At 45.3% G+C, this 129067-nt stretch overlaps 3 protein-coding genes and 1 pseudogene across 6 annotated transcripts in view; all 4 read right to left on the reverse strand.

Annotated features, from left to right (window-relative positions):
• The window catches only part of LOC106569974 (sodium/potassium-transporting ATPase subunit alpha-3), a 34639-nt gene extending 27862 nt beyond the window's left edge, over positions 1–6777 (reverse strand). Inside the window, exons 1-2 of one of the 2 annotated variants that reach the window (XM_014141771.3) lie at positions 6248–6777; positions 5880–5951 (exon numbers count right to left, since the gene is read on the reverse strand). In XM_014141771.3, coding sequence (XP_013997246.1) covers positions 5880–5885 — 6 coding nt within the window. In that variant the 5' untranslated portion in view covers positions 5886–5951; positions 6248–6777. The other variant, XM_014141773.2, reaches the window with a different exon arrangement.
• An 8549-nt stretch (positions 6778–15326) lies between these two features.
• LOC145850212 (protein CFDP2-like) lies at positions 15327–16032 on the reverse strand (annotated as a pseudogene).
• Positions 16033–47464: 31432 nt separating this feature from the next.
• Positions 47465–121657, reverse strand: LOC106569973 (poliovirus receptor). Of its 3 annotated transcripts, XM_014141770.3 has the most exons (10): positions 121289–121655; positions 96296–96405; positions 95735–95978; positions 95145–95444; positions 94597–94714; positions 93908–94056; positions 53564–53702; positions 53337–53394; positions 50832–50927; positions 47465–50369 (listed from the first exon to the last, which is right to left on the reverse strand). In XM_014141770.3, the coding sequence occupies exons 1-10, from the start codon at positions 121374–121376 to the stop codon at positions 50163–50165; spliced, it is 1509 nt and encodes a 502-aa protein (XP_013997245.1). In that variant the 5' UTR covers positions 121377–121655; the 3' UTR covers positions 47465–50162. The 3 variants fall into 3 exon arrangements, 2 of the variants coding, with proteins under 2 accessions (XP_013997245.1, XP_013997244.1); XR_001320595.3 differs by lacking the exons at positions 47465–50369; positions 50832–50927; positions 53337–53394 and adding an exon at positions 86353–87338 and having other exon boundaries at positions 121289–121657; XM_014141769.3 differs by lacking the exons at positions 47465–50369; positions 50832–50927; positions 53337–53394; positions 53564–53702 and adding an exon at positions 83244–87338 and having other exon boundaries at positions 121289–121657.
• Positions 121658–127846: 6189 nt separating this feature from the next.
• Positions 127847–129067, reverse strand: part of LOC106569971 (transcription factor 19) — a 5117-nt gene continuing 3896 nt past the window's right edge. The window contains exon 4 of the mRNA XM_014141768.3: positions 127847–129067. This exon is cut by the window's right edge and continues 772 nt beyond it. The gene's annotated coding sequence lies outside the window, so the exon portion shown is untranslated.

A 129067-nucleotide genomic window follows, 5' to 3' on the forward strand; every position in this document is an offset into this window, starting at 1 on the left:
GACATTGGGAGAGATTCAAAGAGACACTGGGAGAGATTCAAAGAGACATTGGGAGAGATTCAAAGAGACATTGGGAGAGATTCCAAAGAGACACTGGGAGAGATTCAAAGAGACACTGGGAGAGATTCAAAGAGACACTGGGAGGAGATTCAAAGAGACACTGGGAGAGATTCAAAGAGACACTGGGAGAGATTCAAAGAGACACTGGGAGGAGATTCAAAGAGACATTGGGAGAGATTCAAAGAGACATTGGGAGAGATTCAAAGAGACATTGGGAGAGACTCAAAGAGACACTGGGAGAGACTCAAAGAGACACTGGGAGAGACTCAAAGAGACACTGGGAGAGACTCAAAGAGACACTGGGAGAGACTCAAAGAGACATTGGGAGAGACTCAAAGAGATATTGTTAGAGATTCAAAAGATAGAGATACAGAACCTGTCCTATCAGACAACTCCAAATCATTGTATCAGAGCTAAATCACTCAGCCTGAGCCTTTACAAGATATGCATCACAGGAGCCTTTGGTGGTTCATTTCCCTACTGCATCTCCTTCTGAAGAGGAGGACTGGCCACCCCTCATAGCCTGGAAGAGGACTGGCCACCCCTCATAGCCTGGAAGAGGACTGGCCACCCCTCATAGCCTGGAAGAGGACTGGCCACCCCTCATAGCCTGGAAGAGGACTGGCCACCCCTCATAGCCTGGTTCCTCTCTAGGTTTCTTCCTAGGTTTTTGGCCTTTCTAGGGAGTTTTTCCTAGGGAGTTTTTCCTAGCCACCGTGCTTCTTTCACATGCATTGCTTGCTGTTTGGGGTTTTAGGCTGGGTTTCTGTACATCACTTTGAGATATCAGCTGATGTACGAAGGGCTATATAAATACATTTGATTTGATTTGATTATGCCTCCCATCATGTAACACATACAAACCAGGAAGTACCCCTGAGTCCTCCACAGGAGAGCCAAAATGTCATCCACTAAACACCGAAGTCACCTAGCCCACCACTGGTTGACTATGCTAATAGTCCCCTTAAGTCCACTTGCTCTCAAATTAATTACAAAAAAAGCCAGAGGGAAGGGGGTCGGGAAGGGACATTTGGGGGTGCTCTTACCTGGTATTACCTTTGGGGGGGGGGGTACCTGGCCATAGAGAGGGTTTTATTCTCTATTTTGGTTAGGCCAGGGTGTGACTAGGGTGGGCATTCTATGTCCTTTTTTCTATGCTTTGTATTTCTTTGTTTTGGCCTGGTATGGCTCTCAATCAGGGACAGCTGTACATCGTTGTCGCTGATTGGGAGCCATACTTAGGCAGCCTGTTTTCCTTTGGGGTTTTGTGGGTAGTTGTTTTCTGTCTTGTCTGTTCACCTGGCAGAACTGTTGGCTTTCGTTTTCTTGTTTTATTTAAAGTGTCATTAAAGTTAATATGAGCACTTACCACGCTGCATCTTGGTCCCCTCTGTCAGACGATCGTTACAGTAGCAGTGATCGAGTTTTTTAGCAGTGCGAGTACTATAGAACTTCGATAGTGTTTTCCTCAGATTTTCTTTGTTATAATCCCCAGCTACAATACATGCAGCCTCAGGATATGTGGTTTCCAGTTTGCATAAAGTCCAGTGAAGTTCTTTGAGGGCCATCGTGGTATCGGCTTGAGGGGGAATATACATGGCTGTGACTATATCTAAAGAGAATTCTCTTGGTAATACGGTTGGCATTTGATTGTGAGGTATTCTAGGTCCGGTGAACAAAAGGACTTGAGTTCCTGTACATTATCACAATCAAACCATGAGTAGTTAATCATGAAACATACACCTTCTTCTTCCCGGAGAGATATTTATTTGTGTAGAGGTGATTTGATGATGTTGAAATGATCAAGTTGAAATGGTGCTGGAATAGTGAAGGCAGCTCCCGCATTCTTTGCGACTTGCAGTAACTCTCTTTGGTTATAAATCAATAGTCGTTCCCATAGGGCGGCGCACAATTGGCCCAGCGTCGTTCGGGTTTGGCTGGAGTAGGCCGCCATTGTAAATAAGAATTTGTTCTTAACTGACATGCCTAGTTAAATAAAGGTTAAATAAAAAATGAAAAAATGTGTTTAGTGGTCCGAAAATGTGGGAAACATTAACTTGCTTGACCATGCTGTAGGTCATGTTACATGCAATATGCTTTGTGGACTTCAACAGACAGAGGTTGCTATCCGGCTTTGTAATAAAACAAAGGTGTGGTTGAATTGTCTCGGCCTTTAGGCCTATAAACCACGGTCGCAAGGCATATGAATGAACTTATAGAGCAAACACTGCACTGCTACTGCTGAGGAAAGGCCTACTACTCATCCCGTGAGATCAACTGTCGACACAAATTAGGGCCGACTAAAGGAATAACTGTATTGGCCAATGCCAATAATTTCATTGGCCAGTGCTATCCGTAATCCTTGAGATGTTCCTTCCCTTACCCTAACCCTAAACTTAACCATAAACATAACCTGAATTTTAGCCGTAACCATTTTAAATGTCAACTTCAGCGGGGGGTAGGGACGTCCCAAGGGTTCTGGATAGCACGGACCATATTTCATCACAAACCATGAATCATGACATCATCGGCTTAAGGAAGGATAGAGTGCATTCGGAAGGTATTCAGACCTCTTTACTTTTTCCACATTTTGTTACGTTACAGCCTTATTCTAAAATGGATTCAATAAATGTATTTCCTCATCAATCTATACACAATACCCCAAATTGAAAAGTGAAAAGAGGTTTTTAGATTTTTTCAAATTTATAACAAATATAAAACTGAAATATCTTATTTACATAAGTATTTAGACCCTTTGCTATGAGAATCGAAATTGAGCTCAGGTGCATCCTGTTTCCATTGATCATCCTTGAGATGTTTCTACAACTTGACTGGAGTCCACCTGTGGTAAATTCAATTGATTGGACATGATTGGGAAAGGCACACACCTGTCTATGTAAGGTCCCACAGTCGACAGTGCACGTCAGAGCTCCGAGATAGGATTGTGTCGAGGCACAGATCTGGGGAAGGGTACCAAAAAATGGCCAAGCTGTGCAATATGGTGAAAAGGGCCTTGATCAGGGAGGTGAACAAAAACCAGAGGGTCAGTCCTCAAGAACACAGTGGCCTCCATCATTCTTATATGGAAAATGCTTGGAACCACCAAGACTCTTCCTAGAGCTGGCAATCAGGGGAGAAGGGCCTTAGTCAGGGAGGTGACCAAGAACCTGATGGTCACTCTAAGTTCCTCTGTGGAGATAGGAGAAGCTTCCAGGACAACCATCTCTGCAGCACTCCACCAATCAGGCCTTTATGGTAGAGTGGCCAGATGGAAGCCACTCCTCAGTAAAAGGCACATGACAGCATGCTTGGAGTTTGCCAAAAGGCATCTAAAGACTCACAGATCATGATAAATAATATTCTCTGGTCTGATGAAACCAAGATTGAACTTTTTGGCCTGAATGCCAAGTGTCACATCTGGAGGAAACCTGGCACAATCGGTATGGCGAAGAAAGATGGTGGCAGCATCATGCTCTGGGGATGTTTTTCAGTGGCAGGGACTGGGAGACTAGTCAGAATTGAGGGAAAGATGAATGGAGCAAAGTACAGAGGTCCTTGACGAAAGCCTCCTCCAGAACGCTCAGGACCTCAGACTGGGGCTAAGGTTCACTTTCCAACAGGACAACAACCCTAAGCACACAGCCAAGACAACGCAGGAATGGCTTCGGGACAAGTCTCTGAATGTCCTTTAGTGGCCCAGCCAGAGCCCGGATTTGAACTAGATCGAACATCTTTGGAGAGACCTGAAAATAGCTGTGCAGCGAAACTCCCCATCCAACCTGACAAAGCTTGAGAGGATCTGCAGAGAACAATGGGAGATACTCCCAAAATACAGGTGTGCCAAACTTGTAACGTCATACTCAAGAAGACTTGAGGCTGTAATCGCAGCCAAAGGTGCTTCAACAAAGTACAGTAAAGGGTCTGAATATTTATGTAAATGTAATCTTCCAGTTTCTTTTCCAAAATGTTCTACAAATTTGTTTTTGCTTAGTCATTATGGGGTATTGTGTGTAGATTGATGACTTTTTTGTGTGTTTTTTAAATCCATTTTAGAATAAGGCTATAATGTAACAAAATATGGAAAAGAATCAAGTGGTCTGAACACTTTCCGAACAAAGATGAATAGGAACATTTTGTCCTTTTTGCCATGACTAATCAATAGGGTTTTGGCAGTCTGTGTCAAAACATCACTACACCGAGTCAAAATGGAAGATAGAAATAAACAAGATTTTCTGTTACAACCAGTCGCTGACATGCTTGATTATTAGGCTATGACAACCTCCCGAACCCGTATCAACATGGGGGAACTGGGCATCCATTTTGGCGCAACTGTCTGCGTTGATTGGTACCCCAACCGAACCTCTCCACTAATTCCCTATCTGTATATCCATAACCAATGACTGTCACAGTGTCAGTGACTTAATATATGACTCTGTAGGATGGGTATAAAACAAGTGGTGGACAACAATTCCAATATTCCAATTCCGGCATTTAGTATCCCACCCCCACCCTCTGAATGTGTCCCTGTGGCCTTCTCATCAATTACAAATGGTAGTCACGGAGGCCATCACTGTGCCATAAAAGCAAGGGGTCAAAACGTGAAACAATATTATGACAACTAGGCTAATAATGTAATGCAATTAGGCCTATTAATAGATCATCAGATTTAGAGGATGGATAAGGCTGTCCGACATCCTTCCTGCATCCCCATTGCCTTTCTTCTGTAGCCTAACCTAAATATGATCATTTTTCCTAAATATTGTAATTCTTCTTGACAATTTGTCTATGTGCCATTCAAATTCAATGGAATACATACAAAAAAGTAGAGAATGGCCAAAAAAAATCTGGCTAATTTGGGATTTAGGTTTGGCGAACAGCTTGTTTTCAATTTGTCACGAGGAACAGATTGCTCGCCTTTGCCCCACAGGCGACACATTCCTTAATCGCCCAACAGAGTTCATCCCTCGGTAGCCTACCTATGTTTAGTGATATAATTAAGCAATAAGGCCAATATACCACTGCTAAGGGCTGTGTCCAGGCACTCCGCGTAGCTATTATAAACTGGTTACCAACATAATTAGAGTTGTACAAATACATGTTTTGTCATACCCGTGGAATACCACGGCTGTCAGCCAATCAGCATTCAGGGCTCGAATCCCCCAGTTCATAATCAAAATTTGGGACCAGATTCTCCTCTCCCCGTAACTCAATTATGACGCACCCGCTGGCGGCTGGAGAGGAGAGGAGTGGAAGTGCGCAATTCGGTCCGTTCGAGCGCAATTCGGAAAACGGTGCAGATAGCAGATTAGAACAATGTCAGTAATGTTTCTATTTAACACAGACATGGAAAATGTGATTTAACAGAAGAATAGACAGCGATGAAATGTATTGGACTGTAATTGGTCCAATTGGATTTAATCAACATAGAAATAGCTACCCTTCATGCGTTTAACTGTCACGCAAGTAACAGTTGCGTGACATTTAAACTGGGGGGGGGGGGGGGGGGGGCCCTTTGACAACAATTTTGGACCCCCTAAATGTGGAGTATGAAATAATTTTTACATAACTAATTTTTGCTATCGTTCTTTTTTTACATCCGTTATTAGACCGTGGCAACGATGATGGTTATGAACATGGTCTTTTGCCTGCTAATGAATGAAGAAAACGATATGACAACAATAACGTCTAATGTAACTGGCACCTCTAACAGTACAACTGGCCCCAGCTTGGCCCCCCCAGTTGAAATGGTCTAGAACCGCCACTGACTACAGCTATCCATTCATAAACGCATTTTTACACACAATAGAAATAACTCTTACCCCCATCTCGGCGCAGTCAGTCGGGTATCCACAGCAGATGAAAAGGTTTTAGGCTGGATTCCACCAGAGTAGCTGATAGTATAGTTAGAAACAGAAGAGAGAACTGTAACTGTACAATTTAAGAAGAAAAAAATGCTCTTCTTCCAGACGCTTTTGGCTATTGTTCTAATAATACATGATCAGATCTCATTCATAAGAGGAACGGCACAGAAAAACATGAGAAGACAACGTTTCATTTAATACCTTGTTTAAAGGGGGCCGTTTTAGGTGTAAAATTATCAAATTAAAGGCAGTTTAGTAATAAGCGTTGCTCTGTATCATGCGAAAATTATACCCAGTGAAATTGAAGAGCGGAGCCGCTTGTTTACCGTATTCGATGCTGTCTCCCTCCGCTGCTACGCTCAGCTGCCGTGCCACTCCTTTTCCACGCTCCCCAATACTCCTCGTGTGAAAGAAGCGCCAGTGGGTGTGTGAGATGCACTGGACGCACAAAGCAGGATAGACCTATTGCAAGTGTGCCATGCAATCAGTCTCACTCGTAACTATAATCCACCCACAGACCATTCTTTGCCCCAATAGGTCGCATTACAAACAGACAATTGAGAGATCACCAGTCCAATTCTGCTTCAGGATGTTAAGACATTGGCCAATAGAAGAAAGAGAAGACTTGACAGTTTAAAAGAACAGCTGTCTAACAACTATGAAAACGTTCTTAAATTGTAGTTTGCTTGACAGTTAGCCTCCCTCACACATGAAATTGCAATCTCTTGAGAGATGACGGACTTAACAATACATCAATGATGTTATGAATCTCTTCTGCAGCTATAAATACAAACGCTCCGCTCAAGTCTGTCATCCATATTTCTGGAACATATGAATATGCTATCAATGTCGCTCCCCAATGACCAATCTGTCTCAACACTTTAGTGTTCCTCTCAGTTACCTCCGCCCAAAACTCCCACTGTCAGCTGTGGTCTCCCTGGAGGTTTGATAAGCATCTCTTATCACTCCACACCAGAGTTAGTTGTTGCGCCTTGCATGTAAATGCCATGCGAACATTCCAGAGAGAACACACACTCAATCATCTGATATCATTGTATTGTTCAACGCACTTGAATGCATAAGTCTCTGGCTTTACAAGTGTATTTTTGAATCCAACACCTGCTGTTGAGTAGCCTGGGTACCAGTCTCTTTAGCTAACCTTTAACCTCTTGCCACTCCTTGCCTTTGGCAAATAATAGGAGTGGCAAGGAGTGGAATGAATGTAAACTAAAGAGGCCGGTACCTGGAGTGTCTTGAAACTGGAAAGAACAAAGGGATTTGTGTTTTGTGATTATTTGTGCGTGTGCGTGTGTGCGCGTGCGTGTGTTGTGTAACTGTGTAACTCTTTGTGTGTGTAATAGGGAATATTTCAGATGAATAAAGTTAATATCCAGTTAAGAGTAATTAACACAATGCTTAGCATATCTATATGTATTCCCTTTATGTAATAAACAAGATTCCAAGTGTTCTATTTGTGACACTTTTATTTGTATCAGGGTTTGATGGTCACTAGACTTGTTACTGAACGTTATGGATTGTTCTCATTTCGTTTGATAGTGATTGACGTCAGAGGTACAAGGACATACTGACATATAAACTGGGATTCTGTAGCAACTGGCAAGGTCATTGTCTTTTTTTGAGTTCCCAGACAACATTTTGCGCTGTCTGATTAATATAAAAGAACCTTCTCAGAGAAAGTACATTAGACATTTTCTATGCTGCCGTGCTGGAGGTGTCTCTCTCTCTTTTGCAACTTGTAATAAACTAAACCAGATAGATTTCTGATTGACTTTATCAAGGACTGCACTCCTTTTTGTTTCACCTGGAAATACCCTTTAAAGTGCAAGTGTGCCAATTAGATTATTTTTTTTTGGGGGGGGGGTTCTTTTTGGAACATTTTTATTTATTTGGCTCAAATTTATTTTATGCAATCGTATCTCCGTATCCAGAAACATACCTTGCAAGTTGACAGTTACATTTGACATTTTAGTCATTTAGATGCTCTTTTCCAGAGCAACTTACAATCAGGGAATTCCATCAGAGCTACAGGAGGTGAGAGGATGATACACACACACAAACACACAGTCTTGTATAGCTAACCTTGTGGGGACACACAATTCAGTCCCATTCAAATCCTATTTTCCCTAACCCCTAACCCTAAACCTAACCCTAACCCTAACCCTAACCTTAACCCGAAAACCTCACCTTAACTCTAACACTAAAAACTAACCCTAGCTCCTAACCCTAACCCTAATTCTAACCCTAACACTAATTCTAACCTTAACCCTGAACCCCCTAGAAATAGCATTTAACCTTGGTCCCCACAAGTATAGTTAAACAGGTCCACACACAGAGACTGAGCAGATCGAACATCTCTAGAGAGACCTGAAAATAGCTGTGCAGCGACGCTCCCCATCCAACCTGACAGAGCTTGAGAGGATCTGCAGAGAAGAATGGGAGATACTCCCCAAATACAGGTGTGCCAAGCTTGTAGCGTCATACCCAAGAAGACTCAAGGCTGTAATCGCTGCTAAAGGTGTTTCAACAAAGTACTGAACAAAGGGTCTGAATAAATGTGATATTTCAGTTTTTCATTTTCAATACAATTGCAAACATTTCTAAAAACCTGTTTTTTGCTTTGTCACTATGGGGTATTGTGTGTAGATTGATGAGGGGAAAAATGATTTAATGCATTTTAGAATAAGGCTGTAACGTAAGAAAATTTGGAAAAAGTCAAGGGGTCTGAATACTTTCTGAATGCACTGTATATCTCTCTCATATTCACAACACACAGACACATAGACACACACACACACACACACACACACACACACACACACACACACACACACACACACACACACACACACACACACACACACACACACACACACACACACACACACACACACACACACACACACACACACACACACAGGGAAGACTAACAAACGTACAGCGAGAGAGAGGGAGAGATAGAGAGAGAGTGAAAGGACAGATTGGAGAAATGGGGAATGTTAGGGTTGGTGAAGCAGGTCAACATGATCAAGCAGACCACGTAGAACTCTACCTTATATAACAGAGAGGACAGAATGGCTCAGACTGTCTCTATGTTCCTGGTGGACACTATGCTTTCAGCATGTGCGGAATTCCCACTAGGGAAATTGTGAAATAACATGCGAGAGGTTCCACGAGTCATGTTAGATTGCATAAAGCAAAACAAGACCACATGTTCCTCTTCATCTCTTTCTTTGACTTGATCTATAGTGAAAGTATGAGAGGAGGGGAAAGGAAAGGGAGGGAGAACTCTACCTTATATAACAGAGAGGACAGTATAAATGAGACTGGGCAGTTCTTGGTTTTATGATGGTGAAAATAGGAGAAGGTCTCAGACATTTGTGGAGAACTAACATGAACTAATGTCTTATAATAGGCATACCGTGTTGGCTAAGCTGGTGTAATGATTTTGATAGGATTTGCTGGTCGTCCGCCAGTTTTCAAGATCAGTGAAATCGTCAGGCTGTCGTCCTAGGTTGAGACATCTTTCATCGTTGCACAGTGTGAGAGGGTCAACGACCTCTGATTAATTGACCCTACCTTCTCCTGACCCCTCAGAGACACTATGGTAACTACAGAGCAATAACCCATGTAAATACTGTTTTAAAAGGTAGTATATATGCAGCGATGGAGGACTGCTTTAACGGCCATCCTCCCAACACACAAGGCCCCCACATTTCTTACATTTATTGACATTTCCATGTGCGGAATTTCCACTAGGGAAATTGTGAAATACCATGCTAGAGGTTCCACGAGTCATATTAGATTGTGTAGAAGCAAAACAAATCCCAGACCACATGTTCCTTATCATCTCTCTTCATCTCTTTCTTTGACTTGATCTATAGTGAAAGTATGAGAGGAGAGGAAAGGGAGGGGAAAAAACTTAACCTGCTCGCTATGGCAATGACTGTCAGGTGACCTTGCCTCCTAATCAGACTGCTGACTAAATGAAAGGAAATGGAACAGATGAGACAGTGGAAAGAGGGATGAAGGGGGGCAGGGGGGGTCAGGAGAGATGTTGGGAGGGAGAGAATTAAATAGAGTGAGTGAGCACGAGAGTGAAGGAGAGATTTTATCTCCTATCCTCCGCTGCACTGTTGTTTTTAAAGAAATCTTCTTTATGGAACAAAGGCAATTAACCCTCCATCCACAAGATGATGTTTTATAATCAGTCCCAGTAGGAAGACAGGGAGATATGAATAGAACTCATCTGGTGGAAAACATGTTCAGTCATGATCCCCATCTCAAAGGATCTACATGACGCTTCATGTCCACATCCTGGTTCAACCCTAACCTATCTTCATGTCTACATCCTGGTTCAACCCTAACCCTATCTTCATGTCTCCATCCTGGTTCAACCCTAACCCTATCTTCATGTCTACATCCTGGTTCAACCCTAACCCTATCTTCATGTCCACATCCTGGTTCAACCCTAACCCTATCTTCATGTTCACATCCTGGTTCAACCCTAACCACATCTTCATGTCTACATCCTGGTTCAACCCTAACCCTATCTTCATGTCTACACCCTGGTTCAACCCTAACCCTATCTTCATGTCCACATCCTGGTTCAACCCTAACCCTATCTTCATGTCTACATCCTGGTTCAACCCTAACCCTACCTTCATGTCTACATCCTGGTTCAACTCTAACCCTAACCCTATCTTCATGTCTACACCCTTGTTCAACTCTAACTCTATCTTCATGTCTACATCCTGGTTCAACCCTAAGCCTATCTTCATGTCCACATCCTGGTTCAACCCTAACCCTAACCCTATCTTCATGTCTACACCCTGGTTCAACCCTAACCCTAACCCTATCTTCATGTCTACACCCTGATTCAACCCTAACCCTATCTTCATGTCTACATCCTGGTTCAACCCTAACCCTATCTTCATGTCCACATCCTGGTTCAACCCTAACCCTATCTTCATGTCTACACCCTGGTTCAACCCTATCCCTAACCCTATCTTCATGTCCACATCCTGGTTCAATCCTAACCCTATCTTCATGTCCACATCCTGGTTCAACCCTAACCCTATCTTCATGTCTACATCCTGGTTCAACCCTAACCCTATCTTCATGTCTACATCCTGGTTCAACCCTAACCCTATCTTCATGTCTACATCCTGGTTCAACCCTAACCCTATCTTCACGTCTACATCCTGGTTCAACCCTAACCCTATCTTCATGTCTACATCCTGGTTCAACTCTAACCCTAACCCTATCTTCATGTCCACATCCTGGTTCAACCTTAACCCTATCTTCATGTCTACATCCTGGTTCAACCCTAAGCCTATCTTCATGTCTACATCCTGGTTCAACCCTAACCCTTAACCCTAACCCTAGCTTCATGTCTACATCCTGGTTCAACCGTTACCCTTAACCCTAACCCTAGCTTCATGTCCACATCCTGGTTCAACCGTTACCCTTAACCCTAACCCTAGCTTCATGTCTACATCCTGGTTCAACCCTTAACCCTAACCCTAGCTTCATGTCTACATCCTGGTTCAACCGTTACCCTTAACCCTAACCCTAGCTTCATGTCTACATCCTGGTTCAACCGTTACCCTTAACCCTAGCTTCATGTCCACATCCTGGTTCAACCGTTACCCTTAGCCCTAACCCTAGCTTCATGTCTACATCCTGGTTCAACCCTAACCCTAACCCTAGCTTCATGTCCACATCCTGGTTGAACCCTAACCATTCACATACATGATGACAGTATAGTATAGTACAGTATAGTAAGCATAACCACGGACATTTTTGAGTAAGCAAAGTGTGCGCACACATGTTTCGTGACTTGCCAGTGGGGATTGACATGTTATGTCTAAGACAATGTACGTGACTGTGTCGATACATGTGACTCTACTAGGACATAGCTGTGGGTTATTTTGAATTGTATGTGGCTCTGGGGGGGGCTTTAATATGGACACTGTAATCCAGGGTGCTGCATGTCTGACACAATCTCAGATGAGATCACCACAGTGCTGTGTGCGCGCGCGTGTGTTTGTTTTACAGACCCCCAGAATAAAACAATGGAAGGGGACGAGACAGACATATGCTGTCAAACAAAACGGGCATGGAAGAGAGAAAAACAAGGGAGGACAGGGACAAGGGAGGCTGTGAATGGAGCAGGAAAGCCACATTAAGGATGACTCAGAGAACAGTGAGATAGGGAGAAAAAAGAAAAGCGGGAATGAGGAGGGGGGGAGTGGAGTGAATGTGAAAACTGTGACAGAAGGTGGGAATGAGGGAGGAGAGGATGAGAAGAGAGGAGCGAGGGATTTGGAGGAAGACAGGTAATGCGTTTATTTTTGCAGTCAATTGCAGGTGTCTGACTGAGGATAAGGTGTGTGTGTGTGTTTTTACTATCCTTGTGGGGACCGAAAGGACATTACGCCGATCCCCAAAACGAAAGAAGCTATTTTAGGATTAGGGGTTAGGTTTACAATTAGGGTTACAATTAAGATTAGAGTTTTAGGACTAGGAGGGTTAGGGGTTTGGGGTAAAGGTTAAGGTGAAGGTTAGGAGAGACATCATGGATCCTCTCAAAATCATTATCGTTTGTCCACAGAGCACTGACATATCCTCCAGGGAAGGCAAGGGAGAACACACACACACACACACACACACACACACACACACACACACACACACACACACACACACACACACACACACACACACACACACACACACACACACACACACACACACACACACACACACACACACACACACACACACACACACACACACACACACACACACACACACACGTTGTGCTGTTGCATACGCTCCTTGAGATGTGAGAATAAGGGCTGCATATGGTACTGTTCAGGGTGAAGTGGCTGATCAGTATGGGAAGATCACACAGAAGACGAGGGGATGAGGAGGAAGAGAAATATGCTCTGGCCAGCCCACCCACATGAGACTGACAATGCAGTACAATGATGCTCAGTTTTGGAGACGAGTGCCACAACTTAACACAGGAACTTCTGCTACTACTATTATTGAGCACTACAACACTACCAGTGCCACACTACTACCGTTAAGATCAACACCAGTATTACTACTACTACTCCTGCCACTACTACTATACTACTAATACTACAACCAGTGCTACTACTACCAGTACTACTACGACTACTACAGCTAATGTTATCAATTCAATTCAAGGGGCTTTATTGGCATGGGAAACATGTTCTCTCTCTATGTTCTTGTGTGCTTGCAGCAACTACCGCTACTACTGTTACTGAGCACTACAACACTACCAGTGCCATATTACTACTGTTAAGATCAACGCCAGTACTACTACTACTGCCACATATACCCCTTAAATGACTATTAGACATTGTCACTTTGGTATCTTGGAGAGCACAACATTATCAGGAATCTTTCTATGCAAATGACAAAGGATACCTAAAGTGAAAATCATTCATAGCCTCAGTCTTTGAGCACAAAATATGACATCATCAACGGTCTACCTCAATGATGTCATCTAATTCAGCCATTAGTGTGCTAGACTTCTGCATTTAGCAATAAACTACATTCTTTCCTTGCTTTGTAATAAGATAAGTAGAAACCAGGCCCCAGACTAAGATATCAAGCAGTAAATGTATATTATAGTACTTTTGGGAAAAGGGAAAGGGGGATACCTAGTCCTGAAGGTATGCCAAGCTGAAATTGCTTCCAACATAGAAAGTCAGGAACATTTTCAATAGTTTCCCAATCTATGGTGAGTTATTCGGGGGATTTGGTGTTGATTTTTCAGTATCTTGGTCTTTCACACATTTATTTTGAGGCCAAGTTGTCTGCTGTTTTCCTGTAGTTAATCTGTTTTATATTGCATTTGCTTGTGACTTTCAGAGACCAGAGCCAGGTCGTCTGCAAAGCCAGGTCCTCCAGTTGAGTGAATGGGCTCCAATGGACCCCTTTTTTTTGGTGGGCTGTGGTTCTATCCATGGTCCAGTCGATGGCTATTATAAACAGCAGAAGGGAGGCCTCCCGAGGGGCTCAGCGGTCTAAGGCACTGCATCGCAGTGTTGCGGCGTCACTACAGCCTGGGGTTCCATCCAGCTCTGACCGGGAGTCCCAGAATTGTCCCAGTGTCGTCCGGGTTAGGGGAGGGTTTGGCTGGGGGGCTTTACTTGGCTCATAGCGCTGCTTTTGGCAGGCTGGATGCCTGCAGGCTGACTTCAGTCGTCAGTTGAACAGTGTTTCCTCCAACACATTGGTGCAGCTGGCTTCTGGGTTATTAAGCGTGGTTTGGCAGGTCATGTTTCGGAGGGTGCATAACTCGACCTTCGCCTCTCCAGAGCCCGTTGGTGTGACGTGGTAAGGTTGGACCCAGGTGCAGAGAAGAGATCAGACGAGGAATCAGTGGTTAAGGATAAACATAAACATTTACTGAGATACGGTAGCCGCAGGATCACAGTACACTTAAAAAAAAATACTACGTCTCAAAAACTCACTCAGGAAAGGAACACACACTGTAAACAATTCCAGCTTCTGCAAAGAGTGACAGAAAACACACCTCTTTTAACAGGGACGTAATCATGAAATAATAAGACACACCTGAGTCCAATAATAGTCTCTAGGACGGTCTCTGCCGCCCTCTGGTGCCAGGAGGAACCATGACAGTTGGGGAGTTGCAGCGATGAGACCAGATCGAAACTGGGGAGAAAAAGGGGGTGAAAATAAAAGCAGAAGGGATAGTAAGCAGCTTTGGCGTACTCTAGTTTTGATGTGAAGTGCGTCTAAAAGTTTTCTGTTGGAGATGACCTGGCCAGTGAGCCCTTCATACATACTCCTGATCAGATTCACATATTTTTGAGGGACGCCATAGTGTCATAGCCGTTTCCATAAACTATTTCTGTCTAGATTATCGAAAGCTTTTTCAAAGTCTACGAAGTTGATGTCAAACGGTGTCTGTCATTCAGTGCACTGTTCATCAATTATCCTGAGTGTTGCAATGTGTTCTGTACATGAGTAGTCTTTCCTAAAGCTAGCTTGTTCCTGTCTGAGTCTCTTGTCGAGTGTATGCAGAATCCTATCCAAGATTATCCGAAATAAGATTTTGCTAGGGATTGAGAGGAGCATGATTACTCTCCAGTTCTTGCACTCACTGATGTTGCCTTTCTTGGGGATTGTAATAATCAAACCTGTCTTCCATGTTGGTACTTGCCTGGTCATTTCCTGGTGCTATGCCGAGCTTCAGCTTTTCGGTGGCTTGCTTGATCGCCTCCTCAGATAGCCAACTACAGTTGGTGTTTAGGTCTTCTGTTGCTTCCACAATGTCTGGGGTTAAGTTTGGTGGAGGCCAGTTTAGGATTTCCTCAAAGTCTACTCTCCAGCGCTCCAGTTGTTGGGATTCTTTGGTAAGAAGGTTTCCCTCGTTTGTCTCTGATGGGGGTGGCTTTGGCTCCTGTTGGGTTTGTGTGGGAAGAGACATCCTCCGATTGCCAGCTCGTTGAGAGCACAGAAGTCTGCGAACAGAAGACCATTCTCGTTCATCTGTCCTAGACCCTTATTCCACATTGTGCCTTTCCAGTTGTCATTGTCTTTTCCGATGTTGGCATTCATGTCGCTTTAGTGCTTTTTTAATAACTACCTGTAGCTGTTGATAGAAGGTGTCTTTCTCTTCAAAGTCAGCTGAGTTGGTTGGAGCATACTTGTAATGTTCCACCCTTTAGATATAAATCTGGCTGTGATGACTCTTGCAGATATTGGCTCCCACTCAATGAGGCTCTTTGCTGCATATTTTGACAGATATAGTCCAACTCCGTGTGTGTGGGTTTTCTTCGTTTGGGTTTCCGGAGTAAAGGAAGGTTTCACCCGTGGTGGTTGTTTTTTCCCCAAAAGTGGACTGTCTGCTTTCACAGACTCCAACAATGCTCAGGTTGTATCTTGTCATCTCTCTGGCTAGTTGTGACAGTTTACCTGTCTGGTGTAATGTTCCGACATTCCAGCATTCGATTCTCACACTTGACTTGAGCTGTAATAGACTTTTCCTCCAACTGGGCAGTTGAGTTTGGTCCAGGAGATTCATGGGCACCTTTCCAGGGGAGTCTATTCGGCTCAGTTTCAGGAGAGGTTGAGTTACCTTAGTTTCGGGTTCTGTAATGGGGTGGCAGGTAGCCTAGTGATTAAGAGCTGTCACGCCCTGACCATAGAGAGCCATTGTTTCGCTATGGTGAAGTGGTTCAGGGCGTGACTGGGGGGTAATTGTCATATACGTGTATGTAGGTGGCAGGGAAGTCAGGCGCAGGAGAAACCAAGTTGGTTAATATGGAGTATTTAATTAAAACAAACTCCAAAACCAAAAGTACAAAATAAAATGGGTAAAGTATACCCGTCGCACACCGATACACAAACCCACGTAACATAACATACAAACAATCACCGACAAGGACATGAGGGGAAACAGAGGGTTAAATACACATGTAATTAATGGGATTGGAAACAGGTGTGATGGAAGACAAGACAAAACCAATGGAAAATGAAAAACTGATCAATGATGGCTAGAAGACCGGTGACGTCGACCGCCGAGCACCACCCGTGCAAGGAGGGGCATCAACTTCGGCAGAAGTCGTAACAGTACACCCCCCCCCCCCCCGGGGACGACCCGGAGGACGAGTTGCAGGGCGATCTGGATGGAGACGATGGAACTCTCGCAGCAGGGAAGGATCTAACACATCCTCCACCGGAACCCAGCATCTCTCCTCCGGACCATACCCCTCCCAGTCCACGAGGTACTGAAGGCCCCTTGCCCGACGTCTCGAATCCAGGATGGATCGAACGGAGTACGCCGGGGCCCCCTCAATGTCCAGAGGGGGTGGAGGAACCTCCCGCACCCCATTCTCCTGGAGCGGACCAGCCACCACCGGCCTGAGGAGAGACACATGGAACGAGGGGTTAATGCGGTAATTGGGGGGAAGCTTTAACCTATAACATACCTCGTTAACCTCTCTGGGCTAGGCGGGACGAATTCGTCCCACCTACGCAACAGTCAGTGTAATCCAGTGACGCGATATTCAAATACCTTAAAAATCCTATTACTTCAATTTCTCAAACACATGACTATTTTACAGCTATTTAAAGACAAGACTCTCGTTAATCTAACCACACTGTCCGATTTCAAAAAGGCTTTACAACGAAAGCAAAACATTAGATTATGTCAGCAGTGTACCCAGCCAGAAATAATCATACACCCATTTTTCAAGCTAGCATATAATGTCACAAAAACCCAGAAGACAGCTAAATGCAGCACTAACCTTTGATGATCTTCATCAGATGACAACCCTAGGACATTATGTTATACAATACATGCATGTTTTGTTCAATCAAGTTCATATTTATATCAAAAACTAGCTTTTTACATTAGCATGTGACGTTCAGAACTAGCATACCCCCGCAAACTTCCGGGGAATTTACTAACAATTTACAAAATTACTCACGATAAACGTTCACAAAAAGCATAACAATTATTTTAAGAATTATAGATACAGAACTCCTCTATGCACTCGATATGTCCGATTTTAAAATAGCTTTTTGGTGAAAGCACATTTTGCAATATTCTAAGTACATAGCCCAGCCATCACGGGCTAGCTATTTAGACACCCAGCAAGTTTAGCCTTCACCAAAATCAGATTTACTATAACAAAAATGTTATTACCTTTGTTGTCTTCGTCAAAAGGCACTCCCAGGACTTCTACTTCAATAACAAATGTTGGTTTGGTCCCAAATAATCCATCGTTATATCCAAATAGCGGCGTTTTGTTCGTGCATTCCAGACACTATCCGAAATGGTAAATCAGGGTTACGAGCATGGCGCAATTCGTGACAAAAAAATTCTAAATATTCCATTACCATACTTCGAAGCATGTCAACCGCTGTTTAAAATCAATTTTTATGCAATTTATCTCGTAAAAAAGCAATAATATTCCGACCGGGAATCTGCTTTTCGGTAAACAGAGGAAAAAACAGAAAGACGGGGGCGGCCAGTGCACGCGCCTAAGCCCATTGTCCCTTGATCGGCCACTTGAGAAAGGCGATTATGTGTTTCAGCCTGGGGCTGGAATGACGACATTCAGGTTTTTCCCGGGCTCTGAGAGCCTATTGGAGCCGTGGGAAGTGTCACGTTACCGCAGAGATCCTATGTTTTGGAAAGAGATGTCAAAGAAAGCCAATAAATGGTCAGACAGGCCACTTCCTGTAAAGGAATCTCTCAGGTTTTGACCTGCCATTTGAGTTCTGTTATACTCACAGACACCATTCAAACAGTTTTAGAAACTTTGGAGTGTTTTCTATCCAAAGCCAATAATTATATGCATATTCTAGTTACTGGGCAGGAGTAGTAACCAGATTAAATCGGGTACGTTTTTTATCCAGCCGTGTCAATACTGCCCCCTAGCCCTAACAGGTTATCTCTCCTCAGGACTTTAAACGGCTCCACAAACCGCGGACTCAGCTTCCAGCAGGGCAGGCGGAGGGGCAGGTTTCTGATGCGAACACCGGGGCCTCACTGCGCTGACGGTCTGTGCCAATTTTCTGGCGTGGAACGGCGCGCTGAACCAATAGACTCTGATGCCACTGAAAGGGAGAGAGGTTAGTGGAGGAGTGGCGGAGCGAATTCTGAGCTATCTCTGCCCAGGGCACGAACGCCGCCCACACCCCCGGCCGGTTCTGGCAATAAGACCTCAGAAACCTACCCACATCCTGGTTAACTCTCTCCACCTGCCCGTTTAAGGGTGAAAACCCGAGGTAAGGCTGACCGAGACCCCCAGGTGTTCCATGAACGCCTTCCAGACCCTTGAAGTGAACTGGGGACCCCGATCAGACACTATATCCTCAGGCACCCTGTAGTGCCGAAAAACATGTGTAAACAGAGCCTCCGCAGTCTGTAGGGCGATAGGGAGACCGAGCAAAGGGAGGAGACGACAGGACTTAGAAAAACGATCCACAACGACCAGGATCGTGGTGTTACCTTGTGAAGGTGGAAGATCGGTTATAAAATCCACCAATAAATGTGACCACGGCCGTTGTGGAACGGGTAAGGGTTGTAACTTACCTCTGGGTAGGTGTCTAGGAGCCTTGCACTGGGCACACACTGAGCAGGAGGAAACATAAACCCTCACGTCCTTAGCTAAGGTGGGCCACCAGTACCTCCCAGTAAGACAGCGCATAGTCCGCCCAATCCCAGGATGACCAGAGGAGGGTGACGTGTGAGCCCAGTAGATCAATCGGTCGCAGACAGCAGACGGAACGTACAGACGCCCAGATGGACACTGAGGGGGAGCGGGCTCTGCACGTGATGCCCGCTCAATGTCCGCGTCCAGCTCCCATACTACCGGTGCCACTAAACACGAGGCTGGGATTATGGGAGTGGGATCCATGGCCCGCTCCTCTGTGTCATACAGCCGGGACAGGGCGTTTGCCTTAACGTTCTGGGAACCTGGTCTGTAAGAGAGGGTAAACACAAAACGGGTGAAAAACATGGCCCACCTTGCCTGGCGAGGGTTCAGTCTCCTCGCCTCCCGGATGTACTCCAGATTGCGGTGGTCAGTCCAGATGAGAAAAGGGTGTTTAGCCCCTCAAGCCAATGTCTCCACACCTTCAAAGCCTTGACGACAGCTAACAGCTCCCGGTCCCCCACATCATAGTTTCGCTCCGCCGGGCTGAGCTTCTTAGAGAAGAAGGCACAGGGGCGGAGCTTAGGTGGCGTACCGGAACGCTGAGAGAGCACAGCTCCTATCCCAGCCTCAGACGTGTCCACCTCCACTATGAATTGCAAAGATGGACCCAGATGAGCCAACACAGGAACCGAGGTAAACAGAGCCTTCAGTTTCCTAAAAGCCGTGTCCGCCCCAGCCGACCGCTGCAAGCACACCGGACCCCCCTTCAGCAGTGAGGTAATGGGAGCAGCCACCTGACCAAAACCCCGGGTAAACCTCCGGTAGTAATTGGCAAACCCTAAAAATCGCTGCACCTCCTTCACCGTGGTGGGAGTCGGCCAATTACGCACGGCTGCAATACGGTCAACCTCCATCTCCACTCCTGACGTGGATAGGCGATACCCTAAGAAGGAGACGGACTGTTGAAAGAACAGGCATTTCTCAGCCTTGCCATACAGGTCATGCTCCAACAGGCGACCAAGCAATTTGCGCACCAGGGACATATGGTCGGCGCGTGTAGCGGAGTAAATCAGAAGGTCATCGATATACACCACTACCCCCTGCCCGTGCAGGTCCCTGAAAATCTCGTCTACAAACGATTGGAAGACTGATGGAGCATTCTTCAACCCGTACGGCATGCCGAGGTACTCATAATGCCCTGAGGTGGTACTAAATGCTGTCTTCCACTCGTCTCCATCTTGGATACGCACCAGATTGTACGCACTCCTGAGATCCAGTTTAGTGAAGAAGCGCGCCCCGTGCATTAACTCAATCGCCGGGGCGATCAGGGGTAGCGGGTAACTGTACCCCACCGTGATTTTATTGAGACCTCGATAATCAATGCACGGGCACAGACCTCCATCCTTCTTCTTCACAAAAAAGAAACTCGAGGAGACGGGTGAAATGTACCCCTGACGCAGGGATTCAGAGACATATGTCTCCATAGCCACCGTCTCCGCTTGCGACAGGGGATACACGTGACTCTTGGGAAGTGCAGCGTCTACCATGAGATTTATCGCACAATCCCCCTGTCGATGGGGTGGTAATTGAGTCGCCTTCCTTTTACAGAAGGTGATAGCCAAATCGGCATATTCGGGGGAATGCGCACGGTGGAAACCTGGTCTGGACTTTCCACCGTAGTAGCACCAACGGAAACCCCTACACACCTACCTGAGCACTCCTGCGACCACCCCGTGAGAGCCCTCTGTGGCCAAGAAAAAGTGGTGTTATGACTAGTTAACCAAGGTAGACCCAGCACTACGGGATACGCAGGTGTCAATAAGGAAAATGCGAATTTTTTCCTTGTGACCCCCCTGCGTCACCATACTCAAAGGAGCTGTGGCCTCCTTGATCAACCCTGACCCGAATGGTCGACTATCTAAGGTGTGCACGGGGAAAGGCACATCCACGGCTACAATAGGTATCCCTAAACTATTAGCAAAAGCTTGATCAATGAAATTCCCAGCTGCGCCTGAATCTACTAGCGCCTTATGCTGTGAACGCGGGGGGAAAAAATCAGGAAAAGTAACAGACACAAATATATGTGCAACAGAGGGCTCTGGATGAGAATGGTGCCTACTCATCTGGGGTGGCGCCAGAGCACCCTGCCTGCTACCTCGATTCCCAGAAGAACCTACCAGAACCTACCAAGCACCGACCAGCAGTGTGCCCTCTGCGGCCACCGATGGTGCACGAGTGGGAACCCCCTCCGGTCTCCCTGTGCACCCTCTCTCCCGGCTCCCTGGGTCTAGGAGAGGGGGTGCGGGAGGATGGAACCACCAGATACCGATCTGAACGTCCGCGAGCAGCCAGCAAGTTGTCCAGCCGGATGGACAGATCTACCAGCTGGTCGAAGGTGAGGGTGGTGTCTCTGCAGGCCAGCTCCTGACGGACGTCCTCACGCAGACTGCAGCGATAATGGTCGATCAGGGTCCCGTGATTCCATCCCGCACCGGCTGCCAGGGTCCTGAACTCCAAAGCAAAATCCTGGACGCTCCTCGTCTCCTGCCTCAGATGGTAGAGGCGCTCACCCGCCGCTCTGCCCTCGGGTGGGTGGTCGAAGACTACCCGGAAACGGCGGATGAACTCCTCATAACAGTCCAATGCCGCATCTCCTCCGTCACACACAGCGCTGGCCCATTCCAGGGCTCTCCCGGTGAGGCATGATATTCGGATTCCACCGGGTTCAGGTTGAGAAGGGGCGTGCAGTATAGACCCCGGTTGGGCTGATGGAGGCGCTGGAAGAACTCCCTGTCTCTCCCAGCGGTCCATCTTCTGGACAACGCGATCCATGGCGGCGCACAGATGGTGAAGCTTCTTCGCTTGCTCCTTGATGCGCTCCTCCACCTCCGGGGTATCCTCTCCTGCTGACTTCAATATGTGGGTCGGTGATTCTGTCATATTCGTGTATGTAGGTGGCAGGGAAGTCAAGCGCAGGAGAAACCAAGTTGGTTAATATGGAGTATTTAATTAAAACTCCCTTATCGCCCTAACCATTAAAATTGATGGACGCCTAAAGGAACGCAAGAGTGAGAGGAGGTCTGGTCTCGGGCACACTCGTGCACCCGATATGGCGTGTTCACCTCCTATGGAATCCGGAAGTTTCTGAAGGCAGCTCTTCTGAGAGGAGTCAAAGCCACCCAAGCACTCTCGTGAATCTACGACGGGTGAGTTGGATACTCCTGAGCCTATGCAGTTGGGAAGAACTAGGCTATCAGTTTGGGAGCGCTCACGGGGGATGAATAATAACTGTTGTCTGTACTGTGGGGGGCAGGACATTTTATAGCTACCTGCCCTATGAGAAAACCCTTGTCCCTAGTGGGTACCAGTACTATGGTGAGTCAGACTGGGAGTTCCCTAATTCCAATCACCTGCACACCCTTTTTTGGTCTTCCCACAACACAAGCACAATCTAAGTCTCTCCGAGTGCTCATTGACTCTGGGGCTGATGAAAATCTTATGGATGCCACTATTTCTTCGGAGCTTGGTATTCCCTCTCAGCCTCTCTCTGTCCCCATGGATGCTAGGGCACTGGACGGCCGCTCTATAGGGGAAGTCACACACAGTACTGTGCTCAATTATGAGATTCTGGTAACCACAGTGAGACCATACAGTTCCTCCTCATTGCATCTCCCCATGTTCTGATTGTTTTGGGATTTTCCTGTCTCCAAAAGCACAATCCTGTGATTGACTGGACCACAAGCTCCATCCTGGGTTGGAGCCCATTATTGCAATTCCAACTGCCTTCAAGCAGCACAGCCTTCACCTAGCTTCATCCCTGTGCCTTCCTGTCTCATCTCAATCCTGCTGAGAGGAACTACGATGTTGGCAACTGAGAACTCCTGGCGGTGAAGATGGCGTTGGAGTGGAGGCACTGGCTGGAAGGAGCAGAACAGCCATTCCTGGTCTGGACCGGCCATAAAAACTTGGAATATCTCCGTTCAGCTAAGCGCCTCAACTCAAGGCAGGCCCGGTGGGCCCTCCTGTTTACCAGATTCAACTTTACCATTTCCTACCGTCCAGGGTCTAAAAATGTGAAGCCTGATGCTCTCTCTCGCCTATACAGTTCCTCTGCCACACCCTCGACTTCCGAAACCATACTCCCTACCTCAAGCTTTGCTGCCACTGTGGATTGGGCTATTGAGAACCTGGTTCGCGAGACACAATGCTCCCAGTCTAGACCTGAAGCGGGCCCGGGTAACCGGCTGTTTGTCCCTAACCCAGCCCGGTCCCAGGTCCTGGAATGGGCTCATTCCTCCAGGCTGACCTGTCATCCAGGGTCCCGTCGTACACTAGCCTGCCTTTGACAGCGTTTCTGGTGGCCCACAATGGTCCCTGATGTCTCTGCCTTCGTCACCGCATGCACTGTGTGTGCTTAAAACAAGACTCCACGGCAAGCTCCTTCTAGCCTCCTGCAGCCACTAACGGTTCCTCATCATCCCTGGTCTCATATATCTCTGGACTTTGTCACTGGGCTCCCTCCGTCTGATGGCAACTGTCATTCTGATGGTAATCGACCGGTTCTCCAAGGCCACCCATTTCATCCCTCTCCCCAAACTACCTTCTGCCAAGGAGATGGCTCAGCTTATGGTGCAGCATGTCTTCCGGCTCCGTGGACTCCCAGTAGACATGGTCTCCGATCGGGGTCCTTAGTTCTCGTCTCAGTTCTGGAAGGCATTCTGCACCCTTATTGGGTCGCCGGCCAGCCTGTCATCTGGATTCTATCCCCAAACTAACGGTCAGTCGGAGCGAGCCAACCAAGACCTGGAGACCACCTTAAGGTGCCTGGTCTCAACCAACCCCACTTCCTGGAGCCGTCAACTGGTCTAGGTGGAGTATGCCCAGAACACTCTTCCCAGTTCTGCCATGGGACTCACCCCATGGAGCACTCGAAAGGGGAATCAGCCTCCACTCTTCCCTGAACAAGAGCAGGTCAGCGTACCCTCGGCCCAGATGTTTGTCCGCCGCTGTTGACGTACCTGGAGAAGAGCCAGGGCGGCAATTCTCAAGACCAACTCCAGGTATCGTCGACAAGCGGACCGTCGCCGGACCCCAGCTCCCTGCTACCGCATTGGTCAGAGGGTATGGCTTTCCACTCGGGATCTGCCCCTTCGGGTAGAGTCCCGCAAGCTGTCTCCCCGGTTCATTGGTCCTTTTCCCATCTCCAGAATCCTGAGTTCCACTGCTGTCCGTCTTGTGTTACCCCGTACCCTCCGTATTCACCCTACCTTACATGTGTCTAGGATTAAGCTTGTGTCTCAATGTCCTTTGTCTTCTGTCTCCAGGTCCATCCCTCCCCCCGTGTTATCGGTGGCCAGCCAGCGTATACGATGAGACGCCTCCTGAAGGTTCGACCACGGGGCAGGGGTTTCCAGTACCTGGTTGACTGGGAGGGTTATGGCCCGGAGGAGAGGTCCTGGGTCCCTGCTAAAGACATCTTGGACCTGGCCCTCATCGCCAATTTCCACTGCCGACACCCCGGTCAGCCAGGTATGCGCCCAGGTAGGACGCCAAGTGGCGTCCCTAGGGTGGGTATTGTCACACCCTGATCTGTTTCACCTGTTCCTGTGATTGTCTCCACCCCCTCCAGGTGTCGCTTATTTTACCCAGTGTATTGATCCTTGTGTTTCCTGTCTCTCTGTGCCAGTTTGTCTTGTATGTTAGTCAAGCCAACCAGTGTGTTTCTCCCGTACTGCTTTTGCTATTCTTTTTGCTAGTCTTCCCGGGTTTGACCCCTGCCTGACTCTGGACTACTTTCCTGCCTGCCTAATCATCCTTTTGGACTCTGAACTGGTTTTGATCCTTTTGCCTGTCTACAACCATTCTCTTTCCTTACCCTATTAGATTAAATATTGTGAGACTCCAACCATCTGCATCTGGGTATCGCCTTGTATCATGATACTGGTGGACATTCCTGCAGTCAGCATGCCAATTGCGCACTCCCTCAACTTGACACATCTCTGGCATTGTGTTGTGGCAAAACTGCACATTTTAAAGTGGCTTTTTATTGTCCCCAGCACAAGGTGTACCTGTGTAATGATCATGCTGTTTAATCAGCTTCTTGATATGCCACACCTGTCAGGTGGATGGATTATCTTGGCAAAGGAGAAATGCTCACTAACAGGGATGTAAACAAATTTCTGCACAGAATTTGCAAGAAATTAGCTTTTTGTGCATATGGGATCTTTTATTTAGCTCATGAAACATGGGACCAACCCTTCACATGTGTAATTTATTTTTTGTTCAGTATAAATGAAGGGAAATAAAATTGTGAGCTAAATGATTAATCATATCACTAGTAAATCATTTTTAAAGGATTATTGTGGTTTATTTCAATAATTCTAATTTACCTAAAATGTCTCATTGGTTTTACTACTCCTACTGGTGGCACAATATAATCATAACGGTAAAAAATATAAAAGTTAAGGAAAACTTTTCAACTTCATATTCATTATCTCCAGCACCCTACCAGTGTTACATATGTGAAAATGGCATGTTTCCATGATCTCTGGTTAAAAATGAAAGATCCTATAAAATGCTTCTCTGACATCAAAGGGTAGGATTACAGTGATTTCCAAAACCTGCAATGAGTTTCTAGCCAGAGGGAGGGTATTTTCTTGCCCCCGATGTCACAACGAATCTCATAGTGTTTCAAAATCACTTGTTAAATGTAACTTTTGATGTCATTGGGTAGAACGTTTTTTTTTCTTCTCCAAAACATAGAAAAACGCTGTTTTCACATATGTAGACACTGGTATTGTGCTGGAGATAATACAAATGAGGTTGAAAAGTGGTGGAATTGCCCTTTAAGATACCATATTAGTTTATTTACAATGGGAAGATCTATCCAAATACATTTAAATAGAATTCCATGCCCAAATGCCACAGTAATTCAAGAACAGCCCTAATGCTCTACCTTCCTGTCTCCTATTCGCTTTCTTTCCTTCCACCCTCTTTGTCAGAAAGCTTATAGACATAGAATACATTTAACAAACGTATGTGGCCACCTGCTACCAGCAGGTAGCCTGGAGGTTAGCGCGTTGGGCCAGTAACCGAAAGGTTGCAGAATCAAATCCCTGAGCCGACAAGGTAAAAATTAACCCACTGTTCCCTGTTAGGCTGTCATTATAAATAAGAATTTGTTCTTAACTGACTTGCCTAGTTAAATAAAGTTTACATTTAAAAAAACCCATCTCATTCCAAGATCATGGGCATTAATATGGAGTTGGTCCCCTTTGCTGCTATAACAACCTCCACTCTTCTGGGAAGGCTTTCCACTAGATGTTGGACAATTGCTGCGGGGACTTGCTTCCATTCAGCCACAAGAGCATGAGTGAGGTCTGGCACTGATGTTGGGGGATTAGGCCTGGCTCGCAGTCGGCTTTCCAATTCATTCCAAAGGTGTTCTATGGGGTTGAGGTCGGGGCTCTGTGCAGGCCATTCAAGTTCTTCCACACTGATCTCGACAAATCATTTCTGTATGGACCTCGCTTTGTGCACGGCGGCATTGTCCTGCTGAAACAGGAAAGGGCCTTCCTCAAACTGTTGCCACAAACTTGGAAGCACAGAATCATCTAGAATGTCATTGTACGCTGTAGCATTAACATTTCCCTTCACTGGAACTAAGGGGCCTAGCCCGAACCATGAAAAACAGCCTCAGCCCATTATTCATCCTCCAGCAAACTTTACAGTTGGCACTATGCCAGGGGCGGAAATCCCGGGGGGGACGGGGGGGACACGATGGAATCTTTGCTATCGTCAATTTATTCCAAGATCAGCATGCATGTAAGTTAGTGCTTCAAAGTCCCTGTGATAAGGTTAGCGATAAACTGAACAGAACTACACTCTCTTCTACCATTGTTTTAAATATATTAAATGGTCTTGTTGCAAAAGCTAAATTGTCGCAAGGGAACTTTTATTTATTTATTTTATTTCACCTTTATTTAACCCGGGTAGCAAAGATTATAGCAAACACCACTGAATTGGTGCTCACTAGCTTTGCAAATTCAGCTATTGTTGGAAGCCAGCCAATATGAAACAAACGATTAAAATTACAAAAGGTTGCAGCATATGTTGTGTAAATGGTGAACTCATACAGCTGTCAACTCTTGTCACTGCAATCCGTTTCACATTTGCTAGCTACCTTTTAGATCGAAGCCCATATAGAATGATAGAAGATAAGATGATAGAAGCCCATCTCTTACTGTAAATAACCTACATACTGTGTGTGTGTGTAGCCAGCCAGGTACAAAAAAGACGGAGTCAGAGTATTTTTCAGTACACCAAAACGCAAAGTAAGAACCCTAGTAGCCTAATATCTCAGACTAGTTGATAAAATGTTCATAAGAAAAAAGTGAAATGCTAATGGAAATGTTTCACAATGATGTCATTAGGCAGAGCAGGCAACAGATGGCACACAGACAGCAGAGTTGGGGACAGATATGCAGGGACAGACTGGCAGAGACAGGGAGTCTCAGGTAAGTTTGTTGAGTCTTTGTTTGGCAACATTATGAAAGGTTCTCAATTTTTTTTACTTGTAAAATAGGAGCATAATTGGAAAATGCCATGGATACCCCCACTTTCAACTTAAACTGGTGACTGAACTAAGATTTGTTAAAGGCAATGGTATTGCTGTTGTGATTAGTTGTGTAGTTTTGGGTACCGGTAGTTAGGAGTACGGCAAACACCTTATTTCTTTGGTTCCTCAATATACATTTAGCATATTACAACATAGGCTATGTGTTACAGCACTACTTTTGGTGTCCCCCTCAGGAATTGCTCTTGAGAAAATTTCATGTAATTGTCCCCTCCAAAGTTCATATCAGATTTTCGCCCCTGCACTATGCATTCGGACAAGTAGCGTTCTCCTGGCATCCGCCAAACCCAGATTCATCCGTCTGACTGCCAGATGGTGAAGCGTGATTCATCACTCCAGAGAACGCATTTCTACTGCTCCGAGTCCAATGTCGGCGAGCTTTACACCACTTCAGCCGATGCTTGGCATTGCGCATTGTGATCTTAAGCTTGTGTGCGGCTGCTTGGCCATGGAAACCCATTTCAAGAAGCTCTCAACGAAAAGTTATTGTGTTGACATTGCTTCCAGAGGCAGTTTGGAACTAGGTAGGGAGTGTTCAGCACTCGGCGGTCCCGTTCTGTGAGCTTGTGTGGCTTATCACTTCACGGCTGAGCCGTTGTTACTCCTAGACGTTTCCACTTCACAATAACAGCACTTACGGTTGACCGGGGCAACTCTAACAGGGCAGAAATTTGACAAACTGACTTGTAGGAAAGTTGGCATCTTATGACAGTGCCATGTTAGAAGTCACTGAGCTCTTCAGTAAGGCCATTCTACTGCCAATGTTTGTCTATGGAGGTTGCAACAGGTGTGGCTGAACTATCCGAATCTACTCATTTGAAGGGGTGTCCACATACTTATGTATATATCATGTATGTTAAAGGTAGCCTGACGACTCACTAAATTCTTCCGCTGCTCTGTTGATCGCTACATCCTTCAGTCGGAGACTGCCATCATTGAAGTTGTTTGTGGTGAAGACGGGCACGAGGGGCGTTGTACAAATCAAAGTAATCAGTGATTGGATCATCTCTAACAAAGCAGAGTATCAAAGTGTCATAACTCTCCTGTGAAGATCTGAAGGATCAGGTTGCAGTGGGTCCGCTCTACAGCGCCCCCTCTCTCTCCCACAGAGGGGGAGGGGGCCACTTTAAGGCGGTCGTAAAAAACGCTGCCTCTATGCTCTGTAGTGTTCGAGATTGGAATGTAACTGTGGAACACAGAGAGACACTTGGACATCAAAAGTTTGAGTAATTGAACTGTATTTTAGGTATTCCAAGTGGTTGAAATGGTCCGTGGACACTTAACATTTTCACACATACCAACACACAGGTGTGATCATTCTACAGTGGTCCCTGTAGCGTAAGATCAAACCGGTGTGATTAGAACGCTTATTTAGAATGCTTATTTAGAACAGCCAGTTTCGAATGACGCAACAATCAGCATTTGAGCTGGCCACTCTTTTTTTCAAAAACATTTTGCACAAGCACAGTCCTTACAAGTTATGTCCAGAATGTGAGAAGTTTATTTTTGGATGCAATGTTCAGACATTCACAGAAGTATCTACAGCATAACACAATCCTCCAAACCGGAAAAATGTAGCCAACATTTGTCCTAGCGCTAACTGAGGAAAGATTGACTTAACACAAGCTGACATATTTGTATAACTCTTGCTGACAAAGTACAATATGAATTAGCTAATAGAAATTACTATTTATATCACGGGTGAGCTCACCATTGATCAAAATAATTGAGTAAAACACTCTCTAGAAATCAAAAGTAATCCAAAGATGGGTAGTTTCTGTGCGCTGCCATGCTTTTTTTCTCCTCATAGAAACCAAAGATAATAAGAGGAGACAAAACGAGCTTGATCTATTTATAGTATGCATGTTCAAGGGGGGGTGTCATCTGCCATCGTTCACATCCCACCATTCATTTCCGGAAGTCCTCAAAAAATGAGTGAACCCTTACTCAGCTCATTTTGTTATAACATCTTTGGTCCAACAGACGATTTGTCACGTCCTGACCAGTAAAAGGGGTTGTTTGTTATTGTAGTTTGGTCAGGGCGTGGCAGGGGGTGTTTGTTTAGTGTGTTTCGGGGTTTTTGGTTGATGTTCTATGTTTTCTATTTCTATGTGTTTATCTAGTTTTTCTATTTCTTTGTTGGGGTTTTGGAACGACCTCCAATTAGAGGCAGCTGGTTGTCGTTTCCTCTAATTGGAGGCCATATTTAAGTGGGTTAGTTTTCTCTTGTGTTTGTGGGTGGTTGTTTCCTTGTATAGTCTGAGCACCTTACGGGACTGTTTTTCGGCGCCTGTTTAGTATAAGTATTTTTTCCTTCAAATAAAAAGAAGATGAGCAATATAACCGCTGCATATTGGTCCGATGATTTCTCCTCTTCAGACGACGAAGTTTGTGACAGAACCACCCACCATAAGAGGACCAAGCAGCGGAGGAAGGAGCAACAGAGGAACTATTTAGAGTCGTGGACATGGGAAGAAATAATGGATGGAAAGGGACCATGGCACCAGGTTGGGGAGTACCGGCGCCCGAAGGAGGAGCTGGAGGCAGCAAAGGCTGAGCTTCGGAGGTATGAGGCACTATATCCTCCATTTCAGGAGGTGAGGAGGCAGCCCCCAATCATTTTTGGGGGGGGGCACACGGGGAGTTGGAGTAAGTCAGGCAATAGGCCTGAACCAACTCCTCGTGTTTATTTTGGGGAGCGTTTGACGGTGAGAGCACCGTGCTATGCGGAAGTGCGCATGGTCTCGCCCATCTGCACGCACAGTCCTGTACGGTTGATACCAGCCCCCCGCAAATGCTGTGCTAGAGTGGGCATCCAGCCAGGGAGAAGTGCGCCGGCACAGCACATCTGGCCACCAGTGCGTCTCCTAGGCCCAGGCTACCTTACGCCTGCTCTACGCACGGCAGCCATCATGCCTCAGCACAGCCCAGTTCGCCCTGTGCCAGCACTCCGCCCGTGCAGGGCTACAGTGACAATCCAGCCAGGACGGGTTGTGCAGGCTGTGCGCTCCAGACCTCCAGTGCGTATTCAGGGCCCAGTGTATCCAATTCCTGCTCCTCGCACTAGCCCTGTGGTGCGTGTTACTGTTCTGGTGCCTCCAAAGCCAGCCCCACGCATCAGGCCTTTAGTGCGCCTGCCCAGTCCAGTACGTCCTGTTCCTGCTCCTCGCACTAGCCCTGTGGTGCGTGTCACTAGTCTGGCACCTCCAAAGCCAGCCCCACGCATCAGGCCTTCAGTGCGCAGTCCCCGTCCAGAGCTTCCGGCGACAGTTCCCCGTCCAGAGCTTCCGGCGACAGTTCCCCGTCCAGAGCTTCCGGCGACAGTTCCCCGTCCAGAGCTTCCGGCGACAGTTCCCCGTCCAGAGCTTCCGGCGACAGTTCCCCGTCCACAGCTTCCGGCGACGGCCCACAGTCCGGAGCCTGCAGAGACGGCCCACAGTCCGGAGCCTGCAGAGACGCGCCTCAGCCCGAGGTCTCCAGCGACACGCCTCACCCCGAGGTCTCCAGCGACGCGCCTCAGCCCGAGGTCTCCAGCGTCGCGCCTCAGCCCGAGGTCTCCAGCGACGCGCCTCAGCCCGAGGTCTCCAGCGGTGGTCTACAGCCATGAGCCTTCAAGGGGGGTGGGCAGGTTAGAATGGGGACTAAAGCCAAAGCCTGAACCACCTCCGTAGTTGGAGGATTGGGGAGGGGGGGGTGTAGCACGGGAGCCGTCGGTGACGGTAGCCACCCTCCCTTCCCTCCCTTTAAGTTTGGGGTTATTTTTTGTGGGGTTTTTGTGTTTCGGTGCATCCGGGGTCTGCACCTTTGGGGGGGGGGGGGGGGTACTGTCACGTCCTGACCAGTAAAAGGGGTTGTTTGTTATTGTAGTTTGGTCAGGGCGTGGCAGGGGGTGTTTGTTTCGGGGTTTTTGGTTGATGTTCTATGTTTTCTATTTCTATGTGTTTATCTAGTTTTTCTATTTCTTTGTTGGGGTTTTGGAACGACCTCCAATTAGAGGCAGCTGGTTGTTGTTGCCTCTAATTGGAGGCCATATTTAAGTGGGTTAGTTTTCTCTTGTGTTTGTGGGTGGTTGTTTCCTTGTATAGTCTGAGCACCTTACGGGACAGTTTTTCGTCATTTGTTTTGTATAAGTATTTTTTTCCTTTTAATAAAAAGATGAGCAATATAACCGCTGCATATTGGTCCGACGATTTCTCCTCTTCAGACGACGAAGTTTGTGACACGATTACGTGAAACACAAAATGCATTGTATGGCAACAAACATGGCTACACACATCTGGAATTAGCTTAGCTCATAATCAGTACAACCTTCAAACTATTTTACACACATATGTGCCCATTACAATCTATGCCAGAATCGGAATGCATGATTTGTCAACCTAATTGAAAACGTGAATAAAACAGTAAATATATAAATGATTACCACACACAACATTTTCTGAGAGTGATCTATTGATACAAGTGGCGCGTGCCGGCAGTCAATCACGTAACCTCCCACTCTGAGCCATTCAGTGCTGTTGTTTATGTATATAGCTAGTGAGCTAAGCTGTAGCATTAGCAATGTCTTTCAAAAGGAGGCCACTCACAAATGCAGAAATTCTGGAGATTTTTTTTAAATTCTGACAATGAGTCTGAGTATGAAAGTCGGGAATCAGATTCTGACAGTGAGGAGCTGCCCCCCAACCTTGTAGCCATTGAGAACCCTGAATCTGAGGATCCCTTGTCCACTGACAAAGTCCCAGTTCCCTTTGAAGATGCTGGTGGTAATGGAGGCAGAACGACAGTGGATGAGGTACAGGAGTTCTGTGGTAGCTGGAAGGCCGCCAGCCATTTCACCCCTCCTGGCCCTGCTGTTTGCTTTGATGAGTCCCAGTCTGGAGTCCAACTCCCCTTGCCATTTCCAACTGAGGCAGAGTGCTTCAAGTTGTTTCTGACAGAGGAGCTGGTGGGAGACATAGTAGAGGAGACCAATCGCTATGCTTTGGAGCTACAGGAGAAGAGAGATCCAGGAGTGGGGGGTAAACTCGCTAAATGGGTGACAACCACAATTAGTGAAATGTATACCTTCCTGGTGACAGTCCTTCTCATGGGGATAGTAAAGAAGAACTCCCTAAGAGAATACTGGAGCACAGATCCTATGTTTGCATCTCCCTTCTTTGCCACCCTCTTTTCCCAAGACCGCTTCCTGATTTTGATGCGATGCCTGCATTTTGTCAACAATGCTGCTGCCATCCTAAATGACCCGTTATACAAAATAAGAAATGTCAACAGCTGGCAGTAAAGTGGCATGACAAACGAGACATCCATGTCCTCTCCATTGTCCATACAGCAACCATGTCGGCCACAGGGAAGGTGGACCACCCGACGGGAGAGAGAAAAATCAAACCAGACTGCGTGCTTGACTATAACCTCAAAGTGGGGGCAGTGGAAAAGGCGGACATGATCAACAGCTTTGTGGAATGCACTCAGAAAACGACCAAGTGGTATAAGAAGATATTTTTCAATTTTTCCAGGGTAGCTTCAAAATACAACAAGCCAATACTTCTCTGATGCAATTAGCATTGTTTTACAGAGCTAATAGAAGAATGTAGCTTGCTACATAAGCACAATTGAATATAACACCATAAAGGTTATGAAATGAGTAACGTTACCTCACGTGTCCCCGGTTATAAGGAATATACACAAATATATTATGCTCCATACACACAGTGAGCTACAGTATAACACGACATACTATAACGTAATAAAACACTTTGATAGAAACACAGTCTGGATTTGAACATGGGTCTCTGTAGTGACGCCTCTAGCACTGAGACGCTGTGCCTTAGACAGCTGTGCCAATTGGGAGTCATAAGTCCAGGGTAGCTTCAAAATACAACACATGCTAATACTTCTCTGAGGCAATTAGCATTGTTTTCCAGAGCTAATAGAAGAATGTAACTAGCTACCTATGCATTGAGTAAAACACCATAAAGGTTATGAAATGAGTAACGTTACCCCGCGTGTCTGCGGTTATAAGGAATATAGACAAAAATATTATGCTACAGTAGAAACGACATGCAGAAACTATTATAACGTAATAAGGCACTTACTTTAATCGAAACGCACACAATTCCAAAGTTATTATTGGTAACGAAAACAACTATGACTGTGATGCAGGCAACAGACGGAAAATGTGGAACATGTGTGTGCAGGACGGGAGATGAGCAAATGTCTGCAGACTTGAACTGCACAAACAATTGGGAAGAGTTTGGGGAATTTTGTCCGGGTCAGAAATGTCAAAAAAAATGTATTGGTCCACAAAAGTAAAAATGACTACTTTTATGTGAATGAATGAGGTGGAACACACCTCAATTCAAACAGTTCTTAGAAAATAAAAAACTTGTTATAAAATCATTTGAAATTGACAAGTTGAAAACAGCCTATAAATAAAAACAGGCCGTGGTTTGAGGGCAACGCGGATTAAATGTACTGCTGCGTAACAATCACATTCTGGAATGGAGAGAACGTTCTAACATCACGTGCATATAAAAACTCACTCTGGGGCGACTGTTAGAGATATTTGGAATTCACACATAAAATTAAGGGACAGTCATGTCGAGTTTGTTTATTTTGGTGATCTCATGAAGGACAGGAAACACACATTATTGTGTCTTTGGTTGTGTACACTTCTCAATTATGGGGTTTACATCTAAATGTTGTGAAACATATATGATTAAATATGAAACTATTTGTTAAAATATCTAATGTGATGTTAACCTTCTAAATGAGAAAATTGTATTCCACATGAAGCCCTAACCAAGTCAGTGGCCACGCCTAAGAGACCCACGGTAAGCCGGACGTCACGAATGGTTAAGACATCTACAAACTCGTGTCAAGATAACGCCGGGACAGGTTCCCCACATTGAAATGGCTGAGAAATCTACAAACTAAAGAACAATTATTCAGGCTGCAGCTGTTTAAATACTTTAGTCTGCTAAATGCATCTGTTCCAAGAACATTTCCAAATGGTACTCTGACGTGTCCATTATAACAACCTACAACTACGGAAGACTTTGATCTCTGGTGGACAAACCAGAGACTTTCTGTTGACAGTCTATCCAGCAGACGGACCGGCGATCACAGAGGGACAACAAAGGCATACACTCGTAAATATGTACATTGCATTTCTAAAATCCAAATGAGTGGTTGTTAGGGTGCTAAATATCCATATTTATGATGAACGTACTCAACTGTATGTATGTATGTATGTATGTATGTATGTATGTATGTATGTATGTATGATCTGGATCCACTCTGAGTTTCCCACTTTCCCCACCCCTTTCCTTTGTCTACCAAGCATTCATATCGGTTTAGCCCACTATGGACTTTTCAGTGTATCATGTCAGCAACCAATGTATAACTATTGTGTGTGTGTTTATGTAATTCTGCGATTGATTAGTTAGTTAGTATATAAATAATTAAGCCAATTTGTATATCGCTGATTCATGATCTATGTTAGGGTTTGTGCAGATATCCAAGGTTTTGCAACATTCAGAAATGAGACTGATGAGATAATAATACATTAATAGAAGACTAATCGATAAGATATGAAAATATCTGAAGAGTTTATTTGGGAAATAGAGACTCTATAAACATTTTCCCGTGGTGCCCCGACTTCCAAGTTAATTAAAGTTACATGATTAGTTTAGTCACATAAGGAATAATTACACATAGAGAAGTGATTTGATAATATAAGTCTTCACATTTAAAGATAAAAATGCTAAAACAAAAGCCAATGATGAATTTTCAAACTGCCGCTTTACCCACGTGTGTTCTGGCTCAACCCATCAGTTTCTGGACCAATCATATGGCTTCAAATGTGTTAGCATTTGGTGAAGTGTCAGGTAGGTACTCAGATCCACACTCATTGTGGAGAAAAAACAAACATCCATGGGCGTGGTGTAGAGTTTGGCCGGAGGAAGGAGTCTGGGGAGACAGGCAATGTTAAAGGGTCACAGTAGCTATAAATATATGCTAATTCTATGATGTATATAATTAATCAATAGCTCTCAATTATATAGGAATCAAAAGCTCTCAACGGTAGGAAGTCTGTCTAACCTTGTCTGCTCTGTGTGTGTAAATTAGAGCACCAACCAGAATATCACTACATTCATATTAGCTCTATAATGCTTCCTTATTTCATATTTATGAACATTTTAAAATGTAGAAAGAAAAACCCAACACAATTCCACAGTCTGCCAGTCCATTGCTTTAGTTGATTTAAAAATGGCCACCATCCAATAAAAGAGCATCACTGTCTCTTTAAGGCCCAGTTGGCAGCATCAGCCAATCGCCGAGGGTCTCCTGTGATGAGGGTCTTCCTTGCCAACTACCTTGATGGAGAGGAGAAAGACAGGATGTGTGAGAATGAGAGAGACCAGGGAGCCAGTGATGAATGGTGGAGTTAGAAAGAGAGAGAGATACGGAGAGAGAGATAAATATAGATAAGAAAGGACAAGTGGGATGCAGCTGGAAAGTGTGACAGCTAACAGCTATGGTTTCCTCCTGCCGCTCCCTCTCCATCTCTCCTCGATCCATCCCCCCTCTCCATTATCTTCCACTCTCTTGAAAGCCTCCCCTGCCTCCACGTCAATGTTGCATAACACTCACCATGGGGAGTGAGAGACAGCAGGAGATAGTGTTCTCACTGTATAATAGCGCTAGAACTATACTGTACGTTTTGAATATCTAGTGTCTTATAAGCCCATTATAAGCCCTTTCAGGGTATCTGAAAGATGCAATACCCTGAAATAACAAATAAATCATTTTTTTAATTTAACCTTTATTTAACTAGGCAAGTCAGTTAAGAAGAAATTCTTATTTTACAATGACGGCCTACCCCGGAAAAACCCACCTGTCAGTGAATGCTAGGAGTGGTGGTAGGAGTCAGGCGCAGAGAGCAGAGGTAAGGAAAACATTTATTTATTCCTTAAATACAGAAAAACGGTCGACGCCAACAACCGGCGTGAAATGCGACGTGCCCAATTACAACGGGTCCACAGTACGCATATAAAATAACCCAAGTAGATCGCCAGCACATCCAACAACAAAAACACTCTGACGAAAATAATCCCGCACAAACCTGGGCGGGCTAAACAGGCTTAAATAACCATAAATCAAGAGACACAAATAAGGAACAGGTGCAAACAATAAGACATACCAAACGAAAAGGGAAAAAGGGATCAGCGGCGGCTAGTAGGTCGGCGACGACCGCCGAGCGCCGCCCGAGCAGGCAGGGGAGCCACCTTCGGTGGGATTCGTGACACCACCCCTAACCCGGACGGTGCTGGGCCAATTGTGCGCCGCCCTATAGGACTCCCAATCACAGCCGGTTGTGATAGAGTCCGGGATTGAACCAGGGTCTGTAGTGATGCCTCTAGTACCGAGACACAGTGCCTTAGACCACCGCGCCAGTCGGGATCATGTACTAGAACCTCAATAAAAAGGTACAGTAGAAAGTACAAAAACACCAAAGCACTCTTCAGATTCTGTGGTGGGGAAAAAATCATCAACTTGGTATTTTCACAAGGATATCAAAATCACACTCTCCTGCCTCTCCTGTTCTAAAAAAGTATGTATTTTATGCGCTCAGGGACACGCTTCGTGAAGACATGGGACGACCTTCCTCAGGAAGACACACCAACATCCGTCAATGTGGAGCTCCATTGGCGCGAGCAGCGGCGTGTTGTTGGGCAAAATCTTGAGATGAACCATGGCTCCCTGAGCTAATGGGGAAGAACACTAGCTGTACTTGGAAAACAATGCCTGGAGATGTATCTTGTGTAAGGGCGTTATCAGGGTATTGATAGTGTGTGTCTAACTGTCTGTCTGTCTCCTGTGTGAGGTAGGTCTCCCTACTACGGGGTGTGATTCTTGTTTATAAGAGACGGTACAGTGTCTGCCTATATCAGTCTACAGTCTTTCAGACTTGTCTTTCTTCAACATATCTATCTCTCATTTTTGTGCCATCCCTGTTATGTTTCGCCCCTTGTTTTCAAGTATATCCACACACAGGTTTTGACTTCCTCTGTTGCGAGTTTGTCATTCCATCCACGATGATGACCCTGTCTATTTTTATTGTGGTGATATTTGTCACATTGTGGTTCGCAAAATGCTTTGTGCTCTGACCCATCAAAAGCTTCTGGAATCTTCCTGCCATCCACTGAATCAACAACACCAATATCTGTAGTCACGACCCAATCTCCTGCCACGATCAAGAAATAACCTTCCACCATCGTTTGGGAAACTGTTTTAGAGGAAATACTGAACTTTTGCCTTTGGGGATGCTCTAGAGCTTAAAGGAACATAAATATTGTCCAGGCAAAATTGTCCTCATTGGAGAGAAAAAGGCACACGTCTCTCCACCCATGCTTAAGGATTTGTGTGTTTTCATGAGATAAGACATGGATTATGCATATAAACCACACAGCAAACCTTCAAGCCAAAATGTGCCAACAATTAACTTCCATGGTGTATCATTAACACATAGCACTACCGAGGACTGTACTTTGCATGTTTCTCTGTAGCTCGATGGGTCCAGCTTAAGCAAAGAAATGGGTGACAAGAACCAGTCAATCACCCTGACAACCCAGCTCAGCCTCCTGAGCCGCACTATCAATCTATTACTCCCATCCCAGATAAGACAAGCTCTAATTACAACAGGATACGCATTTGTACCCTCTGGCACTTCATTTTAAAACCCTATCTAAAATGGTTTCCCCTCACAGAATTCATTTAACAGTAGCGGAACCAAGAGCCGTGGTGCAAATCACGCTATATGACAGGGCCTTTAATGGGAAAACACCTCTGCCATACCTTACAGAGTTATTTTGAATATTGGAGTTGGCGCTGTAGTGCTGCTTTGCGATTTCTGTGGTACTGTTATGTTCACACGTTCATTGTTATTGTCTGATTTCTGTGGTAATGTTATGTTCGCACGTTCATTGTTATTGTCTGATTTCTGTGGTAATGTTATGTTCGCACGTTCATTGTTATTGTCTGATTTCTGTGGTAATGTTATGTTCGCGCGTTCATTGTTATTGTCTGATTTCTGTGGTAATGTTATGTTCACACGTTCATTGTTATTGTCTGATTTCTGTGGTAATGTTATGTTCACACGTTCATTGTTATTGTCTGATTTCTGTGGTAATGTTATGTTCACACGTTCATTGTTATTGTCTGATTTCTGTGGTAATGTTATGTTCACACGTTCACTGTTATTGTCTGATTTCTGTGGTAATGTTTTGTTCACACGTTCACTGTTATTGTCTGATTTCTGTGCTCATCTCTCTTTCCTTCCTTCTCACCCCCTCTCTCCTTTCTCCAATCGATGAATGAAACGGAGTGAGTGGGAAAAAAAAAGAGACAGAGGGTGAGTTTCCTTTTAGCGTCGACACATAATTCCCTCTCTTTTGCCATCGCTTCTCTAAATACACCTCTGTCTCACCCCCACACCCATCACTCAATCCCGCCATGTACTGGGATGGGGCGAGGGATGGCGGTTGCTTGGCAACCACACCCTGTCTTGCGGGGTCACGTGGTCACGTAGTAACACTGGTACACAAAGCTTGGCATAGTCGCTGGCAGCAGGCACCACATCAGAAACACACACACGGATACGAACGAGAAGATAGTCTCCTCACATCCATTTACCATGGGGATGACAAAGAAGTGTCTTGCCAACGATTGTAAGCCATTACTGTAGGCTGAATGTTAGATGCAACATTCCACAACTATTGCTTAAACCTTTACAAGGAGGAAGGAATAAAAGGAAATGGAAGCAGAGGGAAACAGGGACGTCATTCTGGATGACAGAAAATGGTTGATGAGCAGCAGGGCTGATATGTAGACGAGCGAGGAGCGGGAAGAAGTGTTAGGTGGAAGAATTGTTTGGTGCAATGGTTGCATGTAGGTCGCAAGTGGGTTTGTGGGAATGGCTTTAGACACACTATCCAGGATCTCTCCTCTCTCTCTCTTTCTCTCTCCACCTGGGATATTGTCACCACTGAATAGGTTACTCAAAGAAGAGACACATTTTAGCAGACAAGTGTCATTCGGTATGTTCCATGCGGTGGGTGTTAAGACATGAGGCCCAGTCCCGGTGAGCTCAGCTCAGTCGGCTAGATGTACCAACGAGGAGGTGAACGATCACACCTCTGAGCATTCACCTTCACAGGCTGAAATCAGGCCCACCGCTCCCATTGGAGTTGAGTCAGAGTCACCAAGCGCTCTGATTGGATGTTATGGGCCAGCCTGTTGCTGGGCTGTGTCCATGGGGATCGCAATCGGCGTGCCAGGGAATTAATGGAAAGAGGAACTGGTGGGCAAGAGAGGAAGAGACAGACACCTGGTTCAATTAAGAGAGAGAGAGATATAGAGAGACAGAGAGTGACAGAGACAGAGAGATAGATAGAGAGAGATAGAGAGAGACAGAGAGATAGATGAGAGACAGAGAGAGACAGAGAGAGACAGAGAGAGAGAGGGAGACAGAGAGAGACAGAGAGAGAGAGAGAGAGAGAGAGAGAGAGAGAGAGAGAGAGACAGAGAGAGAGATAATTCTGGGATTGTGGTAGGCAGTTAAGATGGCTGATTCAGATGAGAGACCCAGGGGGCTCAGCAGGTAGTTAGCACTAATCAAGTATCAGTTGTGTTCATTTGCTCATAATTAGTACAACTGGGTCCACAAAATAAGTGGCCTTTGATATTTTAAGTAGAAATTGGGCACCAATATAGAATATACCCTTTGAAATAGACCACATAAAGAATTCCATAAATTAGATTTGTTTTATATGAATAAAGGCATTTTGACATATCCCTCAGTCAACCCTGTCACTTTTAGGAAGATTTTAATCCTCTTAATAAAATCATTTCTCCAAGTTTCACCATCGTCGTAAAGCCCTTGTTATTTTGTTGCGTGAACTGAACTCTCGTTTCAATGTGGCGAAACGTATTCCTTTTAAATATTATTTTCAAAAGAAACATTGAACATCTAATAGTCAGATCATAGAGTCAAATCAGGTGAGCTGGTTCCACTCTTTGTAGCCATTTTCTGGTGTTTTGTGGTGGGAAACTGAGCGGGTCAAGCAGAACAAGTCAGCCCTATTACCCATATATAGACAGGCTAGAAATGTTTTAAGAATTTCTTTTTTTTGTGTGTGTGTGAAGCTTGTATTCAATTGCCACTCCTTCTCCAACACTGTGACTGGGTGTGTAGGCTTTTATTCATCACCAGCACTAACACACCTGACTCAAATAATCAAGGACACCAAAACCTGGGAGAGACAGAGAGAGAGCGAGGCAGAGACAGAGACAGAGACAGAGAGAGAGACAGAGAGAGAGAGAGAGAGAGAGAGAGAGAGAGAGAAAGAGAGAGAGAGAGAGAGTGAGTGAAGCGCCTTATTACCACGGCACAAGCAATATACAAATCTCAAGGCAACTCTGATTTAATGCAAGTAGTTAATCCCTTGAGATGGTGGGCCAGACTCAGCTCTACTCCCCACAGAACACAGTGTACAATACCGCAATAACACATTGTAGACATATGTTTTTCTGCAAGAAAATACTATTCGGGGGCTCGTATGAGATTTGAACCCTGGACCTCTCATAGCTCAGTACGCTGTGAATCACCAGGATGATTGTTAAGAGTGTATGACAGTCTTGAAATAAAGGCTTTTCGGCCTTGTGTGTATGACCTTCAGGTGTTTCCATACAGACATTTTCATTTACAGAATGAGGTATGAAGATGAACCAGTCGCCACCCTCTGAATGGTTAACGGTTTACATGCGCCCAACATTGTGCTGGTCACTGCAACTTACTGCTCCCTCTGGTGATATGTCTGGGTAACACGTTTCTCCTCTGATCTGGAATTCAGTATAATGGCAAAGTCATTGTACGATGACATGTAAACATGATTATTACCATTAGGTGTTTGTAAAAAAATGCAAAATAATTTTAAAAGTTGCATTTATTAAAAGGATAGTGCAGCAAAAGTACGTATGTATACGGTGCATTCAGAAAGTATTCAGACCGCTTGACTTCTTCCACATTTTGTTATGTTACAGCCTTATTCTAAAATGTATTAAATTTTACATTTACATTTTAGTCATTTAGCAGACGCTCTTATCCAGAGCGACTTACAGTAGTGAATGCATACATTTCATTTATTTATTTATTTTATGTGCTGGCCCCCCGTGGGAAACGAACCCACAACCCTGGCGTTGCAAACACCATGCTCTACCAACTGAGCTACAGGCAAGGCCTATTAAATCGTTTTTTCCCCTCATCAATCTACACACAATACCCCATAATGACAAAGCAAAACAGTTTTTTTGAAGTTTTAGCAAATTTATTAAAAGTAAAAAATGATCACATTTACATAAGCATTCAGACCCATTACTCAGTACTTTGTTGAAGCACGGGATTACAGCCTCGGGTCTTCTTGAGTATGACGCTACAAGCTTGGCACACCTGTATTTGGGGAGTTTCTCCCATTCTGCAGATCCTCTCAAGCTCTGTCAGGTTGGATGGGGAGTGTCACTGCAAAGCTATTTTCATGTCTCTCCAGAGATGTTCGATCGGGTTCAAGTCCAGACTCTTGCTGGGCCACTCAAGGACATTTAGAGACTTGTCCCGAAGCCACTCCTGCATTGTCTTGGCTGTGTGCTTAGGGTTGTTGTCCTGTTGGAAGGTGAACCTTCGCCCCCATTCTGAGGGCCTGTGAGCTCTGGAGCAGGTTTTCATAAAGGATCTCTGTACTTTGCTCCGTTCATCTTTCCCTTGATCCTGAATAGTCTCCCAGTCCCTGCATCTGAAAAACATCCCCACAGCATGCTACCACCACCACCATGCTTCACCGTAGGGATGGTGCCAGGTTTCCTCCAGACGCAACGCTTGGCATTCACGCCAGAGATGATTGTCCTTCTGGAAGGTTCTCCCATCTCCACAGAGGAACTCTAGAGCTCTGTCGGAGTGACCATTGGGTTCTTGGTCACCTCCCTGATCAAGGAAGAGTCTTGGTGGTTCCAAGCTTCTTCCATGTAAGAATGATGGAGGCCACTGTGTTCCTGGGGACTTTCAATGCTGCAGAAATGTTTTGGTTACCCTTCCCCAGATCTGTGCCTCGACACAATCCTGTCTCGGAGCTCTATGGACAAGTATTTCGACCTCATGGCTTGGTTTTTGCTCAGATATGCACTGTCAACAGTGGGACCTTATATAGACAGGTGCCTTTCCAAATCAGGTCCAGTTAATTGAATTTACTACAGGTGGACTCCAATCAAGTTGTAGAAACATCTCAAGGATGATCAATGGAAACAGGATGCACCTCAATTAAATTTCGAGTCTCATAGCAAAGAGTCTGAATACTTATGTAAATTAGGTATTTCTGTTTTTCTTTTTTTAAGCCTGTTTTCGCTTTGTCATTATGGGGTATTGTCTGTAGATTGATGAGGGAAAAAAATACTAAAATACATTTTAGAATAAGGCTGTAATGTAACAAAAATTGGAAAAAGTAAAGGGGTCTGAATACTTTCCGTACCTTGAGAGCTATGGACGAGGAAAGACAGCAATCTTCGTTTTAGTTAAATTAGCCACTGCCACAAATGGCTATTGCAATTTTCTTACCAAAAAACGATCAATCATTGTCTCCCGTTTAGCATTTTTTTAAATGTCATGCCCAAATATTTGTTAACGAAGAGTTTATTTGGTGTCACAATCAAGAGCGATTTGACTGATCTGACAGTGAGAATATCAAATGAATAACATTTTGCCCCCATATATCACTTCAACATACCAGACAAACCTTCATATCAGACAGTGTTTTAATCCCCTAATTACTAAATCAATTCATTATTTCATATATAATGTGTGAAGTTTAATGAAAGGTGGATGTTAAGGTAAAAGGAAGACCAGGCACAACTTTGATCTGGAATAGCTGTAAGCTAAAGCCCAAAGGAAAGCTTTTTTTTTTTTTTTAATCTGCAGGAATAAGTTTGATCAGAGTTGGCAACTTTGTTGTCAACTTGTGGATCTGTGGATGAGAGAAGGAAGAGGCGTTGTTTGACTCATGGCCTAATTACTGATACATCCACTGGTAGTACTTGGGAGAATATATTTAATCTCCATCACTAAGCGCTCTAACCATAATTGGTGGTGCTTTGATGTCAGACACTTCCTTCTTCATCTTCACCACAAGGGATATGATGTAGCATTAGCTGCCTATTGGTGCCCTTCTCATTCAAATCTACAATCTGTGATATCTATAGCTGTTATCCATCATTTTAATGAATTACCCTTTGATTCTTGTCAAATGTAATTTGTAAATGCCGCATGAGCTTAGCACAACTGTCTTCTATCAAGCCCCAAACACGTGAGGTTGTTTTACTTCATTGTAAACTGCCTTTGTAAACAATTTCGAGCTTTAAAGTCGGTTTACAATTATTATGTGATGTCATGGACTGTCAGTTCTTGCAGCAAGAGCGCCATCTATGAATTTGCAGATGTGTTGGAGTGGTTACATTTCCCCAGCCTCATCCCTCTCCTGTATACCAAAACAAGGGTGACGGGCTGCTGTTTTGCTGAAAAACATATCCCAGACTGCACCTTTAACGCTCACTAATCTGTTTAAAGGCCATCATGCAGAGGTTTGTTACTGGTTCTTTGTTTACCCGACCACCCCCTGCAGGAATGACTGTGATTGATGTGTTTATGCGTTTCAACACGTGTATGCATGCCTGCCTCAGCAGCTCAAAAATGACAACAACTTCCACAAGCGGCATGCCTAGCGATGCCTAACACGTTTACCGGCTAAATCCTCCCGAATTTGTCTGTGCTTGAGCCTCCAGAGGATATGTTTACACACATAACCCTCAGATATACTGTAATTTGCCATGGCGAGAGTAAAATAAACTGTGACGGTGGCTGCTGCTTTGAAACGTGCACTGGGGCTGACATTTTGGACATTGTACTAGCTGAAAATGATCACATTTCATCAGATTACTGAAAACAGAAATATATTGAACAAAAATATAAATACAACATGTCAAGTGTTGCTGGCATGTTTCATGCAATAAAATAAAAGTTTGCAGAAATGTTCCATACGCACAAAAAGCTTATTTTTCTAAAATGTTGTGCACACATTTGTTTACATGCCTGTTGGGGAGCATTTCTCCTTTGCCAAGATAATCCATCCACTTTACAGGTGTGGCATATCAACAAGCTGATTAAACAGCACGATTAGTCCATCTTGTGCTGTGGACAATAAAAGGCCACTCTAAAATGTGCAGTTGCCTCACACAACACAATGCCACAGATGTCTCAAGTTTTGAGGGAGCGTGCAGTTGGCATGCTGACTACAGGAATGTCCACCAGAGCTGTTGCCAGAGAATGGAATGTTCATTTCTCTACCACGTGTTTGATACCATTCCACTGATTCCGCTCCAGCCATTACCACAAGCCCGTTCTTCCCAATTAAGGTGCCACCAACCTCCTGTGGTCTCCTCAAGCATGATAGCATTGATTAACTGGTGTCAGCAGACTAATTAAACTCTTTGTCATAACCAGGAGTAATTTAGGCAAGACAGGGAATAACATTTTGAAAGTCGTGAGCCGTTTCATTAATGAGCTAAAAATGGAAGGAGCTTACAAAAAGTTGTGTGACGCTGATCCAAGTGTGAACCAGCAGAGGACGCCATCTTCCACTCTCCTTCTGTCCCTCTTTCCCTTTCTACCTCTTATTTATTTAACCTTTATTTAACCAGGAAAAGCCCATTGTATGTAGTTCTGTCCTTGAGCTGTTCTTGTCTAATGATGTTCTGTATTATGTCATTCTGTATTATGTTTCATGTTTTGTGTGGACCCCAGGAAGAGTAGCTGCTGCTTTTGCAAAAGCTAATGGAGATCCTAATAAAATACCAAATACCAAATTGAGACAGAGTCTCTTTTCCAAAGGAGACCTGGCCAAGCCAGCAACAATCACTACATTACAGAATTAAAACATACAACAATACAATACAACATGGTCCAGCCTAAAAAAAAAAAGCATTTACACTCTTCCGTAACAGAGTCTACCATAAAATGTTGAATTCATTCAGTGGCAGTAACATATCTAGATGAAGCATGGGTTGTAGACTATTCTATGCCTCTGGTGCACAAGACGAGAAGGCAGTCATACCTAAAACTGTAAAATGTCCTGTGAACTTTAAGTAGCAACCACCTAGCAGAGCAGGTATGGTAACCGCTGGTGGTGAAGGACAGATAAGACCAGATGCTCTTATTGGCCACCACTATCTCTTTCATTCATTCTATTTATATTTCTCTATGTATTTGTCACTCAAGCACAGCAGTCAAAGGACCAACAGCAAATGGCTGAGAGTTAGCGGCCTCTAATCGTTATTTACTCATCGTTGCTAGTAACATTTAATCATCTTCCATCACAATCCATTCAAGCATGTTATTTTCCTTTACTTGAGTTAATTACTCTTAACACGGGACAATCTCTGCACTCTGAATGCATCTTGTCAGATGCGCAGGCTATAGATGTATATCACTAATTAAGACAGAGGTTAACAAATGGATGGTGATAGATGTCAGGCTAGGCTATATTACTTGGGTGCTGGATATAGAATGGTAACAGGCACATGCATGTCCAGGGGCAACGAAGGGCAATCAGTGTAAGTTACCACTGGACATTATACTGCCACAGGATGTGACTCTGTCAATAGCACATGTTAAGTTGGTGGTTGAAGATATCCCTCTAGAGGTGTGGGGGTTGTGCTTTGGCAAAGTGGGTGGGGTTATATCCTGCCTGTTTGGCACTGTCCGGGGTATCGTTGGACGGGGCCACAGTGTCTCCCGACCCCTCCTGTCTCAACCTCCATTATTTATGCTGCAGTAGTGCTGTGTCAGGGGGCTAGGTTCAGTCTGTTATAACTGGAGTATTACTCCTGTCTTATCCGGTGTCCTGTGTGAATTTAAGTATGCTCTCTCTAATTCTCTCACTCTTTCTCGGAGGACCTGAGCACTAGGACCATGCCTCAGGACTACCTGGCCTGATGACTCCTTGCTGTCCCCAGTCCACCTGGCCGTGCTGCTGCTCCAGTTTCAACTGATCTGTCTGCAGCTATGGAAACCTGACCTGTTCACCGGACAAGCTACCTGTCCCAGACCTGCTGTTTTCAACTCTCTAGTGACAGCAGGAGCGGTAGAGATACTCTGAATGATCGGCTATGAAAAGCCAACTGACATTTACTCCTGAGGTGCTGACCTGTTGCACCCTCGACAACCACTGTGATTATTATTATTTGACCCTGCTGGTCATCTATGAACATTTGAACATCTTGGCCATGTTCTGTTATAATCTCCACCCGGCACAGCCAGAAGAGGACTGGCCACCCCTCATAGCCTGGTTCCTCTCTAGGTTTCTTCCTAGGTTCTGGCTTTTCTAGGGAGTTTTTCCTAGCCAGCGTGCTTCTACACCTGCATTGCTTGCTGTTTGGGGTTTTAGGCTGGGTTTCTGTACAGCACTTTGTGACATCAGCTGATGTAAGAAGGGCTTTATAAATACATTTGATTGATTGATGTTGGTTGGTCATTTAGGAGCCTTAAAGGGCTCAAGGCCTGGAGGTCATTGTGACTCATAAGTTAAAGAGAATACAGCGAGAAGTTCAGGGCCTTTAGTTTACATTTTATTGAACAAGACAATGATCCGTAAAACATATAATACGTTTCCCAAAAAAGCATCAGAAAAAAAAATTAAGTTAAAGGGAAAGAAAGAAAATAAAAATAAATATATCACAATCTCAAGTGTTTGGCTTTCCACAATCAGAGGTTACCCCATGTTTCTTTTTTAATCTTGTCTTTATTTTCTAAGACAGAAACAAATGTGTAAATGAAAAAGCTAAAAATAAAGTAACGAAGGCACGTCTGGCTTGGTGATGAAAAAAAGCAACAATGAATGTGAGATGACTAAACAAGCAGGGAAGGAAAAAGACCGGATTCAGATGAGCGTTATCGCTAACATTCACGGTTTGTATTTTTGGCATCAAACCTATTGGGGAGGAGGCTAATTTATTGGCAAACACGCACAGCAACTCCTGCTGCAGCGAGAAGTAGTTAGCAGATGCCTTGAGCATAAAACAACAGAACTAAACTAAACAGACTGCTGACTCATTGGTCTCTCATAATAACAAACCCAGGGGCCCCAATGATTGTCTTTTTTAAGCTCAATATATCAACACATCTTCAATTTTGAGTCTTTTTTTTATAGTCAATACACATAACAGTATAATATATTTGATGACAATATGAAATACATAAAATACACAAAAAAAATTAAATAAATGGAATCACAGTTTATAAAACCAAACAATGAACAATTAATTTCCCTTTGAACTCTGACCTGTGTAAGGGCTATAAAATACAGATGTGATTGTCTGATACTGCAGCACTTTATGCGAGCCCGCCGCCCACAGCCATATGTTTTCAAAATGGCAGCGTGACTCTTTTTGCACAGAGAAGAAGTTGAGCTACCCATAGTTCCATGCAGCATGCAGACGTTCCCTTTAAAAGAAACCATAGAGACCGAATCACCACCAAAAGCCAATGACAGTTGCTTTCAAAGTGATTGTCACATGAAAAAACTATAATATTGAAGTAATGCACTGACTATGATGGACTAAAGAACAGTGGGGTAGGCAGTTACTGTGATCCATTTCTCCATGTGTCCGTATATCTGGCTACCTGTCCGTCTACTTTTAATCATCTATATAGTATATCTATTTTTCTATATCTGTCTATCAATCATTAGTGTCTATAGTATCTATCTATTTACATGCGTATCTACATTAGTACATGTGCTTTTTGTTCATGTTTCTGTCTTTTTCTTTGTCTTTTTTTTTATTTAACAATTTTATGTACTTAGTGAGTATAGGCTTGCTTCTCTCGGTGTCTGTTGAGGTGACACTGACAGATCAACGCCCTCGTGGAATTGTGCGACTCAAGCTCCTTGGAGCATGCAGAAGCAATCATTTGTTCGCCGTACCTCAGCAAGAGTTCGACTCAACTTTTTGTTTATTGCACCCTGCAGTAAGCACTCTGTGGAAAGAACATAGTCATATGCTGACTGACTTATGTATCAGCAAAAAGATATCTCAAGCGCTGTGCGCCTTCTGTACGGCCTAAAACCACCCCGCTGCTCTACATCGATGCGTAGTGCTTGAAGTAGACGACACAATGGCGGAATGCAAAGACATCGACAACATTGAAAAAGTATAAAGCCCGGGGTCTGCAAGTAGCCTTGGGAAAAGTGAGCCAACTGTTTTGAAACAAGCCACGATCATGCCATGCAGAGTGATAAGGACTAAAATCCACAAACCGTTTTTATATTCATTGACTGACAACTTCAATACCCGTTAAAGTAAAATGTACACTTTTTTTTCTCTTTCAATTTCACACGGAAACTGACACCCCTATACATAGAGGCTCTGGAAACACTTACACTATTTTTTTTTTTTATGTGCACACATTTAACCGGCAATATATTAAGCATCAATATAATATTATTTACAGTGTTCATTGATCATTTGGTTCACCTTGACATCGTTGACCAACTTGACACGGTCTCACATAATTGTTCATCAATGATGTTTTGCACATTTGTGTTTCAGTACATACAATTCTTTAAAATAAGACTAAAATATAAAATATTAAAATACATATTTTGCTATGTGTAAAATATACAGCATATATTAGAGAGCATATTAACCACTTCATCTACATAAAATGGTACTAATGGCAGTATTCTCCAATACATGCCGTGTATTTTGACACTGAAAATACAATCCTTATAATTTGAACTTAATTTGACTTATATGTAAGCAGTAATCTTTCCTGTGGTGGGGGAATTACGAACGCATTGATAATTGTGTGTGCATTGTGTGCTTTGCTGTAAACCAAGATGTCACATTTCGTTACCTTAATAATGCAGTATTACCAGCTCTTGCAATTTAGACTGAACCCAAAACATGAGTCATGTTACAATGTTATAAAACAGGGACAACCTCATTTTGTTCATACTGCCATAAAATGGCATTTTGGTCTGAGGATGCTTACTGGACGGTGTAACATTGCAACTTTCAAACAACCAGTTTCGGGTGATATTTTCGGGTGATATTTTTGAATGATGTTTCCGGTGATATTACCTTGCCCGAATCACAACAGTAGGAAACACTGCATTTAGGATTTGACCACATCAGGAGGCTGGAGTTGTGCCGATCTTTCCAGAGCCTTCCTCGGACTCTGTGCTGTTCAATGTAACCGAGTAGAGGCACGGTGTTGTTGTTGTGTCGTTATGGAGACCTAAACGTCACCTGCTAAACATACATGGCTGCCGACACAAAGCTTTCTCCACGGGCCACAGCGGCCGACGGCGGCTCGTCGACATGGTGATCGTCCGCGTCAGAGTATGGTGGCAGGGCTTCGTCGACGTCGGCATACTGTATTGAGTCCTCCAGGGCAGCAGGGCCGCCACCATTAGCAGCCCCACCACCAACGGTGTTATCGTCGCACGCATCCAGATCCTGTAACATCAACAGATCCTCGGTTGAACCAGCAACAAGAACTCTCAAGATGTGATATGGTAGGCAAAATCCACTCCTTGACCATGCATTGCTCAATAGTTTCACAACAGGTTCCATTTTTTCAAAATAGTCAAGCTGTTGAGGTACCATGGAGGCAGAATGTTATAATATAGTTAAAAAGGGTGAGTGATCTGACTGATTATAGAGTCTAGAAAGCAGCCAGTTGTCCCTCATTAAAGGACATTTCGATATACAGTAGCCTACAGGTAGTAAATCAATGACTTTAAGCAGCACTATGTGAAAATGGAGAGAGTCCAGGGTCGTGTTCATTAGGCACCCAATGGCAGACAACAGACTAAAACAGAGTAACTACCTGGACTTAAGTACAACAAGAAACATTCATTTTTGTTTTCTAGTGTGACCTAATGATCACGACCTAGAGTTTGGAGGATGTCCTCTTACCGTGACAGGCTCTCCGCTAGTCTCGTAGTAGACGTTACTGAAAGGCTGGGTTTCCGTCAACTCCGTCAGCACTGAGTCCGTGACAGGCTTGTTCAGCTGTGGGGTAGTGGAGAGGTCAAAGTCGGATAAATGGGCCACTCATCTCTGATCAATAGACATTATCCCAATTAAGAACTGCACTACTGCATGTGGTTATGAAGCACTATATTGGTTCACTCCAATAAAGTATCCTTCTGCTCGGCAGGATACATTACGAGTAAGAATTACAGATTAGTCCCATATACCGGGTAGTGCTGTGACTGACTCCCTTAAATAACTGCCGCCACACTAATCCCGCCTCTTCCTTTTCTCGGCTCATTCCAGGGAGGATTTGCTTGGTAGGAACTCTATGTTAGAGTGTATAAGCGCAGAAGTATACCCGCAGCTATTCAATAGCTTGGAGCAGCTAGCTCGAACACCCACAGAGAGCAGTTGGTGAACCCAATAGTAGACTGGCCTGCGCCGCCTTTGGAGAACGCATGCGCTTGGCGCGCCTGGAGGGGATGAAGGCCACAGTACAGTCCTCCCCATCTGATGACCGTATTTCCCCCTTCTGGGGTAATGCCTCGTCGCAGAAGCACCCTTTTGGCCGCTTTGTTCCTCCACGAAATGGCTCTGGAGCTCTTACTGTGGGCTCCGACCCGCTAGGTGTCAGTGCGGGCAGTGGACATGCTTTCGAGAAATGGCCCAGCGGAAGGGGACTGTAGTCTAAATGCTCAGGTGGTGCTACAGCTGTTTGGGAGAGCACAGGAGAACACTCATTGTCCCAGCTGGTTCTCGATGTCAGACCCTCTAGGCCCTCTGGGTTTGGACGCCCTCGCTCACGATTGGCCGGCAACGACACTTTATGCGTTCCCACCATTTCCACTAATCATAGCTACGCTAGACAGGGTCAGCTTGAAGGGCCACCGGCTGCTCCTGATATTGGCTGAGACAACCATGGTTCAGCCTCCTGTTGTCCCTCCTCTCTGAGACCCCATGGCAGCTACCACTGAGACCCGACCTGTTCTCTCAGGCTTGGGGGATTCCGCGCTGCCTCCTGCTTTGGGCTTGGCCCGAGAGAAGTAAATGGGCAAGTTTAGGCATTCAGGACAATGTGGTGAACACGTTGCAGAACGCCAGGGTTTCCTTGACCAACGCATTATATCAAATGCGGTGGGACATATTCTGGTGTGGGGGTCATAATGTTGCCCCAGAGTCATGTGACATACAAATGGTTTTACACTTTTTACAATCACTGCTTGATGCAGGCCGAGAGTCATCCAATTTGAGAGTGTATTTGGCCGCAATTTTGGCATGTCATGACGATCGCCTGGAGGGACCCATGGCCACCCATTGCTCTCCAAGTTTATGAAGGGAGTTAGACGTCTGCGTCCAGCGAAGGCCTGTTCGGTGCCAAACAGACCTTGGTGTGGTGGTGTCAGCACTTGCTAGGCCAGGTCAGCGTCTTTGAAGCACCTATACATGAAGGTGGCATTCCTGTTGGCTATTACCTCCACTATGAGGGTTAGTGAGTGCTGAATGTTTCCGAATGGGTGCAGACAAGGGGAGTGTTACCATCCGGCCTAGCTCTCCTTCTTGCCGAAGGTCCAGTCTGACAGGCATGTGAACTGGCTCTTACATTTGTCCACATACGTACCTCCAACGGCTGCGGGTGGGCTAAGATTTTCCCCAAGTGTGTTGTGCCCGGTGAGGCCACTGGAAACTTACGTTACACGGACTAAGACAATACAACAGTTGGATCAGCTGTTCGTGAGTTATGGTCAGAGAATTCTGGGGAAGAGCCTAACGAAACAGAGACTCTCACATTGGATGTGGCCAATATTACTACAGGATAGTGAGTAGCTACATCGTGGGCCTTGCTCTGAGGATTTCCCCTTGATGACATTTGCCTCGGCACTGTCTCGGCCAGTTGGGCGTCGTCTAGAACTTTTGCTACATACTATCGAGCCAATGTTGCTGCCACCAACCAGGTCGGGACGGTCGTGTTCTGTGTTGCCTCCACTTCCCTGGAGGGGGAAGGAGGGACACAGTAACCATGACTGCCCTGATCTCAGTCCTATGGGATTTTACTCTTGTCTGGCCATGCCTAGTTCACAGATTAATCTGGTATTGTGATACCATATTGGAGTGATCCAATATAGCGCTACAGAACGAAGGTTATGTATGTAACCACGGTAATGTGAGCTATTGGATCACTCCAATCCTCTTGTCGGTGATCTACGGCGCCTTGAAGAGGACACGAGGTGGGAGTACTGTGGCAGCAGCTATTTAAGGGGGTAAGCCGCAGCACTACTCGGTATCCGGGACTGATCTGAAATTCTTACTCAGAATGTATCCTGCATAGCAGAAGAATACCATATTGGAGTAATCCAATAGCTCACATAACCGCGGTTACATACATAATCTTTGTTTATGACCTTCACTAATAATGAGCCCTGAATGACAGGGACGTGGACCACTCACCATTTCAGTGGAGCTGCCGGCCTTCACAGGGGGAGGGGGCTTGTGCTTGGGAGGACCACTGATTGGATGAGAGAAGAGAGGGCAGGAGAAGAGGTTAGTGCTACTTACTTTGTCCATACCTAACAGATTAATTTTGGACTGAATAAAACTTCATTGATCGGAGGAAAGATAGGTATTTTGTTAAGTCATATATTGAAAGAAACATTTGCTGGGGGCGGAATACTCACTCCCCATTCATGGCGTTCTGCTTGCGTTTGCGGACCAGAATGATGACAGCGCCGACGATCGCCAGCAAGAAGAGAACCACACCAATGATGCCTCCGATGATGCCAGCCGTCGACGGCCCTGCTGTAATCTTACGCTGCTCTGAAAGAGAAGACGACGCGGAGGACTTAGGATTTAGTCCAATTCAAATGAATGTGTCATTACTCCTTGTGACAGGGATAAGGGCTGGGGAAATGTGTTAGAATCAGAATCCAATCAGAAGTTTTAAATGAAAACAGCTGAACTGAAGAACAGGGGCCTGTTCAGGAGGATGTTCTAGAACATTCAGATAGGTATGTATCGCAGAGAACAGATATGATTGGTTATTCTATTTCTATCTGCAACATCCAGAACGTTTCTCATCACTGAATACACCCCAGGAAATCAGCTCTGTTAGGCATTTAATCCTTGCCAGACATCTTATCATCCGACGATGTTCCAAGTAGACCTCCGCCTCCTTGCTCAATTATGTCTGTGTTTGTGATTTCCAGAGGGCACTGAGGCTGAGTGAGGCGTCTAAATTGAATGTAAAAGCCTCTCATTACGTTGGTTTTAAACCGGCTTGCAGTTTCCACAGATGGCCACTGGGGGCGACAAGATCCCATTGAGGATAATAATGGTGTACTTTCTCTTTGCGGCCACATGGCGTGCTGTTGCCAAGCTAAAGTCTCACTGCTGATAGTGAGAACATAAATTACTTTGTCGATTCTCCCTCCGGCTAGGCTTGCATCCATATCAAAGATTCCAAATATGGGTGATTCCACTGGGAGTGGTGCAGCACCACGCATCTGTTAGGTGTGTGTGTGTGTGTGTAGAGGAGTCTGCTGAATCTACGCCGGGGACACATCCAGAGATGCACCCTCATACAAACAACGGCAGTCACAACTGAAAAGACACCGGCCAGCTACAATCATTTATTATCACGAAAACATGAAATGGAGGGAGGGAGAGAGAGAGAGAAAGATGGGGTGGTGGCCAGGGCTGTCTCAGTCCTAAATTGTTCTCTCTCATTCTCCCAGCTGGATACGTGGACACACACAGACACACACAGAAATCTATACAGACAGAAGCCCCCCCCCACCCACACACCCCCCACAGCCTATTGGCACCCCTCTGTGGGTATCCTAGCCGTTTATCTGATGTGCTGGATATCAAAGTTTACATTCGCAGCGTTTACCATTGATGTTCTCCACTGATAAACTGTATTTTCAATAAATAATGAGTCATGTTAGTTACTGCATCAAAAACTAGCAGTCTAGCGATGGAGGAAATTAACTGGGTTGTATTCATTAGGGCAAACAGCAGTAGAACGCCTTAAAACCATTGACGGGAAAACTAAAACAAGCTGTTGTTATTGCTCAAGTCCAGATAGTCCCATCCCTGTTTCTTATGTTTAGTGCCTAATGAATATAACCCTGTTTGATGGGGTGGGCTGAGGGAAGGACGTAGAGATACAGAGGATTGGATTGGCTGGAAAAAGGAGGGTAAAAGATACCTACCCGATGCCCACGGGTTTGGCTTGGCAGAAAACAAGGGCTAAGACAGGGTGGGGTAAGAAGAGAGGGGGGAGAAAGAGAAAGGAATGAGAACAGATTTTGTCAGGGTGGATACAAGAATGGGGTGTGGTGGAGTGGAGAGGATCTCAATGAAGACTTATTAGCTCACATAACAGATGTGATGAGAATAGACAAACCTCTTAGCACTCACAAACACACATACGTACACACTAAGACACACACCTGGCCAGTCACCCTAACATATTCTACAGCATCTCTCTTCCAGTTGAGTCACTTACCCCACACACACACACACACACAGAATAGCTAGCTTTTACCAAATGAATCAAAAGGGGGGTGGCATTCGGTGTGTGATACTATCCTGTCAGCCCAAATTGAAAGAATGAGACTATCCCGAACCCCCATCACATGCTACACAGTCACATATTAATGTGTCTCATATATAAATAGATGTGGGAGGATGGAGGGATAGAGAGATGGGAGGGAAGGATGATGCTAGGAGGGAGGGCAGAAGAGAGCGATAGGGGTGCGAAGGCCCTGCAGTGGGGCCAAGAGGCAGACTTTAAAGGTCCTCCGTCTCCATGGGATACGGTTTAAGTGACAGGGAGGAACAACTCGTGAAACAACCACTCACAGTCGGCCGGGCCTTCACCGCCATTGGCATTCTGCTGCTACACTCCTCCGCAAAACTCCCAACTGGAACATCTCTCTCTATCGCTCGATCTCCATCTCTCTCTCGCGCTCCATTGCTCACTTTCCCTTCACTGGCAAGTAAGCTCCAAATGTTCTCTCTTAGTCAGACACAGAGGCGCGCACACACACACACACACACACACACACACACACACACACACACACACACCCCTTTTAGGACCATCTTGCCTCCTCTAGCTGGCTGAAAACTGATACATTCAAAAATGGATACATTCAAATACTACATAATTACCTTTCAGTTTAATAACTAACTATTAAAAACTTGTATAGTAAGTGCTGGAGCTAGACGGGGAGCGAATGAGTGAAAGAAAGGACAAAGAATGGAGAGGGGGAGAGCGAGAGAGAAGACTAAAAGCTTCACAAAGATAACGATAATGGAGATATGAAGTTGAAAATCTGTCGACAGGGGGAAACATTATTCGGCTCCTTACTGCCTTGTGCTTAGAGGCCAAAAGAGGATTACCACTGACAGCAACCTCCCCTAAGTGTTTTCTTTACCCCTCCCTTTCTCTTTCTTCATCCAACTCTCCGTCCCTCCCTCTTTCTCTCTCCCCAACCATCTTAGTGACCTAGTGTGTTCCCGGCTTCCCGCTTGCACCATCGAGCCAAGCCCTCCCTTCTTCTCTCTCACACACACACACACACACACAACTTTGCAGGGCCATCTGTGATTGGAGGACAGTCTTGCAGGAAGGAGTGTTTCACTGATGGGCTCGTTAGCATCCCACAAGCATACATCTTATCTTACCCCATTGCTCACCAGTGAACTGTACAACGCAACACACACACACGGAGACCTTTAGCACCGCCAGGGATGACAGTTGATCCAAAAGTCATTGGATCGTGACGCCTCATGGAAACACTCACAAACACACCCGTGCGGCAGGTAGCCTGGGGGGTAGGAGCGTTGGGCCAGTAACCGAAAGGTTGCTGAATCAAAGTCCCGAGCTGACAAGATAAAGAGCTGTCGTTCTGCCCCTGAGCAAGGCAGTTAACCTCCTGTTCCCCGGGCGCCGAAGATGTGGATGTGGATTAAGGCAGCTCCCTGCACCGCTCTGATTCAGAGGGGTTGGGTTAAATACACAAGACACATTTAGGTTGAATGCATTCAGTTGTACAACTGACTAGGTATCCCCCTTTTCTGCGTGTGTACGTTCGTGCGTGTCTCTCTTAGGGTTTAGAAGTGCAGCTTTTATCCAAAACTATCAAATGCCAGCGATGCCCTCTTTTTTCCATGCCGGTCAATTCTCCCCGTGTTTCGGTTTCCCTCCATCGGTCTGCCACTTAGTGGATTAAAAACACTCTCCTAGTTCACCTCCTCAAATAGCATGACTGGACCAGAAAATTGTGTTTCTCTACGAAAATGATACCGAAATTAGTTTATCATCATTGCAAACGCCTCCAACCATTCCATTCCCGGGGATTAAACTAGGTCAAATAGGCGCGAGACAGCAACAGCCACTTCAGAGGCTTCATTTCGGCTCCAGAATGGCCCACGTCCCCTGATCTTTGCCTTAAAACAGGTCACGTACCCAGCGACTGCCACTCATCTGGGTCAAGTAGACCAGGGCTGGGCTTCGGGGCCGTGGCTGCCGCCATGGCGCTTATTACCTGGTAACCTTCCGCATACGTAATGAAGCCTGGGTGTTTGCGGAGCCACAGAGGGCTCTTGCCGGGTCAAGAGAGCAGTGTGTGTGTGTGTGTGTGGAGCTCAGAAGGGCATGAAGCAGAATGTTTAAGCTCCACTGAGCTGGGTGTCTCCAGACCAAAAGGCATTTCTACTAGCGTGTCTTAGTGGCCACTGCTGCTGGTGCCAAGCAACATCAAGCAGAGCCACAGCTAATCTACTGAGATCTTGCCCCAGTTGGTCCCGGTGCATTTGAATAACTATCTGGAGATTAAGCTGAGGTCAGTCAGTGACACTGCATGTGTGTGTGTTCGTCAGATTGTGCCGCTATATCCATCTGTCTGTGTCTGTCAGTACATGGTACTATCCTCTCTGTGTGTGTGTGTGTGTGTGTGTGTGTGTGTGTGTGTGTGTGTGTGTGTCCTATATATATCTATCTATCCATCTTTGCGCGTGTGTGTGCCCCCTGACTGTGACACTATTACCTCCAGCCCCCTCCCTCCCTCCATCCACCCCCCCTCCGCGGGGAGCAGTATGCTTCCTGCCATCCAGTGCCACAGCGAATCACAGCCCACACTCTCATCCAGCCACTGCTGGCCCTCTGGCCCTGGGCAGACAGTCTTACCCTTCTCTCAGCCCAAGTTCTCTCAGCCCAAGGGCTCCTCCACACCCCCTGGCTGTCCTTGGGTCGCTATCGGTCATCTGTCCCCCACTGAGTGACCTTCCCCTCACACACAGACACAAGGATAGCAGAAACACACACACACACACACACACACAAAGATGGTCGACACACACACACTTCCAAAGTCTCCTCCTCTCCCTGGTGCTACATGCAGTATCAGTCCCTGATATAAACATTGCCAGTTACAATGACACAGGAAACATATGCCGGGCTAAAGCGGTTTAATAGGCTTAAACCCTCCTGATACAAGCCTTTCCCCCTTTACTTTATCCTTTGAGAGCCTCTCTGTGTTTAGGAACTGTTTTAAGGGGGTTTAACAGCATGCCATGGATTGTGTGTCGACACCTCAGGTATGCAGGTATTTCCGCTAACAGTAAAAATAATGGCCACCGCTTTCTTCCCACAAAATACAATTGCAGCTTGTTTATATGTGACTGATTTGTTGCAGCTGGAGATGTTATCATTGGACAGACCCACACACACACACACAACCCCCCCTTCACACACACACACACACTCCCTGCAGGACTAACATCTGATTTTTCTTAGTCCGACTGTCGGGAATCAGGCGCTTCATCATCCTCCAAAAATGCCTCCCTCCATCCCCCCTCTATACCCTACACACTCATCCATCTCCTCTCTGTTCCAGTTTTGTAAAACTCTTGTTGTAAGTCCTCCCCCCCCCCCCCCCTCCAACAAACCACAACAGAGTTTTTCAGAGAATGGACAGATCAGAATGTGCTGACTCCAAGGGAGAAGCCCAGAGTGCACTTAACCCCCATTCGTGTCTTTTAGCATCTAATTTGCTTTTCCCGGACTGTGGTTTGGAGGGGAGAGTGGTAATGAAAGAATGAAAGCGAGAGAAAGAGAGATCAGAAAGAGCGAGAGAAAGAAAAGGGCAAAATGGTCTTATGGAGAGAGAGAAAAATGAGCTCCCTTGAGTGCATCAGTCTGAGACGGTCTGTTAGCTGTTAGCCGCTAACCACTAATAGTGTAGCAAGCCACAAAGTTTTGCTACGCTAACAACGGTAAAGGTCTCTGGGATGGCTAGCCATGGCGGAACTAAAGGGCAGGCCCTGCGAGGCCACGGCTGGAGTGTGTTTAATGAAGCTTCTCCATCCTGGAGGGGGAAATCAATAATTTCCAGGCCCAGGGACATGTACTAGTCTGTGGCGACCTAAATGCCAGAACCGGACAAGAACCTGACACCCTCAGCACACAGGGGGACAAACACCTGCCTGGAGGTTACAGCATTCCCTCCCTAGGCACAACTATGACAACATAACCAACAAAAACGGGTCACAACTCCTGCAGCTCTGTCGCACACTGAGTATGTACATAGTCAATGGTAGGCTTCGAGGGGACTCCTATTGTAGGTACACCTATAACTCATCTCGTCAGTAGTACTGTAGACTATTTTATCACTGACCTCAACCCAGAGTCTCTCAGAGCTTCCTCAGTCAGCCCACTGACGCCCCTATAAGATCACAGCAAAATCACAGTCTACTTGAACAGAGCAATACTCAATCATGAGGCATCATAGCTAAAGGAACGGAGTAATATTAAGAAATGCTATAGATGGAAGGGAAGTAGTGTGGAAACCTACCAAAAAAACAATTAGGCAACAACAAATTAAATCCCTTTTAGACAACTTCCTGGACAAAACGTTCCACTGTAATAGTGAAGGTGTAAACTTGGCAGTAGAAAATCTTAACAGTATATTTGACCTCAGCTTTCCTATCAAATCTAAAACATTTCAATCAGAAAACAAAAGAAAATGAGCAGCAATGACAACTGGTTTGATGAAGAATGCAAAAACCTAAAAGAAATTGAGAATTACTAAAACAATACAGAAACAACACGTTAAATCAGCTCATTGTAATTGAAGAGTCCATAGACTAACCAATTATGGGAAAATTGGAAAACACTAAACAAAAACGAAGAATTATCTATCCAAAATGGAGATGTGTGGGTAAACCACTTCGCCAATCTTTTTGGCTCTATAACAAAGAACAAACAGCAAAAACATATACATGACCAAATACAAATCTTAGAATCAACTATTAAAGACTACCAGAACCCACTGGATTCTCCAATTACATTGAATGAACTACAGGACAAAATACAATCCCTCCAACCCAAAAAGGCCTGTGGTGGTGATGGTATCCTCAATGAAATGATAAAATATACAGACAACAAATTCCTTTTGGCTATACTAAAACTCTTTAATATCATCCTTCGCTCTGGCATCTTCCCCAATATTTGGAACCAAGGACTGATCACCCCAATCCACAAAAGTGGAGACAAATTTGACCCCAATAACTACCGTGGGATATGCGTCAACAGCAACCTTGGGAAAATCCTCTGTATTATCATTAACAGCAGACTCGTACATTTCCTCAATGAAAACAATGTACTGAGCAAATGTCAAATTGGCTTTTTACCAAATTATCGTACGACAGACCACGTATTCACCCTGCACACCCTAATTGACAAACAAACAAACCAAAACAAAGGCAAAGTCTTCTCATGCTTTGTTGATTTCAAAAAAGCCTTCAACTCAATTTGGCATGAGGGTCTGCTATACAATTGATGTAAAGTGGTGTTGGGGGAAAAACATACAACATTATAAAATCCATGTACACAAACAACAAGTGTGAGGTTAAAATAGGCAAAAAACACACACATTTCTTCCCACAGGGCCGTGGGGTGAGACAAGGATGCAGCTTAAGCCCCACCCTCTTCAACAAATATATCAACGAATTGGCGAGAGCACTAGAACAGTCTGCAGAACCCGGCCTCACCCTGCTAGAATCTGAAGTCAAATGTCTACTGTTTGCTGATGATCTGGTGCTTCCTGTCACCAACCAAGGAAGGCCTACAGCAGCACCTAGATCTTCTGCACAGATTCTTCCAGACCCGGGCCCTGACAGTAAATCTCAGTAAGACCAAAATAATGGTGTTCCAAAAAAGGTCCAGTCGCCAGGACCACAAATACAAATTCCATCTAGACACCGTTGCGCTAGAGCGGTTTGGGTCAGCACACAAAAACTATACATACCTTGGCCTAAACATCAGTGCCACAGGTAACTTCCACAAAGCTGTGAATGATCTGAGAGATAAGGCAAGAAGGGCATTCTACCCAACCAAATCATGAGAAAACAAAAAGATAATTACTTGACACATTGGAAAGAATTAACCAAAAAAAACTGAGCAAACTAGAACGCTATTTGGCCCTAAACAGAGAGTACACAGTGGCAGAATACCTGACCACTGTGACTGACCCAAACTTAAGAAGTGCTTTGACTATGTTCAGACTCAGTGAGCATAGCCTTGCTATTGAGAAAGGCCACCGTAGGCAGACCTGGCTCTCAAGAGAAGACAGGCTATGTGCACACTACCCACAGAATGAGGTTATTTTGGAACTTCTGTGAGTGTAATGTTTACTGTTCATTTTTATTGTTCTTCACTTTTGTATATTATCTGCTTCACTTGCTTGGCAATGTTAACATATGTTTCCCCTGCCAATAACGCCCCTTGAATTTAATTGAGAGAGAGAAGCGTAAGGAACAGGAGAGAAAAAACGAGAAAGAACTGTATTCATGACTTCTGCGAAACCAACAAAAAAAAAAACTTTTTCTTTTTAAATTCACGTCTGGTGGAGGTGCTCATATTGTAAGTCTGTTGTTATGATAGCAGTGAGAAGGTGTTATCATGTAGGCATGAAAAGACCAACAGTCATAGCCTACACATGGGGCACAGATACAGGATCTGAACAGGTCTATGGCTTTGAGCTGCTGTACAGTACAACACCAGTTTTATGACAACAATGACTGTTATACACAGAGGAAGTGAGTTATCACTGAATTATAGAATATCGTGTATCGAATGTATATAGAACTGTCAATGCCAATCAATTATTTAATCTACCTTTATACTGTTTATTAATGGCTCACCACATTGTCTATGGTGAAGGCTGGGGTAAAGAGGACATACTAGGTTATTGTTAATTACCAGCAAGCATGCAGCAATCTGAATGGCGGTTTACAGTATCAAAACAATACTGGAAAATATATTATACTATTTTGCCACGGCGTATGTTGTGGAAGGTACTACTGAATAGAAGGAACTCGTCCAAATAATTCCATCCAAGTGTTTTCATACTGTGCATAATTTTATACAAGCATTTAGTTTTCATCACAACACATTCGGTGAAAGCCACACCTATTCTCCTGTGCGAGGAATAAGTGTTTTTTTCTCTTTGTGGTAATTATACACTTATGACAACGACTGCATACTAATGAATCAGAAGCCATATCTAAAGGCAGTACTAATTGCAGAAACTCCATTGCGTTTGCTGAATGGGTTTCTCTCTTTATATACAGCAGATCATCTCAGCTAGGGTTTCTGGTGGCTTAACATAACTGATCACTGATGTTCAGGAGTAGTGTTAATGAATGGGGCAGGCGTCAGGGTAGAAGTAACACCGTTATTTCTTCACAAACAGATCCCACACACACACACCACACACACACACACACACACCACCTCTATATAGACACATAAATCAAAACACACACACTCATAATATAATGTTACTGTACACAAGCCCGGGCGGCAGCCAGAAGCATTAACTTCTTTAAGTGGACACCGCAGCAGGCATTATGTTGGGCTGCCAACTAAGCAGCGGAGTAGAAAGACTCGGTAAAAACACTGAGTGCCTCAGAGAGTAAACAGTAGCGACCCATTAGCCCTGATCAAACTGCATTAAGATGAGGATTCTAATCACTAAGCTCGAGAATAACATGTACTTTGTTCATGTACTGCCATCAGCGTAAATACTAATTTGACCCCCCGGACAAAATAAAGGTAAAATAAAAAAATAAAATAAAAAACTGAAATACATGGTCGGTACAGGCAGAAGAGGACTGTCCAGCCCTTGGAGCCTGGTTAACCTCTCTAACTTTAACCATCAGCTGGCAGAGCAGCTTACCGATCACTGTACCTGTACACAGCCAATCTGTAAATAGCACACCCAACTACCGCATCCCCATATTGTTATTTATCTTCTTGCTCTTCTGCACCCCAGTATCTCTACTTGCACATCATCATCTGCACAACTATCACTCAAGTGTTAATGCTACATTGTAATTATTTTGCCTCTATGGCCTATTTATTGCCTTACCTCCCTACTCTTCTACATTTGCACACACTGTACATGGATTTTCTTCTAACACTGCCGTTGGACGTTTCACAGCACTCTCTGTCTGACTAAGAGCAATGGATACGAAGGATGACCGTTTCTGAGGAAGCCATCCAATTCATTCAGACACACTAGTTCTGTCAGAACCCTCTCCGGAGAGCAGTGAACCATGGAATCATTGGGCCATTCAAAAATCTACTACTGTATGTAGTACATTCTTCGTCATCAGAGTCTTGGAGTCAAAGGTCACAGCGCTTGTTAATCGGAGCACTGACGCTTGGTTTATGAGCAGTGCTTGATGTTAATGGTTACTAATGATACGGCCTAATTACTGTGGCGGCTAGGCTAGCGTGAAGGAAGATGAGCCCCAGACAGAAACACACAAACACTATTGGCGTGGTAAAATGGAATCCGTTTGAAATACTCTAGTCGGAGTCAGAGATAGTTACACTAGTGGAAGTAACACATGGACGTCTATGGGCTCTGACAGATACTTAGCGTCTGCTCTCGCTATCACACACAACCAGGAGTATACCGCACACACACAGACAATTCTGTAATCAACAAACAATTGCAGGCCACATGCAATCATTGTCGCACCTAATTATGCGTTCAAGCACATGGTATCTGGCACAGAGCACTTGCAGGCCACACACCAGATCTGGGATAATTATAGTGTTAACCTCTTGGGGCTAGGTGGGACGCTAGCGTGCCACCCGTGGTGCACTCCATCAACAGCAGGTGCATTTCAAGAGCGGCAAATTTGAATCCAAATAAATGTCAAAATTCAAATTTTTCAAAAATACAACTATTTTACACCATTTGAAAGATAAACATCTCCTTAATCTAACCACGTTTTACGATTTCAAAAAGGTTTTACGGCGAAAGCATAAATTTAGAGTATGTTAGGACAGTACATTTACAAGAGTTGTGTGTAATGTTTTGTCAAGTCAAAGACAGGGTCACCAAAACCATAAAACCAGCTAAAATGATGCACTAACCTTTTACAATCTCCATCAGATGACACTCCTAGGACATTATGTTAGACAATGCATGCATTTTTAGTTCTATCAAGTTCATATTTATATCCAAAAACAGCGTTTTACTATGGCATTGATGTTGAGGAAATCGTTTCCCTCCAATAACCGGCAGTCAAGTCAGCGTCACAAATTAAATAATTAAAATTAGAAAACATTGGTAAAATATTATATTGTCATTTAAAGAATTATAGATTTACATCTCTTGAACTCAATCAACTTGCCAGATTAAAAAATAACCTTACTGGGAAATCACACTTTGCAATAATCTGAGCACTGCGCCCAGAAAAATACGCGTTGCGATACAGACTAGACGTCATGTTGGGGAGATCTAAAATCGAAAATACTATGTAAATAATCCATTACCTTTGATTCTCTTCATCAGATGTCACTTCCAGGTATCACAGGTCCATAACGAATGTAGTTTTGTTCAAAAAAGCTCATCATTTATGTCCAAAAATCTCTGTCTCGTTAGCACATGATGTAAGCCAGCCGGACTTCTCGTCATGAACGAGGGGAAAAAATATATTTCCGTTCGTTCAAACATGTCAAACGTTGTATAGCATAAATCATTAGGGCCTTTTTTAACCAGAACATGAATAATATTCAAGGTGGACGAATGCATACTCTTTTATAACGTATTGGAACGAGGGTACCCAACATGAACTCGCGCGCCAGGTGTCTAATGGGACATCATCGTTCCATGGCTCTTGTTCGGTCAGATCTCCCTCCAGAAGACTCAAAACACTTTGTAAAGGCTGGTGACATCTAGTGGAAGCAATAGGAAGTGCCAAAATATTCCTAAGCCCCTGTGTTTTTCAATGGGATAGGTTTAAAGTCAATACAACACATCAGGTATCCACTTCCTGTCAGAAAATGTCTCAGGGTTTTGCCTGCCAAATGAGTTCTGTTATACTCACAGACACCATTCAAACAGTTTTAGAAACTTGAGAGTGTTTTCTATCCATATATAATAAGTATATGCATATTCTAGTTACTGGGTAGGATTAGTAACCAGATTAAATCGGGTACATTTTTTTTATCCAGACGTGCAAATGCTGCCCCCTAGACCCAACAGGTTAACTATGCTTTATGGAAAGTAACTATTTTGGGGGGGGACAAATATTTACTTTGGAGGTGACTGCAACTATTTCAATACAGTCCCCCCAAAATGAATACTCCTTTAAAACTATTTGAATACAGATCTCAGGAAGTGACTACTTTTCAGAAACCATAGGATTTTCTGCCTTCAACGAATGGCAGGGCTGTATCTGGAACTGCATGTTGAAGGTAGAAATATAATGAATAGCAAACGCAATCTCCTATACTATTCCAATCTATCTGACAGTCATTTTTGATCTACACTATACATTTCTATCTGAACATTCTGTAAACATCCATTCTTCTGAATGTTCATGGTCCCAGGTTTACATAAGTCAAAGGAAATAACCAATTATATTTTGTACAGATACAGTAAATAAGTTGTGATGCTCAACGACTGTACGCCACTGAAGATGTTGAAAGCAGCAATTCATTTAATGATGCCTGAAAATACTGTAGAGAAATTCCAAAGCCATTTGCAAACATTGCAAACAGCAAGTTGGATGCTTAGAAAAAACAACTGCGAACTTCTGTCCATGGTAGGGAAAGTGTTCTTGTTTCAAACATACACTATACCATCTTTAAAGGGATAGTTTACTCAAAATACAACTAACATGATTTTCCTCCTACCTTGGCTGTGGTAAAGAACACCGTTTTGGGATATTTAGTTTACTTTAGACACTTAAAAGCCATATTTTGTTATTGTTAGCATTCTCAGTAACACTTAACATGAAACTGTTCTTGTGCCTGTGTAATAAAATAACACACAACACTTTGGTAAATGCATTTTAATTGCATGATGAACTTTTGGGTTGTACTGTACAGAAGTACTGTACACAAGAGGAAGTGACTTCCTTATTCCACTTCCTTACTCAACAATTATAAAGCAATTTTCAAAGTCCTATGTAACAACAATGTTGCTATTGTAATAATCACAAAGTTACGACACATAAGAATTTGACGTCACGTGTCAGTGCATTACGTTGTGTCTCACTCATTCTGAAAATATATCTGGTAGTCATTTTGAAGCTGCAAAAGTGGTCCACTCCAATGCTGAGGTGATTCCATGTTCCTCATGTATTTAACTCTAGGCTATAGGCTATATTAAGATTCATATCTGAAAGCCCTCCAAACCAAGTCCTATTGGTCATATATTTACACTAATTTAAGTAACTGCTGTAGTGTTTGGTTCTTCATGAAATATTTGTCAGCCATCAAATAAATATGTATTTTGTTTTCAAATAACTTGCATATATTCAAATACCTTCAAGTGTTATTTGGCTTTCTGAGACCTGTATTTGAATATCAAAGAAAATTGTTGCCTTTTAGTTGAAACTCTATATAAACTATATTCACTACCTCGAGTATGATCCTTTTAAAAAAAATATAAAACTACAAAATACAACTATTTTCTTCCCAGGTCTGCCGCACACACACACACACACACACACACACACACACACACACACACACACCTTAATCAACAGGGTCATTAACATAATGAACTGTGCTGTCCAGTGTCACCGCGCCTAATTAACGTAGCTTTATACACGGTCACCTTCTCGTGTCACCAAAGTAGGAAGATAAAGCATTCAAGACTGCAAAGACAAAGATGTTGCTAAAAACAGCGGGGGGGTTCCAAAGAGGAAAAGGAAGACATTCTGTGTGTGTAGACATAATTCACAGGAAATACACCCTTAACGTACAACCTGTTTCAACTGTCAAGCCCTGTGTGCTAAAAATCACGATCCTCTCCTGTCTATGCACATGGGAAAACACAACGCATTTTAATGGGTCTTGTCATTTGGGGGGGGGGGATTATGTATAAGGGGGCGCAAAACGATCCCCCTGACATCTTGGCAGGTTAGCACAGCCCTGGCATTCCAAAGCCAGGATTTTGAAGCATGTCAAAACCGGTTACCTGTGGATACCGGAGGCAAGTGGAGTGCTAACGCGGGGAGAAGACACACAAACACACACACCTACACAGGTGCACACACCCACACGAACATACGCTCAGATACACAGCCTCAGGGCTACGTAGCACATTGGTAACAAGCATGCAATGCCTGCCACTGGGCTGCAGCCCTAAATATCAAGACTGCAACAGAAGATCCATACAGTACCATATACAGCATGTTCCCAGTGAATATCCTACATTTAAAAAAACACACTGGTGCTGGAAAACCCACGTTTCCTACTATACACTGTAATACTATTGACCCAAATAGTTTGACTGGTTGTGTGTAAGAAAAGCATTACTGTAGCTTGCATTCTGACAGTGCAAAAAAACAAAAAATACATGGGGATATTACCAAAAATGACATAATACTTAAAATATAAGTGCATTGCACTTAAATCGGAATGAATTTGGAATTCAACAGATGGCGTTTGCATTGCGTGCGTTGCATATATAGTGCATAACTGCTAAGTTTGAATGGGTTTTAACCCACATAAATGATCACAGGCTTTTCATAGCCCTCTTTTACAGTTTGTGAAATAAAATCTGGCACAAGTACTGTATAATGAGTCATACAGTCTTTATAGAATAATCTCTGTATGCAATTTCTGTGCCTTAGCATAATTGGGGCCAAAAGTCATGAAAGAATCCTGCACATTCCTCTCACCATCGCTCTCTTCCCAGCTCAGTGGTAATACAATGTGCTCTAACACCCTTACAACAAACACAACCGAGGCCATCTTGAATACAATGGTCCTCTCTACATAATAAAAACACTATTGATTTTCTACCATGTGGCTAATGTGCCAAATAAAACCGTTTTATTGCCTGGTTGGAGGAATGTGAGCTAGTGTTAAGCAGTCGTATGACAACTGGGCTTAGAAGGAATGTGATGTTAAGGCATTCGACATGAAACAAACAGTGATTTATATTCAAGGCCACGTTAGCGGTAGCCTCCGTGCTCAGGCAGCCTAGCTAAGCTAGCGCTAACGCTAAGGCCTAAGAGGAGACTGGAGCCTTTCAGGGGCAGCCAATGGCGGGAGGAGAGGGGGGAGAGGAGCGGACACCAGAGACCCTTTGACGGAGGCGAGATGGAACACACACACACAGTGAGAGAGAGATACGGCTACACACAAAAACACACCATCTCCACCGGTGCTCAACAGAGCAGAGGGTAGATGGAATACACACAAAAACAATTAAATATCTACAGTTTACACACAGACACACAAGCCATATTCAACAGAGCATAACTCCGCAGCCCTTCAACAGAGATGGAACACACACACACACACATCCCCTTTTTCCTCCACACTCCACAGCCCTTGGGCAGAGGGTAGGAAGCCTCCCCAGAGACGGAGCACGTTTCCACTGCTAGAAAGTGACTACAGGAGGGAGGGCTACTCAGTCAGGAGCACAGAGGGGGGTGGAGAGGTAGGGGAATCAGGAGAAACGTGTTGGGAGTCAGGAGGGGGGAGGAGTGGGTTGACAACTCGCCAACTGGGGAAATGTGAGCAGCAGCCCACACCGGCCCCCAATGGCCCCTCAGGTCACACCAAGCGCTCTGTAGCCCTCCTCTCCTCCATCGCTCTCTCTCTCCATTTCTCTTACTCTCTCCATCTGGCCTTCTCAGCTGTCCGGGTGCTTCAGACGTCTCCATCCTCCTCTTTTCTCGCTCTCCTCCGATCTATGTCTCTCTTTCCCATCTGCCGTGTGTGGAATGTGTGTGGATCTGTGTGGATCTGTGTGTGTGTATTGCACCAATGTCATGTCGGTGTCCCTCCACGCAGATGATGACGGTGGGGGGGACTGGTTACACCCCCATCCTCACACCCCATGACACACTCAGACAAACCCCCCCACCACTGAATATTAACATGGAATATGATTAACATGGCAAGGTGTGTGAGAGGCATGCAGAACCATGGGCACACACACAGACAGACGCAGACACGGATACAGAATGTACAAGAGATCCCATGCACACAGCAAGGGGTTGCATTGTTCATTCCTCACACAGCAGAGCACACACACAATTATTACACTCTGTAGACACACACAGCCTCCGCATGAGAAGAAAACTAGTCCATCCCGAATTCTCAACACACAGCAGAAACAGACATAGTGCTGTTTAACTGTCAGAAACACATGCACAGGGGCACACACACACAACATACAAATGAAGTGGATTGTTCGCAGCACGCAGACACGACAGCGCATGTTGCTTACTGTACACATACAGCATGCAGACACGTACACGTTGACAGGATAAAGTGAGCTGGAGCTGACAGCCTCCTCAATCCTCCCAGTGAACACGGCACATCAACACACTGACTGATCCAGGCTCCTAAAAGCATTAACACTCTTGGGCTTTTTGCTATTTCATAGCAAGCAGCAGGTTGTTCTATTATTCATAGTAGGAGAGAGAAAGAATGAAGAGGAGTGGGAGAGAGACAGAGAGAGACAGAGAGAGACAGAGAGAGACAGAGAGAGACAGAGAGAGACAGAGAGAGAGAAAATGGGAAAACACTGAAACAGGCTTTATGAATTCTGGGCCTATAATCATATGCGGCACATTGCATTTGGCTAAAGTGCCTGAACACATGGGAAATCCAAACCAACACACACGGCAGCGGCGCGCCCCGCTGAATAAACGCAAGAGCTTTAATGTGCACAACACGCCACAAACACTGAACACACACCGCAAATTATTATCAGTGGCATGGAGAGCATATGCGCGTTAAAGCGTGCTCACACACTGCGTATGGAAATGCCTTTATGCGCTGAACAAACTGAAGACGCTCTGAGCACACAACGCAAGTTCAGCCGTGTGTTGTGAAAATACCCCAATGCACAGAGGACCCGTGTTAAATATGCACAGAGGACCCGTGTTGCAATGCACAGAGGACCCGTGTTGCAATGCACAGAGGACCCGTGTTGCAATGCACAGAGGACCCGTGTTAAATATGCACAGAGGACCCGTGTTGCAATGCACAGAGGACCCGTGTTGCAATGCACAGAGGACCCGTGTTAAATATGCACAGAGGACCCGTGTTGCAATGCACAGAGGACCCGTGTTGCAATGCACAGAGGACCCGTGTTGCAATGCACAGAGGACCCGTGTTGCAATGCACAGAGGACCCGTGTTGCAATGCACAGAGGACCCGTGTTAAATAAACACAGAGGACCCGTGTTAAATAAACAGAATTGGGAGAGTTCCAAATGTCACACAAGCTATATACAGAGAGCGAGGATTGACCGTTGTGGACTCTGCTTCGAAACTGCTTTCCCCCACAACAAACAATCACACACACACACACAGTGATGCGAATCCCATCAGGCACTACAGTAATCATCTCCGTGCCGTTAAGTGCATAGGGCAAGACGCCAATGACCTGAAGGGGAATCTTCTTGGTCCCAAGACATGATCCGGACAAACAAGCAATCTACGGAATACAGCAAAACACTGCTATATAAAAGGTCAATAGTGTAATTCCTTTACAACAACGGGTATGACATAGGGAAACCCAGGGGACAGAGGATACAGAGACCCATAGACCCACATGGCAGTTTGTGGGGACTTTTGAATATGTGTGGTAACCCACTGACCTGCCCATTGGGTGACGTGTTGCTTCAAATGGCGTTGCAGACAATGCTAAAATCAGTCAGTCGGACCCCCCAACGCGAGAAAACTACATTTTTACCGTGCTGCCAAAACAATGTAACTAGAAAAAAATATGTACCGGTGATAACGTTAAGACTTTTTCATTTTTGTAATTTATGCACAAGGCCGGGTTTCTTCAGTGTGTAGCCCCTGGGCAGAGTGTCAAACTCATTACATGGAATGTCTGCTGGTTCTGGGGTTTCCCTTTCAATTAGGCCCTAGACAACCAGGTGAGGGGAGTTCCTTATAATCAGTGACCTTAATTCCTCAATCAAGTCCAGGGGAGCAGCGTAAACCTGCAGACGCTCGGCCCACGAGGGAAATGAGTTTGACACCGACCTATATTATTGCGCTGATCTATATTATTTTCTACAGTACTTCAAAAAAGATTCACCTGTTAAACAGTGAACATTAACATTAGTCCATTTTGAGTTGAGCCCTTTTCTCATGTTCTATGCTACGGGAATCGTGTCATTCTACTGTATAGGATTCATGCACTGCAGGCTACATTGAATTTGATTGATGAGTTTTGAATTGAATTAAAGGCAGTATTGTATTGTACCCCATAACGTTATTCTAACTATGGACAGCACACTTAGTATTAACCAGATCCTGATCCCACTCCTCTCTAGTCATATTGAATGAGATTGAATAGATTGGGCCTCGAATTGAATTAAAGCATTTTGTACAATATTGTATAGCTTTAACTGAGTATAGCATTCACATAGCGATAAAGATCCCCGTTGTACTCGTCGCACCACTTAATTTCCCTCTGGCATGAAGGTCGTTCTCCCGCCTCCTCTTTATGGGTGACACACAGCAAACTGCGAGACGCGCTCTGCCAGGCGAGTGGCGACCCAGTGGGAGAAAGTCAGCCAGACTGCCAGCCCGTTCAGATGGCATCCCACGACAGACAGAAGCCATGGCACATATCACAACACTGACGCCAGTATAGCGGGAAATGGGCCGTGGGGCGTAATAACGAGGGTACAAGGCAGGCACAACGGAAAGGGTAGAAATGACAGTAAAATATAGGGGTTTTACAGTGCTGCCACCCAGTCATGGAGACAACAGGTCATTAACTGTAGATAGAGTCATGGTTAGACTTCCCTATTAGTTACTATGTCACTGGGGGGGGACAGTATAGTCTGCTGTTGCTCTCAGTAATGACTGTCGTGACATATAGATCAGTGGCGGGGTGAGAGAGAGAGGGAGGGGGAAGAATGATAGAGATACAGAAAAAGATGCAAGAGAGATACATTGAATGTGCGTTTGTGTACCTAAAACAAAGACAAAGCAATAATAATGACAATGACACCGAGAAACAAAAGGTCCGACAATTCTTCTAATGGATCTTCGCCTGGGTGCGCGGCTCCACATGGGTGCCCATTACCCAGCAGTCAGTGCTTTGAGACCGCGGGGCCGAACCGCCCACTCAGGATTTCGTGTGTAATCAGGCCGAGCAGGTGAGCCGCGCTCGGCTCTACCCGCCGTCTCTACTCGTCAGGCTAACGCAAGCGGATGGATGGATGGACGGACTCTTGGACGGGTGAAAGAATGAAGGAGTGACAGCTGGGTCAACGGCAGGGAGGGAAGAATAGAGAGACGGGAGTCATAGGATGGACTAGTTTATTAAGACGGTAAAGACGGTGAAAGGTAGTGGCAAGATGTCTCCATGTGTGCCGAGGGAAGAGGCCTTGAGATGCGTAGCCGTGATGAACTGGATTCTGTTGGTGATGCTGCTGTGTGAGTGGGGGAGACAGCGTGGGCGTACGTGTCCGCGAGACAGAGCGATAGGGAAAACTGAGGAAGAACGATAATGAAATGGAGACTAGGAAGAGAAAGAGGAAATGGGTGTATGAATATTTATGTGTTTACTGTACATACGTGTGTGTGTACACTCCCACAAGCACACGTGTACCGTGAGTTAACCAAATAAAGATAGACGATATGGATTGAGTGATGTGAAAGCGGATATGAGACTCCATTATATCACCCTGACGTTTGTCGGGCAGAGGCAGTGGCTAGACGAAGATGGAGGGAGGGAGGGATGAAAGACAAATTAAACTGATATCCCGGGTGAAGATCCTGACAACGAGAAATGATCCGTCGGCTGGATGAGAGATGGAGAGGGGATAGACTGACATGACAATACCCCAATTTCCCACAGTCTTCAAAATGAGAACGTGAGTGAGTGTATTCAAGAGGTAGACGGATGGATAAAATGAGAGAGGGAAATACAAGATATGAAGCAACATGGTGATCTGCACAATGACGAGGGGGAGAGTGACTGATACACAGAGAAAGGTGACAGAGAGAGGTGGTGAAGGGAGCGAATGAAAAGAGCGAGAGAAAGACAGGTGAAAAGATGAAGGATGATAGAGAGATGAGAATGGACAGAGGGGTTGAGTGGCTCTTCATCACGCACTGAAATGGTAGGTAAATATTTAAGGAATGAAAAGGCTCTCTCTCTCGATGCTCTCTCTGATGGAAAGGTATAGGGTAAACAATCCAAGCTGTTTTTGTTCAAACTAATCCTCACATTCTCTAGAAGCTGATAGATGTTGAACAAACAAATTCAAAGGCATTCCCACAAAAACATCTAAAATAATAAAATAGGCATTCCCACAAACTGTAGAAACGTTCTGTTCAGTACAACACATAAATAGAACGAGACAAACACACACCCTATACAGACACACTCCCAATCATCCACCCACCCACCCACACACACACACATCTACAAACAGACCTACACACATCAATCAGCAACCCCCCTCCACACACACACTCCCTAGTCATCCCATCTTTGATTCCCTCTGCAGAGATGATGATTAGAAGAAGAAAAAAAAAACTACAATGAAAATGAACCCAGAACGTACAGAAGCACGTCATTTTTTCCTCTCCATCTCTTCTCCTGGTTAGGATCTATGATCTAGCACAACTCTGGAATGGGAGCTGCCTGTTGGGAATCATTGCTGGCGGGGAAAGTACTGGATTAAACACGGAATTATCTGCAGAATGCCTGGAGCCACACACACACACAATCGCGTACACACCCTCCACTTCGCATCAAAATCATTTCCGTCTCACAGATCTATTCTTAGGCGCAAGAATATCCCCTTCCTCACACATACTCAAACTCATAAAGGACTAGCGGAATGTTGGAGAACCAGAGGCGCTGTTGCATAGCGTTCCTTCCGTGGAGCGAGTCGCCAATCTCCGTTACCAACCACTCTTAACACCACCAATTAACCATGACTGGATTGAAGTGACGCCACGGAAACCAGGGTTATTGTGGTCCGTCGGATGGAGCAATGGGCTGATGACCAGGAGGCTTGCGAGGGACATAAACTTAAGTGGAGGGAATGGAGTGTGGCACTGTTGTGCCTCTGGAGAATGGGTTTGAAACTAAACTCTGTACATAGCTTGGTGAATAAATAATGAAAGTTCATTGGGGGACAGAATATAAATGTAATGGTACGCTAAATATAGTGTTCTGGATGGGAGAGTAAACATCATGGCTGTGGATTTAAAGGGGCACTCAACAGTTCTAACAATAAAGTGGCACCTCACCACTGTTTTGGGAAACAGCTAAGGGATAGGGTGGGTTTACAATTACATTGTTTACAAACAGTAGAGTATAACAAGCTTATAATTTGAGTTCTGATTGGTTAAGACAGTTGAACTAATCTCATGAGGCATGTATAAAAAAAAAATACTAAAAAGATCTACCTCGCTCAAAACAGGGCTGCCAGACTAGCTCTTCATTGCTCTACACAAATTAACGTCAGCCAAATGCACCAGCATCTCTCATGGCTTCCCGTTTAACATTACTATCCAGTCTTGATTTTCTTTAGGAATGTTATATTTTTTGAGAAACTACAGTATTTCTCAGACCAATTAGCGTATACTAGCAACAAGCATAACCACCAAACCAGACAGGCAAATTCAAGGCATCTGACACCACCAAGGACAAATCTACAGTTTTATACAGAGCCGTCACTGAACTCACATTTCTTAGGCACAAAGTAAATCCACCTTCAAGAAAACAATAAAAGTACATCTACTGGATTGACCATATGACTGGAGAGATACTAGTGTTACTAGAAATTCTACTGAATGTTAAATGTATTACCTGTCAGCTTTTTAATCCTCTGTAATGTCTACTTGTTAAATGATTGTTATGTCTTTTTGTAAATTGTAATTGTTTGTAAATCTCTTTTTAGTTCTGTGTTGGGACCCCAGGAAGATTTGCTGACATTATGGCATCAGCTAAATGTGAACCCTAATAAAGTTATGTTCTTCAAGAATAAATGGATATGTATCATTCATTTAAAAGTACAAAAATGGATATACAGTGCCTTCAGAAATTATTCATATCCCTTGACTTATTCCACATTGTTGTTACAGCCTGAATTCCAAATGAATAAAATATATTTTTTGGAACTTTTTGCAAATGTATTGAAAATGAAATACTGAAATATCTCATTTACATACACTACCGTTCAAAAGTGTGGGGTCATTTAGAAATGGCCTTATTCTTGAAAGAAAAGCAATTTTTTCTCCATTAAAATAACATCAAATTGATCAGAAATACAGTGTAGACATTGTTAATGCTGTAAATGACGATTGTAGCTGGAAACGGCAGATTTTTTATGGAATATCTACCTAGGCGTACAGAGGCCCATTATCAGCAACCATCAGTCCTGTGTTCCAATGGCACATTGTGTTCGCTAATCCAAGTTTCTCATTTTAAAAGGCTAATTGATCATTAGAAAACCCTTTTGCAATTATGTTAGCACAGCTGAAAACTGTTGTTCTGATTAAAGAAGTAATAAAACTGTCCTTCTTTAGACTAGTTGAGTATCTGGAGCATCAGCATTTGTGGGTCCGATTACAGGCTCAAAATGGCCAGAAACAAAGACCTTTCTTCTGAAATTCGTCAGTCTATTCTTGTTCTGAGAAATGAAGGCTATTCCATGCGAGAAATTGCCAAGAAACTGAAGATCTCGTACAACGCTGTGTAGTACTCCCTTCACAGAACAGTGCAAACTGGCTCTAACCAGAATAGAAAGAGGAGTGGGATGCCCCGGTGCACAACTGAGCAAGAGGAGAAGTACATTAGAGTGTCTAGTTTGAGAAACAGACGCCTCACAATTCCTCAACTGGCAGCTTCATTAAATAGTACCCGCAAAACACCAGTCTCAACGTCAACAGTGAAGAGGCGACTCCGGGATGCTGGCCTTCTAGGCAGAGTTTCTCTGTCCAGTGTCTGTTCTTTTGCCCATCTTAATCTTTTCTATTTATTGGAGAGTCTGAGATATGGCTTTTTCTTTGCAACGCTGCCTAGAGTTTTCTTTAAGGACACGTCTAAGTGACCCCAAACTTTTAGCGTACACTACCGGTCAAACGTTTTAGAACACCTACTCATTCAAGGGTTTTTCTTTACTTTTACTATTTTCTACATTGTAGAATAATACTGAAGACATCAAAACTATGAAATAACACATATGGAATCATGAGGTTACCAAAAGAAAGTGTGAAACAAATCACAATATATTTTAGTCTTCAAATACCCACCCTTTGCCTTGATGAGAGTTTTGCACACTATTGGCATTCTCTCAACCAACTTCATGAGGTAGTCACCTGGAATGCATTTCAATTAACAAGTGTGCCTTGTTAAAAGTTAATTTGTAGCATTTCTTTCCTTCTTAATGCGTTGGAGCCAATCAGTTGTGTTGTGACAAGGTAAGGGGTATACAGAAGATTGCCCTATTTGGTAAAAGACCAAGTCCATATTATGGCAAGAACAGCTCAAATAAGCAAAGAGAAACGACAGTCCATCACTACTTTAAGACATGAAGGTCAGTCAATACAGAACATGTCAAGAACTGTAAACGTTTTAAGTGCAGTTGCAAAAACCATCAAGCGCTATGATGAAACTGAGGACCACCACAGGAATCGAAGATCCAGAGTTCTCTGCTGCAGAGAATAAGTTCATGATGCGGATGATCTCCGCATGTGTGTTTCCCACCATAAAGCAGGGAGGAGGAGGTGTGGGGGTGTAGGGGATGCTTTGCTGGTAACACTGTCTGTGATTTATTTAGAATTCAAGGCACACTAAACCAGCATGGCCAACACAGCATTCTGCAGCGAAACACCATCTGATCTGGTTTGGGCTTAGTGGGACTATCATTTGTTTGTCAACAGGACAACCGCCAGGCTGTGTAAGGGCTATTTGACCAAGAAGGAGAGTGATGGAGTGCTGCATCTGTTTTTATTTTAATAAATTAGCAAAAATGTATAAAAACCTGTTTTTGCTTTGTCATTATGGGGTATTGTGTTTAGAACAAATATTTAAACAATTCTAGAATAAGACCGTAAGGTAACAAAATGTGGAAAAAGTGAAGGCGTCTGAATACTTTCCGAAGCCACTGTATATGCCTCATCACAATTCTATCTCTGATCTCTGAGCTTTACAGACAGTTCCTTGGACTTCACGGGATAGTTTCTGCTCTGACATGCACTGTCAACTGTGGGATCTTATATAAAACAGGTGTGTTTCTTTCTAAATCATGTCCAAACAATTGAAATTGGCCAGAGACTCCAATCAAGTCGTCATTTTCAATAAACATTTTTTTTTTTTTAAAGAAAACATTCTGAATTGTGGAATAAGACCGGGGGTATGAATACTTCCTGAAGATACCAGCAGTCGCAGATTGCCCCCTTTAAATAATATAAGTTGAATTGTGAGCTTAAGATAGTGTACTAGACGGAGGAGAAAACATATATAAAGTGGTAGTGAGTTTAAAGCCCTCTAGACAGTATATGGCTGAGAGCAGTGGTGCAGGACTGAGCATGACTATCACTTCACAGCCAACATAAAAAGGGTTCGATAACTGGTGCTCTGGCCGATGGGCACCAGAGAAGCGATGGTGCAGTGGTGCATTTCAGGGGTGTCGGTCTTATCTTTTCAAGCCAGAGAGAGAAGAAAAAGAGCAGCCGTTTGATATCTCTCACCCTTTGCTTTTGTCACCGCTGTGCAGAGAGCCGAACCAAAAATGACATGTCCAGTCTCCAAGTGCCCACGGTCAACTTCCTCTCCCTGTCTCAGTGTCACTTCCTTGGTTCTCTGTTCTGAACCTTGTCATTGTAGCTAGCGAGCCAGCGCTATCCATTACCCACTGCCTTGGGATCAGTTCGGATTAGCTACTGTAGACCGCATAACACCACATACCGACAGGTGACCACTTTGTGGATGGTTGGTAAATGCTGATTCCAGATCAGCTGGAAAGCGATCACTGGACTGTCCATTACCCACTGTCCTAGGATCAATTAGCTTAACCCACATCACCTCAGATACTGTCACGTAACCACTGAGAGAGGTTAGGAGAGGCTGATTCCAGGTCAGATGATAACCCATAGTACCTCAGGAAAAACAATGAATCCAGTTGCTACATTTGCCTTATCAAAAGGTGCTGCAGCGAGTTAAGCTCGCTCTGAGTTTTCCCTCATGCACAGGTTCACGCGTGCGACGCCACACCTGCGAAATGTGAAATGCACTGCTGACGAAGTCACAAGGCTTATTTTAAGTAACGCGTGTTCTAATTTCACAAAAACAGCGAGGGACGTGTGATCTTTCACACAGGTATCACACGTTACTGTAGGCTTTTCCTGGCAGCTGCTGTTTTTAGAATTACCTCGTACCCCTGCACATCGACTTGGTACTGGTACTCCCTGTATAGGGCAGCAGGTAGCCTAGCGGTTAAGAATGTTGGGCCAGTAACCCAAAGGTCGCTGGTTTGAATCCCCAAGCCAACTAGGTGAAAAATCTGCCGATGAGCCCTTGATCAAGGCCCATAACCTTACTTTGGAAAACTTCTGCTAAATGACAAGAAATACTGAGTGTACAAAACATTAGGAACACTTTCCATGACACTGACCAGGTGAAAGCTATGAGCCCTTATTGATGTCACCAGTTAAATCCACTTCAATCAGTGTAGATTTTTCAATCCTTGAAACAATTGAGACATGGATTGTATATGTGTGCCATTCAGAGGGTGAATGGGGAAGACAAAGTATTTAAGTGCCTTTGAACGGGGTATGGTAGTAGGTGCCAGGCGCACCGGTTAGTGTGTCTGCTGGGTTTTTCACGCTCCACAGTTTCCCGTGTGTATCTAGAATGGTCCACCACCCAAAGGACATCCAGCCAACTTGACAACTGTGGGAAGCATTGGAGTCAACACGGGCCAGGAACTCTTGACACCTTGTAGAGTCCATGCCCAGACGAATTGAGGCTGTTCTGAGGGAAAAAGGGGTGCAACTCAATATTAGGAAGGTGTGAATTTTTACTCGTTATTGGTATTCACTGTGTATTTATTCCTCGTGTCACTATATTTTTACTGCATTGTTGGAAAAGGACCCATAAGTAAGCATTTCACTGTTAGTCTACACCTGTTTACAAAGCATGTTACAAATAAAATGTTATTTGATTTGAGCTCTCAGGTGCTGTGACAACTGACAGCTAAATTTGCCACACAGACACAAATGTGACAGTTTCTGATGAGGAACTGAGAGAACATTCAGGAGGCGACGAACTAGTCAGCCAGTGAGCAAATCCTGTCCATCCCGCTGAGAGACTGACCTGGAGAAAAGACGCATTAGGCCATTTATCTGACAATCTATGTCAATCCATTCAGCCTGAGTGGCGCGGGAAAGGTGAGAGAGCAGAGCAGCTAGGCTCCAGGGCGGTCCACACAGGGCTCAATGAAAGGCCCCCTGCGGCCGTCCACAGCCCTGCCGGTCCATTAATACTGGCCAGCCAGAGTCATTAGTGGCCTGTCGATATATTGTAGGCAGGCAAGCAGCCGGCAGACCCGAACTTAGTAGGATATCAAGCGTTTCTGCTAGCCTTGCCATCCTCTGGCTAAGGTCCCAACCCCAAAGGTAAACAACGAGCTACTAGGTCATGTGGGCGAGACACTTATTGGCGAGTCGAGGAAAATGATTTCAAGTATTCCGGCATTCAGCATTCCAGTGCAATTTTATGTTCTACTTAGTCTAAACAATGACATTCCACAAGTAATGCCATGGGAGAATGTGTTAGGCTGTATATTTTACAGTTTTTGTATAGCTCAGTTTCAATATAATGTATAATCCTTGACAATTAGTTTCTAATTTGGAATGGAACTTTTACATGCCTGGGAATTCTGACATGCCTGTCTTCCATTCATACTGGGGGATAAAGGGTTATTTCTAATGAAGAAAATAATAATTAGCATAGACGGTGACCTACAAAATCCATAACAATTCACATTCTCTAACACATAGGAAACAAGTTCCAACTCAGTCACTGTTCAAAACAACGTGGAACTAATCGAATAATATGCAAACACATTTTTTGTGCGTGTCAGCTCTACCTGATGACACAATTTGGAAAAACGACATTCCATTACCTTAAAATATAAAAACAGGTCTATTTCAGTCGTTATGCGCCCTGGCGCATTATTTCACATTCAGCCTGTGTGCCCCGCCAAAAACAATTGCTATCCTTCCACCTTGTCAGTTGACACCCAAAGATTGTAGATTGTCTGAGGTAATTGTTTGTTGCTTGTCATTAACAATGTCTAACCTTTCAAAGCCTTTACATGCCAGAAGACTTGAGGCAGGTTGACTTTCGGAAACTATAATTACACACCATGTACAGCGGGGATCATCAGCTAGATTCAGCCACGGGACGATTTTTTGTTGAGAGGATGGTCGGGGGGGGGGGGGGCGGACCATAATTAATTACAAATCATTTGCAGACTGCAAAAAAGACCAAAGAGATAGAATATTTGACTAAAACGTCATTTAAAACCTTGCTTACGTTTGCATATGATCACATGCGTCTTTCTATTTTGGGGCCAAATTGGAGAACCCCGGGGCCAGATGGAGAACCCTGATGTACAGAGATCTTTAAAAAAAAGGTTATTTTTTCACTACCGTTCCCTTAACTGAAACTATGCCATTCATGTCACAATCGCCTGCATTAGGTCAACAAGGATAAAAATGTCCGAATGAAGAGAGGGTTTGACAGAGTGCCGCAGAGAGGCGTAGTCAAGGCGACAGACGAGGACCTAAAGTGGCCTCAGGATGACCATAAACGCTCTCTCTCATAGACAACAGTCAAGGATGTTGTGGCAATGTAGTACCACAGGCTTGTCTGAATAAGCCACCTTATTTAAGTCCATCAATATCATTTGGAACTGTAGCCAACATTAAAATAGCACCATCCAGCCAACTTGTTTGTTGTAAACAACTCATTCAGGGAACCCTCAATGCATCTACTTGAGAAACTGCTCGTTGTCGTCAGTAGTCTTGGCATGATGGTTCCGCTACGTTTTTTTATAGCATTGTTACACATGAATAACCCTATAGTTTCTCTAGCACTCTGGGTAATTACACTGGTCTAGATAGGGATGTTGTGGAACAATGTGATAAATGTAACGTAAAGAACAGACAGTTCTCTGTGTAATACAGTGGCGGTTGGTGCCGTTTAAGATGAGGGAGGATGATTCTTTTTTTTTATGGCCTTATTACTATTACAGCATATTGGATGACTTTTCATATTCCATTCACCCAGCTCAAAGGAACATCGATAGGTTTAGGCTATTACATGACTCTCATTTTCCCTGTGCCCATCATGAGGTTGCTACAAACTAGCCTATGAATGAAAGTTTACAACGTGGGTGTACAGGTTGAGAGAATTTTGAGTAATAATGGTGACAGTGACACATTCAATCCCACCTTGCACAGTCTTGCCTGCATCTAGCTGACCTAGGGTGTAACCATTAGTCCAACGGTTGCAAACAAGAGTTTCTATTGGACAAATTCAGGTATGTTTATCCCCGTTTTGTTCGCTTCCGTTTAAGAAAACTTTTTTTTTTTTGAATCAACTGAATCGGCGCAATGAATACACCCCTGATCACACAAACAGTTCACTTTCATACCAGACACATACAAACAGCTCGTTGTGTAATATCTATATAGAATTACTTCTCATCTATGTGCTCTCCTCCTCTCACCTTTTCCCTTCGCTAGTGGACTTCAGTGCAGAACACATCAGCTGTCTGTGACCAGGCAAAAAAAAATACAACTTAAGCCAAACCTTCATACCATGACTGCTACACACAGCCTACATCGTTGTCAGGATATAGTCAACATAGGCATAGCTACTAGAACTAAAGGCGTTAGTAAACCCGCTACAATCATGCAGAACAGTGTGGTCAGCAGCAATCAGTTTAGCAGTTACACCGGCAGGCCCCGGTGGCTATAAATGAATAAAGCCAAAAGCTTACCTTTACTTGGAAGAGTTCCAGTGTCGAACAGCCATAGCCAGCTAGCTAACAAAGCCTCCCTCTCTGTTAGAGCCGGGTGTTTGAGTAGGCTAAGTAAGTGAAAGTGAAAATATATACTATGAAATATAGCTAGCTCCCTCTTCCTCTCTTGTTCAAAACTGTTCAACTAGTCTTTCTCTCTGAGTCGACTACTCACCACATGTAATGCACTGCAGTGCTAGCTAGCTGTAGCTTTCAGTACTAGATTCATTCTCTGATCCTTTGATTGGGTGGACAACATGCCAGTTCATGCAGCAAGAGGTCTGATCAGTTGGAGGACGTCCTCCGGAAGTCGTCATAATTACTGCGTAAGTCTATGGAAGGAGGTGAAAACCATGAGCCTCCTAGGTTTTGTATTGAGGTCAATGTACCCAGAGGAGGACGGAAGCTAGCTGTCCTCTGGCTACACCATGGTGCTACTCTACAGAGTGCTGTTGAGGCTACTGTAGACCTTCATTGCAAAACTGTGTTTTAATAAATTATTTGGTGACGTGAATATATTTAGTTTAATCTAAAAAGGATAAACTTTGTTTCACCATTTTCTTTTTCTGAAATTCACTGAGGATGGTCGATCCCTTCTTTCTCTGAGGAACCGCCACTGGTGTAATAATGCGAATCGTTTCAGTTCTATATCGAGGCAGCCCTAATAACCGCAAGGGCTAAAGCAAAACATTGTCGATATACATGTTACATACACAATCAAATTCACAGACGGACCACTACGCTGTCTGAATGTCACACACAAGACTCAAAATCATATTTACAAATCCATCATACTTTAATAACACCAGAATACTAAAATAATGTGAACAAACTGGAACGAAACACCCACAATGTCAGATGGTGATACAGAGAACATCGTTATACTAGCAGCTTGTAGTGAGAGAGAGAGACAAACATCTGAGAATATAGGAGCATTTTAATATTAGTCATATTCTCCAGGTCATAATCCTGTCTATATTGTGCACAAGAAGAAAAAAAACAATAATAATAACATACCCCACTGTAGAATTTCGCCGAAAAAAATGAATTTCTTATTATGCCAGCAACTGGGCTAACATGACCACATCAATTAGTCATGCATGTTGCTCGTTATGTTCGATTTATTTATACTATTTACACGAGGGACACAGGGAATACTGCACGTGGTGGAATGGTGAATTTAAGGCTTTGTTTGGTTGTCTTGACATTAGTCGGACATGAATTGTAGGCTGTCTGACCCATTAGGCTTTTTAAAATGACCACCTCCACTGCCCTTAGACAGGGAGAGTAATTGCATTCCAGGAACTTTGTTTTTTATTCCATGTGAAATTGGTGCTGGGTTTACTTCTTAAAAACAGGGAAATGGGGAATTAAAGGTTTTAAGCCTCTGTAGAGATGGACAATGATGATGGAGCCCAACGAGGAACAATGGGAGGCATTGCACTCAAGTTGTGTGTCAGGTCGGGGAAAGATATTTGTGTGTGTGTGTGTGTGTGTGTGTGTGTGTGCGCGCGCATTCTATGGGTGAAACAGATCTTCTGAGAGAGGGTGATTATATGCTCTCGTGTGAGTTTACCTGTGGAAGGAAGAGAGAAAGAGAGAAAGAGAGAGAGAAAGAGAAAGAGAGAGAGAGAGTGTGTGTGTGTTTGTGTGGAGAAGATGGTGAGAACAGCTTGGAGTTCAAGGCCCTCGATAATATAATGTACCTCTATGTACCAGTAGGCTACAAGATACATGCATGCCTTGACACACATGTAATTACAGTACAAAATGACCCTAGTCATTGGTTATTTTCCAACCAATTCCCATAATAGTAGTCTGTGATAATGGACCGATTTACCATAATCTACACAGCACTTCTAAATAACATTTGTTATAGGAAGTCTCGAAGATAAATACACACTTACTTCATTAAATGGATATTTTACATCAAGAAATACACAACCAACACTTCACACAAGACTGTAATTTTTCTTCATTTAAAAAAATGCTTATATCCATTCGCACAAAACATAAGGAAAACAAACCGTTCATTTGGACACAGTGGTGATGATCTGATAATGTGATATGAATCTGTGATAAAAGGCAAAGGAGGAGGAGTCGAACACAATATTTTCAGAGCAGCGGCCCGGATACCAATACCCAATCAAGTTTTCATCTGTCAGGGGTGGCACAGGAGACCACTCCAAAGGCCCTTAGAGTCACTCCAGCTCCACCAGTGAAATATTCATGTCCATGCTGGTCCTCGTGCTAAGCAGTTTCCTATCACCGTGCCCCAACCCCTTCATCAGTGAGGTTACTGTGCATGAAATGAGTGATGAATGACTCCGAGATAAAATCATGATAGGTTTAGCAATCCATATGTATGAAATTATGCAAAACAACTCCTGCATAATATTGGGCTATTACGCGGTGAATCAGCGTGTGGGATACACACACACAAACTCAAAATCCACTCGCCGACACAAATGTGTTCAATCGCGCTACACACACCCTTGCACAATTGACACACTCGTCAGCACACCCACGCGCGGCCGCTGCTTTAAAGTGTACGCCGCTAATCCGACAGTGGAACATACTGCGGGTGGGGTTAGCTCCTTACCCTCGTTCCAGGTCTGGCAGAGAGTCAAATTCGGTCCACTCAGGAGTCGAAAACACATATGCCGGCCAGGCTTAGAACTAATGGGCATCGCACATGGTCAGAAATACCCCCACACACAGTCACATTTAATGTGTTACTGCCCCCTTAGAAGGCCAGAAGAGATTAGAGAGAGATACAGTAAAAAAATAAAAATAAACTCTACTAAGTATTCCGCCCTGCTAAAAAAGAAGAAATATTATTTAAGTCTAAGTAGATAATTGATCATAGACGGTCTACCTCATACCACCTCATAATTCCTACTGTATTCGGGAGCAAAATTTCGTAATTTCAGCCTTACGTGCAGCTTGGTTTAACTGGATTAAATCGCACAAGTACTCAATAACAGCCGGAAATCAGCCTCTCTCTCTATCCCTCTATCCCGCCGCACAAGATAACGCGCAACACTTTTATGCTTCTTCCACTCCTGAATTAAACATGCGGGGTAGGAACAGCTTGTTCTGGTAAAAACAGAGAGGGAAATATTCCGCCTCTGCCTCTGATCCTCGAGCGTCGGCGGCGAAACATCTCTTTGCCATTAAAAAGACGGCGCATTGATCGACTTGCCGGGGAAATGGAGTGTGCTCCCTTTTAATTGGTCAAACTGACAGGCAGAGCAGGAGGCCCAGTTAGAGATGGGTGTGCCTGTCCATCTGTCAGTGGGTCTGTTATCTGTCCCTAGGCAAACTAGACAAGCTGGTTTTGGACCCTAAGCATGGTAGGCTAGCACACCTCGGACAGTGCCAGCTGACCCGCTGACCCCTGCTTAGCAGTGACATTCCACCAACATTCAGGTGGAAAAAAACCCAAACGGATCTGGTCGCTCCACTTCTCTCGTTCAAACCCCACCCCCAGCTTGGTCTACCATGTCGCCGGCCTCCCAAATGTAAAAGAAAATAATCACAAAGCCATTAGAAAGAAGGAAAAGTGCATGAAAATGAAGTTGGAAACTAAGTTGGTGGGACGAACCTCTGCCTAATAGTCAGTAAAACCAAATGTGCTTCAACAAGGCCTTAAGGCCCAAACATCTTGATAATACAAAGACCATTACATAACACTGTGTATGAATGCCTGTGATTGATGCACATTAAGCAAGTTACAGCTTTGTTCCTTGCCCTCTACACCGCGGTTCACTGGAGGACATCTTGAAGCAGTAGCAGTGGTTATAGAACTAGGTGTGACCGTCTATGAATGCGTCTAAAGTTTTACCATGAAGGTGACATTGAATGGTACGTTTCCTTACCAAGAAAAAGCCTTTACGATGTTTGCAGTCCTGTGGATTAGCTGCCTACTAATGCAGTCGCGCGGTCATTCTTCACGTTTCACTTGCTAAGCTGAAATGAAATGGAGCAGTAAGCAGCATTGAAGAGGAGATACATCGTTTAATTTTTGGGGTAGACTGACTGACTGACTGACTTCGAGACGTCTAGTCATTCAGCAGCGCCCTCAAGTCATCATTCTGCTTGTCCATCAGTTACAGATCAGTTTCAACTCCTTGTTTTGTTTCTGTAGTGATTTCTTTTAATAGAAAATAATCATAAGCGAAGCATGTCTCTATAGTATGCAGGGGAAGGGTGGTTGTTGGTATCATTCCAGAGAGGTGGTTGGAGGTTGGTGGTGGACTCTCCTCCCTGTCCTCAGCTCTCCCTCCTGGACCCTGTTGGTTGACCGCCCCTCTCTAGACGTAGATGGCAGTCCGGGAGATGACCGACCCATCCCGCTGTGACTCCATGTCGTCATCCAGGTAAATGCTGACCCCTCCCATCTCATCGTCGCGCCGGTGGATGTGGTAGGCTGGCGCCATGCCCACGCTGAAGCTGTCGTAGCGCTCCTCTTCCTCCTCCAGGCTGTCGTCGAGTGCGTCGAACTTCCTGCGCTCCGCCTCATCCATTTCGCTGCTCAGCAGGATGTCGTGGGCGGTGGGGGTGGAGCCTGGCGGGCCGTGGAAGTCGTTGACCTTCGCCAGCGCGCCGGGGTCACTCTCGCGGTAGGTATAGATGGGCCCGTTGATGTTGGGCCCAGTGCCTCCATTCTTGTTGCCAGCTCCGCCGAAGAGGCGGGCTTTGTTCCCGTAGGCGCCTGGCTCTCCGTTGCCAGGGTAGCCGCGCCGTTGCCGGCGACTGCGGGTCACCAGGACGGCAACCAGCACGCTGACCAGCAGCAGGGCCAGCAGGCTGCCGATGATAGCCCCCGCCACCACGCCCGCGTTGGACGGGTCCACTATGGCCTCTGCAGAGGGGGGAGGAGGGGAGCAAAAGGTAGAGGGAGAGAAAGAAATGGGGGGAGGAAAGGGAGGGGGGTTGGTTGGTTTTTAATGGGCCTCTTTCCGTAGGAGTAGTACTGTTGTTCTGGTGCTCTCCTGGTGAGATGCGGTCAGTGAGGTGGTGGTGGTGTCTCGATCAGTGTTGTAGCGATTTGACTGGAATTGATTCCTCCCCTTTAGTTGCAGTTTTTTTGCAGCCCCCCGTTGCCCATTTCTACGGTCCTAGTACGGTTGGTGTGAGCCAAAGTTTGAGCCGGTCCACTCTTGTTTCGGTAGAGAAACAAAAATGAGGAACACATTGTGTGACCCACAATGTGACGAATCCCGGGTCTGAGATTTTGACCGAGGCGTACATCGGGCACAACAACGCAGAGACGAGAGAGAGAGGGACAGGGACAGAGATAAGGAAGTGAAAGGGGACTACAGAAGTGGTAATGACTAGCACTGTGGTCATGCATTATGAAATACATCAACATACTGCTGCTGCTCCCCCCAGCACCAAATGGGTCAGTTAGTTTAACCCCAGGCTATGAGCGCTCCCCCACTGTAAACCAGGAACCAGTCCAATGGAGGAACTCAACTCAACAGAGCCACATGACGCTATAAGAGGCTGAAGCCCACCTGCAGTTTGATCCATTCCAAACTCCGACCTCATACAGGGCAGCTTGGAATGCCCTGCCAAGACAGAGGGCTTAGGAGACGTGAGGCCTTGATGTCTATATCTAATTCTGGGTATGGGGAGACGAAAACGTCAAAGCCACGGCACAGGGAGAAATAGGACAGGGGTAGTTGGGAGTCAGGACTAAATCAACCGGAAAGGGGTCAAAATGATCACGTCGAGCTTATATCACGGCCTACATTACTGTCACGTCAGAGAGATTAGGGGAAGAGGAGCACAACGGCAGATACCTGAACAATCTTTTCCTGTTTCGGAGAATCACAAATTGGCAAACAGGAAAGAGATTCTCCGAACAGGAAAGAGGCAGGGAAAATAACATGGATGTGGGATGATGTGGAAAATAATGATGAGTGGGATTTCAGGTTCTTGCCGTACAGTACAGGTAAAGTACCCATATGTATAGAACTGTAAATATCCAATAAAAACCTACGGTTGACACACTCTTGGTGCACTTAACGCTCGTCTATTAAAATCCCTCCAGATAATGTGTGGAGCGTGAATGTACCGAGTTCTGCTGCCAGTGTGATCTCTGTCAATGGGGGGGGGTTCAGAGCGCCTTCTCAACCTCTGCATGCACATTCACCTCAAATCTCCTGTCCCATCAACCCCAGCTTCTCCCTTTCCCTGAAAGTCTCCTGTGTTTCCATGACAATCTCAATCATTTCACATTCAAGGAGACTACTCGGAAGCGAGCCAGGCATTTCCTCAATCACTCCAATTCCCTCGCTTTCTTTTCAGCCATACGAGAGAGGACACAAAGTCTCGCACACACAACATTTATTTTTTACTCCTCCATTTTAGTCCACAGCCAATTTAATCCCCCGTCTCGCTCTTCGGATATTGAGTTTCTAAATGATTTATTTCTGAGAACGCCAGGCAGATGTGCTGAAACTAAAGCAGAGAAAAGATGCCTTACTGAATAACAGCTACTACTTCACCCTCGTTTCACCTGGAACCTTTACATGTCCTTTCAGAAGTACATTCTCTCTCACACACACACACACGTTGTCGCTTTAATTCTCTCTCTCACTCACACACGTCTCTGCCTCGCTCACACACACACTGTGTTGTCTCTTTAATTCTCTCTCTCACTCACACACACACGTCTCTGCCTCTCTCACACACACACACACACACACACACACACACACACACACACACACACACACACACACACACACACACAGTGCTGTCTCTTTAATTCTCTTTCTCACACCACACACACAGCTGTCTCTTCTCTGAATTTAATTGAGCTGCTCCCTCGCCCCCCTACAGAGGTGAGGAACGCTAGGAGGTATTCCCCCCCCCCCCCCCCCCCCCTCGGTGACATCCCCCCCTTAGTCACTCTGCTTCCTCATTCACCACACCTTCTTCCCAGCTGCAGTCTCTATGCAGCAGTAACACTGTATTCACCCAGTTGGCAAGTACTCTTAAGTGGACTTGCTGGCTGCTTTTAGGATGTGTCGATACACACAAACAGGGAGGGGTAAACTAGTGTAGCTCCGAGAGGGCCCCTCCCACTCAGACACACCACCACAACGTCAGCCTGGAGGAAATGAGCCTCTGCTAGGAGTTACTGAAAATAAATGACTGCATCGGAAAAACAAAGAGATGCTGTAAGCAGAGATGGGTGAATTTGGATCGGTATTGATTCTCACCGTGTCTGGTGGTATGTGGCTAGATGTAAACACGCTGCAAAGGCTAAACACCCTGTTAATGTGTATACGCCGCATACTGGATAATATTAACCCTTCAGCCGTCCGTCAAATATTATGGGGTTTCCGTCTAAACACATCTGATCGGTTTAGCTTCAAGCTTTTTTTGATTTTTTAACATTTATTTAACTAGGCCTACACCGGCCAAAACCGGACGACGCTGGGCCAATTGTGCGCCGCCCTATGGGACCCCCAATCACGGCCGGTTGTGATACAGCCTGGATTTCGAACCAGGGTGTCTGGAGTGACGCCTCTAGCACTGAGATGCAGTGCCTTAGACTGCTGCGCCACTCGGGAGCCCTCCACCAGGCTTATTTAGACACCAATTCTACAGCGCATACATAATATACACGTTTAGCATCTGCTTGTCTTAAGACTCAAATTCATAACATGAATGTCTCTATTTTTAGATAAAGGACTGATTCTCAATCAGCTCTGTGACTACTGTGCTAAGACTGCACTATACACAGGCACATTTATTTTGAGACCAATTTTAAGTTGGACAAATCTGCTGCGATGATTGAATCCAGACCTCGGCTGTTGATAGAGATCAACAAACCGACACAGTTAATAGCAATGTAGCAATCTGCCTCAAAATGAGGTATTCTGTGTTTCCGTGAGTCATTCATGGGGGGGAAGCTGAAGAGCGAGAGAGAGCGAGACAGCGAAAGGAAGGAAGGAAGGAAGGAAGGAAGGAAGGAAGGAAGGAAGGAAGGAAGGAAGGAAGGAAGGAAGGAAGGAAGGAAGGAAGGAAGGAAGAAGTGTGTGGTTTCAACTTCATTCTTTCAGAACAGAGTGAGGAGGCCCCAAAGCTGGGGTAGAGGGGGAAAAGCAATCCCCAGTACTAGTCCTGAAGGATTTAGGGCACTCGGTCTTCCATTGGCTTCCCATTGATTAATGATGGGGGATTATTGAGCCAGATAGTCATCTGCTGTGCCATAGAGCTAACCCTCTGGCTAATTGAAAGGTAGCTTCATGACCCTGGAGGATTACAGAGCTGCGCTCCTCCAGCCTGAGGCTATGCAGATAGGGGAGCTTGTTTGTGCTGGGTCAGGGCAGTTGCATTTATAACCCAGGAAAAATGAGGAAGATGACAAAGGCACAAAACGGCAGCGTGTGAGCGGTTAAGGCAACGGCAAAGCGTTCGGGATTAGACTTTATCATTCAAATTGAAATGCGGCCGCTCACAGGCAAGGTAATCATTGCCCTTTTCTTGGGTCTTTAGACGCCTGGCACGGGAATGCCAAAGCAGGCGTATCGTTCGGCCGTCCTTCGACGTCAAACGGCTGAGGCAGAGCGGAATTGGGGAGGGGGTCTCTCCTGAGAAAGTCAGGTTGCTACTGGAGGCAGGGTTGGTGGAGGACCTGATTGAGAACGTGGCCCCAGTTCAGAAGGAAGCACAGGGTGGTTGTTGACATTTGAATGAAAGTCAAGCAAAGTCTTCCTGACTAGTAAGTAATGCACTGAACCACACACATCGCCATCAGAAATATTTAGGAAATATATACTCAGATTCTTAGTCAGATACGCCTCAGGCTTCATTCAATCATTCATTGTGTTTTGGCAAGGAGGTAAAATATATATTTTTATATACATTTTTAAAATTGACCAACCTTGGACATCAGCACTCCACCTGACTGGGTTAACTTGCAGAGCTTAAAAGGGATAGTGCAACATTTTGGCGACGAAGCCCTTTTTCTACTTACCCAGAGTCATATGATCTTGATGAGCATGCTAGCTGTTCCAGTAGACTTCTAGTCATTGTGCTAGTTAGCTAAACTACCTTCAACTTCCTTCAAACTGCACGCAGAGACATAAAAATGGCATCCATGAGTTCATCTGACTCTGAACCTACCCAAAGGGCTTTTCCTCGAATCGCAAAAGAAAAAAGAAAAAAAGAAGAAAAAAAAAAGAAATCACACTATCCCTTTAAGCTCTGCAAGATAACCCAGTCAGCTGGAGGGCTGATGTCCAAGGTTTGTACATTTTGCTAGTTATTTGGGGTTAGTTCTTTGTAACACGCATCTTCAGGCAAGGTTACTGGGTCACATTGGACTAGCTCTGCAAATGGGCAGATGTTCATGGTAGATATTCTCCAACTTGTTTATTTGCACCTTCCCGCCAGGTTCTCCATGGGGGCAGACTTAGCCTCTCTCTGGGCGCCACGAGGCAGCCTCTGATAAGCCACCGTGGCCATGTGCCTGCCTCTCTCCTCATCTCCCTCACAGAGATGAAACCTCACGGTCAGGCAATTCTCACTGCACCCCCTTAACATGGCCACAACTGAGGAGGGAAACAAAATCTGCTCAATGGAGATGGATTAATCTAGATATGACCATTTATCAAAAAGAGGAACATCCAGTGGCCTCCAGCCAGTCCAGCCCCGAGGAGGACGTCAACGGAAATACTAGCCCCGGGTTTATGTCAGCAGACATTTCAGTGCCAGGATATCCTCGGTCTAGATTGGTTTATTATTCTGTCCCTGCGGAGGCTTGTGTGCGGGTCCAGCGGATGGCTTGCCTGAGGAAGTGGTGTGTGTGTGTTCTTCTGATCCCTTCAGAAGTGTTACAGTGAACAGTGACAACAACCGAGCCAGCTGGACCACCCACTAGGGGAGGGGGGGGGGGGGGGGGGGGGGGGACTTGGAGAGAAGAGAGGTCACGACACCCTGCCAGGCCATTGAAGGTTTAGCAGGAGTCATCTCAGCGTTCTATGGGACTTTTCTGTTATTGTTTTCCCCCCGTTCTGCCTCTCCCCCCCTACACGGACAGATCCAGCTGGCGCCTTGTCGACACTAACGCGCCATCTCTGGCACGTGCCCGCTGTGCAAGTGTCGAGCGAGAGAGTGGTGCTTTTTCCCCCATCGTCAGCAGAACTCGGTTCTTGCGTTCACTCGGAGGACGTGACGTGGGTCACGTGACCGAGAGCTCCTCTTTTAAAACGGCGAGAAGGGACTTCATCTCCTACTTTGTGCCCTCCACCCTCGTTACAAACCCAACCTTAAAGGGGTGTTATAAAAGCCCCCCGCCCACAGATAAATAGCTCAGCGCTTCCATCAGAAGTTAAAGGGAACAAAGAGAGCTTTTAACAGGATTCACGAGTGAAAATAAAAAAGGTAACTGATTTGGTTTGTGCTACAAAGTGGTTTCATTTCAAAGTTGCTTTGTTTCAAATGTGTTCCTGCACACAAAACTCCCACTGTCACAGGATGAAACACTGTTCAAAGCCAAGGGCAAAGTCAATGGAGGTTGGACCAGGTTGTTTTCTCCGATACTTACAAAGATGTGGGGCTGGTGGGAGTGCCAGCCAGCCCTGATACCGTAGTCACAAGGCAACGCTGCCAGCTAGAGCACCAGAGCCTTACTTCTTCCCCACCTCCCACACGTTTCAGCAGTGTGGCGCCTACAAAGCACCTTTGTTCTCAAAGGGAGACAATTCAGAATCTCTAAAAGGATTCCCACGGATTCTAAATGTAGCTTTCGCGTTGTCTTTGGCGAGGACAAGCTCTAACTGCGCCGGTTCCACCGATCTAAAAAGTCGGCACCCATTTTGACCAGGCAGAATCCACAATGTAACAAAGTCAAGGCTCGCCAACGGAAGGCTGCTCCGTGTTAATTGGATCAATGTGTGAACGCATGGGCGCAGAGAGAGGAGACGCCGCAGCATATCTCCGAATACATCCATTTCAAAAAGAGGAAAGATCTGTTGAAAGCACATGCAGAGGAAGAGCGGACTCTTAATTGTAGGGGGGGAAAGACCTACACTGAGGATGTTGGGGGGGAGAAAAGAATACTCGGCAAACTGGCTCACACCAACTGATTTCCCCGCATGAATAAAATAACCCTTCTCAGAACCCCTACAAGCCAAACCGTCACCCAGTTACCTGCCCAGCAGATGACAGAGTAAACTGTGAGTGAACGTTCATCTCTGACAGTGTAAATGATGGAAAAGACCAGCCTGCAGGAGTTTAGCCCTGATCCCAGTGTAGTGTGTGTGTGTGTGTGTGTGTGTGTGTGTGTGTGTCCACAAATGTTTGTCTGTGTTGCACATATGCTCGTGGGTGGGATTGTATCATTGTGTGTATGTATCATTAAGTAGGAGTAGGGAGGCAGCTGTCCCATGCTCAGTGGGTTTGACTCACCGATGACCGCTGTGGTGACCTGGTGCTTGCTCACTCCCAGCCGGTTCTTCACCTCGCAGACGAAGGTGGTGTTCACAGCCTCGTCCACCTTCCGCACGATCAGCTTGTTGGCGTTGATCTGCACCGTGTCAGGCATAGGACCTGACATGCTGTGTGTGGGAGGGAGAGGGGGAAACAGGAGTGAGAGAGAGGAGAGAGAAACCACAGCCATATGACCTGTTCCTCTTCCATATTTCCCTTCCTAACTCAGAACTTCTACTGGAGGAGCAGAATGTCGGCTGCAACAACAGTCTATCTAACCGCCATCTGTCTAGCGCCACGAGACGAAACAAAGACCATGTGGTAATAATCAACAAGAAGAGAAAAACAAATTAAATATGGTTTTCTTTTCCATTTAACTGCTGCAGAGATACTTGTGTTCCCCATTAAGAGATAAAAGCAAGCTGCTGGGCCCCAGAGGACGGGCAATATTGGTAATCTAGCAGATCAGACTGGAATTGTTAATTGATTGTTTATGCCTGACTGACTCCTCCTGTTGTCTGGGAGAGACAGGGGAGACTTTGTCTAAAGTCATTCTTCCATCTCCGGGTGAATTAAGACCAAAATGGGGAAGGATACTACAAAAGTCTGGGACTGCATTGGGGGGGATACTCCAAAAGCCTGGGACAGCTATGGGATGGGATACTCACACTGTCCAAGTGACGGTGGTGGGGGCAGGGTTGCCAGTGGCCTGGCAGGTCAGGACAGCGTCGGTCCGGCCGATGTACCAGTTGTTATCATAGCCCACTATGGACACAGTCGGGGGATCTGAGAAAGAGGAGAGAGAGGGGAGGGAGGTTACTGCAAGTGAACACTGATTACCTAACTGGGGTGCAGGAGTGGAAGAGGTTTTCGCAGCAAGGGTTGACCTATAAAGCATCACGGAAACTGAAAACTACCGCCAGAGGAATGCAGAGATATGACTAGGGACTGATGTCTCACGCTAGGTTAAAACAAACACAGGGCAGCCCTAACATGCTTCTGAAATGGAGGTTGTGAACCATGCTTGTGTGATGAATATCCCAACCTTGTCTGAGACCTGAAACCTACTGCCTATATTTTTTTAAGTGTTTTTTTTTTACCCACTTGGTTGAACAAGAAGGTTATTCAAACAGTTATTTGAGTAATGCCTAGGCTTCGGCTCAGAGGGTTAACATTCTTGGGGCGTGGGTTTCAAAACCCAGTCGTTCACGCTTACACTCGACGGCCAGCTTCATGGGGAAGGTCTGGGGCTTGTCCTGGGTGCGCTGGCTGATTATGCAGGTGACCTCCTTGCCGTTGTCCTCTGGCGTGGGCACTATGCGGTAATCGCTCCTCACCGTCACCGTGCCGTCCGGACCTTTTTTGGAGGTGGTGTTTTCAGTGCCACCGACCGCTCCCATCCACTTGATGGTGGCCGCTGGCTTGCTGTCGGCAGCCTCGCATTGGGCCACGACCACTGGTTCGCCGCTGGTGCTGGCTTGGACGACAACGGGAGCTGCCGAATTCTTGGGTTTAGCTGAGAGAGAGGAGAGAGGAGAGATGGGGAGCGAATGCATGAGTGAGTTTTTGTTTGTTGTGCACATACAGGAAGTGTGATCCCTCTGAGAGTTGGATAGAAGACAGAGTGCAAGAGAAAGGCAGCGGCGAATCAGCTGGCGAGGATGGAACAAGGTGGGTGCATTGGAACTGATGCGTTTCGTGACACCGCATTCATTTGAGGACACCATTAGTCATAGCACCGGAGCCCTCTCTTCACCAAGTGCAATTAGGGCACAGACTGACAGAAAACAAACACCAGCTGCTCACCAAGCATGACCAGATTGGTGGTGCCTTGCTCATTGCCGCTGGGGTAGGTGGCGTACTCGCAGGTGTACCGCCCGGCGTCGGCCATCTTCAAGCTGGTAATGGTAATGGAGGGGCTTGTCAAGGTGCCTTTGATGAAGCGGACACGCCCAGAGAAGGGAGATTCGGGGAAGCTCTCGCCGTATGTGGGGTGAAAGACGGCAATGTTGTCCCGCTGGCCTTCCGTGGGCTCCCATATCCATGACACCTGCATCCAAGAGGAATGACAAGGAATTAGAGGGTTGCAGGACGGCAGTCAATGCACAGTGTCTATCCACATGTCCAGTCGATTTCACAGATCCAGAGGTATGATATAGCATATGGAGAGAAAGAATAACAGCCACACTGTCAACAATTTCAATGCAGAAATGTTTTCAACACTGTTGCAACATTAAAACTCTAGACAACATCATCTTCACAGTACTGTTCTTCCTTTTCAAGGAAAATCGGAGGGCAATATTTGTCTTTCTCCGCGCCAAGGCTGACGTGCACGGCAGGCTCTCTCATCAAGTGATATCTGGTTACCTGTGTGAGCTTGGTGTTTCCTCCGTCGACAAACTGGCAGCGGAGGTCGACCGACTCGGTGGGGTACGCCTCCACCTCCGTCTCCACCCTCACCCGCTGACACGAAGCAGCTGTGGATGGAGAGAGAGAGAGGAGAGAGAGAGAAACAAATAAGCATCATCAGCCTCTCATTTTCTGCCTGTGGCTCAGGTTTACAGAACCACCTCCCCTTCCACTACCAGTGTATAGTAGAGATTGATCAGTACAGCATGTCGCCAGCCAGCTCGACAAGGGTGGGCAAATAGGGTGACGGAGTCTTAGCGGGTGTGCATCTAACTGTGCAAGCGCTGTGATTGTGAGGAGTGGCTGGGAACAACTCATACTAATGCGGAGTGTAGAGTGATTGAGCAATGCATATGTGAGTGACTCTGCCCCCCCCCCTGCAGAGAGACAATGGGGCTGTCAAACTGATTCGTCTAGACGAAAAAAAGCAGCAATCAGCTCAATTTAGAGACTTTCTTTCTCAGTAACTATTTGGATTGCACCTCACCGCCGCCCCCCTCCCCAAACGACATCTTAAATCACCGGGATCAAAATGAACCATCCAGTTTCAGGATATTATTCACAGTTATGAAAAGCTTCCTCTGTCTCAGGCATAAGTGCCAAACTGGCCACATTGCTGAATGAGAAAGAGCCTTTCCAGCTTAGCACTTACAGTGTATTCAGAAAGTATTCAGAGCCCTTTTCCGCATTTTGTTACGTTACAGCCTTATTCTGAAATTGATTAAAAAAATATTTAAATGCTCATCAACACACTTTACATCATAAATACAAAGTGAAAACAGGTTTTAGGAACTTTTAGCAAATATATATAAAAAAAAAAACAGAAATACCTTATTTACATAAGTATTAAGAACCTTTGCTATGAGACTCAAAATGGAGCTCAGGTGCATCCTGTTTCCATTTATCATCCTTGAGATGTTTCTACAACTTGACTGGAGTCCACCTGTAGTAAATTCAATTGATTGGACATGATTTGGAAAGGCACACACCTGTCTATATAAAATGCCACCGTTGACAGTGCATGTCAGATCAAAAACTAAGCCATGAGGTCGAACAAACTGTCCGTAGAGCTCTGAGATATGATTGTGTCGAGGCACAGATCTGGGGAAGTGTACCAAAACATTTTTGCAGCATTGAAGGCGCATGAACACAGTGGCCTCCATCATTCTTAAATGAAAGAAGTTTGGAACCACCAAGACTCTTCCTAGAGCTGGCCGCGCGGCCAAACTGAGCAATCGGGGGAGAAGGGCCTTGGTCAGGGAGGTGACCAAGAACCCAATGGTCACTCTGACAGAGCTCCAGAGTTCCTCTGTGGAGATGTGAGAAACTTCCAGAAGGACAACAATCTCTGCAGCACTCCACCAATCAGGCCTTTATGAAGCCACTCCTCAGTAAAAGGCACATGACAGCCCGCTTGGAGTTTGCCAAAAGGCAACTAAAGGACTCTGACCATGAGAAACAAGATTCTCTGGTCTGATTAAACCAAGATTTAACTCCTTGGCCTGAATGCCAAGCATCACAATCTGGAGGCGACCGGGCACCATCCCTACGGTGAAGCATGGTGGGGGCAGCATCATGCTGTGGGGATGTTTTTTAAGAGCAGGGACTGGGAGACTAGTCAGGATCGAGGGAAAGATGAACGGAGCAAAGTACAGAGAGATCCTTGATGAAAACCTGCTCCAGAGCACTCAGGACATCAGACCTGGGATTTCAGTTTTATATTTAAGAAATTTGCTGAAACGTCTAAAAACCTGCTTTTCCTTTGTCATTATGGGTTATTGTGTGTAGATTGATAAGGGGAAAAAAACAATTAAATCCATTTTATAATACAGATGTAACTTAAAATTTGGAAAAAGTCAAGGGGTTCGAATACTTTCCAAATGCACTGTATACCTGCATCATCACACCAGACTAAGAATTACTTAGAAGTATCGAAATAGAAGCCTCTGACTCACACAATTACCACCCAGCTCATTTCCTGTTAATGGCATTCTATGTTTTCCGTAAACTGATTTCCTTGTATGTCAGCTTTTTAGATAAACAAGGTATGACTACTATGAATCTTAAAAAAAAAAAAAGGTCAACTCAGCGAGATGACATTGCACGCAAGTAAACACAGTGGGTCCATTTCCACAACGACTACAAGCGTTGAAGCGCGAGGCTAAACTTCTCAGCCGTTTTGATCCTGTAGCTACCACACTGTAGCAGCGCGGAGTGCAGCCGTGTACGTGCGCAGATACTCTGTGCGACAGTGTGAGAGCAAAGTCTTACATCGCGCTCATCTCAATATCTGCGGTGCCACTCGTTGCAACGTCATCTCGCCGAGTCTACCTTTGAGCATACTCAGCGGTGCTGTGCATGAAAGACGGGCATTGCCTTGAACCGGTGCCTTCTGCAGGCTAAGCTAAGATGAATAAGAGAAGGCAAGTTAAGATTCTCTACGTCTTTCTTTCAAAGCACTTCAGTGTGAGCTTGGAGATGGCAACCACAGGAGTTCCTTTGAAAAACAATGACTTCCAGCGTCAACAGAAAACAGGTATTAGATCTGAGTGAGCGCACTATCAGGAAGGAGAGCTGTGCTTCAGTTCAATACGGGCTGACAGACATGTAGAAGACCAGAGAAAACCCAAATCCTTAGGCCGGCTTCTTACTGGCCAGTATTGACCGTCATATCATGAAAAATGTTTTATTCTATAGTCCTGTGAGACTTTAGTCATGTCGACATTCTTTCTCAGAAATATTCCTTGATCATCCCTGCATTAGTCAGGAATCATTAGGGATCATTAACATCACTAAGCAAACGGGAGTGAGCGATAGCCTATTGTCACATGGCTGATTTAACAGGCAGACTTGAGCCTATGGAATACACACAGAGCCAACGTCACATGCATCTTCCGGCTTGTAAGCTGCAGTGAGCAGGAAAGAAAAAATAATTACCACCTCAGCCATAATCAGTCGTGTTATCCACACTGGGCCAATTACAGATTTCACGCATGTGCGTTTCCCTTGCTGCCTGATGGCTTTTACTAACGCTCACCTCGTATGTACAGCGTTTGGCAATGTTGGCCAAAGTGAAACGTGGTTAAGAGAAAAAGCTGTGGAAATGAGGAAAAATGATTCGAGGAAGCTTTACGACCTGGAGTCCGGCTCATTTAAAAAAAAAAAATAGCGTGATCGGTTCTGTACGCGGAGCACCCTTGACATTTAACAATCCGAACAAGTAAAAATATAGTTAGTCAAGCGCATAGGCGTAATTACCGAGATTTCTGCCAGAATGATGTGAAAATGGCAAGTGGGGAAGGCACACAAATGAATAACAAGGGTTCAGGGAGGAGGTGCTCTGCTGGAGGCACTTGAAGAGCCGTGTTATTTCAGGCTGGATTGGAGACAGAAGAACAGGTACGGGTTCTGGCTGAGTTGTCAGGCAGCCAAAATGAAAAAAAAAAAAAAAAAAAAAGAGAGAGAGAGAGAGGAGAAGAAAGAGAAAGATGGAAAGGGAGGGAGGGGAGAGCGCAACAGAATTAGGGAAAGAGAGATGGAGAGAAATAGAGATCGAGGGAGGGAGGGAAATAGAGCGAGAGAGAGCAAGAGAGAGAGAGGAGAGAGACAAAGAGAGAGTGGGGAGAGACAAAGAGAGAGTGGGGAGAGAGAAAGAAATGGAGATGAGGAGAGAGAGAGAGAGAGAGAGCCAAGGCCTGCAGAGGCGGTACTAGAGGAGGGTGGAGGGCATAGGTGCAGAGAAACTACAGAGTGAGCTGGGAGAATGGGTGAGTTGCATGTGGGCACTCTGTTATTTTTTTGTCCTTTTTTTTTAAACACCAAAATAGATGAAAAAAGAAAGCAGGAAAGAGGATAGAGTGCTGCTGTGTACTTTAGCCCAGAATGTGTCGAACACGAAATGAGTCGAAAGCAAAGGCACTTTTCCCGCCCGCCACTCTTTATGTGACTGACCCCTGTGATGAGCGTTGGTGCAGTGATGACATCTCTGCCATATTAAAGCAGACCTCCGGTGAGCCGGCCCATTCATCCCCCTCTCCCTCCCTCCCTCCCTTCCCATATCTGAATCCATTAGCTCTGCAGGTACACTGATCACAGCCAAATGGGCCACGCTAGAGGATTAGGCCCTGGCAGCTAGGGTCATACCACTCTCTCTCTCCCCCTCTCTCTCCCCCTCTCTTCTATTCAAACACACGAGGCACACCCTAACATGGGCAGAGCACAAACTCAATAAACACACACCGTGCAGGGACAAAGACACACCTCACAATGATACACACACGCGCACGCAGAGGGACACACACTCAGAGTGCCTCCAGCTGTTTCCCCCTGACTCTCCTGTCGATCGGACAGACACTAAGCAGACTGATCCTCTCAACTCTGGCTGTCGCTGACTGCCGGCGAGCTCTCTCGCTCTCCAATTCTCCCCCGCTCTACCTCCGTTCTGTTCAGCCCCTCCGCTCCCCCTCCTCTCGCTCTTTCTCTCTTCCTCCCAAGGTCAAAGTAGCGCTCCCTTCTATCTTCTCTGCATTCCCCAATCCCTTAGTCCCCATCTCTCTCATCTCCACCACTTTGCTCCATGTCAGTGTGCCCCTCTTCATCCACCGCCCTTCCGCGTTTCTTCCTTTTATCTCCCAGGGTCTCAAGTCGTCTCTCTTTACCTCCAATGTCCTGTCACATCGTTCATTCCCTCTGAAGCCTCTCTCCTGCTTGTACACACCGACTCACTTTCTCCCCTCTCTTTGTGCCGTTCTGCTACCTTGTTAATTTTCCTATTCCGCCCGCCTGTTCTTGTAAAAGGGAGGATGGTGATATGTATGGTGTGTGTGCACAAGCTATATAAAGAGACATACTGAGAAAACGAAAAAGATTCAATGTGTGTGTGTGCGCGCGCGCGTGCGTGTGTGTGTGAGAGAGAGAGAGAGAGAACTGGCGATTGCAAAATCTGCATAGCATATAGTGTGTTCCACTCGGAGTGAATCCTCCTCCCAGAGGACCCAGAGTGGTTCGGTAGCCATGCATCACGTCTGTGGAACGTCTCTCCAAGCACACGGCTACAGCTCTACTCCCCAGCCCTCCTGTGATAAATGTATGTGGGGCCTCAGCGCTTCCTCTCACAAACCTGCTAACATACACCCCCCCCCCAAACACAGTCAGCCTATCTCCACACAGAAAGGAAAGAAGCTGTTCATTTGGTTAGAGATGCACGCTTATCAAACATGCATGAATGTGGACGTAGAATATGTACATGTTTGTCTTCATACTTCTACATACAATTATTTTAGCGTTCCTCTTCACAAAGAGCCCAAACACAGCCCTGCAGCCTTGGCGCTCCATTCTGCCCAGTTAATAATTCATCCGTCTGGTTAAGAGGAGAGAGCGCTCCCTCTTAAATTATTGACAAGCAACATCTACACTGCACCTGACCAAGGGGAGGAGGACTAAACAGATAGGGAGGAGGAGAGGGTGAGGGTGCGGCAGGAATGAAATGACAGAGAGATGGAGAGAGAGAGCGAGAGAGAGGGTATAGGTGGATTGCCGAGGTTCCCCATTATTTCAAAGCGTCGTCGATGTCTTGTTGCCACGGACTCCACTGCGTCGGTCACCGGGGCCGCAATATTCATTTGAGAGCCATTAGAGACAGTCGCTTGTTTGCCGGCACACAGCACAGGAAGTTAACGAGTGAATGTCAGCCGACAGAGAAAAGCACTTCATTCGTCTTAAGTCCAGTTGCACATTGTTGCGCCCGGTGACTTTGTCTCACTTCAACAATCGTCTCCGTTAAGAGTGGTCAACGACAAGCCAGACCACGCCCATTTTAAACGTCTTTGATCGAGGTCTGTTGAAAGAACGGGCGTCACACCTTCCTTACATCCTTGCAACAAATACGAAAGGGAAAAGATATGTAGGAGCTGGAGAAATGGGAAGGGAGAAGTCCTTTGTGCACATTTGACATTGTTTGGACAACGCCTTTTTTTTCCTGTGGTGGGATAAACCCAGATATTCCCTATTACCACATGTCAAAGCCATAAAGAAAAGCCACACCACCACAATTACAGGGCACCCACTCTGGTTCCTTTACCAGAAATCCCAGACTATGGGCTCCAAGTCCCACAATCCATCCAAAAATTACACTTCCCAGAATTCCACCTTGGCTTTACATGAAAAAAAAAAAAAAAGACATTGTATTGTCACATAGACCGGATAGGTGCAGTGAAATGTGTTGTTTTAATGAGTGTTTGTCAACTATGGCAGCGTTTCCCAAACTCAGTCCTGGGGACCCCAAGGGCTGCACGTTATGGGATCTCATCAAGCTTTGACTATTTGAAAATCAGCCGTGTAGCTCCAGGGCAAAAACCAAAAGGTGCACCCCTTGGGGACAGAGTTTGGGACATGCTGCTCTACCGGCTGTCGTGTAATGCATACCTGTCACGTGCCGGAGCAAAGACGTATCTGGATAGGGATTAAAGTCAGCGTTTTAGAAGGGTATTTATTCCTGAATCTAAATGTAATCTTATAACTAGAAATATGGTGAATGATAAACTAGCTTTGCGAGGGTGAGAAACAGAACGGTGTAGGGGAAGGTTGGGTGGGGGTTGGGCTCCATTGACAGTCAATCATCACGTTAAGAAAACCACCCAGGAGGAGAAACGTTGAACTACATTAAAGGGCAAGAGACTTATCCACTAGAATGAGAATAGGCAGCTTAACCCATGTACAGTTGAAGTCAGAAGTTTACCTACACCTTAGCCAAATACATTTAAAGTCAGTTTTTCCACAATTCCTGACATTTAATCCCAGTAAAAATTCCCTGTTTTAGGTCAGTTAGGATCACCACTTTATTTTAAGAATGTGAAATGTTAGAATAATAATAGTAGAGAGAATTATTTATTTCAGCTTTTATTTCTTTCATCACATTACCAGTGGGTCAGAAGTTCACATACACTCAATTAGTATTTGGTAGCATTGCCTTTAAAATTGTTTAACTTGGGTCAAACGTTTTGGGTAGCCTTCCACAAGCTTCCCACAATAAGTTAGGTGAATTTTGGCCCATTCCTCCTGACAGAGCTAGTGTAACTGAGTCAGGTTTGTAGGCCTCCTTGCTCGCACACGCTTTTTCAGTTCTGCCCACAACTTTTTGATAAGATTGAGGTCAGGGCTTTGTTATTGCCACTCCAATACCTTGACTTTGCTGTCCTTAAGCCATAACTTTGGAAGTATGCTTGGGGTCATTGTCCATTTGGAAGACCCATTTGCGACCAAGCTTTAACTTCCTGTCTTGAGCTGTTGCTTCAATATATCCACATAATTTTCCCTCCTCATGATGCCATCTAGTTTGTGAAGTGCATCAGTCCCTCCTGCAGCAAAGCACCCCCACAACATGATGCTGCCATCCCTGTGCTTCAGGGTTGGGATGGTATTCTTCAGCTTGCAAGCCTCCCCCATTTTCCTCCAAACATAACAGTCATTATGGCCAAACAGTTCTATTTTTGTTTCATCAAACCAGAGAACATTTCTCCAAAAAGTACGATCTTTGTCCCCATGTGCAGGTGCAAAACGTAGGCTGGCTTTTTTTATGGCGGTTTTGGAGCAGTGGCTTCTTCCTTGCTGAGCGGCCTTTCAGGTTATGTCGATATAGGACTCATTTTACTGTGGATATAGATACTTTTGTACCTGTTTCCTCCAGCATCTTCACAATGTATTTTGCTGTTGTTCTGGGATTGATTTGCACTTTTCGCACCAAAGTACGTTCATCTCTACGAGACAGAACGCATCTCCTTCCTGAGCAGTATGACGGCAGTGTGGTCCCATGGCGTTTGTACAGATGAACGTGGTACCTTCAGGTGTTTGGAAATTGCTACCAAGGATGAACCAGACTTGTGGAGGTCTACAATTTTTTTTCTGAGGTCTTGGCTGATTTCTTTTGATTTCCCCATGATGTCAAGCAAAGAGGCACTGAATTTGAAGGTAGGCCTTGAAATACATCCACAGGTACAATTGACTCAAATTATGTCAATTAGCCTATCAGAAGCTTCTAAAGCCATGACATCATTTTCTGGAATTGTCCAAGCTGTCTAAAGGCACAGTCAACTTAGTGTATGTAAACTTCTGACCCACTGGAATTGTGATACAGTGAATTATAAGTGAAATAATCTGTCTGTAAACAATTGTTGGAAAAATGACTTGTGTCATGCACAAAGTAGTTATCCTAACCGACTTGCCAAAACTATAGTTTGTTAACAAGAAATTTGTAGAGTGGTTGAAAAACTAGTTTTAATGACTCCAACCTAAATGCATGTAAACTTCCGACTTCAAATGTATGTATTACAGACCAATCACTCTTCTGAACACCGATGAAAAGATCCTGGGAAAGGTTCATGTAAATACATTTGAGGAAGGTCCTTGGAGGAATAATTAGTCCTGCTCAGACTGGGTTTATGTCATACTGCATTGTTACAGTTAAGCCAGTAAGCCATTAAAAACGGGTGATTAACATACTGCGGGTTGTTCCAGACTCATCTGCTCAATTGCCTGGTTATTGATTTTGTACAGTGGTCTTATCTGGTAGCCTCTGTAAACTGTAGTACTCCATCGGGGAGGCGTCGGGTTATGTTTATTCTGTTGCCTGAGAGTGAGCGACAGGCTGATGGAGGAATAACAGCGTGAACCCCCGAGGAAAGAACACCCCGCACCGCAGATGTTGGCCTACGTCAGTTGGGTATTCTTTTAAGTAAGTGGGCACAAAATGCAGCTTAAATATTGCTTATTTGCCCCCCCCCCCCAACCTAGCAGTGGGTGGGAGGCCATCGACGGCTTGTAAACAATGAGGTTTCAAATAGCAGCTGATTCACTCCAGGCACTGGGCTAGCCCTAATGAAGATACTTTCCCTGTTTTGCTTCAGTCAACCCTCAACTACTTGAAATGATGATGATACCATCGGTTAGCTAGCTGAATACCAGGAAACTACTGTATTAGCACACTACGACCCTGAATGGGAGGCAACACGCAGCGAGTGCACTATTCAACGGAAACAACCTCCGTTTCAACTCCAGGCGGCAGTCAAAGGTCGCACTGCGCACACCATTTCTGCCAATACAGCAAACTTGACACGCCTTTGGTATAGATTTGGTGACGTTAGATATTTATAAGGGCAGCAAAGACATAGCCGTAAGGGTAAAACAGCGGTTGGAGTTTAGTTGCGTCAGAGCCAACCTGGTAGAGGTTTCTCTCGGCTGTGGTTCAGGAGTTTAGTTGCGTCAGAGCCAACCTGGTAGAGGTTTCTCTCGGCTGTGGTTCAGGAGTTTAGTTGCGTCAGAGCCAACCTGGTAGAGGTTTCTCTCGGCTGTGGTTCAGGAGTTTTCACTCAGGGCCGGTAAATCACAAACACGCGGGTGGTGAAATAATGCCGGCTTTGTGACTTAAGTCCTCAAATTAGGTGTCTTGCTGCTTTTAGCCCTATTGAGGGATTCACACCGATTAAAAAAAAAGACCCAAATCTCTCATCTCTGGCTCCTGGGCTGGGGCCGGGCTGCTCTCTCCCGTTGATTACATTCATATCTGGCTCTGCTCTGATCCCTGGATTTCCCGGATCGCGGGCACAATCTGTCAGATGGGTTGGGGGAAAAAAACATAACGGGAGAAATCTAATTAAATAACATCAGTTCCTGGGGCTAAAAGATACTCCTCATGTCTAGCACCTGTGAATGAGACGGTAGAAGAGTCCTTTTCACCTCTACTCCAATAAAACCGACGTGACTGGCAGGTCATAAAGTTGCAGTCACTTCTTCCTCAATAAAGGAAAGATACGATTGCTTAAGATCACCATGGACAAGGTTCCTGGATGTCACAGTCCAGCTGATCTCACACTGCACCTAAATGAGGCGGGGCGTCAACCTTGTCAGAGTCCATAAATTCAGTTTTGGTTTCTGGTGACTCTCTGGCCACAACAAACATCTTAATTTTCATCTCAGTTCCATCTGGTTAGCAATGCTAAACTATCACACACAGACGAGATATTGTACCAGTGCCCTTCAATCAAAACATATCGAAATGTCCTTGGGGGAGATTAGTCTGGACGAGAGACTGTCCAAATCCCTCCCCTCTCTCGGCAACAATATCAATATTTTCATGACTCAATCAAGCCAACTGTAAACAAGTCGTAAACAGAATGTAATTCGATCCCAACCCAGCTCCTGATTTCCAGGAACGCATGGTCGTCAAGGAGATGTGATGGAGTCAGTGTGAACGAGGCGAAGCAGCTGTGAAGCTGAACAGCAGCTGTTCTTTCTCAGTCACACATCTGGTGACAGCCCGCTCATCACAGAGCAGACAGACTGCCAAGGGTGGATAGATAAGGTGGTTGGGGGGGGCTGTAATAGAGCTGGAACAGACTAGTCATGTAGGCCTATACAAGGATGGATAATCGCATATTTATTAATTTAACATATTTGCAAAGCTGTTATTCTATCCTCAACAGCACTGATGAAAATATGCCTTCACATACAGATGATCACGTGTGGGTACAGAATCTGAGGTATGGCAGTTTGAAAGTGTCGATATGCCAACCAGTGAAACTAACGTACGAGGATGAAGAACGACTTAATGTACAAGACTACAAGATTCAATAGAGAGCTGGTAGGTATGCTTCGAGAACATTGTAATTCCAAACAGGCTTCTCCCCAGGAAACCTTATCACTTGCTAAGCCCCCGTCTCCAAGAGTCTCTTCACTCCGCCTCCCTTCAGTCCCATCCACTGCGTCTTTCAGTCTGTCCTTCCTCTCAGTCGCTTGCTTTCATGTTTCCCTCTCTCTACACCACATCAGTCTCCCCTCAAAAAGACAAAACAGGAAATACCCCGCCAAGTCTGGAGAATATCCAGCCATCTGCATTTCTTTTAACACCTTGCCAAGCCTCTGTCACAGCACAGATAAGGCATGCAAAGCGATCATAAAAGTGACAGACGCACGCACAAACAGAATAACAAGGTTATATGGTTGCTCAAACCATATACACTCCTCGGACAGTTTATTAGGTACACCACCCCGTTCAACGAAAATGGATCGCTCCAACAGACAGTGAGTCACGTGGCCGTGGCTTGCTATATAATGCAGGCAGACAGGCATTGAGGCATTCAGTTACTGTTTGATTGAGTGTTAGAATGGGCAAAACGAGTGACCTAAATGACAGAGAGGGGTATAATTGTCGGTGCCAGGCGCACCAGATCCAGTACCTCAGAAACGGCCGCCCTCCTGGGCTTCTCACGCACAACCGTGTCCATCTAGGGTTTACCAGAGAATGGTGCGACAAACAAAAAAACCTCCAGTCAGCGGCAGCCCTGTGGGTGAAAACAGCTCGTTGATGGGAGGTCGAAGGAGAATGGCAAGAATCGTGCAAGCTAACAGGCGGGCCACAAACATACAAATAACGGCACAGTACAACGTTGGTGTGCAGAACGGTATCTCAGAACGCACAACTCGTCGGTCCTTGTCACGGATTGGCTATTGCAGCAGACGACCACACTGGGTTCCACTCCACACACGATCACCAACACTGGACAACTGAGGAGTAGGAAAACGTTGCCTGGTCCAACAAATCCTGGTTCATGTTGCGTCATGCTGATGGCAGAGTCAGGATTTGGCGTAAGCAGCATGAGTCCATGGACCCATCCTGCCTGGTATCAACGGTACAGGTGGTTGGCAGTGGTGTAGCGCCATCCAATCTGCAGCAACTGCGTGATGCCATCACGTCAGCATGGACCAACATCCATGTGGATCGTTTCCGACCTATAATACATTCCCCAGAGAATTCAGGCTGTTCTGGATGCAAAGGGGGGTCCGACCCGGCACTAGATGGGTGTACCTAATAAACTGGCCAAGTGAGTGTACACAGTCACTGGGGTCTACCAAGGTCTTTACCCTGTCTGATTTTAACATAAACATCCTCATATAAAAATACTAGTGAAGCGGTGCTCTCCACATTCACCCACCGCTTTGGGAATATGCGCCCTGCGTGGGTATCAGCTTACAGAGTCAATGGAACTTGAGCCCTTTTCATGTAGCAGCATGTTCACCACTATGACCGTGGGACTGATTTCTCACATTCATCAAAAAACTAGGGCAGAAAAGACCACTAAAACAAAACTGGTCAGGAAACTCAGGCTGGTCTATTTTCTGTGTGGTCTAACATGCTAGCCTGGCCAAGGTCTGTGAGCTGAGCAAACGGCTGCACGCCGTGTGAGGTCTTCACCAGAGGAAATGCCCATGATGCGAAAAATTGTGTTTTGTTATTCTCCCGATTTTATCTTGGTGTGTTTATTTAGTAGCCGAGGTCCACGCAGAACAATTGAGCCGTCCATCTACCCACTCAGCAAGAGCAACAGTGGTCATTTCATCTGGCCATTTGGCTCGACCCTAATTCAATGGGCAGCTGCACAGAATCCTTGCATCACCCGACTCACGGATAGAGATGCACAGGGTGTGTGGAGTCTATCCATTTCACTGTCAGCTAGAGCAGTAGCTCGGCACCGATTCAGCTCAATTAAATTCTAACCAATGAGGGCTGTAGAAGAACCCTTGCATCATTGGAATTTACTGATGTCGATTCACGGGGCGTTTGAGTCCATCCGTTTCAGTGTCAGATCAGTACATCTGTGCAGATTGCCGCTCAGCTCCGACGATGCGAAACAGCCTCCGACTCTCCCCACTGGCTTCTGTGGAAATCTCCCACGCCAGGCCTCCCCATTCATCATCACCCCAGTCTCGCCCCCTCTCTGATGTGCTCTCCCAGAGTACTGACCTTCATCACTTCAGCTCATTACGGAGAACCGTAGACACCTTCCCTGTCAGCTTAGCACTCCCCCCTCCCCGGCTTTCGATTGCATTACTTATGAGGCCACCCCACCTCTCTCCTCTCTGCCTTCTGTTCCGCCCTCCGTCTCAGTGACAGATCATCTCCTCTGTTAACGCAGTACAATTCCCTCCATTATCTCTCCCTTCGACTACTTCCTTTCGTCTGCTGCGGTAGTTTCGCTCTTTCCTGCTGTTCTCACTCGCTGTTACCATTCACCCCATTCTGGTTCTTCACACAGTTCCCACCACCTCTTTTTTTTCCCCCTCTCCTCTGATTTCTTCCTGTCAGATCTCTCTTTCGCTATCTCCCTATTCATCAACACCTGTGTGTCGTTATCCCAGTGGGTAAATAGAGGCAGATTACCCAACTGTTTTCCCTATGCAGTTTCGAATTCAGCCCGAGCATCCTCTGATCCAAACCTACACCACAGTATGAAGCGCCCTTACTTCTGATTCTGGGTCAGTTGTTATGGACACCGCTTCAGGAGGATGCCTGCGTGGCAAAACAAAGCCTCCGCTCGGGCTCCCGGTGTGATCGCTAAATAGGTTCACGCCAGCGTCAGCCTGTCCTGTTCCTGTAAACTCCAGCATGGTTCCCCCTACAGTGTAGGTACTGTCTAACGAAGTCCTGTAGCCATCACGGCTAATGGAGCCGTCACAATGCTTATTCCAACAGTGCCGGGGGCATGGACCCTCTCCAGCATCCGCTGCCTTAGCCGATGGGAGGCGGCACCGCGGCACAGCTTATCTGGCAGACAACTAGAGTGACAAAGACCCAGAGTGACAGTCTGTGTGCGAGTGTGTCTGTCGGGGTCAATGGCAGCGGTGTCACTAGAGATTCGTAGCGATATGATGACACATTAGCCCACATTTGTTCTGGAAGGAAGGAGTGTCCGCTGAGCGATACTAAACTACCACTGAGACGGTGGCCCAGGATAGAGTGACTGTTCCATTCACAGTCATTGAAAGTGTCTGCCGAGATGCCAAATTGGCTCTCTTGTCCACCACTACCCCAATTGGAAACGAGCTTGGCGGAGGCGGTGTACCATTCCCTGAAGTTTAACTCATTGAGAAACTGAGTTCCGTTGGCTTTACGTTGAACTTAATCTGTAATCTTTTAACCATTTTATCTGGAGGCTGACCGCACTAACGAAGAATGGAATGCCAGAAATGCTCCCCTCATGTTGGTCACTCTGGAGGGCCCATTGCATTCCCCCCCTCACATTTGCTCTCCTTCACTTCCCTCCCGTTCACATCTGAATAAATAAACATGGGGTGGAGGTGTGGGAAAGTAGGGCACTTCAACCTGGATGTGATGTACCAGCCTCTCTCATTTGCAGAGAGAGGACAAGGACAGACACAGACACAGACACAGACAGACAGACAGACAGACAGACAGACAGACAGACAGACAGACAGACAGACAGACAGACAGACAGACAGACAGACAGACAGACAGACAGACAGACAGACAGACAGACAGACAGACAGACAGACAGACAGACAGACAGACAGACAGACAGACAGACAGACAGACAGACAGACAGACAGACAGACAGACAGACAGACAGACAGACAGACAGACAGACAGACAGACGTTACTGCGAATTGGAGCAACTATGTGAACACTAATTACCTACTGAGGTGCAGGAGCGGGAGAGGCTTCAACACAGGGGAAAGGAGAGATTGAGAGCATGTCTGCTAAAGAGGGGAATGGTTTGAAAAAAGCAAATAATCAGGCAGTTTGTGCCAGAATGAGCTAAAGAATATCATATAACATAAGACATGGAGGGCTGGGTTTAAGAGGCAAACAGAGAGTAGATGGAGGGCTGGGTTTAAGAGGCAAACAGAGAGTAGATGGAGGGCTGGGTTTAAGAGGCAAACAGAGAGTAGATGGAGGGCTGGGTTTAAGAGGCAAACAGAGAGTAGATGGAGGGCTGGGTTTAAGAGGCAAACTGACAGTAGATGGAGGGCTGGGTTTAAGAGGCAAACTGACAGTAGATGGAGGGCTGGGTTTAAGAGGCAAACAGAGAGTAGATGGAGGGCTGGGTTTAAGAGGCAAACAGAGAGTAGATGGAGGGCTGGGTTTAAGAGGCAAACAGACAGCAGATGGAGGGCTGGGTTTAAGAGGCAAACAGACAGTAGATGGAGGGCTGGGTTTAAGAGGTAAACTGACAGTAGATGGAGGGCTGGGTTTAAGAGGTAAACTGACAGTAGATGGAGGGCTGGGTTTAAGAGGTAAACAGAGAGTAGATGGAGGGCTGGGTTTAAGAGGCAAACAGAGAGTAGATGGAGGGCTGGGTTTAAGAGGCAAACAGAGAGTAGATGGAGGGCTGGGTTTAAGAGGCAAACAGACAGTCGATGGAGGGCTGGGTTTAAGAGGCAAACAGACAGCAGATGGAGGGCTGGGTTTAAGAGGCAAACAGAGAGTAGATGGAGGGCTGGGTTTAAGAGGTAAACAGAGAGAGAGAGAGAGCGAGAGAGAACAGGGGAGGTGGGGTTGCGAGAGAGAGAGGGAACAGGGGAGGTGGGGTTGCGAGAGAGAGAGAGAGAGAGAGAACAGGGGAGGTGGGGTTGCGAGAGAGAGAGAGAGAGAGAGAACAGGGGAGGTGGGGTTGCGAGAGAGAGAGAGAGAGAACAGGGGAGGTGGGGTTGCGAGAGAGAGAGAGAGAGAACAGGGGAGGTGGGGTTGCGAGAGAGAGAGAGAGAGAACAGGGGAGGTGGGGTTGCGAGAGAGAGAGAGAGAGAGAACAGGGGAGGTGGGGTTGCGAGAGAGAGAGAGAGAGAGAGAGAGAGAGAGAGAGAGAACAGGGGAGGTGGGGTTGCGAGAGAGAGAGAGAGAGAGAGAGAGAGAGAGAGAACAGGGGAGGTGGGGTTGCGCGAGAGAGAGAGAGAGAGAGAGAGAGAGAGAGAGAGAGAGAGAGAGAGAGAGAGAGAGAGAGAGAGAGAGAACAGGGGAGGTGAGGTTGCGAGAGAGAGAGAGAGAGAGAGAGAGAGAGAGAGAAACAGGGGAGGTGGGGTTGCGAGAGAGAGAACAGGGGAGATGGGGTTGAGAGAGAGAGAGAGAGAGAACAGGGGAGGTGGGGTTGCGAGAGAGCGAGACAAAGCGGAAGGGGAGCGTTTCGACATGGAGACGGCGGGTACAGAAGGGCCACATTTCCACAGAGTGCATTAATCTATGCCGGCTTAAGTATTTCATTTGAGGGCGAAAACGTTCCTGTGGGCATGACGTGCAGGCACCGTCCCCCTCCTCCTTTACTCTTCTGCTCCCTCCCAAGGCGGTGTCTATTTAAATGTGTTTAAATCGGGGAGTGTCATAGCTCTAATTTTGGCTGGCGTCACTGCCTCCTCTTCCCCTCACTCTCCTCATCCCTCTGTCTGCTCACAGCCTGCAGCACGTTCAGCCCGTCTCTGGGAGAGAGCAGGAGAAGAGAGGGAGAACAGAGTGGGAATAAAGTAGTCCCTTTGCCCCGGGCCTAGTGATGATGGTGAATTAATGAAAATCGTTGACAAACTCTTCGGCTGCAAACGGAGTGTAAGCACACGCAGAGGGGACGTGACGAAGGGCAAAAAAAGCACAAAGCATTGCGTCTGGATATAGGAATGAAGAGTTGGGTCGCGGCCAACCGGGCGGCGCCTGAGGGGGTTTGGGGGATACTCCGCGGAGATGATTCCAGAGGCAGAACGTGGACGCATGCCCAGAATACCCCCCCCCCCCCTCAGCTCCCCAAAATACTGGCACGCGCTGCGCCCAAGCACACAGTAATCATAAACACAGCTCGGTTGCACCGCGAGGCCCCAATAAAGGGGGGAACCGGGGAAGGAAAAGGCCCTCAGGGGCCCGGGGGGTGGTTTTTAGTTCAGGGGAGGTCTTCAGCAACACGCACTAATGCTCTCCACAGGCAGAATGTGCAGCGATACGGCAAATAGCAAAGCTGGACAGAATTATTATTATTTATTTTTTTCCTCAGAAGTCTTCACTCATCCGGTTTCTTCAGCGACAACTCCAAGGCACAAACCCCCTCGGAGTCATCGGCATCACATTCTCCTCAGGTTTCTCCTGTCGTCGTCCGCCCACCGTTTTCTGTCCAAGGGAGATACCGGCGCCCACTCCACCGTTACCTTATCCTGTCTGACCTCCGTTGACCTCTATCTGGTATGTGTCACTGTCTTCTCTTCCCACACATGGAGAGTGGTCTGATTCGACCCCACAGCTCAATACTGTCAAGGCTCCATTAAGACTGGAAACCATTTTGATTTAGCACCAGGTTCCTCACTGAGAGGAGAAAAAAAAAACATGGTCGGTTAGCCCTCCATTGTCGTGTCGCTGGGAAAGCTCTTCTAATCTGGTGGCAATTCTCATCCTGGGTATATAATTAGCGACTGAGTGGAAAAGGTCACGAAATTCAGGGGCTTTTACCAGACTCAATGAAATAAAAACGAACGATTGTTGGACCACTGCGCGAGTTTGGGAAGTCCCTTGGGATTGCGTAGTCGGCCTTGACTTCGTCAGTGCACTATCATCATCATTAGCAGCATTGTTATTTCCATACATTAACAGGGCGGCTTAAATATCGGTTGGGGGGCGGGGGGGGGGGGGGTTCCACCCACATGAATAACATTTAATTCTCTGCAGTCGTGCTTGGCCTTGAGTTAATGAATTAGTGCTACGTTGCTCTTCCAGAGCTGTTAGTTGTCCTTATGAAAAGAAAGTGAAGTACTGCGCACCCTTTCTCTCTTACCTATTGACGATACCTCTTTACAAACATGGTTTCTCTAAACCCGGTCCAGCCCAGGTTCCCTACAGTACATTCTAGATATAGAACAGAGATAGATGTTCATTGTTGGAAACTGAATTTCATTGGAGTGAAGCCCACTTGTCTTTCACGCCATAATGGAAGAACATTTACACAAGGTCTGATGATCGCGGCGACAGGCTGGGGGCCACGCGACAAAGAAGCGACGGTCTAATGGGGGTCAAAACCCCAGCAAAGTAGCTATTCACCTCCATGAGTGGCAACGACAACAAAAACATGTGCTCCTCTCTGGAGTGCCGCTTCGCAGGATAAAACACACAACAACAAAAAAAGAGCCACTTAAAGGTGGATCTGATCCAGATGTTTTATTTTTCATCCATCAATCCCAAGAGCTACAGTTCGGGGCAGGGGAGAACAGATCCCAAAACAGCGGGAGAGCTTGTCTCCTACAGGTTCGGCACTCTCTTCTCTCCCTCCCAATGCTCCGTCACAGTGATGGTGGGAGGGAAAACATTTGCAGTCTATTCTGTCTAGAGAGGCCAGGGCTCCATTTTCCCAGATAGACTACATGATGAATAGGACAGCAGATGACCTGTCACACAGTCCCCCGGCGCAGGGCTTTGCGGACTTCCGAAGGCAGGAGGGAAAAGGGCACCGGGTAGGAAGTCGTACCTGCAGGACAGGTCTGTCTAGGTCCGCTCAGTGCAGACGCACCCTATATACACACAGTACAATCCCCCCTCCCCCCTACTAAAGTCTGAAGTGTGAGTCAGGCAGCAGTAGGGGTTCTGAGAGGCTCTGACACGCCACGTTAATTAATCATCAAAACGCGACACTGCAATTAGTCTGTGCTACATTGTTCTGATTTATGGTGCAAAGACAATGTTTGAGCTGGCATACGTTTTCAGGCAGAAGAAATACTTTTTTTTTTATATCTTCATTCATTATGAACGGGGAGAAACGTCATCTTGGCCACGGGTCTAAGTGCTGAAAAGAGGCACGCTGTTGAAAATCCTTTTTCTTTTCTTTCTTTCTTTTTTAAAAAAAATATTAATTGTAAAAGGAAATGAAAATGAGATTAGCAAACACAGACCGGCGAGAACAGCGAATGAACAAACAATACTAACTGTAATCATTGTTGGTCGTTATGGGGTGTCAACTGCAGGGGCCTTTTCTCAGTGAACTCTCTCTCCCTGAACTCTCTCTCCTCTCTCTCCCAGCGAGGACAACGTAGAGCGAGACAGCTGCAACATCACGGATGGAGGAGGGGGGGACAGGAAAGTCCTTAGGGGAAGATAGTTCAAATAAGCACTTCTTCCATCCTTTTGAACTATGATATCTGGGTTCAACAACTCAGGCTGAAAATCATGTGTCAGAATGACAGCAGCAGACAAATAATCTATGACAGAACTGGGAAATTCGAGAACGAGATATGGAGGGCGAGTAGCGCTTTCTCTTAGATATTATTGCACTATGTACATAGTTTGGAAAAAAAAAAAAAAATCTGGGCATATTGATCAAGACAAGACGGTAAACTCAATTGAATTGAGCAGGGGGAGAGGAAGAGAGACAGTCCAACTAATCTGCTCTGCTGTGTGTAGGCGTCCAGACTTGGGGAGGAAGGTGTGCAGAGGAATGGCTTGAAAAGATAGGAAGGAAAGAAAGAAAGAGAGAGAAAGAGAAAGAGAAAGAGAGAGAGAGAGAAGGGATGGATAAGGAAATGGTGGCTGGAGAGGCCGAGCACAAAGAGTGAAAGATTGGACGTGGCGAGAGGTGGAGAGAGAGAGAGAGAGAGAGACACGGCAATAGATGGAGGCTTATGGCCTCGGTCTGAGGGTCACCATTACAGATAAGCACTCAAATAAACATGACCATGCCTGACCCGCTCAGCCACCGAGTCAGCGAGAGATGGAGGGATTTCAGGGGGAAAATATGAAAGAGAGAAAGGATCAACCCAACAGAGAGAGCCAGGGAGGGTGCCAGGGATTCATCTTAGAGGACGGCCTTTAATGTGTGAGGGAGAGACAGAATGGCAGTTGGAGAAAGACAGAGGGCAGAAAGCCAATTTCGCTTTTCACAAGTAATCACGCTGGTAAGCCTTTTACAGGAAAAGAGGGCGAGATGTTTTTTTTTGGTTTTTAGGACTGTCATTTCAGACAGCATTTCTCAGCACTGAGCAGACCGTCCGCAGACTGCGAGGCTTACTTAACGTCGACAATAAACCAATCAATAGAAACCAATTCCTGCTATCGAGGCACATTATGCCTGGCTGGAGCATAAATTCCTGGGAAAATGTTGAATGAAACATTTATTAATCACCTTTGCACAGGCCAAGGAATCTGTTGCATGCCTGAAAGGCACAAGTTAACACCTTCCCGTTACTCACTGCTTATCTGGTCGCACTTTGAACAGAGAGTGGGAGACGTGAAAGAGAAAAGATTGAGCACAAGAGAGATCTTGTGCTCTGTACCGGTACCCCCTGCATATAGCCTCACTATTGTTATTTACTGCTGCTCTTCAATTATTTGTTACTTTTATAATATATTTTTTGTTGGGGGGGGATTTTTCTTAAAACTGCATTGTTGGTTAAGGGCTTGTAAGTAAGCATTTCACTGTAAGGTGAACCTGTTGTATTCGGCGCATGTGACAAATACAATTTGATTTTTTGAGAGAGAGAGAGAGAGCGAGAGAGCGAGAGAGCGAGAGAGCGAGAGAGAATGGAAGACAAAGAGGAAGGGAGGGATGATGATCATAAATGCAAGAGTGGAGAAAGACAGCAGCGAGGAGAGAGGCTGAGAGAGCGATTATGTTAAACAACCCTGCCAACCACCATAATTGTGCCGTCTCGCTCCACTGGCCATATAAGGCAATGGGATGAGTGAGCGAATGGGTAACCTTAACCTGTATTGATTCAAAACCCTTGCTACAGTGCTTTCCAGACAAACAATATATTTGCTGTGGACGGAAACCACCGCATACACAAATACATACAAACAGCTGCCAATGAACTTGTGAACCTTGCCGCGAAACTAATCTGGAAATTCTTCAAATTCAGCCAGAAAGGCAGATGACCTCCAGCTGTGGGGAAGCTTGCATTCTGATCACCAGGGGCCACGCGATGAGCTTCACACCATGTGATACACACCGACTGAGCGATAGCAACTGATGATGATGGAGGTGGGAGGCCTGCCATGTCTTCCCTTTGGCAGAGTCCAGCCTGCATCATCCGTGAGTCAAAGACAGACAAAAAAAAACCTGAAAGGAGGAATTCATGCCATCCCCTTCTGTAATCCACCCAACAAACAAGCTGGCCGGGGGGGCTTGGATAAGGAGGCGTAACGAGCCGTCTGAAAGCAGGCGCGCCAACGACGGCGTTACTGCCATGCCTTACATAGCATGCAGTCACCTTGGCTTGTTGTGGTGCTCCCCAGAATACGGCACTGGTGGTGGGTTATGTACTGCATATCAGCGGGTGAAACAACCAGAGCCTGTGGAGGGTCGCTGCCATTACCACTTATTCTAGGTGGGTGAAATGGTACACACTAAAATGCCTTAACCGGTTTCCCTCTACGGCGCCGTCATAAGCCCCGGAGCCGTGTCTTCCTCCATAGTCTCCAGTGGACACGGTCCAAGGAGGCATCCCGCTCCGGCGGCTGATTCCGAGAAAACCAGAAGCATTTTGACACTCAACAGGGAGCGGCAGTGTTCGCAGAGCAATAAACTCAGAAGCTATAAAAAGTTCCAGGAATAGCAAGAGGTTGGCAATTCCCCCTAACTTGTCAAGTTCAATGCGGAGGCTCGATGGTGTTATTCCGACTGTTCCGTGTTCCAGTTGGATCAGATCACGCCCGTGTCTGATTAACTGTGTTCAGTGCCGTGTGGCTGGATGATTCTGCCAGCCTCCTGTGTACAAATGTGTGATGCTGCAAACAGTAAGTCACCTTAGCATGTGCTCACATTTCCCCTTCCGCACTCACCAGTTAAACGGTCTTAACTAAACATTTGTGTAGGCCTGGATTTTATACGCCAGGTACATCGGATTGGGACTACTAGAAATGACATGCAAAAACAGAGCATACTTGAAAAGAGAATGCATCTTATTAGCAAACTCTGCGGCAATCACTCACCCAGTGTGAAAATTGGGCGAAGTCTCCCCCCCCCCCCCCCCAAAGTAATCACCATAGAAACCTCCCGCGCTATTAGGCTCTCGTCACATTTCTAAAAGCCTGAAAATAGACTGGGGTTAAGACTGTCGGGCCAAGACATGCCTGTCAGTTTCATTTGCCAAACCCACTGGAAAATGGAAGCAACATTTTTTATGTTTTTGTTTGCTACCAAAGACAACATGGGACCTTTGCCACTAGTTGAGATATATATTTTTTTTTAATCTATTTTTCGCTCAAGAGTCATAAAAATGCATCCTGGCAAAAATGCATGTTTTCGTTTTTTTCCCCATCATTTTATTCCATTCCATTTTTGCTTGGATGCCTAGGGTTGAGGGAGCTGCACAAATTAAAATCAGAAGGCGAAGGATGTGGTAATAAGATCTCTCTACAGGAAGCAACTAGATCCATTTGTGTTTAGTCCTCAAGTTCAAGTTGCCTATAGACTCAACAAAAGTGAACTGATACAAAGGCGGTGGGGAAAAGTGACGGTGCTCGGCTCCTGTTTGATCCAGACCAGAGACCGTAGACCGTCTATTACATATCATAGAGGGGTTACGACCTCGACCATCAAGACAAATCAGCATGTGTTTTTGTCATGCCTTTCAACAGCCAGACAGAGCGGTCCCCACGTCTGCAGAGACTAAATGTCGTGATGAAGTGCTTGTAGGAAAGCACACTGAAGTGGCGAGGACAAGCATTGTGCTGCAGCTGTCAGGCACAATTTTCAAATCAACCCCCGGAATTGCTGAGGGATATAAAAGTAATTAATAAGGCTTGCACTGGCCCAGCGAGAAAAAAAAACAATTATATTCTGTGTCTGTTTTAAATAGAGAAGTGCTGCGAATACATTTTCACCCCGACACTGGCGGAGAGAGATGTTGGTGTGCAGAATGAGAATGACATGCTTAGCGCAGGAGAGTCGCAGGGAGCCAAGTCAGACGTTCTGATTTAGGCAGAGGGCACATGGACGGGCGAGAGAAGAGTTGTTTTCCGAGCCCACTCAGAAATCCATCTCTTTAGCCTCCGTTTTATCTCAAACTGCAGGTGGGTGGAGAGGTTTTTGAAGACTGGGAGAAAGAAAATAAAAAATCTGTAGCTTATCGGCCACCATCTCGGTTGCATCAGGAAGAGGGGTTGACCTAACCAACTTGCTGCAAACGATTTAGAAGTTACTCAATGGTGGAGAAGGAATTTATTTATGGTGTACACATCTCAGTCGAATCTCATTACTCCTCCGTAAGGCTGGTCATGTATGAATCTATTTGCATTCGTTAACTAATGGCATATCTTCACCCATTTGTGCAGGTGCAGGTCTATTCCATTTCCCTGTAAGATTATCTGGGTTATTCCACAGTAATCATTGGAGACGGTTTTACTGTTAATAAAAAATGAATTAAAATGATTATTTTGATAATGCTGTTATAATAGAGTTGGTTATTGTGTTTGAACACACCTGAAAACCTCTACATGCAACAAGGAAACGGTGGATACATTCCCCTAGGCCTGATTTGGTTGAGCTGAGGACGTGCAGGGACTTTTGTCTAAACATTTTCGCAGTTTGAGTTCCCCACCCCCTCTGCCAGAGTCTCTGACAAACCAGACATCTATAAACAATGGGGCCCAGAACTCAGGGGGGAGATGGAGGGGGCATTGGGCCTTTTAATTCACCAATGACTAAAGCCGCTCCAACAAAGGGCCCGGACGGGAGCTGGAGCACAGTCTGAAAATAGGCTAGAGAGAGAGAATGGGCATGCTGTGAAAGGGCTGGAATGTTTTTTTTATGTGGGTGTGGGTATAGGATGGGGGAGTGTTTGTTATATTAAGTGTATTCGTGATGCTTTATAAATATCGCTTGAGCTCTGAAATCGTAAACATTCAGAAATTGTTTCGCTTCAATTCATACTGTCAGGTCTTACTATACTGACACCTGTTTGTAAGGATTTGTATGGGCATAAAAAGAGCAAGAAGAATTCCTAGAGAACTGAAATATGCTTAGGGTTACAAAAAAAACATGACAGCACACAACGGATTTATTTTTCACAACCCTGGCCTGAATTCAACATTTATCAAATAGAACACTAGAAACCGACAAGATGGACACCTCAATACCCCATATTAATCCCTGCCAGTAAAGAGTATCAAGGAAACCCAGCTCAAAATGTATTTTGACCTATAAACCCATGCAAACCTCGACCCAGAAACTCAATATGATTAAAACAATCACGCTACAGTAAATGTAAACACAAATAGACTAGGGCTACGCAACACTGTGCATGCACTGCGTGATCAACCATCAAAACCCTCAAATCAAATAGCCCTAAACCCTAACAAGACAGCTGTACTCTCTCTGGTCAAACACCAGTCCAACCTTACGTGACCTCATACTTTTTCATATCCATGTTCAGGTTTTGATTGTTAGGCTTGCAGTCAACCCACTCTTCAATTGCGCTGCATGCAGGTGAGTTCTTGGACACATGACAATTGCCATTTTTATAAAAGGCTAAAACAAAGAAGTGCTGAGGGTATATGTAGTTACCATCTTCCTTTTGTAGTTAATTCAGTTACCATCTTAAAATTGGACAGTTTTGACATTGAAGATTTGGGGCTATGATAGAGGACACCGCACAAAACGACCATTACCATTAGTATTGGCTGACTGTTGTACAGCAACACCCTGCATCTTATTTTCTGACTTCACTTCTGCTCGCGTCAATGATCAGCCAGATCACGATTGTCTGAACGAAACATGTTACCTGAACAGACCTGAGGAAATCAACCGGGGAGTAGAAACGGAACATGCAGACCGGTAAGGCGATTCAGAACAATCCCACCTGCTGTCTAAATACCCCCAGAGGCCACACCTTGTATGCATAACATGGCGTACCAAAACTCGGGATAAAAGCAACCAGACCGTATTGTGTACAAGTCAACTTGCACAACAGGTCTTGAGAAACCCACCACCGTCACCTCTGAAATCGTGTATGACCGTGTGGGTGAACCGCACAATGTGCATGCTTTTCACACGGGACGGTGGATGGCTCTATATGGCACATTTTCGGTTGCCGATACCGAACCTTTGAATGAACGTGGCCCATAGTAACAGATAAAGAACACGCAGAGAGAGGTAGGCTAATCAGATAACCTGAGAGGACAGAATAGAAGTTAATGTTCATGTTTCTTACCTTGTATAATCAGAAGGATCGCTGCTATCACCAACAAACTGTTTTTCATTGGTGATACGGGGCAATGTTTCGCGCAGTCTCTCGCCATTCTAACAAGACGGGGTGAACATGAAATCCACACCAGAACGCAATGAATATTCCTTGACTGATTTCTCCGGGGGGGAAAAATCGAATAGGAATAAACCGCAAAACAGACCGGGAGTCGGTAAGTTATGGGTACGGACCGTTCGCTCTTCAGTCCGACGTCTTATTTCCTCGATTTCAAATTACAGTGACTCTTGACAGTCGCACAACAGCATTGAAAACCCCTCCCAGTGTGGGGCGGACGGAGCGCGTACAGGTAGGTCTACCGTGCGTTGGTTACTGTTGAACGGAAAGGAAAGTCACGATGGTGTTCCACTCAGCATTCCCACGCATTCTGGGAGATTGATTGTGATGTCACAATAAAACACCAAAACGATCTGAGAAGTTAAGAAAATAAACGTGTCTCTAAACTTCCACATAGGAATTCATACAGCCTATTTTTGTTGTTGTATTATTCCAATAGAGAACATTCTTATTCCACTGACCTATATGGTTTGTGGATAAATATAGGACCCCATAGAGATCCATTTTCTCTGTCTTTTATATACATTTTCCCCTGTATGATATGGCATGAATGATATCACAGTGGTGGGCTACACAGTGGATAATTGGGCTATTTTGAGTGAGCGGCAACAAATGATTAATATGTACTGTATATGCTGAGACCACTGGTTGAAAGGCAGCAGAGGTACATATCAAAATGCTGCCGTTAAATTCATCACCACCAACTTTCCCACCACAACCAACACTCATTACTATAAAGCATGCAATTCAGGAACGTCCTCAAAATAATATTTGCAGAACAAATATTATAGCTGACCAGCTGTTTCATAAGATTTTGACTTTCATTTAATGTTGTTGTGGTTTTTTTCTCATTTAGCAGGCGTTCTTATCCAGGGTGATTTACAGAATTGAGTGCATACATATATTCATTTAAATCCTCGGTTGATCAAAGGCACTCCCCAATAATTTTAATAAGGGCAACTAGTAAAATAATAAATAAGGAGCAGTTGACAATTAGTTGCTTGATTTTCATCATCAACAATCTGCACAAAATGTGGCATTCAGTCTATTGATGATTATAGACTGGTGTTGTTCGTCCTAACCTAATTTCCCAACTTGTATCCAAGACCTCACCTATTTAACTATCTATGCATAAACACGCCGTCATAACCTCGTTATGTATGTATACATGTCGCTCAGAGGAGAATGTTGCCTCAGAATATGGCCCTGTGATTGGTATGACCACAAGCTGTGAGATGCTTTGCTATTAGCAGCTCATTATCATAGTGTTCACCAGCTGACTCTCTGTCTTAGCAATACTCTCAATCAAATAATTAATAGTGGTGGAGCATCGAAAACCTTCTGTCCTCTAAACTAGTGACCACCCCCGTGTGTGGGTGTACACAGCATACAAATCACCAACGACAGTGTGCCATCTGTTGTCAATTTGATGCAATTGCGGCCACATCCATCGCCTTACGTTCAGGTCGTCCTGGCCTTGGCTCCTCAATCTCCTTCCAGGCAGGAATATAAATCAACTACCACTCCCTATCTGGCTGTCAACTCAGACACCTATTGTGTTATTTACCCAAGATGCTTTGTTCCACTGCTGGAGCTAGGCGAGCAAGCAAAGTGCTCTCTCCCTCATTGTTTCCTTTGTACAGGAGTCCTTGAATTGTATATGTGGTCCTCCGTTTTCATTCCCATTCCAACAAGCCCCAAGGCCCATATGGTTGCCATCTGATTTGTGAGGATAAAGATTTGTATGTTTTTCTAAGAGGGAAGGGAACCCGCAGGTTGCCAGATAATCTTTCAATCTGCAAACACGTGGAGCGGTGGGTGAGAGGTGGCTGTCCATCACGATAAGGAGCCTGCTGACATGGCAGAGATTGGAGGTTGAACACAACAAACAGCAGGAGGCCAGAGCTGAGCTGGATTCCATCATTGTGCCTGGGCAAAATGGAGGCATTGTTCACCATCACTCAACCACGGGTAGATTGGGCTGGCCATGTCATCTGCAACACCTAGCCGGCACAAATGTAGGTTTAAAGGGTCTTAGTCAAAAAATTATTCTTAACTTTAGCCCTGGGGTTTATTAGGGTTTGTGTTAAGGTCATCTCCATGGAGACCAAGGGGAGAGGGGGTCAACAAAGTTATTACCTCCAACTACCTCTAGATATTGTCTTAGATGTGCTGGTGAACTTTAAACACTGAAATAATGCACTGTTCAATGGGCAATCTTTTTCAACAAATAAAATGTGCCTTTCTGTCAGAAAACTCTGCCAATTGTCTGAATGGCACTACTGATGGCTCAACCCAACATTCTGCAAGGAGGCTCCAATGGAAGACTAGTCCTTCCACTGTGACATGCAGACCAACAGAAAGACCATGCCTATAGTATCTCTGGAAAACAAACTGCCCGTCAAAAATCGGATTTGGTAAAACTATGTCATCAAAAGAGACGACTACAGTAAATGCATCTGAGGTTTGGTAGCCTCTTCTGTCTCCCCCTCTCTCGGCCAGACCATGTCCGTGCCATTTGAGAAATTGCCCCTGTGGCCAGAGATTGGCTCAGAGGAATCAGATTGATTAAACAAGCTGTCGCTTAATGTGATCGTGTGTCAGTCGGAGCGACACGTTTGCCGGCCGTAAGTAGCAGCAGCCGTAGCAGCCTGCTTCAGTTTGTTGAAGTGTTGATCTCACATCCCCCAACTCTCTCCTCCCCCCGCGTGTCTTTTCCCTCCCCACGATGACTTCCTTTCGTCCCCCTTTCTTTTCATGCCATCATTAGAGTTGAACCCTCCCCTATTAGCTGAGCTGTAGCTAAGTGTTGCTTCGGTAATGGCACTCCAAAGGAGCAGCGGATACTTCTGTTCTGTTTAATTAAAGACATTAAAGGGCTGGAGAGACATGGAGCCCCAGGGAGGAAGGGCTCTCACCCCTCCTGAAAATACTCTCTCTTTCTTCCCCTCCCGCTCTCATTCTATCTTTCGCTCTCTCCCATCTCTCTCTCTCTCTCTCCCACTCTTTTCTAGTCCTCTTCTGCTATCTGTTTCTCGCTCGGTGTCTCTGCCACTCATCCCCGGTGTTCTCCGACTCATGAATATCTTCATTAGTTTAGTACCGTGGACTTTGTTTACAGTTAATTAGTGTTTTCCCTGCTCTTTTATTTCCAGCGCGCTTGTTGCCGGATTTAAGAAGTGTGGGTTTGAGTTTCAGGCACAAGGGTGGTAGCTGTGTTTTTGTGAATATATACTGAGGCCCTTGTGTGTGTGTGTGTGTGTGTGTTTACAGCTTCTGTGTGTTTATCATTTGTCTCACCTAAAGTGTATACATTCATGTGACACACACAGAGAGGCTTTTGTCCTCATGCTGAGAGAGCCTCTCCTAGAAGTCATTGTTGCATCTGGTACGTCGTGTTTGTCCATGTTTAGCCATTTTTTTACATGTTTCATTTGCATCTGTTCTGTTCCCTGTGCGGCGTCGCTGGCCCCTGTTTGTCTGTCCGCTCATCCACTCCTCATCCACAATGCACAGCTCACACACAAACACAATGGCAGGCAGGCGCTCTGATCGTCTCACATCCGCTCAACACTCCTCCATAAATAGAAAGCCGGCTCCCCAGGGGGAAAAAACAATGTTTGGAGGACAGATTAAAGGGGGGAGAGCTCATTGAGGCAGGGGCTGGCTGGCTAGATGTGTGAGTCTGGCGAGATTGCCAGTCCGGTTTAATTTCCTCACATTCTCTCCCAGTGTGAGAGAGCCTGTGGGTTTTACATCCCTTGTACTTGACACATGTCTGCTGTTTGGCCCCTCTGCCATGTGAAATAGTAGGCATTTTACTCCCATCACATATAGACTTAGCTAAAACAATTACTGAGAATGGATTGAGACACGAATACTCATTTATGTAAGCAGCAGAGCGGATGCTGAGCAAGTGTATCACATAATTGGCAGTTCAACAGCGGTTTACCCTTGTGGAAGACTAAGTGGGCACTCCTTCACAGCCTGCAGTAAAGCAACCTGCCATTGCTACCATTTACTTTTATCCACTGAGTCTCAACTCAATTGTTATGACTCAGAAATAGCCATGCTACCTGTGGGAAAGCGAGATGGGAGCCTGTTGATGAAAGCAAACATTCATTTGTTTTGCATTGTTAACCCAATAACCCCAGAATTCTCCAACACAGACCCCATAGGTGCCGTTAAATACAATCTTGTTTTCATATTAAGATTCACGATAATAACTATTCTAGGGGTGTTAACCTCACGACCCCAGATCACTCAAACACCCAGACCCTAAAAGGGTTGATATAGCCAAATTGTTTTGAATTATAAGCAACTGCTCTTTGTGATGTTAACCTCACGACCCCTAGATCGCTCAAGATGTTACAGTGCAGATACAAGCCCACTTGCTTTGAGATTCGGATGGACTGGAGACTGATGGTTGTTCTGTTCACCACCTGTGGACTGAGTTCAGAGAATGAAGCATGCCACCCACTGGGAGATGCTGCTGTGTGAGTGATGGCCTTTGTGTGTGTGTGTGTGTGTGTGTGTGTGTGTGTGTGTGTGTGTGTGTGTGTGTGTGTGTGTGTGTGTGTGTGTGTGTGTGTGTGTGTGTGTGTGTGTGTGTGTGTGTGTGTGTGGTCACTTCATTGCATGTTGTGATACCAGCACAGTATGTGTTGTATGCTCAGGCAGCATGTTAAAGCCTCTCTGATGAGCCTAACTACAGATAGTCTGCCATTAAAATGTCATGTCCAATTACTGCCACACTTACTCTCCCCTCCCTCTGACATCAGGGCCGTCCATCAAAGTAGTGACATAAAGCCTGGTCATGTGGAATGATCTTCCCTCTACAACTGTTAGAAACGTGTAATAGGTGTTTCAGGCTGATTTCAACCCAAGTTAAGTATTTGGCAAGAATTTCGTGACCACGAAACATGGCCATGAATGTATGAATGGACTATCTCTATCCCATTGACCGCCTGTGGGCCCTCGGTTCTGCTAAACGTCAATTTATTTTTACTTTTTAGAATCGTACTCTTAGAACATGTTGTTACTGGCCATGTTTTATTAATTATTGAGAAAGAGTTTCAACTTTTAACTGGAAGCATTATAGCGCCGAGAGTTCTATAATACTATCAGACATTCATTTTCATGGCCCATTAATATTGTTTGACTGTAATTGATAGTCATTAAAATGAACACAAGGCTTACGAACGGTGGCTTCATTGTGTTCCAGGCACTTACCTCTCAGGCTGTACTATTGGGTAATAGGGTTTTCCCTCCTCTTCTGACTGGTGCTGGAGGCCCACCGAATCAGGGTCAGGATGGGGTCAGGAGGAAATAGTAAGCAGACAGGTTCTTGGGGGGGAAGTGGCAGCTGCTCCAGAGTGATCCCATCAGGCCTCAGTAAGCCTGTGTGTCAGTCACACCACACCTCTCAGGCACCAGAGCACGTATGGGTCAAACTCTCGCATCTGGACCTGTTTGGCTGGGGTGTCTGATAATATTCTGTGCCAATAAGTGTACTGTAATCCATCCATCCCAAGCCTATTTTGTCCGTCGCAGTAACTTATATCAATATTGAATTATCTTTGAATTGTGTATGAAAACATGATTTTCAGTGAAAATAATTGGGAATGACTTCATAAATATATCCAGACTTGGGTAGTTTTATACCAGGCACTTATAAGTGATGTCAACAGCCAGAGTTCGCTTAAAAGAACAACACAGCCCTCTGCTGGTGAAAAATAAAAACGCTAAATAGCTTTTTAGCTCAACGTTCTCATTAACACCCTCCCAATAACAGTATGGTATTTTCCCTCAGACTACAATTATTTGAGCCAAATAGATTTTCTTCTCTCTGCTGTCCCATTTCCCATCACCTCCAAGGTTCCCAGAAGTAACACTTGTCTGTCGCTGTGGCTGGCCCAAAAATAAGTGTTGCCATGGAAACACGGACAATGTAATTTTCGCCCTTGAGGGTCTGGCGGCGTTTCCCCCCTCTGTAATCTGTTTCCTCGGCCGTCTGTGAGTCTGTCTGCACATATCTGACTTGGTATCATGTTAACCAGGGCTCTAGGGCACACCTCACTAACCTGAGAGCAGACATGCTCCAATTGGAGAAAAAGCAATCTGGATGAAAACCTATTATAAAGGCCAGAGAATGTTATCACGACCCAGAGATGGATATGTACCCCCAGAGGGCTGAAGTCTGAGTCATGGTAATATCATGGTGAATTGAAAAGAAGCTTCAGCACACACGGGTGATCTTGATGCTCCATGAAATCTGTGAGGCTGCTGCGTCAAGATCCCCGCTGTGCTAGTTTCTTTTCAATATAGAACAGCTTTTATCCAGGCACTTGGTAATTCAATAGCCAATAGATGTGTTATACTTTCACAGTAAGCATCATGGTGAACAGAACAGACTTGCGAACGACAGGCTGAAAAATTATATTCCATCAATACATTTTTAAATACCTTTTATTTCCTCCCTGGTAACTTTCAAGACAAATACCAATAATCGGAGACATCCATCTGTGACGTGCTCTTACGAGCTGATCTTCTAATCATTAAAGTGGAGACGGTGTGAAATCTGTTGTTATACATCTGCTGGAGCAAACCCTACTCCTGGAGATCAAATGGGTGAGCAGGCTTTTGCTCCAGCCCTATTATAGCTCACCTGTTTCAGACGATCAAGGTCCTAAGGAGCAACTGATTAGTACAATCAGGTGAGTTATAGGGCTTGAACAAAACCCTGCACAAGGGTAGCCCTTCAAGAGTGTTGGTCATGCCTGCTTTACAACTTGATGAAGGAAAACTTCACCCACAAATCTTCTGGTATTTGTTTCATTAGTCCATCGTTGACATGTTTTGCTGGTCAGCAATCAAGGGGTGGCAGGGTAGCCTAGTGGTTAGAGTGTTGGGCCAGTAACTGAAAGGTTGCTGGATCAAATCTCCAAGCTGACAAGGTAAAGATCTGTCTTTCTGCACCAGAACAAGGCAGTTAACCCACTGTTCCCTGGTAGGCTGTCATTGTAAATAACAATTTGTTCTTAACTGACTTGCCTAGTTGAATAAAGATTCCAAGATATGTAACTTTCAAAATACAGAAATCATCCCTGTAGGATTCATTTTGGAAAAAGCAGAATCATACGACGCTAAATGCTTCATATGGGCATGATCTGTCATTTAAAAGTTACATATCTTGAAAACTTGATCGCTGACGAGCAAAACATTTTGAGACTATGTCAACAATGGAACAAACACCAAAATAGTTTCTGGGTGGAGTTTCTCTAAATCTATTTGTGTTATGGACAGATATGCATACGGTACACTGTTAGAGACGTAAATCAAAGTCATCAGAAAGCTTATGTTAATTACAAGGACAAAAAAACAAGTCAGCATGTTATAGATCTGAATTCTCACATCAAAACAGTCTTTTAGAGAACATTAAAACAACAGTAGGAACACAGAAAACCCATGCTCCTCCTTGCATAAACATCTTTACTCAACGGGATAGAACCAAGCTAAGCATATCCTTGCGCGATTATTTTTGTTGTGTGATGAGAGTATTGCAATGCACATTGTGTTACTGCAGATATGAATTCTCCAATACCACCTCCATTAGCCCCAATCAACAGCAGGTTATTCCCAACCCCATAGCGAAATACTTAGTACATGAAG

This window comes from Salmo salar, chromosome 14 (genome assembly GCF_965601325.2).
Source record: "Salmo salar chromosome 14, fSalSal1, whole genome shotgun sequence".
NCBI lineage: Eukaryota > Metazoa > Chordata > Actinopteri > Salmoniformes > Salmonidae > Salmo > Salmo salar.

Coding starts and splice junctions, on each gene's coding strand:
- LOC106569973 (XM_014141769.3), bottom strand. CDS start 121,376: ATGGCGAGAGACTGCGCGAAACATTGCCCCGTATCACCAATGAAAAAC. Junction 95,979..96,295: donor GAAACACCAAGCTCACACAG/GTAACCAGATAT, acceptor TCTTGGATGCAG/GTGTCATGGATATGGGAGCC. Junction 95,445..95,734: donor CACCAATCTGGTCATGCTTG/GTGAGCAGCTGG, acceptor CCTCTCTCTCAG/CTAAACCCAAGAATTCGGCA.